Genomic DNA, 143710 nt, shown 5'->3' with positions numbered 1-143710 from the left:
AATACAACTAAACATTTCTGGACCTACGTTTTTGTCCACATAATTTCAAGAGCTTCCTTCTCCTGTCTTATTCCATAGGTTATAACCCTTTTACTAAACATCTGTTACTCCATTGCTGTGTTGTTATTTTGTTTTTTGTTTGTTTGTTTTGTTTTGTTTTTTATATATAAGATTCTTCCTCTTTAGGTTTAGTTTCCCTTTAATTTAGGTGTTTCAGTTTGTCTTATATCATTAGAGAAGTTTATGTCTGCTTACTCCTAATTTTTCTGCTCCAAAGCAGAACATCTCACAGTGCGTAAGAAATCAACATCTATTTTCCTGAGCTGTTAAAATTCAAGTTGTCTAAAGACTCTTCCCCAAAACAAAGTAGTAAGACAGTTCTTAACTTTCAGCTGATCATTAAGAGCTCATTCAGGAGCTTCTTTTTGAGCATTGTATGTGTTACTTGTATGATGGAGCTGTCCAGTAGACATTATGCTCTGCTGGAGTCTGGCCAGACTCTCTATGTCTGGATGCTTCTTAGGGTTCCACAAAGAAATTCAGCAGGTGAACCCCCTGAACAGAGACAAGCTGTCTCATCATGTTTGGTGGGGTTTAAAATTGCTCTGAGACTTGGAACTGCATTTCCCTGTAAGCCCAATAATCATTTCTCAAATTCAGTGATAGCACACTGTCATAACTCAGAACGCAAAAAACATAGAAAATAGTACCCTCTTTTTAACATACTCTCTCTCTAGAATATGGGGGTTCAAGTAGACAAAGCAGTTTGTGGTTTGCCTCCTCTGATATTGACTACTGCAGTAGCTAAATCAGGCTCCCCTTGCTTTAAAGCCTTGTCCATTGCTGAGCTGGATGCTTCATTTCTCCTGGTTTCATTATTCAGTCTCAGCTAATTTTGCCCTGGACATTCTGGAGCTTACTCCAGAAAGTGGCTAACAGGCCTCTTGTTCTAACAAGACAGCTTATTCATTGTCCTAAGCTGTTTCTTTCACCGTCTTAGCTCATTAAATTGGAATGAGACCTGAAAGAAATTCTGGCTGCACAAGTGGAAAATGCAGCAGTAAAATGTGATTCTTGAGGAGCAGTTTTTATAAAAGTGACACAATCATTTCCCTAGTTTCAACAGTAACTCATACTTTGAATGAATTTTTCCAAAATAATTGTCCAGATTGTCATTCCTGTTATCCAATTCAGATTAGATGATCACAGCTTTTTTTTTTCTAACTTGACAGTTTGTGACTATTTAAACCTGTGAAAATATGCTCATACTTAGTATTTGTCAAGAGCTTGTTTATTGCAATATCTACTGATTAGTAATGTCACTATGTTTAGAGATGTGGCTTGATTTTGAAACTTCAAGAACAAGTCCAATTTGAAAGATGAAAGCTATGTTATATATGTCATAGTATTTCGTGACTGGTTAAAACTTGGCTGTTGGATTAAAGACAAGTCAAACAAAACCCATAGGCAACAATAACAACTTTTTCCTTTTTTTTGGATCAGCATCTGCAGTAACAGATGTTGATCATACTTCTTAATAACTTGACCATGAAATATTGTTGGATCAAGACCAGGTTCTCTCTCCCAAAACTATTTAAGGTAGATCTTGCTTGAGCAGCTCAAAGCTCACTTTAGATAACAAGTGTCACAAAGAAGTCTACTTTCCTTGGAAGAAGTGAATACAGATTGCATTTCAACACTATTTTTGAGTGTTCAGAGACATCCAGCACAAGTCAAGCTTTTACCAGACAAGTCAGGAAAAGAGAACCAAGGGGCTTTCAGTATATGAATGTGTAATGTATGTGTATGTATGAGTATCTCCTTCTGAAGTTTGTTTAGAAGTCCTTAGGCTCCTGAAGTAATACAATCAGCTCCTCTTTAAACACCATAAAACTATAAGAGGAGTAAAAAGGAGTAACCAGGAGCTAAAAGGTGTAACTAGGAGCTAAAAGGAGTAGCACTATTTAAGTTAATTCTTGATGTTGCAGTGGTGTTCAAATGAGTAAGCCATAGAAAGGTCACCTTTAACCCTAGAGAGTGATGGTATACAGAGTAATGTGAGTTCTGTTGGCAGGATGACCAGAGCAAGGACCAACAGATACGGTTAGAGAAACAGAATGAAATCCTGTACAATAAATTTGGCTAACAGCTACTGGGAACATTTTACTGCTTCAGCATGTTCTTACAAAGAGTAAGGAACTTGTGACTTCAAGTGAAACACTCTTTCACAACACAACAGCACACAAGAAACTGCAAGCACTCTACAGACTTTACTTACAAATGTTCAATGACTGGGATAATACTGTTATGAAATAGAATTTTTAAAATACTGAAAAGCCACATGTTGTAACTAATAAAGATAGAGGGAATATTTACAAATCATGACACTTTGAACAAAATCTAAAATCATCATGTTAAATCTGAATTTATTTTCTACAAAATATGTTCCATAGATACCCAGGAAAAGCCCTCCGTATTGCCCAGATTGTAATGGAGATTTAAAAAAAAAAAAAAGAAAAAAGAAAAAGGAGAGAGAAATGAGAAGAGAACAAGAGCACTAATCTGTATTTTTCTTGATACACTTACTTCTCTTTGATCCTTGGTAGGTCCATTGTTTTGCTTTGTTGAAGGTGTTCATGGAATCCCCTTGTAACACAAGAAAATTTCCCAGTCTGTTGTTACAAAAGGAAAAGGAGTATGGCTGCCCCACCCACACACACACACAAAAAGCAACAAGCATAGCCACCCTTTCTATGAACTTCACCCAGAACGTCCTGACAGTATTTTAATTTTCTATTTGCAATATACATAGAGGCAACTTTGTCTTTTGCATTAAAACTTAGTTGACTGTTTACACTTAGTGTCCCAACAAGAAGGGACATTAGTTTCTTTCCAAATGTTGGACACACCCTCACATCTAGCTAAAAATGTTGATGATTTGTTGAACTGCAAACTTCATCATTATCATAATTGTGCTAATGTTCGTGATATCAATAGCCCTAATCTCTTCTATCACTTTGGTATACCCCAAATCATAAATCTGTCTCTAGTTAATTTTGTTGTTACCCTTTCAAGCAGATTGAAGACTGACTAATGCTTTTTTTTTTCTTTTTTACAGGAATATATTCTTAAGTGGATGTCTTTTTCCTGCAAGAGCCAACACTAAAAACTGATTGATTCATAAATTTCCCACAACCATCTCATTTAAAATACACTGACAAAAGGACAGCTGCAAAAGTGACTGCACTAAGCTGCTTCTTCCCCAGCAACACAATAGAGAAACAAGATATTTCTTATTCAGATTTGATTGTTCACAGCTGGTGCTTTCATCAGCCAACCATAAATATTGGTTATTGGATCCAAGCCACAAAACTCATGTTCAAATTTTAATGCCCTAACATTTGGTGGGATTCAGGTGCAGATTTTTCACTTAAAATATATTTTTAAAGGACAACTTGTAAATTGTGTTTCCAGTTAAATTCCAGCATCTCCCAGATTTGTAAAAAATTGATTATGGTGACACAATTTCAGTACATCTGCAGTGTGCCCATACATACAGGCTAACAATGCAAGAAAGGTTAACTGCAGGTGCTTAAAGCACTTGCTTTTTAAGTATAGATCTGGAGGTTCTAGGTAAAATATTTCCCCAGTTGCCTGCTTTGTCTCTGAAAGAAACATCTCTCTAAATCTAACCTCCAGCCTGAACCTTTGGGTGTACAGTACAACATACAGAAGCAGCCAAAGGGATTTTAAGGAGAATAGAATATTTCACTCAGGAACCTATAAAAATCTGGTTCCTTTTTTAAGTCATGCTTCATTGAGGTTAATTATCTCTATTTCCATTTTTTTTGTGTATGTGAAAGGGCACTGACGTAAAAAACAATATAGGTCAGAACTCATTTAATCAGCATTTTGGCAAAGGAAAAGGCCATTCTATATTGCAGCATAGCACTGGCTGTTTGCCTTATGTTATCAATCTTTTCAAACATGGGAATTCAAGCTAAAGCAATAAAATATGAACTTCCAATCTTTTTATTTTTTTCCAGAAGAATACTGAAAAGGCCACATTAGTCAGAAGAAACATCGTATAAACTGAACAGTAAGGTGAATATGAACTTCTATGTGTGTACCCAAACAGGTATTTTTAAATATCCTTCTTCCTTTTTTAATTTAAGGTGATAAAAGATTTCAAATTAAAGTGCTTGGTCTCATATCAGTTTGGGTAAATTTGGTTATGTACAAACTCTGTTCAACCAAGCTGTACCACTGAACCAAGCTGTACCACTGAGCGCCTCAAATCAAAAAGTAATGTTTATACGGACCAGTGTCATGGTTTGGGCTAGGACAGAGTGAATGTTCTTCATAGAGGCTTGTATAATGCTGAGTTTGGATTTTCGATTAAAATAGTGGTAATAACACACCGATGTTTTAGCTGTTGCAGAGCAGTGCTTACACAGAGCCAAGGACTTTTCAGCTTCTCACACTGCCCTGGCAGCGAGGAGGCTGGGGGTGCACGAGGAGCTGGGAGGACACACAGCCAGGGCAGCTGACCCCAATTGGAAAAAGAGATATTCTGTACCATGTGGCGACATGCTTAGCACTAAAAACTGGGGTAAAGAAGGGGGGGGGGGGGGGGGGGTGTGTGGGGAGAGAATATTTGGAGTGATGGCATTTGTCTTCCCCAGAAACCATTACGTGTGATGAGCCCTACTTTCCTGGAAGTGGCTGAACACCTGCCTGCTGATGGGAAGTAGTGAACTAATTCTTTGTTTTGCTTTGCTTGTGTTTAACAGCTTTTGCTTTACCTAGTAAACTGTCCTTGTCTCGACCCATGAGTTCTTGTACTATTAACTCTCCAGTTCCCGCCCCTATCTCACCTGGGGAGAGTGAGCTGTGTGGAGCCTGAGCTGCCTGCCAGATTAAACCACAACAACCAAAGAATCATAGAATCACTTAGGATGGAAAGGACCTCCAAGATCATCAAGTCCAACCATTAACCAAGCGCTGCCAAGTCTACCACTAAACCATGTCCCTAAGCACCACATTTACACATCTTTTGAATACCTCCAGGGATGGGGACCCAAGTACTTACCTGGGCAGCCTGTTCCAATGCCTCACGGTGAAGAAATTCACCTCTTCAGTGAATAATTTTTTCCTAATATCCTAATATATGATTTTTTTTCCTGACACTGAGGCCATTTCTTGTGATATCCCTTGTTGCCTGGGAGAATAGACCCCACTCCACTACAACCTCCTTTGGAGTAGTTTTAGAGCACGATAAGGTCTCCCCTGAGCCTCCTTTTGTCCAGGCTAAATAACCCCAGTTCCATCAGCTGTTCCTTATAAGACTTGTTCTCTAAGCCCTTCACCATCTTTGTTGCCCTTCTCTGGACATGCTCCAGCACCTCAACGTCCTTCTTGTAGTGAGAGGCCCAAAACTGAACACAGTGTTCAAGGTGTGGCCTCACCAGAGGTGAGTTCAGAGAGACAATCACTTCCCTAGTCCTGCTGACCATGCTATTTCTAATACAAACCAGGATGCTATTGGCCTATTACTGGTAGCATATCACTACCAGCATATTACTGGTTCATATTCAGCTGGCTATTGACTAATACCCCCAGGTCCTTCTCCACCAGGCAGCTTTCCAGCCACTCTTCCCCCAGCCTGTAGCATTGCACGGGGCTGTTATCCCCCAAGTGCAGGACCCAGCACTTAGCCTTGTTGAACTTCAGACCAGCAATTGTATTACTTACAGCATAGCAGTTTCATCATGAAAGATCCCAAACTGCTTTTTCAAACTCTGTGTTTAATCTTGTTTAGACACATTTTTTTCTGCTAAAACGCATCCACTGTTTTGATGGATCATACAGATTTAAGAGCATAGTGACAACACAGCCGTACATGATGGGAAGTGAAGTATTCTGGATTTACATCAAATGGCAGAAAGATATATTTACTACTTATCGAGAAAGTGAGTACCAGCTGAACAAATGCTGTCAGTCTTGCTAACAACCCAAACAAAACTGCTCTGAATGAAGACCTTGAAATATTGAGAAGAGTACATTCAATTTCCAACATTTAATCATGCTTCTAATTGCAGTTATTAATTAAGGCTGTTGTGTGTAACTCAGCATCAATCTGGATGATGTGTGAGCCTTCATGAAACACCAAAGCATATAGTGACATCTTTAAACACTAAAGGCAACCTACACTATTGTGCAAAGCAATGACGAATTTTTGTCTCTGAGAACAACCACTGTTTCTCTTGGAGATCTAACTTAGACAACAGCAAGCCGAGAGCTTTCTAGGCATGGCAGATTCGCATTATCATTTCTATATATTCTAATAAATACCTAAATATTTTCTTTAGATTTATCCACAACTACACAGACTGACTTAAAATATCTAAGGTAGTTTTGAACTAGTATTACTATTTGATATTATGGATGAGTTTAGCCATGTGATGCCAAACCGAATCTAGCTGTTATGAATAATGACATGTTAACATGCGTTGGGTTTTTAAATTATGACCACAGCTTTATCATCTTTCATGTGGGATGAATTTAACCCAAATTACTTGAACAGCCTTAGAATTAAAGATGATGTATGTACACATAAGCAAATTCTCAGAATTTAATTGATGTGATGTTATAAATACAATAGCTTTGATTTCCTGCCATGTAAGCAGTTGATAAAATTGCCTTTCATTTATTTCTGGAGTTTGAGGATGAAATTACCAAACCTTTTATTTTTCCTATTATAATTCTATCAAAAACAATGCATTTATCTTTCCTAGGTGTCATCCTACCAGGATAAACTTGCTTGAGTTATAAGCAAGAAATATTTAAGTCTGGGAGTTAGTATCATTGCAAGTAAAATCAGAATCTGGCCAACTCATGAAAAGAAAATCAAATAATCCCCTCCTTCTAACACTTTAAAATTTTCACATGAATTCCATCTCAAGCCCACAATCTTTTTAACATTTATGTTTGCTGAATCCAGTCTTTTGCTCTGGATAATGATACTGTAGATGAATCCAAGAAAAGCATTGCAATTACAGTTATTCTTGAAAAAAAAAAAAAAAAGATTAGAACCACTTAGGTATGAAATAGTCAATTTGAGAGCAGAAAGCCTGTATAATTGCAAACAGAAGTAGATGGAATAGGTGGCTGCCAAGAATATTCAAAAGCCTGAGGAGGGCAGGGGGTCTGCTGCAGGCACAACCTCTGCTATTGCCAGCCCTGGGTGCAGGGGATGTTTGGGGAGAGAAGAAGGGCAGCTCCCAGCCCTGCCCTCAGCTTGCTGCCAAAAGAATGAACAGTGTGCTGCCAAGGGCTGGGAAGAGATGCCTGTTTAGTGGAGAAGGTAACACATATTAGGGAGGGGAGGCACGCAGACTTGCCTGGAGCTCTGTGAGTCCAGCCCACCTCAATGCTCTTTGCTAGTGCCACCTACTCACCCTGAAACCTTCCCTGGCCAACCTGTCCTCCCTCCTGCAGCCACTTCTGGATTCACTCTCTGCTGTCCACGGAGGTGAAGGAGAAAGCAGACAAAACCATCACCTTGGGGCAAAACTACCATTTTGTCTGCACTGCTGAATAACCTCTGACTGGATCTGGGGAGAAAGCCCACTTGGAAATTAAACTTTGAGCTCCATTGTCTGTAACAGCCCACATTAGCCAGCTTTTCCTTTTGCTGAAATCAACTGCAAGTTTAAATGAATTCTGCTTAAATTGCAGTGACACAAGTGAACGATTAACCAAACGTCAATTTGAAGAGGTTTCACAGTGCATCATACAGTGGTAAATCTTTCTTTATTTGGGAACTTTCTTTGTTCAGTAAAGAATACCAAAGGGTATCATATGTGAGCCACCGACTTTGGGAATTTATCACAAATAGAGAAAGCACAGGAGGAAAAGGGATTTTCAGACTAAAACCATTTAAAAAAAAAAAAAAAACTAGGTATGTATACATTATCTAGCTTGAATTATTGCAGCTTTGCATTTCAACCATGGACCAGAGTAATATGGGATTAGACTTGAAAATAAACCTAAGATTCAAATTTTTCACCTGCATGAAAAAAAATAAAATAAAAAACAATGTTATTAAGAACAGAGTTATTATTTCTTCCCTTGCAATAAGTGGCACAGTGCAACATAGTTCACTAACACATAGTTCAGAGGGGCACAGCAGGTGCAACATACTGAGACTGCCTGTGCTTATTTTGAACTCAGGGCTTCACACTGGGTATGAACCTCTCATTTCTCAGCTGCTTTAATGTATCTCCAGGTTTGGAAACTTGTCTTCCAATTCTTCTCTGAAGGGAGCATCTTAGGCAGACGTAAGGTATGGATTTGCACTGCAAGACCTGATCACAGCTTTCCCATGTGTACAGTACAGAAACATGTTTTCTTCTGAGGAAGTCAGTAATTGGTAGAAAATGCACAGGACTCCAAATATATGAGTTCCACATCCTACTAATTTATCTCTGAAAACATCCAAAGCAGCTTTCTCTTGTGCCTATGACAGAAAGTCCATCTCTCTGTGAATTCTGCCTTTCTTTAGATACTTCCATCCAGAGTTACCAGGTTCTCTAAAACTGGTATTCATAGCTTTATAATGAAAGAAACTGTTTTTGGTTGTTCTGTCTTCTTATTAGTGTCAGAGATTATATAAGAGATTACATATTTGTCCCCAAAAAGACACTGATTTATAGCCTCAGCCCAAGAGGTATAAAAGCTGGAATATATTTTCTTTCTTCTCGTCAGTCCAAACTATTAGATGAGAGTTTTTAAAAGTGGCACTGGGTGTGTGGATGTGAATGATATTTAAGCATTAACAGCAATATAATAACATTATGCCATACACCTTCTATATGAGGCACTCAGCTTTGCACAGCTGAAATGCAAAGCTTAATAATGCCTTTTTTGCTCTTCTTTGGAGTTGTCCCCCTTCCTTTCCTTTCCTTTCCTTTCCTTTCCTTTCCTTTCCTTTCCTTTCCTTTCCTTTCCTTTCCTTTCCTTTCCTTTCCTTTCCTTTCCTTTCCTTTCCTTTCCTTTCCTTTCCTTTCCTTTCCTTTCCTTTCCTTTCCTTTCCTTTCCTTTCCTTTCCTTTCCTTTCCTTTCCTTTCCTTTCCTTTCCTTTCCTTTCCTTTCCTTTCCTTTCCTTTCCTTTCCTTTCCTTTCCTTTCCTCGAGTCTCCTCGAGTCTCCTCCCCTCCCCTCCCCTCCCCTCCCCTCCCCCTCCCCCTCCACTCCCTTCCCCTCCCTTCCCTTCCCTTCCCTTCCCTTCCCTTCCCTTCCCTTCCCTTCCCTTCCCTTCCCTTCCCTTCCCTTCCCTTCCCTTCCCTTCCCTTCCCTTCCCTTCCCTTCCCTTCCCTTCCCTTCCCTTCCCTTCCCTTCCCTTCCCTTCCCTTCCCTTCCCTTCCCTTCCCTTCCCTTCCTTTCTTTGTACTTATAAGAGCCCAGAATTGCATTTTTCAAACAAAGCCACTATTCTTGTAGTAATTTGCTACCTGTTTATTTGTTTAGCTTCAAGCACTGCTGCCAAGTCTCTGCTGCATGGTGACAGTGCAAATGAAGGCAGATTTGGTGGGAGGGCCAGATTTCAACACAGACTGCTGGCTGATGAGTGGGTCACAGCTGGAAGAGGATAACTGACCATCGATACTTGCAGTCCTTGAAGATGTAAGAAATGGTTCTAACAACCATTTACAAAGGGTAGGAACTGAACATAAATGAGCCCACCAGACCGCCTCTGGACAGGCACCTGGGCACAGCAGCCCCCCCAGGCACAACATGATGCTGAGCGCTGGCACCAGAGCTGGGACTGGCTGGATGTCAGCCCAGGGGCCAGCAGCCCGTGCCCCAGGGAGACTCAGCTGTGATGCTCAGCACAGGTTGCTCCAGGCACTTTTAGTGCTGTGTTTAGATGGCTCTGGCCAGCCCAGGAAGGCACTCACTCATGGCAGTTCCTGGCTGCCTTTGAAGACAAATCCACAAAATAAAGTTTCTCACATTGACAAAACCAAGGGAAAAACCATGAATACCCACACGTGACAGATGATGCAAAGGGTACTACAAGGGCATTTCATTGTTGCTACAGGGGTTCCACATCACAATTAGTTCTGATACAAAACCCTTTGACATCAGATAGAGATTTCCTCTGAACTTCAATGGCTTTTAGTCCTAGCCACAGGGAGAAAAAAAGCTATGGAACTTTGTTAAACTGATTCAGCTTCTGTGTAGTAGGCTCTAAAAGTACAGCTTCATATGCCTAAGTTAATTGAAAATGCAACGTTTGGATAATGTCTTCAAGTTACCTTTTGAAATTGGCTTTGCTGTTTTTATTTAGTAGTTTTCATTGAAAAGTAAAGGAAATAACTCTCTCACTCTCTCTGTACCGATAGCACAAAAGGAATCACTTTCACAGTACTGAAGGGTACTATAGTCAATGTAAAAATTGATGTTCTGACCTTAGGAAGAGCACTGTCATTTCCAGTACCAGTAGCACATTGTCTTCCTGGGCTCTCACAGCCCTGGAAAAGCTGTCACCAGCTATTCTGAAGCCTTGACTCCAAGTTAATGGGGCTCGTAAGCTAAAAGTCTCTACATAGGAGGGAAACTTTTGCTACCTGTGAGCAGCAATACTCATAGCAGGAAAAAAAAATATCCTCCATTTTCCTTAGGAGAGGTTTGAGAGGAATTAAGATGTGACAAATATTTGACAGTGTAGTGAATTCCTATATCAAATTGCCTCTTTTTCACTTATCACATCCCCACTGGACTTTAATAAAGCCAGCTCAAGTCTTTCCATCCACACCACTGCACTTATGAGCTGGGTTGGTGTTAATAGGACAGAAGTCCTCTATCTGCGGAGGATTTAGACATCCACGTATCATAGTCCCTTTGATTGAATTTCAGTTCAGGAAAAAAAAAAGATTTTTATGGATATTGTATATATGATTTTCATAAGCACATAAAGCATGCATATAAAACTGCTGCACCAAGTCACCAGAGGACACTCTAGCTCAGTGTCCCACCTCCAGCACTGGCCAGTGGCAAATGCATAATGAAGAGCATAAAAAAGGTGAGCAAGCATGTTGTGAATATTTTCACGGGGTACTTTCTCAGCCTCTAGGAATTTGTAGCACAGGCACGTACTAAGCTGGAGATACTACTCCTTATAACCCACAATGGATTTACCTTTCTTGATTTGTTCATTTTTGGTGTTTTGTTTTTTTTTTTTAAACCTGGTAAAAGTTCAGCATTCACAACATCCAGTGGCAAGAAATTCCACAGGTTAACTATTCATTTTATGAAAAATACCTTCCTTTTTGCTGCCAACCTATAATAAAATCTATCTGCTAGCTATTGCATTTAAAAATAGGAAAAAATATTTTCTGTCCACTTTGTCTCTGCCATTCATAATTTTACAAGCCTCTTTTCACTAGAAAGGTAGTGCAGGTTCCCCAGAAAGGCTGCAAAATCTCCATCCTTGGAAGTTTGCAAGACTTGGCTAGGCATAGGCACGGTTGACCTGGCCTAGTGTCAGTGATGGTCCTGTGTTGAGCAACGCATTGGACATGATGACTGCCAGAGGCTGCTGTGAGTGTGACCAAATGACGTTCTAATTTTTGCACCAAGTATGACAGCATGCTGAACTGTTTATTGAGTTAATGGTGTAGCATAGCTATCTGAATATCTTAATGAGTATTCAGCTTACTTAGATGACTGTAGTGGTACATCCTGGCTTTAAAAAAACAAATCCCTGAGCTTTAGAGGATGGTAGGAGCAGCCATGAAAAAAAAAAAAGTTTGAACTGATAAAAACTTTAAGTTGTAAAACTTAATATTTTACATCTCTTAAAAGTATTCATGTAAGAGCATTTGTGGCTTTGCACCTTCAAAAAGAAGAGAGAGCTCTTAATAAAAAGTGTGTCTTTAGCATCTAACCACTGGGATTGATCAGCTTAACTCATACAGTTGTTTTAGGCATTCAGCCACACAGACCAAGGCATCCTGATGGTCTTCACTGACTGTTTCAGTGTGTTACAAGCATGAGAAACACTGAAGACTTGGAAAACTTTAGGGAAAGATGAAATAGGGGAGAAAGCAGTCTCAAAACTTTTAAATATTAGAATATTTTTCTGTCAGTTGTTTTCCAAGTTTATACTACATTTACTGAGGGTCATGTATTTATACTTTTAAAATAGCAGTTTCTCTCAAGACTAAAGAGACATTAATACATCAGGCTTATTTACAGTGATCAGACTTCACAATTAATTTTCTTCGGTCTCATTCACAATATAAATTTTAATTTTCTGTTTCCTCCTTGCTGCATTTATTATATTGCCTAGTGCAATAAAGAAGTGACATCAAATGCATTTCTATTGTAAATTTAAGAGTGAGTGCAAAAAAAAAAAAAAATCTTGTCCTAGTTTACACTAGTGAAAAATAAATTATCTAAATATTGATATGAAGAAAGACAAATTTTATAGAAAATACTGCAAAACATATGTTTGAAGATAACGAAATGTAAGGTAGGAAGGAACATTTAATGTGTGCAGCTTTACAAATTTGCAGCAGAAAATGTTTTCTAAATATAAAGCTGTTTATGTTAAGAAAAAAATAAAGATTGCACTGACAAGGGCAGATAAACATTTTTCAAGGAAAATACATATCTATTTGCTTTTAATGGCACTTCACTACTCGAAATATAATTCAGTCAATGCAGCAAAGTTTTGTTTTCTTACTAACTCATCTTTTTCTGTTGGTTGTTGTTATTGTTGTTTGTTTCAACACTTTTCTGAAGTTCTTACAAATATTGCTCTTTAAGTTGTTCTTCAGGAAGAGCAAAAAATTTGATCATATTAGTGTTTTGATTGAGTACAGTATAATTCATTACCTGATTTAACTATAAAAACCTTTAAAATTAGGTTCATAGTGTGAAAACATGTAGTGGCAAAATCAGAATTCATTTATTAAATACACTGCAACATTAGCTTAAAATTAGCTGTTTACCAGCCAGACTGTTTGCATACCAGATAAATGTGAGAAATGCAAAAGGCTACAGACATTAGCAAGACAAAAGAATTTTAAAATGAAAATGAAAGCATAGGATGCTATTCTACTGTGACCTTGGACTCATGGGCTTCTTTCAAATAAAAGCAAATACTTCAGCAAGTACACAATAAGTGGTGCTGGCAAGAAGAAAAATTTTACTTATGTTTTCATGTTTTTGCAAAATGGAAGAAAGCCATTGCAAAATGATGCGTCTAAATGATAAATTCTACCATTTTTTCAGGCCGTAGGGGCTGAAATGGACCTCAACATATTTTCCAGTAGTTTAAGTTTTGCTCTAATTGTGTTATCTCACATAGCAGTGAGATGATGTGGAAGCTTTGCACACCTCGGCAGCCAATTATTGGATTACTTAAAGAGGGAGGGGGATGAGTTTTGCACAGGCTTCAGGACCTTCCATCTCCTGCAGCCCCTGCTCCCTCAACAGTCCACGAGCTACCAGGCAGGGCTGCCTCTGGGCAGAAAGGTGAATATTTAACTCATCTCACTTCCAGTTCTTGGAAGGAGTCCTTTCACCACCATTTAAAAAAGCACTTTCTGTTAGGAGGCTTCAGATGCCAGTGACAGAAATCAAGTCTGGCTCCTTTCACAGGAAAGCATCATGTTATCACATATTTTTCCTCTCTCAAGGCCAGGCTGGATGGGGTTTTGGGCAACCTGACCTAGCGGGGAGTGTCCCTGCCCATGGCAGGGGGTTGGAACTAGACGGGGTTTAAGGTCCCTTCCAATGAAAATCATTCTATGATTCCACGATTCTGTGATTCTTTGATTCTATGATTCTGTGATCCTATGATTGAAGGATGATGCTGATTATTCAGAGATAGGGACAAATGCTAGGAAAGCCTTGGAAAATGGGCTGTGTTTCTGGACCAGATATCATGGAATCACAGAATCACAGAATTGAAGGGGTTGGAAGGGACCTCGAAAGATCATTGGGTCCAACCCCCCTGCTAAAGCAGGTTCCTTAGAGCAGGCTGCCCAGGTAGGTATCCAGATGGGCCTTGAATATCTCCAGAGAAGGAGACTCCACAGCCTCCCTGGGCAGCCTGTTCCAGTGCTCCGTCACCCTCACCGTGAAGAAGTTCTTTCGCATGTTGGTGCGGAACTTCCTGTGCTCTATCTTGTGGCCATTGCCCCTTGTCCTGTCCCCACAAACCACTGAAAAGAGGTTGGCCAAATCCCTCTGTCTCCCACACCTCAGGTATTTATAAACATGGATGAGATCCCCTCTCAGTCTGCTTTTCTCCAGGCTGAACAGACCCAGGTCTCTCAGCCTTTCTTCACAGGGAAGATGCTCCAGGGCCCGTATCATCTTTGTGGCCCTCCGCTGGACTCGTTCCAGGAGATCCCTGTCTTTTTTGTACTGGGGAGCCCAGAACTGGACACAGTACTCCAGGTGAGGCCTGACCAGGGCAGAGTAGAGGGGGAGGATCACCTCCCTTGACCTGCTGGCCACGCTGCTTTTAATGCAGGCCAGGATCCCATTGGCCCTCTTGGCCACCAGGGCACAACTGCTAGCTCATGGTCAACCTGTCATCCACCAGGACCCCCAGGTCCTTCTCCTCAGAGCTCCTCTCCAGCAGGTCGTCCCCCAATATTGCTGAATATTGGGTCATCCAATATGGGTCGTCCCTCATATTGCTGAACAGAAAAGTATGTGCAGAAAAGTATGTGCAGGATAGAGGCTAAGGCACAACAGAGCCAGCACTGGAAACAGGAACAGAGCTCCAGCAGTGGCCTTGGGACAAACCTAAAAGTGTGCACGGAGCCTTCACAAGCCACACTAAGGCTTTCCACTCCATTCTCTCCTCCAAAATACCCTGGATGTAGAGACAGAGGGTGGACGATGAAAAGCTCTGAAATCCACTTTTCTCCACAGAGGATTCCCATCTGTCAGCAGAAGTGCCAGCTCCCTTAGCAGGTTTCCAACTGGCTTGCAGCAATCAAGTGGGGCAAAGCAGCTGCAGTGGGGGCTTATGGTCTATACTGAAGGGACAGACAATTCTGGAAGAAAGGAAAGTGCAGTTAAAGCTGCTGCTCTGTCTTCAACTCAGGATGCTGAAACAGTAATAGAGGCCATGTAAATTTCATAAAAAGAGCTCATTCCTTGTTTTACTTTCAGGCATGTTGGTCGGTGTGTTTGTACCACAGACTTTCAATTTAAGGTCAGATTGCTCTTCCGAGAATCCTACATTTCCATGCAGTCCCCTTGTTTTAGTAACACTTGCAGGATGTTTGAAAACTGTTATTTATCCAGAAGAGCAGATTACAGCTGTTACTGAGCACACACTGCTGTGCAAGGGCAGTGGAGGAGTACTAAGTACCACAGCAGACAGCGTGGGTCTTCAGTGCACAAAGGGACTGAAAAGAAGAGATGTTAAATGCATGTACAGTAAGAGAAAAAAGCTAAAAAGTCTTTTTAAAAGTATGCTGAGGAAAATTTTCAAGAGCAATTCTGGTGTCAAAAGAGAGTACTGCAATAGATTAATTTTAAACAATGGCATTCGGATTACTCATGCATGTAGGGACAAATGCTCCTTTTTAATATAAGAAAACACTGTAAGAAATGCATTTTAATGGATTTAATGAGAATATTTTAGAAACTTAAGAAAAACACCCTCAAAGGATCTTCAAGGAGCTAAAATGTAGGCAGGGTGTTCATAAATGTATTAACATTTATGTGGAATGAAAGTTCAAACAAGACCTTTCCATCTTATGTATGATTCAAACCAATAAAGAAATAAAACCCTGCTGTGTCAATGGGAGTCTTTCTATTGGTTTCACTGGGATTTCTCTCCAGCAAGCCTCAGATATAGCCCTACTTTAATTTAAAGTTTGATTTGCAAACTTAAATCAGTACTTTTTATTCGAGGAAGGTTTTTTTTGTGTGTGTGTGTGTGTTTTTTAATGAACTGAAGCTCAGCAGATACAGATAAATGTTCCTTTCCTGACCATCTCCTAGCTTCTCACTTTTAATGCAATTCAGAACACCTCACAGCCCACTGCTCACTGATCATCATCACTCTTAGGCTGCGAGCAGTTTTATTTCTACTTGTTCCTCTGCCAGATCCCTGATCTCTATTTTGTACTGTTAGGTTGTACTAAATTCACCTTACCCAACTTGGGTACGGAGCAGAAAACTTTCTGTCTCTGAGGGAATTGACCTTTCATTTGTCAACCAAATTGACCACCTCAACTGCTGTTAGATCACAACCACAGAAATTCATCCTGGAGAAGATAAGGCTCAGGAGGAATCTCAGCAATGTCTATAAATACCTGAAGATGTCCAATGAAGACAGAGCCAGGCTCTTTGCAGTGGTGTCCAGTGCCAGGACAAGAGGCAAGCAGCACAAACTGGCACACACGAGGTTCCCTCTGAACACCAGGAGGCAATTCTGTACTGTGCAGGTGACCGAGCACTGGCACAGGTTGCCTGGAGATGTTGTGGAGTCTCCCTCCTCGGAGATCTTCAAATGCTGTCTGGACATGGTCCTGGGCAGCCTGCTCCAGGTGTCCCTGCTGGAGCAGGGGGTTGGACCAGATGGCCTCCAGAGGGCCCTTTCAACCTCAACCATTCTGTGGTTCTGTGATTCTGTAAATGTATGTTTTCCTAGATCAGTATCTTGAGAGCTTGTAAAGCACAGCTAAAAGCTGCAAGACTGACATACAAATCAGTGAACTTTCCAACCAGTCGCATATGGGATCAGAGAGGGACAGAGGCTTCTCTGTCTCCAGTGCTGTCTAAAAGACAGAGTGACTCTGCTTTCCACCCTCACCTTTCTGCTGATGGGTTTCTCTGAAGGAAGAAATCCAGCATTGCATTGAAGACTGTTATGGTAACCAGAAGGCTTCCACTAGACCATATAAAATGGAACTGTGATCTGATATATACCCTTGTCTTTTAGGGTTCCTGCTGACATTTCCTACCTGAATGAAGGTGGCTAAGCTGCACCGTTGACCATGTAGAAAGCATGGTGGCTGGCTGCCGGTAGGAGGCAAGTCATTTAAATTTTTTTCAGACATCTCCACATGGTGCTGAGATCTCAACATACCTTTCCAAAAACCCATCCTCAGGTCTGCATGACTCAATCAAAATTTTTAGAAGAAATATTGTGACAAGATCAAGGATGGGATGTACTTTGCCTAGGTCCCAGTTACAGCATGATACCAGCTTTATAATTGCTCTGTCATTTCCTTAAACATAGGATTCAATTTGTCTAATATATTGAAATATCTGACTGGTATTGTTATGAAAGAAAGTTTTGAAAACAAAACCAAAAATGAGTCCTTAAAGTCAAGGCTCCATTAGAGTGACTGATGTAGAATAGTTCATTAAGAACCATGTGCTGCCAAGCATTTTAGGAAATGAGGATTTGCAAGGCTAAAAGATCAATTAAAAAGCTGAGCTTTACAGTTGTTGATTTTTTTCCCTCTTACGGAAAAGCCTTGTGTCTAGGGGTTAATGTTAGTATTGATTATATATAAAATCCCAAAGATTAATTATGGTCATAGTGATGATGTCCAAAATACTGACTCTTCCAATTGTGCAGGTTTAAAAGGGGTGCAATGCTGGAGTTTGTAAAGCTGAAGGTAGTAGTATGCAGGTAATATTTCGTATTTCCTCCAAATAAAACATAGGCACTATCCTGATAAGAGGAAGAAGACTAGAAAGAGCCCGTTACAAAATGTTTGGATGCCACTAAGATAATCAAGAAGAAGCAGACTTTTTCTCTGAAGTATATAAAGCCAAAATGTTGTAACCATGTTCAGTTACTGAAACTACAATGTACTACTCTTCAGTTGGACTGGAAAAGCAATTATGAACTATGTACAGGATCCCCCAAGTTAAACGTAATAATGACACTGCAAGAAGCTTATTCTTTTTTAAAGGATTTGATTTGGTCTTACTTTATATTTTAATTCCAAAAAAAATACAGAAAACTATCACACCACATAATAAATGGATTAAAAGCTGGGAAATCACAAAATGTACTGGTGAAGAAGAATTCATTAAAATATTTCAGCTAACCTAGAAGCTGATACAGATGTCAGACCTGATACACTTCAGGTCTGACAAAGCTGAGGAAATCATAGATAATGAAAAGACAAGCTGCTGCTATAAGATATGCTGAATAATCTAGATACAGACATTGCAAAACAAATTTCAGTATCACCAACTATAAGATCACCCACTCAGATCAAGAAATGTAAATCATGTTTCCAGGACGTGGGAGCCTCTCCTGGGAATCAGTGTTTTGGAGCAGGTGTTAGAAGCCTTGGTAAATAATTAGCTAAGAATAACTGCTTGGAGTGACACTGTGGCCAGACTTGTAATATCGTTTACACCGCCCAAGTAAAAACTCCTGTTTCACCCTACCAGAACCCTACATTTTGACACTTGTGTGACTGCTTCTTGGATATTAAGCCCAGTTAGTGTCCAGAGTTCTCAGAGGATGCTGGTTGATGCATTTAAGAGAAAATGAAGAAAGAATTGTACAATCAACCTCATTAAATAAACTGAAAAACAAACAAAACAACAAAAACAACAACAAATACCCAATTTTACTGAAGATTTTCCCCTATAAACAGAGAAAGTGCTGTAATAATTTGGTCAGTCTAATAAAATCTATACAGTGAACAGAAATTCAATAACAGCAAACAAAGATAGAGCTAAAACCAAGCCACAAAGTCAAATGAGACAAATTCAGAAGGAAAACACTTTTAGCAATGTGTTTTTAAAATGTCAGAGCGATCACCAAGTCTTGACTAATGGGAACAAAAACTAAATCAACCAGCAAGTGTAAGATAAGAGGCAGTAAACTCGCATGGCAATGAACACACAGAGGAAATGCAATTTCTGACAGCAAATTTAGAAACTTATGCTGCAGAAAAAGCTGAAGACCACAGTTCAGTATCTTGCTCATTTTCATGTTTGGATGACTTTTCAAGTATTTCATATGTACTTGTTGCAGCAGTTCTGCCAAGCTAGTCCAACCTCTATTAGCAACTCAGATAAACTGCAGATAAGACATGAGTCCTTTGCGAAGAGTGAAATACGTGTGATCAAAATCAACTGACATGTCTTGGCAGATGTCTTGTTTACCTTCAGCAGCTTTTGAAAATAAATTGAAAATGATGCCATAACCTTTTTGGCTTGGAATGATCTCAAGTCCACATAGTGAAATGATTACACAATTTTGAAAAAAAAAATAAAACTGTCAAAATGTGCTGTATCAGAGAATATTTTCAACATTGATAGGAAGAGATTTGACAGAAATTTCTGATGGAAAGTATGTCAAATGCTACAAAAAGGAATTAAGGAGAAATAGCATGGGAAATATATATATATATATATTCTCCTGTTACCTGAATATATTTTTATTTTTAACCAGGACCGAATGAACAAATTGAGCCTAGCAGAATGATGTATATGTGTGCTTTAAATCTAGTCTGAATTTCTTTCTGGTCCAGGATCTTGCTTTATCTTTACCAGCTAAATTAAAAAGCCTCCTAGAAATATCTTGTTCTGAATCAGGTCAAAAAATTTCCATTTCTATTGTGGAGAGAGAACTGGAATCAGCTCTTCAGAAGAGTCTCGGCACTGCTGCCAGTGCAACACAGAGAAGCAGGATCTCGCTGAAGCTCAGCTCAGTGGATCTTTCACTATGACTGAGCACCACTTCTCATGGCCAAAAGGAACAAAACTGATCTGATAGCATGCTGCCACCAAAAAGGGGACAGTAGTGTGGTACACGTACGACCATAAAATTTGCAGTGTACCATGTTTGCTCCTTCCCAGCTGATCACCGAAGCCTGATTTTCTTGGATCTGTGCTCTTTTTTTTTTTTTTTTTGGCCATTTTCCATTTTAGTCATGTAAAATTTTTCAGTGATGACCCCATTTTTACAGATCACTGACAGAAACACGAAATAGGGTAGAATCAAGGTCTGATCTCCATGGGGCTGCTTTGGAGATACCTTTTCATAGGTTAAAATGAGATCTCATTTGCCAGTTGTTAATGAATTTAATGCATCATGGTGATTTTGTCATCTTCCAGATTTTTCATAAGGATTTTCTTACCTTGTTTCAAGTAAAGGAATTTGAGTATTGTATATCAACATTGTCATCCTTTAATCAATCAAAATTACAGAAAAAAATAATGTGAAGCTTGTTTGGTAGAATCATTTTCCATAAACACAAATGAATTGGCATTAATTATGGTATTCTCTGTTAATTCTTTGTTAATTCAGTCTTGTATTAGATGTTCCATTATTTTTCCAAGGATCTATGTCACACTGACAGGCTTAAAATTACCTGGGTCATTTCTTTTATTCTTTTTAAATACTGGCATGTTAACTTTCTTTTGCTCCCTCAGAATTTCCCCTGTGTTGCAAGTGTTATTGAAAATCAACATTAATGGTCAGGCTCCTCAATGGTGCCTTTAAACCTGTCGGACACAAACCTGCTGATTTAAAAGTGCTTAATTTCCTGTTCCAAAGCAGAACAGAGACAGCTTCCAAGTTTCTGAAGCCCTTATAGGTCTCATGCCTTCAAGTAAAGCCAGCAAGAGTTGCTGGGAATGCATTAAAATGTGCCAGGGTCCCCATAACTTGGAACAAGTCACAGGGAGCAATGACAGGAATAATTCCCAACTGCATGCCAGGAAGAGAGGGGGACAAGGAAATCCTCATTGACTGTAAGGCCAGAAAGTTGTTTAAACACAATCATCTTTTTTTTTAGCAGATGTGGAAGCTGAGATATGGGAAACCTTTGCAATGACCACAGTGTACCTAAAGATCAAAACCAAGATCAGAGGTCTGAGCCCCTCCATGCCTGACAGCTACAGCCAACTCCTCACAGAACCTCTCCTGCACAAACCAGAGCTCCAACTAAAAATCACCACATCAAATTAAAAGTTCAAACAAAAATGTACTACTTTTTCCTATTAGATGATTATCTTTTTATTGGAAACACAGCTGACAATACCTATAAAAAGAGGAGTAAAAATTGTTGATGTTTTTTCCTTTCATTTCTTCTCTACAGCTGTTGATTTTCCCTCAGAGTGCTTTTTTAAAAAATTTATTATTTTAAGCAGTCAGGGGATGTATATTTAGCATGGTGCAAAACTACAGGTAATTTTTAAAATAAGACTGATTATTGTCTTTCGTTTATCTTTTTATGGCAATAATTGCAGGATTAAAAGTAATGTAGACACTCATACAAATGCGCTAGGAACCTAGAAAAACAGCTAGGGTCATTACATGCCAAACTGGGCCAGTGCAGTATTAAAAATAAAATATCCACATATTAAGTTTATTTGCTGTAAAGTTGAACTTCTGAAACATGCAAGTATGCATGAGCTTAAAAGAATTATGAAGTCAAAGGTAAAAAAAATAAATTAAAAATTTAAATAAACGCCTGGTATAGTGCAGTACTAAAACAGTCACACTTCTATATCGTATTTTCTGAGATATGTTCAAGCAGGAAAGCAGCTGAGACCAACTAGTGTCACTGAAAACAGCCTATAATGTTAAAATATGGAATTGCTCTTGGCCGGAGGAGCTAATATGAGTTATAAATTTGAATTCTGTCCCTTTATGCTTAGTGCTTGGAAATGTGGAATGATCCAGCAACACTAAGAAATCCATACAAATTGAATACTGTATTTGCTTCATTGTGATTTAGCATTCCAAACCACTCAGGCAAAAGAAAGGCTGCGTTAGGAGCACATCAAGTGATCCATATTCTGAAGATATGAAATACCGTATTAGAGGTTGCTTTCATAAAGTTAATTCAGCTTGGCTCCATCCTTTTCCAAACAGTGGAACATTTAATGAGAGGGTTATTTGTCAGAAGACCTCCATCTCACTCAGATAAGGGAATGAGTGGTTTGTGTTGAAGAAGACCTGAGGAACCCAATCTCTCATTTGCTGTAGGAATGTAACTAGTATTGTGAATGGGGTAGCACTTGTAGACGGGTTGCTGGATTGAGGTGTTTTAATATTGCTCAGAAGAATTTGATCTTCTCTCTCAGCATAAAATTCCCAAATCGCATTGAAATTATTGAACTGAAAATTGAGAAAAAAAATAAAAAAAAAAAGAAAAGTTACCAATTCTGTGTTTCTTATTTTCTACACCCCATCATAAATCCTTGCAGCCTGATTTGGTGAAATTTCAAAACTTATAGTTGTATTTTAACATTTCACAGATTTGTCCTTTCCTTTTTTACTATTCTTGGGACTTAATTCAAGGATACTATATGCACTTTGAACGTATTAATCACTATGAAAAATCAAGTCCTCAATCTAGGCCATGTGGTCCTCAATGGAATATTATTGTACTATCCACGTTTTTTCTTTATGACTTCCAATTTTATTTACATATTAAAACATGGGTTTAAATAGGTAACTTGATCAAGGTCAGTTGAAAATCAGTGGCATTGCAAGGCACCAAATCTTCCTCTACAAATCCCTGGTTGATGCTTTAGTCACAGTAAATTCTTTCCTTTTGTTCATACTTACTAAAATTCAGTTCTTAAAATACTCTGTAAAAATATATCTATTCTTGTGTTGTTGGTGGTGTGTGTGTGTGTGTGTGTGTTTAATTAAAATAGCAAGCTAAATGCTTTTCTGATGGCTCTATTATGTGAAATTAAACTGATTCCTCTCTTGTTTTCGGCAGAATCCAGCCTCCAGCTCAGCTGTATTCACTTCACTTCTCACTTGCATAAGCTTCTCTTCCTACAGCATTTTAAAGGGCCTATTTTTTACCCCAGACGGCCATTCTGGGTACATCACCCACTGTAAGAAGAACCACATGCTTCTTGTACTTGTCTTCATTTCGGGGCCTCTTCCTATGTAACGTCAAATCCTCCTAAGCTTTCAAATGGATCCCAGCATTACTGATGGGTACCCCATACTCTGAGTAGCTCTGTCTAAAGTTCTAATCTATCATTCTGACCTCTACATTTTTGATGTATCATAGAATTAAATCTTCTAGCAAGGATTTTTCTGTTCTACTATAAAATTTCTATTCTATTCAACTATAAAACTTTTGTTCTCACTAATACAAAATCCAGAGAACCAGAATATACCTGTGTAAGAGAGATGTTGGTCTGGAGCCATCTACTGGTTGTACTGGTGAGGATTACATAGACAGATGTGAAAACCCGCTTTAAACATGTAATCCTATCATAATTATAAAAACAACAACATGTATTAATAGATTAACCACTTAAGTACGTGATGTTTCCTGTCTACTGGTTATGGTTTTTTTAAGCCTAAATACTCAGTGGACTTAAAGTGGCCCAATTCTCAACATTAAAAAATAAAAATAAAAAAATTTAAAAAGTCAGTACTTTATCTTCTTTTCATAGAAAAGAAAAATGGAGGGGAGGAGGACAAAAAACTCTCATCTCTCAGTAACACAGCAAAGGAAGTAAAGGGAAAAAAAAGGTATTAATGCTTAATTAAACAATCTAGTAAAGCAATTTAGATATCTTGAATTTTATTGGTGTGACAAACAATATAAATGATTCTTGTTTAATTCCTTATTTGATGCTTACTATGATTTCACCCTGCATTTGTATGTATTGGTCTAAAATAGCCAAGGCACACCATATAGAGTTTTCTTGGGATTAAAAAGAAGTCTCAGTCAATTTTACAATGTTCTTCAAAGCTTTTTTATTAAAAATAAATTCAGACAAAAAAAAAGTTAGCAGATGAACAGAAGTATAAAGCCTTTAAAAACAGAAGTTCTAATACACAAACTATTAAGTAGAAATAATCCAGACAACTTACTTTGGAGACCAAAAATGTATTATATACTGATGCTGACAACTATGCATTTATTTATTTGTGATAATATTGTTAAGAATTGGTGCTGTAACTTAGTTTTATTTCTGTTATTTAAACTACATATGCAACTTTAATGGTTGCCTTCAGGAGCAAGAGGGAGCATTTTACAGTTTTACTATTTTTTTTAAAGAGATTCTTTGCACCTATTAAATATGTATATCTACATATATGCATGTATATACACACACAATTATATATACACACATAAAGTCATGAAGCTAGATGTTTATATTCACATGCATATACATATATATACATGTATATACATACATTTGTATGTATGTATGTACAATATATGTATATGCAAGTATATGTATATACACACATGCAAGCACATGCATGCCTATGTATCATGCCTAACATCTAATTTGTGACCTACAATCTCAGATAAAGAAAATCCTCTACTGGCTGTCAGTTGCACTGGGATTAAACATTTGCCATTATTCATGTTTGCTCTCTGCAGATCCATCAGCAGGAGAAACTTCCAACAGTAGCTGTAAGTGGCAAGTAATTTTATCCAGAAATGCAAAATGCATTTTAAAATGTACAAAGGGAAGATAAACAATAAAACTCCCCAGCATAAACAAGAAAGCATAAACATATTGCAGGTTTGGAGACCAAATTATAGGAGCTAAAACTAAGAAGAATGACATTGCCACCATCATAAATGGAACTGGTAGAAACACCTGCAAGAGAAAGAAAAAAAAATGTTTTAGGAAATAAACTGAACAACTGCGATTTCATGCATCATTCCTAGGAGGAATAAGGCATTCCTTGCAACACTATAAAACCACTTCTCATGCTGTTGAAATCTCACCCAGGATGAGACATATCTGACATATCTGACCTCAAATTGTCTACAACACTTGTTCAGAGTCCCTCTCTTGTCATGGAGAAGAGATAGGCAGCACCTGAAAGACATTCACCTATTTCTGATATTACGGGCACCTACAATAAATTCAGGGTTGGGTGCTTAGAAGTAGCCTTGATGATTAGCATACGCCCCCAACTCAGCTTTCTGACAGCTAGACTGAGATGAAATCAAACCTAGCCGTAATGACTGTGGTTGTGTCAGGAAAGATGAGGGTAGACCAAGGTCTTATCAACCATGAACTGCCAGCCTGGATTCCACATGGCTCCTGTCACTGCTACATGCTCACACAGTATCCTGTTCCTTGTTCCCCATTATGCATATATCCATTCCTTGTTTTCAGGTGTATCTCTGGGACAATGACCATCTGTTTTTTCCTCTTCCCTCTTCAATGTGAAGCAGACTTGCTCTGGATCATGAATAAGGCTCTAAACATCAAGATTACAATTTGTATTTTTGTAGTGACTATCAGCTTTTGTTTTGCACTTGTTCATAACTTTTGCAGGCTACCCATGACTTTAAAAAGCTGTAAGAATATTTTATAACTTATTTCCAATTACTTTGTATGGTCGATGTAGATTAGGTTCCCGGTATCGAAGTACAATCAGGCTTGCACAAGTCAATCCAATCATAAGCCAGGCAGAAAATCCAAAGTAATTTGTTAACATAAGAAGGTCAGAGGGGATTATAAAAATGGATGCAATGGTGGTTGAAAAAATCATGGCTGGAGCTGGTGTACAAGTGTGGACACTGAGCATGGAGATTAAAACAGGTAAATGTCCTGCCTGACTTCCAGCGTAGCTTAATCGACCTAATGTGAACATGCTGCTGTTGAGGGCACCAAATATTGAGACAGCAACAGAGAGAGGAATGATCCAGGCAACAGAGGGAATCACTCGATCAGCCCAAGTTACTGCCACAGCAACTGCAAGAAAACAAAGCATCAGTAGTGGTGTAGGTCCCATGCTCTGAATAACCGACAGACTCAACAGAAAGGAAACTTAAAATGCATGAAATATCTATTATTTATCACAAATGCCTGGCATTAGTTGCAACAATCGGATGGGACTAATCTAATTCTATGGGTATTTTACTCAGGAGCTAAAAATTGGGATGAGGTGGGTGAGAGCAAGGAGGACTGCTGCCCACCACCGAAGGCTGGGTGAAGCTGTGGCGGCCCACTCCCAAAGGACTGACTCCCAGTGGCAGCAAGCGGTACAGCTGCATCTCACCATCACGAATCACAAATGTGCATGCATGGGCAGGGTCGTCTGGAGAAAGAAAATGAAGGTATTAGTCCCCTGCACGACCACAGTGGTGACATGACCTATTGTAACGAGGACACTGCCAACACAAATGTGTGTACAGGCCTCTAACAAAATGCCATGAGGAATATAGGTCTTGCAGTGATCCGCACAGCATAAAAAGTCATCAGAGCAGGGGAAAACAAAATAAAACAAAAAAAAATGTAGTGAATGAATAAGAACTGCAGCAATACATAGCAAAGCTTGAAATGAGAGATATAATTTTAAGGTTATCTCCTCAGCTGACGTAAATTAGCACAGCTCCCCTGTGGTACATCAGGAACTGCTCGTGCCAGCAGGGCAGCTGCTGCTCGGTGAGGTTCTGGTGTTTGCTGCTGCTTTCATTCCAGAATGGATTTGCAAATGTACGCGTCTCTCCCAGCAGATAGACTGATCGTGGGCTGAGTGACAACATGGGGTTGCTGAGTGACAGCTACACTGCTTCCATTTATGTTATTGAGCTGCTTTCACACACACACAAAAAAAAAAAAATTAAAAAAATGAAAAGAACATCAAAACAACTTACGTTCTTTGTCACTCCTGGAGGTAAGGTCTGACAGCTGTCTAATTAGGGTGAGATTTAAAAGGTGCTGTTTGGACAATCAAGGAGAAATACAATTCCTCTCAGCCCTTTTTATGCATAGTTTACTGGTACAGCATCTGAGAGAAGCTTTACAGAAGGTGGACTTTTGTAGGGTCTTCTAAGGAATTAGAATACTTACCATTAATAACACTTCTTCAACCCCAAATGGCTATAGCCAGTTCTATATTATTTATCACAACAGGTTACTTTGACAGGTGACTTGTCTAGCTCCTAAATAGTAAGGACTTCAGCCATAGACACCATGAGGTAGGGAAGGAAGGAGGAGAGAGGATTAAAACTACGGGAAAACAAAGTCCCTACCTATATTAAACAGACACCCAATCTTCACTTGATTTTCCAGGTTTCAATGCACTTCTGACTTCCTTTTAGCCAGTGCAGGTATAAGCAAATATTTTCAGCACCTAATATCATCTGTTTGAATTCAGTCCAACTTGTGCCTTACAGTAAAATTAAACAAGAATTCTCTATTAAAACTTAGACTGAAACCCACACTTCCCTTCCTGACTGTGAAGTTAGGTGAAGACAAGTAACCCAGTACATTGATATCAAATGGGTCTGGTAATGGACGACACCTTTTTAACAAAAATATCAAACTCATACCTGAGGAGACAATTTCCTTCGGTGTGAGGACAGTCAGATATGAGATGTTCACCAGTAAATAAAACACAATTACTGCAGGAACAGCAGTCATCACAGTTAAGGGAATATTTCTGCTAGGGTTTTTCATCTCTTCTAAAAAATACAAATAAAAAAAAAGAAAAAAAATAATAATAAAGCAAGCAATTTCTAGGTTGGAGCTCCAACCCTAATCTAAATTTAATCTAAATTTTAGGGTTAAAAAACCCTAAACTACACTGCTTGTGAGCTCCTGCAGTGCTTTTGAAATAGTTTATCATCAAAGAAGCCTAAATAAAATATTTTTAACCTTTTAATTTTTTTTTAAGCTATCAAGTATCTTGGAAAAAAAGGGTGTGATAGAGTCTTGACAGAATGATAAAAAATGACAAATGGACTGATAAATTTTGTCTGATTTGGTTAAACAAATATATAACTGTACTTCAGAATATCAATTTGTTACGAAAATTTCAAGTAGCCATATTTTTAAATCAGAAGATTGAATGTGATATGGTAAAATCAGTTATTTATTCTTTCATCATTTCATGAGTCCTGATGCAAAATTTTTTGAGTGTATTTTCCTATTCCTACCCAAAACATTTCTTTGCTCTTACATCGGGATATACAGAAAATATAACAGCAAAGACTGAAGATATTGACAGAAGAGCAGTAATGCAGTGGCTTTAAAACAGGGCCATTTCCAGCTGGATTCTGCTGTAATTACCATTTCCATGGCCACTCCGGTGCAGAAAAATAGTTTAGTGCTAAGCCTGGTATCTTAGCTTAAAACTACTCTTATCTACTTAAGAAAAAACTCCAAATTTGGTATCTGAACAACTGAGGTGCTGGCATACATTCCTAACTGTGATAATCCCAGAAAAAACGGCGTTGATTTCCAGAACCCTAATAACTCATCCTCACCTTGGTCAAAGAGGCTTGGGGGAAAAAAAGGGTTATTTCTTCTCTTTCACTCCTTCACCCTTTCCCTTCCTCTCCTGTTCCTACTTCCCTCAGCATTACAAAAGACTTCCTGAGCTTTATGAACAGGTAACTCACCAAGCGAAAAGTCAAATTAGAGTACGACTTACATGAACTCTGCATAGGAGGAAGAATATTTTTACTCCCCCAAATACTATCTCAGCCTCCTGCCCAGATCATCAGCTTTGACCCTGCCTCATTCCAGGATGCAGTGCACAGACCAGAGGGACTGATTGAGAACAACAGGGAAATGCAGATACAGTCTACTGGAGATTAATTTGGGATTTATTTAAAATGGAGGAAATGCACTTGATAATTCTGAGCACAGACGGGGACAATCACCCAAATTGCCATTTTGAATTTATCTTTCCACTTGTTTTGTTGTTAGTTACAGTTCTGCCATCCAGCTGGCACCTGATTCTTTAGCAGAAGCTCACAGGAATGAAAGTTATTGCTGAAGAACAGGAAATTCAGTTTAGGAGAGGACAAATGCATAGTTGCATCTGTCTAAACAGCTGTGCTGCCTAGTGTATTGTATTTATTATTAGTGTATTGTATTTATTACTACTGGTAACTGCTCAGAAAATAGGACTTATATGAAAGATTTTGGTTTTTATTGGGCTTACAAGGCTAAATGCTTGCCTTTAAGAAAATGTTAAGATTTCAAAATTCTATTTTCTGACTTTTATTACCTTTTTTATTACAGCATATTCTCGATGCAGGAATTGCTGGATTGTAATAATAACTGTCATTTTTTTAAACATTAACCCAATTTTCACACTGTTCTCACCATTGAACTTTGTGTTATGTTTCACACATTGGGTCTATTTAATGTTTTACATGTGGTAGAGGTCAATGGATGAATAAGGTTAAAGATATAACCACTCCATCCATTTGCTTACAACTTAATTCTGTAAATCTGATGATACTATAACACACTATTCATCTAACTCATTGTGAATTGCATAACTAATATCTTGAGCATTATCCAGCTTTCATGAAAAACTGCTCTGTTTATTACTGTTACATATCATCAGATATTGAAGAGAATAAGTAAATGAATATTCCAAAAGATTTTAAACATTTAAAATTGAATCTAAGTTATATGAAAGGAGTTATACTGTTTTCCATACATTCTTCTTCACCTTCTGTGCAAAACTGTATTTCCCCAAGGAATTATCATGGATGGGCTATCCTATATATCCCTTAAAATTGCTATAATTTAATACAATTTAATATGAATTTGTCCATGTACAAATCAACTGGACAATCTGAGAGAAGGTATAGATGTCTAAATACATGTTAGCTGATCATCAGTCACCTTTTTGTATTTGGTCCTTAGTGCACAAATAGATTGGCACTATGTGAGAATCATTTTCTAAAAATGCACTGACACCAAGAAATTCAAAATTTATTTTTTTAAAGCATGAAAAACTCTTTTGACACATGAGATTTTAAATAAACCTCCTAAATTTCTCTTGTAGGCATTTTTAAATGCCAATTTGATTCTGGAGACTGTACAAGAGGAAAGGAACTTCCATACACAAGAACAATGCCTTTTACCAGCCCCACCAAACGCAGGACTGGTGGATAGTTTGCACCATGAAATGTGTATCTTTACAGACCCTCTTGCCTTGAAGGAGATACAAGTTTTTCTAATACTAGCTGAGGAATGTTAAAAATTGCTACTGAAGAATAAATTCTAAAGAAAAAGAGTTATATACCTGCCATGTAGTTGAGGGACCACCAACCACCGTATGCATACAGTCCTTGGAAAAAGGCTTCGGCGATCTGTGACACATTGGGCATCTCTGAGTTGAACATGTCCTCAAATCTGGCCAGGGTCTCCTTTCTCCCGCCGACGAGGAGAACTATGCCGCTGACAGCAATTACGGACAACGCCATCATCTTCAACAGGGTGAAAACCGTCTGCACCCAGGCAGCCATTTTGACGCTGCGGCCATTCAGGATCCCCAGGGACCAGAGGACGGCCAAGGCCAAGCATTTCTTCAGCACTTCTGGTGCAGGGCAAATGCCGTAGAAGGGCTGGGTGGCATATTCAGCAAACAGCAAGGCTCGAGCAGCGTTTGATGCTGGCTTGGTGAACACTGACGTCCAGATGAACATGAAGGCAGGCAGGGATCCAAGGCCTCTTTTAATGTGGCTGTATTCCCCTCCGGAAAACGGCAGAGCAGTGCCCAGCTCTGCGTAGCAGAGAGAGCCCATCAGAGAAACCAGTCCAGAAGCAGTCCAGATCACTAGTGCAACGCCGACATTAAGCAGGGAATGCTTTAACACCCCTGTAGGAGACACAAAGATCCCTGCCCCTACTATTGATCCTATAATAAAACTTACCCCGTCAAAATAACCTATATTTCTTTTGAGTTGCATCTTGGTGTTTCCTTTTCTTTTCACCTTTTTGGCATCATCACTCTTTCCTTTTCCCATTTTTTTTTCTTATTTTTCACAGCAGATTCTATGACCTGGCAGGCTAGATTATATGTATTTTCCTTTCACTTTGCTGTTAACTCATTGTCATGGCCCTACTTGACAGTGAAATGTTATGGGAAGCCTGGCTTAATCATTCAGAAAGGAGAGCATACTTTGGGTTTGGATGTCTTGTGTATGAAGATGATTAACCAGATGCTTAAAGGAATGCTGGCAAATCATGGACATGTTGGTTTAATATGTACTTCAGAAATTATTAAGGTCCGGGGATAGTTTTTAGGAAATTGGCATAACAAATAATACATAGGAGATGCTTTTCATTTCTCTGCTGATTATCATCAAAGGATTTCCATATTATTTACATGTCTTCAGAGACAACTGTGTGAGGTGGGGAAATGTCACCTCTGCATTAGACCTAGGGAAAGGGGAATGGCATGGTAGCACAAAGAAAAAAATCAGCCCTCTTTATGCTATGGACAGTGATGCAGATATGAGTTGAACAGGCAGGTGTATTTTCCTACAGTCGGTATATAAAATGAACAGTGATCAGTAGTGAATACCAGGATGTTTTGCCAAACCCCTATCAGTCACTGTGTATACCGAAGCTTGTTTATACTTCACTTATTAAACACTGCTCTAGAAAGAGCATTATCAGTTTACTCCTAGTTTTTCTAGAGTATTCATTATTATAGTACTATGCAAGTACTTCATAAGCAGTTACTGATCTTCAAGCACTACTACAAGGGTGGGGGGGCCGTGTTTTCATTTCCATAGTATATATGGGGGCTGTGGAACAAAAAGATGAAGGTTGAAAATTCCCACTAGTTTGGTGTGTGCCTTTTAAGGTGTAGCCACTGATTTTTTAAAGCATTTCTGCTTAGAAATGCATTTTTCTACGCATTTCTTCGGCATATTTTATGTTCATACTATGGAGAAGGAGCTTCTCTTTGATCAGATGTGGGTGGACCATTGTCATAGATATTTCTCCAAGAAAAACATATTTATTCTTTTCAGAAGATGTAGAGAAAAATAGGAAGAAAGAAGGAAACTGAGAAATAAGTTCAGCGCATACCTTTAGGGCTGTTAAGGAACAGTACCAAAACTACAAGCTGCAAAGGTCTTACTTTTTGCCAGTCAAGTTGCAGAATTAGTTTTGTCCAAATCATCAAAGCTCAGTAACACGGTGAACAAAACATGGCTTTGACATGGCCCATCTTGAAAGAGACAATGGTTCAGATTGGTCCTGAACAGCTGGACCTTCAGTCACATATAAAAAAAATGTTTCTGAAAGATTAGGTTTATTTAATATTTCATCATGTATAAGATCTTTAGCTAAAACAGACATGGAAATATGATGAATATGACACAAGATCTAGAGGATATTTATGCCCTTCTGGAGTGGCAGCTAGAGGCTATGCTGGGCATCTGAAGTGGCATTAGCCACCTGCTTTAGGCAACTAAAAGCCACCTTGGTGAGCAACACTGAAAAGCTTGGTTAAAGTGCGTGTCCATCATCACAAAGAAACATAGCATAGTCAGTGACAGAATCCACACGTCAGAATAGCACTTAAACAAGACAATTCTTCCATCTTCTGCAAATCACTGCACCACCCATTATATTTTCACCTTTGAAAAAAGTCATCATACAGACTACAAAAATTCTAGTTAGAAAAATTTGCATATATTTTAAATTGTATTTATTCAATTTATAAATTGCAACATATATTTAAACTCATATATGCATTTACCATGTGCTATGAATAATTTGTAGTAATTCAAAGCATTTATTCATCACTATTCAGGAACTGGAAATTAAGTGTGAAAAATGTTTTAGAAGGCTAAAATATATAAATTCCTATAACTGTTTTATTTCAGTGCCTTTTCTGATCTTCCTTCTCTGTGAATGCATACACATTTTTTGATTCCCAGTAATCTTCAAAGTCTTTATTTTGTGGATGATGCCACATACAGCTGGATTTAGATTACTATTCTAAAAACAAATATATAAATACATTAAATAGCAGCTTAAAGCACAGATGCAACTGTTACACTGTTTGTGCTAAAGTATGTTAATTTCTGGTATAATAGAGGCATTTCCAAAATCTCCCCAAGAAGCAGATTAATAAGGATTTTTTCACTTCTTACAAAGCTGACTGATTTCAGAAAACCCCACTGAGATTATTACTTCCTTGTGTGTGCTTTCTGTCTCAGATAAATGTTTCTAGACTTTCAGTGGAATGCTTTCAGATTTATGCAAAGTACGTTTTTCATTTTGGTGTTTTGTTGCCAGAATAGGAGAAGGTAAGTAAGAGCAGAGATAATAAGAACATTCCTGAAAATCCAACAAAATCTGAAGTTCTGGAAACAGTATATTCATGTGAGCATTACCAGGGAAGAATTCACTGAAACACAGCTGGTTATACAACAACAGATAGTCTTCAGCTTTTTTCCTTTTTTTTTTCCTTTTTTTTTTTTTTCTCCACTATAAAAGGGCAGAGTCTTGTGAAGCACATCATAAATATTCACTTTCAAGGTTTTCTGTAACATGTCCAACATCTCCCTCTGGCTGAGAGGATAAATTGCCACTATCTATATGATTATTTCAAGGTCTCTTATGTCAGCGTCTGCTGCTTCACACACATCTATGTATTAGATACCTGGTCACACTCACTTCAGAGACATACAGAGACTCAACTGCTGAATATAAGGCAAATATAAATTATTAAAATAACCTAGACTTGTTTGTAAGACAAGACTGAGATTCCCCTGACACTTGGAGCAGGCTGAAAGGTTATATCATCATCAAAATAAAATGCCTTAGTACTGCAATTTTTATACTCAACAGGGAACAACCACATTTCTTGTGAGTGCCAACTACTGACTTCTCTTTGACAGTAAAATGAGGTCAAGAGAGTGCTATAAAACACTTAAGATTGATCCTGAAACTTCAACTGTTCATTTCTACTTCTGGTACTGAGGATTTTCCCTTTTCATTTTCTGACTTTCCAAATCCCTTTAGCCTTCAATGTCAAGGTTTTCACTGTCATGAATGTCAGTGCTTATCATGACCGATCTCTTTTAATCACTGTAGGTTCTGCAGATTTAAGAAAGAAACCAATACCCAAAAGTTACGGAAGAACATTTTGGCTGCCTGGACAGATATGCATTATCTCCTAATTGTAATTAACTGAATTTCAATGTACTTGAATAAGGAGTCCTAAATGTTCTTGCAATAATTTTCCATGTGTACTCACTAAGTCTTTCCTATGATCCACTCACCGATTAGATGGACAAGAAAGAAGCCTATCTGTCTAAACAACACACGATATTAAAATATTTATTTACTTCCCTTTCAATTAATTTCTCAGCACTTCCAGCACTGTATTGACTTAGTTCTGCATCATCCAAAATCCTATAAGGGGAGAAGATAGAGGAAAAATTAGAAGCTAATTTGTCTTGCAAACTTTCAATAAATATTCTTCTGTGTTTTCCCTGAAGAAGCTTGCTGCTGCTGACATTGACACAGCAAGGATAAAGAAGCAAAAGAACAAAGCAAAACCTGAAGTGAGTTTCTAGCAAAAATAAATCAATAAATAAACATAGTTCATTTTTCTTGGCATATGTCAGCAAGGGACATGTCATATTTAATATGAGTGACAAATATTATTTATATCCTTCCTTCTTTTCTACTCTTCCTTAGCTCACCTTTTGTGGGAAACATGTCATTTTAAAGTAGTTTTCTTTGTCTTGCCTTCTCGAAGGAGTTCAACAGCTATCCAAGCAAGTCATATTAGATAAAAGCCGGTTTACCACTGCTGAACAGGACCCCATGATGTATTCACAAACTGTGAGTTTGAGTACTGTGTGCAGTTTTGGGCGCCACAATATAAGAAAGATATAAAACTGTTAGAGAGTGTCCAAAGGAAGGCAATGAAGATGGTGAGGGGTCTAGAAGGCAAGACGTATCAGGAGCATCTGAGGCCCCTTGGTTTGCTCAGCCCAGAGCTGAGCAGGCCGAGGGGAGGCCTCATGGCGGCCTGCAGCTCCCTCACGAGGGGAGCGGAGGGGCAGGCGCTGAGCTCTGCTCTCTGGGGACAGCGACAGGACCCGAGGGAACGGCATGGAGCTGGGACAGGGGAGGGTCAGGCTGGGGGTTAGGGAAAGGGTCTGCACCCAGAGGGTGGTCGGGCACTAGGACAGGCTCCCCAAGGCAGTGGTCACAGCATTGACCCTGCCAGAGTTCAAGAAGCATTTGGACAATGCACTCAAATGCATGATCTGTTTTTATTTATTTCTTTATCTTGGGTAGCCCTTTGGGGACCCAGGAGTTGGACTTGATGATCCTTGCAGATCCCTTCCAGCCCAGATATTTTATGATTCTATGATTTTATGACTGTTTTCTTTAGAAAATGGGATTGCACCTTCAGGCACATAACAATCTACTGCCTTAGCAAGATTATTTTTTCCTGCTATCTATCAAAATTTTTATATATTTGCCTTTTACTGAAAGACTTATGAAACTATTTTTTCTACTGACATAGATATTATTCTACTTTTGCTACTAATTAAGAAAGAAACCCCACATAACAGTTAGTTAATGACAAATCAAAAAACATAGGAAAAGCCACAGTTTTGTCGCACGATACCATGTTTGTGCTTTCATCTAATACAAATGTTCACACTAACCATGAAGTGTATTTCTGTAAAGGATTTCCACAGTTTGTCAAAATATCAATATATCAATATCAATATGTAGGTGTTCACCTACTATAAACACTCTCTACTGGGTTCTAAAGTGTGAAGAAAAGTACAGTGTGTTTTTTTGCAGCAAAAGGTATTTGTAATTACTGGTTGGTGAGTATGGCCAAGAATAGCTCTTAACTATTCATATGCAGCCATTCAAAAATCAAGTGTCTAAACTTTCTTAGGCTTCTCTTATAATATATAGTGAGAGATGAGAAAAGACTCATCCCAGGAACAAACAGCTGCATTAACTGCCCACTGGAGGTGATTTTCCTTCTGCTTTTTGACAGTTAGATAAATCTGTCCCCCTGTATGGGGGGACAGGTTTGCATTTTTCTACATCAAATGCTCTGTGTTGCACTGTAAGTTTGTAAAGTGATGCTACAGTGACATTTAGAATAAAAACATCCATGAAGAAATGTCAGTGTAGTATTGTAAAGGCCTGCCCAGGCCTGCTTGAGTGAGTGGTGAGCTTTGAGCCACCACTGGAGTAAACTCTTAATACTGTATCAGTCCTATAAATAAATAAATAAAATAAAATATAATTGAAGTGCCAAAACACCTCCCTGAAGAGAATTCAGTGCTCTCCAACTTATAAGCTCAGTCCAGCACACAGCTACACAAATACATAACGTGATGGGTGAACAATTGGCTGGTGGGTCTGGCTCAAAGGGTCACAATAAATGGGATTACATCAGGATGAAGGCCAGTCACAAGTGGGGTTCCACAAGGCTCCATTTTAGGGCCATTCTTCCTGTATGTTTTCATACAGGGGAACTATAGGCCTGTCAGTTTGACCTCAGTGCCAGGAAAGCTCATGGAGCAGATTATCTTGAGGGTCATCACGCGGCACTTGCAGGGCAAGCAGGCGATCAGGCCCAGTCAGCATGGGTTTATGAAGGGCAGGTCCTGCTTGACGAACCTGATCTCCTTCTATGACCAAGTGACGCGCTTGGTGGATGAGGGAAAGGCTGTGGATGTGGTTTACCTTGACCTCAGTAAGGCTTTTGACACCGTTCCCCACAACATTCTCCTCAAGAAACTGGCTGCTCGGGGCTTGGACTGGCGTACGCTTTGCTGGGTTAGAAACTGGCTGGATGGCCGGGCCCAGAGAGTTGTGGTGAATGGAGTCAAATCTGGTTGGAGGCCGGTTACTAGTGGAGTCCCCCAGGGCTCGGTACTGGGGCCGGCCCTCTTTAATATCTTTATCGATGATCTGGATGAGGGAGTCCAGTGCACCCTCAGTAAGTTCGCAGATGACACCAAGCTAAGTGCGTGTGTCGATCTGCTCGAGGGCAGGAAGGCTCTGCAGGAGGATCTGGATAGGCTGGAGCGATGGGCTGAGGCCAACTGCATGAAGTTCAACAAGGCCAAGTGCCGGGTCCTGCACCTGGGGCGCAACAACCCCAAGCAGAGATACAGGCTGGGAGATGAGTGGCTGGAAAGCTGCCTGGCCGAGAGGGACCTGGGAGTATTGGTTGATAGTCGGCTGAATATGAGCCAGCAGTGTGCCCAGGTGGCCAAGAAGGCCAACAGCATCCTGGCCTGCATAAGAAGCAGTGTGGCCAGCAGGTCTAGGGAAGTGATTGTGCCCCTGTACTCGGCTCTGGTGAGGCCGCACCTTGAGTACTGTGTTCAGTTTTGGGCCCCTCGCTACAGGAAGGACATGGACGTGCTCGAGCGAGTCCAGAGAAGGGCGACCAAGCTGGTGAGGGGTCTGGAGAACAAGTCTTACAAGGAGCGGCTGAGGGAGCTGGGCTTGTTCAGCCTGGAGAAGAGGAGGCTCAGGGGCGACCTTATCGCTCTCTACAGTTACCTTAAAGGAGGCTGTAGAGAGGTGGGGGTTGGTCTGTTCTCCTACGTGCCTGGTGACAGGACGAGAGGGAATGGGCGAAAGTTGCGACAGGGGAGTTTTAGGTTGGATGTTAGGAAGTACTTCTTTACCGAAAGGGTTATTAAGCATTGGAACGGGCTGCCCAGGGAGGTGGTGGAGTCACCATCCCTGGAGGTCTTTAAAAGACGTTTAGATGTAGAGCTTAGCGATATGGTTTAGTGGAGTACTTAGTGTTAGGTCGAAGGTTGGACTCGATGATCTTGAGGTCTCTTCCAACCTAGAAATCTGTGATACTGTGATACTGTGATACATGGCCTGGTTTCAGGATGCAAATTCATACTAAGTAAATTTGCAGATGATACTAAATTTCGAGGAGCTGTTGAATCCTTTGAGGGCAGAAAGGACTTGTAGAAAGATCTTGACAAATTATAGTGCTGGCCAATCACCAACTATATGAAATTTAACAAGAGCAAGTGCTAGATTCTGCACCAGGGTGGGGTAATCCTGGATACGTGTACAGACTGGGGGATGAGGAGCTGGAGAGCAGACCCATGTAAAGGGTTTTGGGGGTTCTGTTTGATTGGAAGTTGAGTAAGAGTTGGCAAGCTGAGTAAGAGACAAGTGTGCCCTAGCAGCCAGAAGGGCCAACCCTACCCTGGGGTGCCTCAGGCCCAGCACGGCCAGCTGGTCAAGGGAAGGGATTGTCCCACTCTGCTCTGCACTGGTGAGGCCTCACCTCGAGCATTGTATGCAGTTTGCCACAATGTTGTGGCTTAAACCTATTGTGTCCAAAGGAGGGCAGCTAAGATAGTAAGAGGTTTAGAGGGGAAGATACATGAGGAGCGGCTGAAGTCATTTGGTTTGTGCAGCTTAGAGAAGGCTGAGGGATAACCTCATCATTGTCACTGAGCACTGGAACAGGCTCCCTAGGGCAGTGGTCACAGCAACCAGCTTGCCAGAGTTCAAGAAATGTTTGGACAATGCTCTGACACATGGTCTGATTTTTTGGGTGGCCCTGTGTGGACCCAGGAGATGGAATTGATGACCCCTGTGGGTCCCTTCCACCTCTGGATATTCCATGATTCCATGAGTCTATGATACTCCTGGCTGGGTGCTCCTGGGCTGCAGGAAGGTCTTTTCTTTCATTACATACCACCAACCTCAACCCCAGCTGTGTTGGGTGTAAATGGCAGGGTTTTGGTAACAGGAGGCTGCGGGGGTGGATTCTGTGGGTGCCATAGCTGCCTCCAACAGCCCACTGTAAGGCACAGGTGAGCCTGACAGTGAAGCTGGTGGCACCTCTGGAAAAATACACCTAAGAAAGGGCAGAAAACGCTGCACAGGCAGAATAAGAGGGAACAAAAAGTGTAAGAAACAGCAGTGTGAGCACCAAGGTCATTGAAGAAGGAGAGGAGGAGGTGCTCTAGTGACAGAGCAGAGATTCCCCTGCATCCTGTGTAGAGGTCCATGGTGGAGGAGGGAAAAGCATGAGGGAGCAGCAGCGAGATGCTGTTACAGACTGACCGCAGCCACCCCTTCCCCATTTGCTCACAGGGACTGGGGAGGGCTGGGAGGGCAGCTGGCTATGAGAAAAAGGGCTGGGGGGAATGAGGTGGCAGATGAATTTCTCTTTTTTTGTTTGTCCTGGTTTCAGCTAGGACAGAGTTAATTTTCCTCCTAGTAGCTGGTAGGGTGCTGTGTTTGGGATTTAGGATGAGGATAATGCTGATAACACACTGATGTTTCAACTGTTGCAGAGCAGTGCTTATACTAAGCCAAGGACTTTTCAGCTTCTCATGCTGCCCTGCCAGCGAGCAGGCTGGGGGTGCAGCAGGAGCTGGGAGGGGACAGACCCAGGACAGCTGACCCAAACTGGCCAAAGGGGGATTCCATACCATATGGCATCCTATGGAACAATTAATATGGGGTGGCTAGCCGGGACGGGGGGGCAGTCTGCTCAGGGATAGGGTGGGCATTGGTCAGCGGGTGGTGAGCAATTGCATTGTGCATCACTTGTTTTGTACACGTTATATTATTATTATTATTGTTATATTATTATTATTGCTGTTGTTGTTGTTATTATTATTATTATCCTTTCTGTCCTGATAAACTGTCTTTATCTCAACCCACATGCTTTCACTTTTTCTCTGATTCTCTCCCCCCATCTCAAAGAGGGCGGGGAGAGGGTGAGCGAACGGCTGTGCTGTGCTTACCTGCCAGCCGGGTTAAACCACAACATTATTTTTCCCTGACGGTTGGGACTTGATGACCCTGAAGGTCTCCCCCAGCCTAGACGTCTCTAGGCTTCTACGGTTCTAAGGGCACCCGCCTCCATGGCGATCCCACAACGGCCAAGCCACGGCGTCACCTGCCGCAGTGCGCATGCTCCGAGCTGACCCCCCCCCCCCCCCCGACCCTTTCTTCGTATGCGCCGTGCCCATGGCGACGGGCGGGGTGCTGCTTTGCGGCAGAACTGTCGTAACGGCGCCGTGAGGAGCGGAGGGAAGTTCGAAGCTCGGCGGCGGGATGGCGGCGGAGCGGGGCGGCCCCGGGCAGCCCGGCCTCGCGGATGGCGGCGGTCAGAGGTGAGGGGGGCGCCCTGACGGGGGGCTGCGGGCCCTGAGGGGCGAGGGGAGGCCGCGGGTGCGCCCGGCTGACGGCGGGTGCCTTTCCCCGCAGCCTCCTGGACGTCGCCCGAGGCTCGGAGCCGCAGACGCTGGACGCCAGCCGCCGCGGCATTGCCAGGATCGAGGGGCTCGGCCGCCTGCGGGGCCTGCAGCACCTGGACCTGTCCGCTAACCGCATCCGCCGCATCGAGGGGCTGAGCGCCCTGGGGAGCCTGCGCACCCTGAATTTGTCTGGCAACCTGATAACGAAAGTGGAGGGTCGGCAGTGTTTGTTTCAGTCCGTTTAGTAGCTTAGGAAGTTTTTCTAAGAGCTGTGGTAAAGCTTCCTTTTGGGAAGTATGCCTATACTGAGGCCCTATGGAGTTAATATAAACTGCTAGCTATATTGTGTAAACTGTAAAATATGTGTGTACTGTCTGTAAACATCAGAGAAAGATGCCTTTGCATAAAAGGAAAAACTGATTCTTTTTCATTTATATTATGGTTATAGTTCATCATAATTTGTAGCTATGATTTTTTAAAGATTTACTCTGCAAGACTTTGCAAGGTCTCTGCAAGCCAAGGGGCGGCTGAGGGAGCTGGGATTGTTCAGCGTGGAGAAGAGGAGGCTCAGGGGCAACCTTATCGCACTTTATAGATACCTTAAAGGAGGCTGTAGCAAGGTGGGGGTTGGTCTGTTCTTCCACGTGCCTGGTGACGGATGAGGGGGAATGGGCTAAAGTTGCGCCAGGGGAGGTTTAGGTTGGATATTAGGAAGAACTTCTTTACTGAAAGGGTTGTTAGGCATTGGAATGGGCTGCCCAGGGAGGTGGTGGAGTCACCATCCCTGGACGTCTTTAAAAGACGTTTAGATGTAGAGCTTAGTGATATGGTTTAGTGGAGGACTTGTTAGTGTTAGGTCAGAGGTTGGACTAGGTGATCCTGGAGGTCTCTTCCAACCTAGATGATTCTGTGATTCTTGATTTGACAAAGCAGAGCATTTTACTGAAAATCTGACTGTCTCTTTTTCCCTCACTTTGCTTAGGACTGGAAAAGCTTTTTAGTTTAACTGCACTGAATTTGTCATATAATCGTATACATGATCTGTCTGGTAAGTAACTTGGGCATGTGCAGAGCAATAAAAAGCATTTACATCACTTCAATTAAAAAAGACCAGGTGTGTTTGCAGAGGTTTCTAGTAGTTCAGCCAGTTGACTGAGTAATGCTGCTGAAGGTGGCAGCTGCTGCTACTCTCAGCTTTAAATTTTCTTCTGTCATGGGTTGTTCATGAACTGGAATCCATTCTAATGGCAAGGCTGAACTTCATGTCTGTAAACTTGACCATAGCAGTTTATAGGTGTTCCTATTTAGCTGCATGGGAACAGGGGTAAAAAAAAAAAAAAAAGTCTCCCTGCAACATCTGGTGTTGCTGAACAGTGGGTTTACAAACTGTAGCTACTCAGAGCACCAGATCTGGTTTGGTAAAATTCCTATCAAGAACTGTGAAGCATGAAGATTTTTATTTTTAACAATGTGTAATGCTTTACAAAAAGAACCAGGCTATATTTTTCTCACTTGTATGACCTATAATAGTCTGGACTAAGTAAATCTGGAAGCCCAGTAACTGTAGCTACAAATTTGATGAACAAATATTTTGATTTCATGTTCTCTACTTGAATTAAAAGTATTGTTAGTGAAATGAGTGAAGAAAGCAGAGCTTTTTCCTTTCACAGAGAACAGAATTCTACTTTTTTACTGTGCAAGAGAAATAAAATTTAAAGAGATATTATTAACAATCATATGTAGGGCTATTCTAGTATGATGTGCACAGAATTTTGGCAAATCTGTGTCACTGTTTAGAACTCCCTGCTCTGTTCACACCAATGTACAGTAAACATTTCAAACTTACTTCCAAAGTGAAAAATGCAATACTCCTGGAAGATGCTTCCAAAAGATTCCCATCTTTTTATAAGACAAAAATGCATCTTTGGGTATGATGTGGAAATTCTAAATCTTTTTTGTTGAAATGGTCAGTCATTGTTTCTAACTAAGATATTAAGCTGTAGAACGAAGGGAGTTTATAGTAGAAATTGGAAAGAATGTTTGTAACAACTTTTGTTAACGAACTGAGTTATAAAAGGGAACTTCAAGCAAAATGTTTATTTTATCAAGATTTATTTTATCAAACGTTGGTACATCATTTCCAAATGTGATGTATTGTTTACTGAATATTTTTCAACGAGATGCCATTTGATCTAACCCCTATAATCTAGAACCATAGCAGGAATCCTTATTTTGTGTTTTTTTCTTAAATTTACAGGATTCCAGTGCCTTCATGGAACCAATTACAAGCTTAGCTGTATTGACCTTCACAGCAACTGCATAAATGATACTAATCATCTACTTCACTGCTTAAAGGGGCTGTGCTGTTTGACCAATCTGACACTGGAAAAAAATGGAAAGACCAATCCAGTTTGTGAGACAGCAGGTATGGATCTCACGTCAGGTAGATGATTTGTAGTAGATAATTACTAACTCGATCGGTCAGTAATTTCCTGTAAACTGTTGGCCAGGTTCTGAAGCTTGCGAATAGCGTATATTCTCAAAGTTGTAAATCTTGTGTGCATTGATAAGGTTCAACTCTTTACGTGGTTAAGGCACATAAAGTGCCTTAAGGTTAACTCTTACTTTAGGTTAAGGTGGACAAAGAGCAAACTGCAGCAAGAGAAAGATCAGCTATAAGCACTATTAACCTTTCCTCCTTTTCCCACAGCATCAGTAAGCAGTGACAGACAGATCGTAAGACACTGTATGTAAGATGCTAATATAAGTAGCATTTTCATTCACTGAAAAAGGACTAAGTTAGGGGTAGTCCTTTCAGAACTTGATTTTTGTTATATTTGTGTATCGTTGTATTTGTACCAGCTGTTCTAGTGCAGTAGGTGTATATAAAAAGTTGTCTTTGCAACTTCTCATAGTGGTGGAGAAATCTCAGTGTAGACCAGGGCTATGCAGGCACCTTCTCAGTTCTTTTGTTTTGTAATGTTTTCTGTTGAAAGCCTTTATGGGTAGGGATTGGTGAGACACTTGTAGATAACTCACTACTTTTGCAATGATGACAAGGTACCTAAAATACGCTACACATCGTTTTTTTCCTTTTTTTTTTTTTTTTGAGTAATTTAAATTCAGTCTTTTCCTTAAGGTTACAGAGAAACTCTTCTTCAGACTTTGCCCCAGCTGATGGTTCTAGATGGAAGAAGTGTTTATGGTGAACCAGTAGACCTAGCAGAAGGAAATTGTTCAAATTTGCAATGTTTAGAAGGCATTTTGGACTGTTTGGTTTCACCTGGGTCCCCCTCATCCAAAGATCAGGTGCCATAGTTTGTGTGTATTGAATTTAAAATTGATAGTTTTTTTTTATTGCATGTAATTCATTAATGTTACAGGGGTTGTCTTTCCTTTTGACAGGACAAGGTTGCGTTACCAGTGGTGACACCACATATTGACCAGGCGTTAGCATATTTTCGTCAGCGTACAAAAATACCAGCACAAAGTTCTGTCAGCTCCTCTACAGAGCTTGTTTCATCTTCAGAACCAGAGAAGGCCATACTTGATAAAATACAGAGTGAGATGAGGATTAAAAAAATCGAAGATCAAATTTCAGAAATACTGCAGAAGGTGATTTTTTTCTAAGATTGCACAGAAAGTTTTCATAAAATGAGATGTACATTATGATACTGCAAAGGTTCACCATTACTGACATATGATTTATACTGGTTCTGTGTGTGCTGACTTCATACTAACGTGTATCTAGTAATTTTGAAAATCTGAGAGTAAGTTTAAAAAAAAACGCAACGCTTTAAAGCTGGAGATTGAACTTTGAATCAAGGAAACTTTCGTATTGACTAAAAACTAGTATATGTGATTGGAAGAACTATCTGATCATAATATATTACATAGAAAATTGTTTTCTGTATTTTGTTTTTTTTTTTTTCACTCCGAAGCCATCATTGTATGTAATTGAACCAGAGTGAAATATGAAATGCAGCAAAACAGCAGCATTGTAGAGTTTGTGAAAGTTTATTTTGCTAAGTAATAGGTCAAGTTGGTCTGATATGTTTGTCAGGTTTATTTTCCTGTATTTTGATAACAGTTTATGCTGTGCCTTGCAAACATGTAATTACTTTTTTTGTACCGTGTGTTTTACATTTTGCACCAAGCTTCTATGCCTAATGATTTTTAATGAAACTTCAGGTACTTCAAAAAGATACACTTACATATTCTCAAGCATGCAGTTCTATTGGGTTTGTTATGTTTAAATCATTGAATTGTTTTAGCAAGGAGGGAAGGGGTAGTTTGGAAGCAATTATCTTAATGGAAATGATTTTGAAAGCGTTAGCTAACATATAGAGAAGTATTAGAATTTAGTTAATTAGACTGTGTAAAATGTACAAATAAAACTTTGATCTGTTCTTAGGTATCCGATGCCTCAGGAAGGGAAGCCCCTCCAAATGTTCTTAAAGCTAAAAGAGACACAGATCCAACTTCTGAGAGTGATCATGAGAGTGGGAAAGAGAGCAATAAAAAGGTTGTGAAAAGAAGCAAGATCCCTACTTACCGTAGAACTACCTTATCTACTCGATGTCATGCAAATCATCCTAAAAGGAAGGTAACTAACAGGTATGTCCATGTTTGCCATATAAAGGAAAAATTATTTAAGCTGAACGTTGTCAGGGAGAACGTAGTTTGTCCTGAAACATTTTATGAAAGTGGTAGTTTGAATAAACTAGTTTCCTGTTAATAATGCCCTAACAATCATTAGCTACTGAGGCTTTACAACAAATCTACTGATTAGGAAAACAATTGTGTCAAATTTCTGAAGTTTATTCTTGAGAGGTGCAGGAAGAAAATGAAATACTTGTTAGCTGGCTCAGCTGATAAATGTCCAAGCCCCCCCCTTTTTTTTTCTTTGTCTGACTGTTTTATATAAACTGCATCCTTATTTTTCAGTATTAGTCCTTTATGTGCCTTATATTTTGAAATGGTTACACATCTGTACATATATAGAAATTATGGCTACGTGTTATTTAATTTTTTGAAATTGTCTGCACTCAGTCATTTCACTGTATGAGCATTTCATATGAGTCTTTAGGTGAAAAGGAAATTGAACTGAGAATTCAAAAACACTTTCTGAATTCTAACAGCTTGCTTTTTCATCTATATTTTATTTTATCCTTTTAAATTATGGAGACAGAATTTCATTATGAAAATGCATCTCTGCTTGAGTCAAATTTAAAAAAAAAAACATGATGTCAGAACAGTCATCAAAAATATAACTGTCCCATTTTTGTGCAGACACTGAGGATATTATAGTAATTTGTTTGATTATATAGTGTATATTGGAAGTGAGGAACAGAAGATGATGTAAGTTGGACTACATTAGTCAGCTGCTCTGCTTCTCCAAAAACTGTTTCCTATCTATCTGATCATATTTCCAATAGCATCTACCAATACTACATATTTTTACAACTGAAGATCTGCGTTTAGCTGCTTGCTTCATGACATGCTTATGAATTATTTTGTAGGTGGCTCTGAACTCTGTAGTTAAGCTTCTGTACCCCTGCACTTTTTATGATGGTGTTTGAAGAGATGTTTAAACTCTTCATATTCTTAAGTATATCTTGATCTGCTGCCATTTTAGGGAAGAGAGGAATTCCTCAAAGTGTCCTCATTCCCATCAGACAGACTCTAATCTCAATTCATCATCGGATGCTCCAGATTTGGAAGTAGTGGGAAGAAGAGCTGAAATACTAACTGGAAGACAGAGCAATTTAGAAAAAGTGGATGAAATGAATTCAAACGCCACAGAGGAATCCACATACCGAGTATGTTTTGCATCATTTCAAGTATGAGTGTGTCTCCTCTGGGAGTCAAATGTATGTCTCATGGTGGAACTCTAAAATTGGAGGTGACAAAAGTAATTGCATGTAGATAGTCTTAAAAAATAGCGAAGTTCTTTATAGTGTCAACTGGAAGATAATTTGTTTGATTTTACTTTTTTTGGGGGGTTGGCCAGATCACTTGCACTCTTCTCTGGATTCAAGCAAGACCAAGTAACCTTGTTTTACAATTGTGAATATTGTTCATCATTTTTGGCTATATTTGAGTATTTCCAAATAAGTTGATGCTTACCACATTCTTGCTAAGGCGCTGATTCAGGAACTGGATCAGGAGAAAGAGAGGAGGTGGAAAGCAGAACAAGCAGAGAAGAAATTAACAGAGCATGTCAAAGAACTACAGAAATATGCAAAAGAAGAAAAGAATATTCAGAGTATGGCTGTATATACTACAGAGAGGTAGGGAAGTGGAGTGCTGTAGTATATGCATTTTCTTCTTTAGTTCCGTTTATAGGCTCAAGAAATGAGAACAGGTTTAAAAAACTATACTTGAAAAACGATGCATCGTGAAGTTCTGTTTGAACATCTGTCTGTATTACCTAATGAAATTCCTTTCTGCAGCTCTGCTTTAAATCCAGTATGTGGCAAGACCTGATGGGTTATCAGTGCTTGCTCAAGAAGACGTAGGGAAACAAGGAATTTCTGTCAGTGCTTAGTATCCAAGTCTTCCTCTTCGTGTCTCAGAATTGTAACAGTATGCTGCTTAACTCCAGTTCTAGCCCTCTACTTTCCAACTAATCTGTTGTTAATTGCACTTTCTCTTTCAGCTGAAGGTCTAGTAACTGTATTTTGTCTTATGTCCTACTTGAAGCTCGCATTTCCCAAGCTCTTTTTCCACCTATACACACAGCTGGCTTTTTTCCCATGCGTGCACAAAGAAGTTTTTGGTAGGCCAGGGTTGGCTAGTAGACAGTATGTTGTGCAGGTCAGGTCTAGCGTGTCTTCATATAGACTGCTATCCTAATCCTTACATTTCTGAACAACTTCTTTCTATTTTTCAGAATTTCTCTCTTCTAACGTAGTTGTCAACAAACAACACTTTGTTCAGAGATGTCTCTTCTGATTGTCTTTCTCAACTGCACTGTATGGATCAGGCACGTTTTCTTACAGTGCTTCCTGAGCTACCATCCATGATTGACTGTGATTATTATGGAGGTGGTGAGGCACTGGCACAGGATGCCCCATCCCTGGAGATGTTCAAGGCCAGGCTGGATGGGGCTTTGAGCAGCACCTGATCTGGTGGGAGGTGTCCCTGCCCATGGCAGGGGGGCTGGAAGTAGGTGATCCTCAAGGTCCCTTCCAACCCAAACCATTCTATGAGTCACTCTATTTCTTGTTTCTTGAGGTTCCCTTCCCACCTTTCTTTGTTGTCATTTTGAATATGAGTATTACGTTATTCCTTCTGAGATTTAAATGTCCTTATCTATTCTAATATTTTTTGATAGAAGAGCTAAGTTTTTGGAAGAAAAGTATCAAATTAGAAATTGATAGTGTAGGTACAACTTAGATATTAAGCAAAATGATATTTGGAATGTAATTTCCTTAACAACCTATTAATGAGGTGGTCTTCAGCTTAGTTTTATTTGAAATGAAGCTCAGTGTAGTAATGCAAAGAAGTGCAAGCTGCAGTGCTACAACACTTAATAAATTTTGTCATAATTGACTAAACTAAAAAGTGTTTGTCATACAACTTGATTGCGTTCCTTCTCAGGTTGAAGGAAATGATATTGAAAGAGAGAGAAGCTAAAACAAGACTACAAGCAGATGTCCAGCAGCTGAAAAGTGAAACTGAAAGACTTACTAATGAGTTAAATCAGGCAAAAAATAAAGAAGCAGAACGTCAGAAGGCTATGCAAGCTTTAGAAGAAACACTATCCAAGATGGAGACGCAGAGGCTGCAGCAACGAGCAATAGAGGTAAATATTTTTCATGAGTAAATAATGCTCAAACTGGATAGCTACTATACTGCTAGATATTAATAAACACGACTTCAGACTGAAGTCTTAGTTTTCCACAGTAAAAGCTTTTTTTTTTTTTACATAGTGGTAGTTAATAACAAGCATCCATTTTAATTGTCATTGAATGTCTTTAGCAATAGAAATGTCATGTGGCGTGTTCTTAGGATAAAAGAGAACAAGTCTTATGTACTTAAGACTAAGAATTGATATTTTCTGAAGATATAAAGAAGTGAAAACACATTTTTAAAATGTGGCTGAAATCAATAAAGGTCTTATAGTACTAGTGAGAGAGAAACCTGATGGTTCTGTTTGTTTTGCTGATTAAATGCTTTTAATCTCAACCAGAACAGTGATAATTGCTGAGAATTGATTTTAAAACTTCTGTGGTTTTTTGTTGGCTTGGGGTATTTATTTGGTTGTAGTTTTGTTTTTTATTCTTACATGCCACTGTTTCTGACTGAATAACTCTTTGGTGAATTTTCAGTGGCTAAATGCAGCTCCCCCAATATCTATATTTTTATCGTTTGAATATATTCATATATTAGCTCATTTGTGTTTCTGAATGTGTCCGCTTACAGAAACTGAATCTTAATAAGTCCATCCTCAAAAGTCTCTGAACTGCCAGTATGGTGCTCAAAGTTCTGTCACTCAGATACCGAAAAAGAAAGCAGAGAACTGGGGAGTATGCAGAGGGCCAGATTCTCATTTTCAACATGCAGATTTAATATACTTTCTCTTTATTTCATCAGCTCTAGCATTAATGAATTCTAGAATACTTTATAGAGCTTTCTTATAGTACAGATTAGCAATTAACTTCCTAGCAATGAGAAGTTTACTGCCATCAGTGGTAAATCATCATTGCTGTATGCAGTCACTGTATAAGGTTTTCAGTCAGCATGACTAGATTATTTCTTTAAAGGACTCAAGATTCCATGCATCTAAATTTTTACCCTATTTTCTGTCACTGTTTAAATTTACAAGTGTTCTCATTTGATTTTTTTTTTAATTTTTCAATTTAGGAGGGAATTACCTCCTTTCGTCCACAAAACAAGAGGGATACAATGGGCTGCATCTAAATGCTCTGATGAAGAAGCTTCCCCTTTAGAACATGGCAACTTGTTTTCTTACACATGCCTCACAATAGTACAGTGGTATTCATACAGCTGAAGTTAGCGTACGAACTTTAGATACTTCTAGTATTCTCAAACTGAAAGTTATGCAGAAGCCCTTATGTATTATTATAGCTACTGGAAGCAATGTTTCATCTAACACAATAGGATATGCTATGTAGGTTTTCTTTATTTTATTTTTTAATTTTGATTGTTAAATATGGAGTTGAAAGGAGAATTGTGAAGGAATTCAGAAAGAAAACAATTTTGTTTTGCCTCTTGTTTTGTGGAGGTTGAATTTTCTGTTTGTTTCTGGTGGGAGCTGGAAATTAAACCAGGTTGCCCTGCTGCATTTAGTTCTGCCATTAGATACCTAATGCATAAAGTAATCTTGTAGTCTATTAACCTTTCACAGCTTCATTACTCTTGAAAGCAAACAGATTAGAATTGTGCTAGTACAGAATTTGGAGAGAGATGCCGAGTCCATTGCTTTGCTTAGGAGGACAGATTGACAAGGTAGTTAAGTTATTAACACCACTTGAGCACACAACTAATGAGATGAATTCTTCAAGTAATCCTGAGGAGTAAGAATACCAGCGTTAACATCACCTCCAGTGTTTCTGTTACATATTCTAACTTCTGAAGCATCTTGATTCTGAATTACCATTTCATGAGTAATTAAAACTTTTTTATAACTATTTTCTTTTATTGTTTCTGCTTGCCAGGACAGAAAAGTTTTTTGTTGTTGTTGTTTTGTTTTGTTTTTTTAACGTAAAAGGCTTCAGATTATAAAACAGAATTCTTCATGAATGCTTCATGGAAAAAGTGGAGTATTCCATCCACTGTTTATTCTGCGTCTCCATTTTCTGTAAAATCACTAGAAAGCAGCGCTGTTCAGCAACTTTAAACTGTAAGATGCAGATTTTTGGATTTGGAGTGTTTAAAGAAAAGTAGTGATACGAAATACGACTATAAGTGTTTTGCTTGAAACCAATACAAGTATTACAATGAGATCTTTTTTGTTTCTTAGTAAGATAAGCTAACGCTTAGATTTTAAACATTTAATCTTCAATTTCTGCACGTGTAACAGTATATAAAGTAAAAAATATCTTTTTCCTGGGGAGGTGACATAATAAAATACCATAATCTTGTGAAAATACTGTCAGTTTTGGAGCATGATGTAAACATAATGGCCTGAGTAAACGTGCATGAAGCTTTTATTAAAGCACCTGCTCATTTGTATTCTAGTACAAGATCTGAAGAATAAATGATAGCTTTAAGAATCTTGTTCCTCTTGTTTTTATGAATTCTATACAGATAAAACATGTGCAAGAAGCTGAGCTTAAAGCATCAGCAAATGAAAGAGAAGTACAGTTACTTCGAATATCTCTTCGACAGCAGAGGGAGAAGGTAAAACAACTACACGAACTTCTTATATTAAAAGAACAAGAACAAAGGTATGGGATCTTCTATTTCATTTTCCCAACAAGTTAATAGAGATGTTAGTGTTGCAAATGTTTTGTTTGAATGTGTTCTCCCAAATGTGTGGGTGGCTTTTTGTTTTTAATGGGAGATATGTGCTTTGTTTAAAACAGGAAAAAAAAAGTAGATGTCTTCCCACACATTTTCATGCCTATCTAAGGATGTCTTCAAAGCTTTTTAGACTCCTTACTTGCAAGTTCATGTAGGCAAATGTTCTTCCAGTCTTTCTGTTCATATATTCTTAGTTTATTATATGGCTGAACCCTCTTGTATCTTAAATACGTGGTCTTTAATCTAGGAAACAATCAGGTAAAAATTAAAATCACATTTGAATTGTTGTCTGAAGGTCTGCATATACTTAAGTAATACAAAGCATTCCCCAAATTGTCAGCTTCTATAGCATCTTGTGTTAGTGTGGGTGGGTGGGTTGGCGGCTTTATTGGCTGTTTTCCCCTTTCCCTTCAAAGTTTGCTTTTTTGAAGAGTGCTTGAGCTGAAGTTCTATATTGTTGAGCTAGTACAATCAAATATATGTACAAACTAAAGCAAGTAGTGGTGTTTTCTATACTAGTATTTGAGGAAGGTTATTGATTTAAAAAAAAAAAGCTGGTAACACATGCTAGACTTCAAGTATACATGTATTCAAATGTCAAGGTAATGGAAGATGGAAAGATCTGATAGCTACGTTTTTGAGAACTTTTGATTGTTCCCTTATAAATCTCCGAAAGATTTAATGTGAAGGACAGCAGGCTTTGTTTTTGCATTAAAGCAACTGAACAGACTAGTCTTAAAGTGCAGGGTAATTCTTCATCATTCTCCTATGGGGATGTTTCCATTCAGGAAGGAGGCATATAGTGAAGCTCTTTATGTTGCTGTTGTTTAGATTGGTGTTGCTTTTCACGTTTGGGATCTGAGTGAGGAGTAACAGTTGTTTGGTAAGGAAGGGGATAAGAATAACTGCAGAAGAGGGTATTTGGTATACAGTGGTTTTCCTGACTTCCCATCTTTTCCTGATCTTTGTGATTCCTTGTTAACTGCAAAGCAAACAAACACTAGCTAACAGCAAAAGAATAATTGGATAATTCCTACAGAAGATTGAATTAAAAAGTAAAATTGTTCCTTTCTCTGGGTATTTTAATAGTAGTTAATGCGCTTTTTCCCATCCCAAGGCCACTGTCATGGAAGACTGAAATCTGTTAGTGGAACTAAGGAATGTATCCCCTTTATTATCTAATTTATCGTTTTGTTAGTAAAGTTTTTCTTACTAAAAATAGTAAGGAAACCAACTGAAGTAGTGTTGTGAGATACTGTAGTTCTTTTCTCTATAGTTCTTGCATGTGTTTGGTAACTCCAGGAAAGAACTCGAAACTCGAGTTGCTTTACATGGACCCGAATTTCAAGATGCTTTGTCAAAAGAAGTGGCTAAAGAGGAGCAGAGGCATGAACAGCGTGTTAAAGAATTTCAGGAGAAAATTAATACGTTAAACCAGAAGTATACAGAGTTAGAAGATGAATTTCGTTTAGCTTTAACTATCGAGGCAAAAAGGTTTAAAGAGGTAAGATCACGAGAACATTTGATCTCAAACTAGACAGAGCTGTAGTGCTCTTAAATGTGTCATATTCTTTTGATTCTTAAGGTGTTTGTTCCAAGGATTCCTGTAAAAATACTAGTAAACCTTGAAATACCAGTAATGAAAACCTAGATGCTAAATGCTAAGTCAGCATACCCACAGCAAAAAATGCATTTTTTGTTTGTAAATAAAAGTTAATGAAAAGAAATTAGAAAAACTTCTGTCTTTAAAAAAAAAAGTTATTTTCTATTAGAGTATATTATTGTAAAAAGTCCTGTAGCCTTTTGATAAGGTTATAGCTACATGTATATTAGTGTATTTAATAATTGAGCTCCCTATTGTTAAGCGTTTCAAAATTGAAAACTGATGTTTAAAATTCAAAATAAAAATTTGTTTACTGAATTCATTAGATAACTTATTTCTATGGCTAGTGTTGATGTTATTTTAAATGGTAAGCGAAATAAATACAGCTTCGAATATCTTGTCTTAAATTGGCTTCTCTTCATTTTAAATCATTTCAAATCTTTCCCTTAAAACTGAGTTCTGAGGTTTTTCCTTGTAAGTTCTTCTTTCCAGATCTTAATGTTGTTTTACCTCATATGATTAAGAGAGTGTTTTTGTCTATTGAGCTCTGTTTTTTTTCTGGTCTGCTTCTCACACTTCCATGAAGACTCTTTCATTTTTTTTCTTCTGTTTCGTACAAACTTGTAGCTGAGCATAACTAGCTTTGTGAGTTGAAACATCACAAACTAACTGGTAGAAAAACAGCTTCAGATATTGATTAATTTCACATTATTGTTTCTAAACTTATTTTCTTCCTTTATTTGAAAATAAGATGTCATTTGTATGTACGTATGTATGCACACTCTTTCTCAAATGTTAGTATTAAGAGTTCTTATCAAATTTTAGGTTAAAGAGAATTTTGAAAATGCTGCTGCTGATCTAGTTGAACATCAACAAGCCCTCTTTCATCTTCAACAAAAGGAAAAAGAGATGACAAGTCTGATCCAAGACTTGACAAGCATAGTGAAAGAACAGAAAGCGAAGATTGCAGAATTAGTGAAATCAAATCAGGAAGCCACAGCAAATGTAAAGGTACAAACGCTATGCTACCCATATAGCAAAATCCAGAGTCATTCATGTATTCAGAGAAAGTGCAGTTCTTGCCCTCTGATGAGCACTAGCGGTGTATATGTAATCAATTAGTGACTCTAAACTGAGATTTAAAAACCTGAATTTACAAAAGGTCAGGGGTATTAATGTGAGATAATGGAATGTGGTTCTGCAGCTAAAATACTAGCTGGACACTGTATGTGAAGTAAAAATGAAACTGCGTAAATATTCCAGTGTAGTTATCAGCACAGTACCTCTGAGAGTTAAACAAAATCATCAATATTAGTTGTTACCTTCTAATTGTCTAATTTTAATGTTACATACCATGGACACAGTTGCTTTATTTTATATTGCTAATCTGTCCTAGTATAGTACAGTACTGTTATCCACAAATAGTTCTTAAGCATCTTAGGAACATAACTAACTGTTCAACAACTTTTAAGTGTAATCCAGTCCATGTATGTATCCAGCCTGTCCTACATACAGCCCCTGCGCAGCTGCTTTTAATCTCCTTGCTACACATTACTATTGTGTTGTCCAAACAAAACATGATTCTGCCAATGAGTGACGTTTGTTGCTGAAAAACAAAATACAGTGATAGTAATATTAAACGGAAGTAATATGTAAACCAAATTGAAGTATATTGAAGATAAATCCTTACTGTGGGAAGTTCAAAACACCACAGCTTCATTTGTCTTTTGGATTGATTTTTAATGTCTTAAGAGCACCAATGGAAGCAAAAGTTGTTTCTGACTTGCATGTTTACAATGTGTAAATGGGTTTTTATAATGGCATTAATAATTTAAGATGACTATTTAAGAAAACAGCTTTATAAACAGTTTTCTGGGATTTAAGTTTTTCTATTTGAAGCAAATGTTTGTGTCTCGTTAATGGGAAGAGGGTTTTTTTAAATCAGGCAGAAGGTTACATGCAAGCAGAATATTGCTCAGTTAACTTAATTTGCTGTATAACCGTATTACTTTCCTAGGTGGCTAGCACTGATTGAAATTTTGAATACTTAAGATCTTATTTTCTTTTCCCATTCCATGAATGAATATTCATACAGTGCCGAACTGAAGAACTTGAAACTGTGATTGAACAGGACAAAGCAAAGGCTGTTCAGGTGGAACTTCTGAAGAAGGAAAATGGAAAGCTTATTTCTCAGCTGACTGCCCAGGAATCTGTTATTGATGGATTAAAAATGGAAAGGAAAATATGGGGGCAGGAGTTGGCACAACAGGGTAGAACTTTTTATTATTCTTTCTATTGCAATAAAAATGCTGGTGTTCAGTATCATACTTTTCAAGTAAACATCCTAATATACTTGTAATCATGAGAGGGTGTCTGGATGTCTTGTTTATCTTATCAAGTTGTAAAGATGACGTGGAAAAATAGATCTTCTGTAGTACACAGGCTGTTTATAAGAACTTTAACTGCAGTTGTGGGAGGGTTAGTTGTGAATACACGTAGTTATTCTACATCCCCTAAATGTCAAAATCAAGATGCCATAATGTTATACAAAGCACTTTTAGATATGAAGCTATGAAAGGATGTGTTGGTAGTGTTATTTAACACTGCATGTCTATCAGAAGTCCAGTGTGAAAATTTCAGTAGACTACTTGTAAAAGTAAATAATGGTGCATTAGATACAGGGTGAAAAAAGGCTTTGCCTTGTTTTCCCCGATTCATGTGACTCTTAGCACCATCTTGTGGGTTCTTTGAGATTGGTTGAGTATGTAAGAACTACTGTTCCTGTTTTGTTAGACAGGTTTTCAAAGGGTAAAATACCAACCTTTGGTTCTGCATTTCCTTTTAAGTATTGTCTGCTTGCAGATTGAAGTGATTGTGTTTAAGATTGTAGTGTCAGTGGAAGTGAATTTAAAAAAAAAAAACAACAACAAAAAAAAAACACATCTTGAAGTTACCTGTTAACAGAGTGTTGTAGTATGAATATTCTGTTTTATCTAGGAGCTCATCTTTCTCAAGATCGGGGAAAGCTGGAGGCAAAAATTGAGGTTTTAACAAGCGAGATTGAGACATTAAAAAAGCAAAAGGAACAGGACAGTGATACTATAAGAATTAAAAACAAAATAGTGGACGACCAGACAGAAACAATTAGGCGATTAAAAGAAGTAAGTCAGATGTGTGACAATTTATGTGCTTATTAAAAATTAAGATTTGCAGTGCAAGTTATGGTAAAGACTGATGAAAGCTGGCTCTGCACTCCTAGTTTTATTAACTCAGCATGATTAGGCTGTCAGTGGCAGTTGATTTCATTGGGAGCAGAAGAGGGCCTTGTACTAACTTAACATGTGGAAATGTTCTTTGAATCATAGTTATGTACAGCTTGTCTTCTCTTTGCCTCGCTTCATTGTTCTTGATAATGATTTTGAGAGAGGAAAAGACTAGGATAACAGTTTTTCCTGTGTTACTAGAAAAAAACGGAGTTTGTGTTGGGTTTATTTAGCAACGTAAATATTCCTTCTGCTTTTGTAAGTCAGTATTTTAACAGAGCAACTATGTTTTGCTCAGTTTATTCCATTCATCTCATTCAGAGACTTAAAACTTTAGCATATTAATTGCATCATTCTGCTTTGTTCTGTTTAGCATAGACTAAACACCCTTTTTTTTAAAGGGTAACAGTTGAAATGGAGGGCATTTTTGTGTTCTGAAATGTTTCTCTCTTAAAGGGTTTACAAGAAAAAGACCAACAAATGAAAAAGCAGCATGAAGAAAGTAAGAAAGCTCAGAAGCATTTACAAGGGCAGTTGGATGAAAAAGCTGCTGAATTTGAAGAGCTAATGGAAAAATTAGAAAGGCAAAATGAAAGAAAAGAGCAATTAAAGCAACGGCTAGAAGAAAAAGAAGTAGAACTTGATGACATTAAGAAGGCACACAGGTGAAGCATATAATTGGCTATAATTCTTTGGGATTGTAATTGTATACAACAGCTCCATGAAGGTTTTTTTTTTGTTCATAGAGTACTTCCTTGCTATTAAAACCCATAGAAATGGGGGGGGGGGGGTGAAAAACATTCTCTGTCCTCCTAAAAAGTGGCATCTGCATTCATTGTAAATGTATATAATTTATTTTCAGTGCCCTGAAAAAGAAGTGGCAAGGTAAAGGGGAGCTGTTGAGCCAGCTGGAGGTGCAAGTTAAACACATGAAGGAGAGCTTTGATACCAAAGAGAAGAAGCTGATCGAAGAGAGAAATAAAAGTCTTCAAACTCAGAGGTGAAAACCTTAACACTAATAGCATATTTTGTGACTGCTCTGTTACTATAGAGTTGCACTCTTAATAAGTATACAAAAATGTTTATTACACAGTGACAGAACGCATAATGCTTTTTTAAGTACTTGGTGAGCCAGTTTCCAGCGAACGGTGTGCGTAGAAATAATTCTTGCTATACAGGTGACTTTACTACATGGAACTTAATATTCAGTTACAGCATTTGTTCTGTATACTTTTTAGCTATATTCCCATTTGTTTTGAAAATGATTAGAGCCTATATTTATGCCTCCCTAGTATGCTTACGTGATAGTGACCTGTATACAGTCGTCATGTGTGCTGTCTGGAGTCATGCAGTGAAGATGATCATGCACTTGAGGCACAGGCTCACAGTGTGTAACAGTCTGGAAACAAATACCCACACCCCAGAAAATGACCTAGGACGTAGATGATGCTCAGTTGCTTTATATATTTCTGGCATTATGGAGAAATATGGTAGACCACTGTCTGTGATGAGCTTAGATTGGTAATAGGAGAACTTTATTCTTTAGCCCCTTTCTCTTGTTTTTCCTTCTTTCTCTCAACTATTCTTAAGAGGAGGCTAGGTAGCTAGCAAGACTGCTGATTTATGTAGCAGTAATAACCACATTTTACTAAAGGAATGAGCTAGTATGAGTAAGGTTTTTTGCTTTTTAAATTAAACACTTTTATTAATCACCCTTTCGTTAATTAAGAAAGGTCATCTGATTAATAATTCAAAGAAAATACCTTGATAGTCAAGTCTGATTTAAAACAAAAACAAAAAAAACAGCAACTACACCTAAAATGTAGAAGTAGAAAATGTAGAAGATTTGGAATGGTTGTGAAATCAGTTGTGAAAATGAAATTTTATCCAAAATAATTATTTTGTTTCAAAAATTTGGTGTAAAATAATTCTGTAGTGGAATAAGTTGCTTTGCTCTGTTACTGCATATTTTAAAATTATCGCCTAACAGCAGAATTTGCTTGGAATCAAGGAAACGTGAAGGAGTGTCAGTAAAGTAGACACTGTTTTTGTTTGTGTGAAACTCAGGCATGCAGGCAGTCTCCAGGATCTCATAGTCTAGTCATTCCTTTCTCAGGAAGCAAAAGTACGATAAGTTGGTGTTTGAAAACATATGGAGCTCTTAGCCATGTTGACAGTAGCAAGTCTGAATTTTTGTATTGTTGCTAGTGACTAAATGTGTCGGCTAATGGTGATTAAATGCTTCTGCTAAGCAGAATGCCAGAAGCCCTAAATATGGTGCATGAAACTAGAGCGTGCACTGGAGAAAACAGGATATCTTCTGAAGCTAGATATTGAAATAATTGTCTTTGTATCTATGTTGTTAAATCCTTAATGAAACGTAGAATTAGACAAAGCAAAATACTTAATATTTTTGGTTGTTTGCAAGAGTGTAACTTTTTTTTTTTATTTTTAGGATTGCTATGGAAAAGCTTCATGAAATGGATGATGCTTTTAGAAAACAACTTGAGTCAGTGTTGGCAGCTCATGAGGCAGAACTAGTACAGCTGGCAAATGAAAAGCAAAAACAAATTGAAGCAGCAAACGAAAAAGTAATTTTGATACTAGATTAATATGTTTATTCTATTTGTATTTTATCCTTCTTTGCACAGTAAGAAAAATCTGGAACTGTACTGTCACGAGGTTCTGTGTTCAAGCAAAGTTGCACACTGCGTAGCTGTTACTAATCAATACCCTACCATTATTTTTGCCTGTATAGATAAGGAATGTTTATTATACCAGATACTCCATTTAACTCACCCATGCCTGTGTTAACAGGTGTTGTTCTTGCTATATATTGCATTCTTTCTGGATGTGATGGACTGGTACTTTTTCTACACAAGTAGATATTTTAGTTTTGATACATTACTAGCAATCTCCTAGTAAATTAATATGTTTTTAAACAAAATTCTGCTACTGCAAATTCTGCTTACTGGCAAAATTGCTATACTCATTTAAATGTCTGATGCCATATGCCATCAACTTTGTTTTTCTGATTCAGAAATTTTGTTCTGTCATGTCTTTATTGGTGGTGTTTCATCTAGCTCCTTAAGAAAATACTTGTTATTAATGATTACTACTACAGTTAAATATATATATATATTTTTTTTCCGTAATATAAAGTTTAAAACAAGTTCTGTACTAACATAAGCATGGAATTCCTCCATTTCTTATCAGTGTTAAAAATTGGCAAGATTATATGTTCATTGGTGTATTAAGGAAAAGCAAGAATTATATTTGATTTGTATATGCTTTCAGGTTTACTGTGTTGAAGAAGAAATGCGTCAGCTTCTACAGGAAATGGCAAACAATAAAAAAGCCATGGAAAATAAAATCAGACGAATTACATCTGCTCTAAGCGACATTCAACAGGATCTTTGAAGCTTTATGCCTTACATTTGAGAGTTGTCCTTCATTAATATATACACTAAAAAGTGTATTAATTTAAACAAATGCACTGCAGTGCACTTTTTTCCTTGTTTACTTTGAAGTGCTTCCAGAGAATGTCTTTGTGAAGAATTGTGATAGCTTGGGAATCAGACAAATATTTGTACAGTGTTTTCATAATAAATATTTTTTCTAACCTTTGTTTATTTTTGACTGTTCTGTGAAATTGGATCAAAATAGATCTATGATTGACATCATCATATGAAGCGAGGCATTAATGTTCTTAATAAGAGAAAAGAAAGTAAAAACAAAAGAGATTACTAGATGCAAGAATACAAAAATGTGTGAAGACAAGCTTGAAGGTTTCCTTCATGTGGATAGAGATTCTTGTTATAAGAGATCCAGTAATTGACCTGAAGATGTTTAATCTGTCCTCATTGCAGCAAGTGGCTTCTAACCAGGCTTTATGGAAACTAGTCATAAGCCTTATGCTAATATGATTGTTCTAACTTTCAACATCTTCATCTATTTCATTTACGTATTCTCAGAAGCCCCTAAATGTTAATTTTACTGCACCATCACCCGAAGTACTTAGTGCTGTGGTAGTAATTATAATGTCATATTTGTTGATACACCAGGTGGAGCTATTTCTTCCCACCTTGCAACTCAGTTAAAGCAGTCAGGTAGCACAAGTGACAACAAACACTACTAACCTGACTTCAGTATCAGCTTGTTCTGAACCCCCAAATGAGCGCTGTAATGTTGTATAGGTAATTTTGTTTAAAGAAAAAAAAAGTGCTAATAAAAGGCCACAGACCTTTGGTTAATTGTGCGAGGCCTGTTGGGCTTCTTATCAACTTGTTATGAGAACTTGCTGTGTGAAGCAGAGGCTGGAACACCTGCCTCTTGTTATGAGGCACAGCTTAAGCGTGGGATGGTAGCAGAGGCCTTGAAAATATGGACACAAGCTGAAGCAGAGGCTGCAGCACCACCAGCAACTCGCAGCTGGTGATATCTTTGAAAAAGCAAAACCTTGGGAGATGGGAAAAGACTGCTTTTGCTTTAAGAAAGGAATCTGCAGTGGAAAAAAAAAAGGTGGAGGTCAAGAGCTGGGAATTGTTTAGACATTGTGTACTGCCTTATAAAAAGGGAAGATCCCAGACTTGTGGGAGGGGGGCAGAAAAAAGACAACTCGCTTTGGTTCTGGTTCCCTGTGTTCCAGGGTTCCTGCATCTGGCCGCTGAGACCAGCAAGGAGCAGAGACATCAGCACTTACAATGGGGCATCCGCTCTCTGGTAATGTACTTTCCCAGCTAATGTATAAGTGTAGTGATAAAGTTGTTAAGGGCTGACTGCTTTGAATCTGTGTAATAACTGATTATATGCAAAAATGAATACATAGGGGTAACAGTAAGGAGTAAGAGCTAACAGTTGTGTGTCAGTCTAGTAAATTTTGCTGTAAAGTTTAAAATTAGCTTGATTTATTTGTCGCGTACTATCACAACAACCTCTTGGTTCCGTGATACAAATAAGTCAATGCTACCTAAATGCAGGAGAAAACGTCTTCTCGTTCTTACCTCCTGCTCTGCATACTGGCTTCTTCAAAAGCCTTATTATCTGAGGAAATATTAATCTGGAAAACTTTCTATAATAGCTACATGGATGTCACATAGAAAGGTAGCAGTACTTCTGGAGCATTTCGGAGTTCTTTTCTGTTATGATTTCTAAGAGTGTCTTTGGACACTTTTCTTACTATTTTACCAGGTTACGCTTCTAGTGAAATAACTGAATATGGGGGATGTACCAGCAAGGTAAAAGAACTTCCTTGTACCCTATTTTGATTTATTAATGTCAGCTTCAGATTTTTCCTCCAAAATTTTAATTCTGAAGCTATTTCCTGATTTTGTCATGTGGATGAGTTACTGTTTTTCACCGTAATTCCTATTGTTCTTTGTTCTTGGCTCAGAAATCTCATACCATAGCACCTGGGTACGTACATGCCATAGTAACGTTTGTATTGTTTGGTTTTCATGGGTCTAATTCTCCCTTTGGCATTGTTTCCCTCTCTTTTTTTTTTTTTCTTTTCCAATACCATTTCCTTCTTGAAGTGCTTCTCTAAAATCCACATAGTGTAGCAATTAAAAAGCTTCTCTGTTTAACATAATGTACAGAAAAATGCCTATCTGAGTGGAGTTTCCTGCTACACACAGTCAGACGCCACTGTGAGGGATGAGGTAATAAGTATCCCCTGCCACCCATGCCTTTGGCTGGAGCATCACTGTGCCCTGTGCCTTGTCTCACCTGAGTGCTCCAACAGCTAGGGCTGACCTGGGGTCCGAGAGCCAGGAAGGGCTGCTGCTTTTGGGGGGTTTACAGGTGCTGTGCTGGTTGCGAAGGGCTTCAAGCAAAGTTTTTCAGCTGCTAGAATCACAGAACAGCTCAGGTTAAAAGGGACCTTAAAGATTGCCCAGTTCCAACCCCCCTGCCATGGGCATGGACGCCACCTACTAGTCCAGGTTGCCCAGGACCTCATCCAACCTGGTTTTTAACACCTCCAGGGATGGGGCATCTACAACTTGTCCGGACAACCTGTGCCAGTGCCTCACCACCCTCGCAGTGAAGATTTTCCCCTAACCTCTAATCTAAATCTCCTGTCTTTTAGTTTAAAACCCCTCCCCCTTGTCCTGTCGTTATGTGACTGAGCAGAGTCGCTCTCCAACTTTTTATAAGCCCCCTTTAAGTACTGAAGGGCCCGAAGGAGGTTTCCCTGGAGCCTTCTCTTCTCCAGGCGGGCCGCCCCCGCCTCCCTCAGCCTTTCCCCGTGGAAGAAGCGCTCCAGCCCCTCGACCACCTTTCGGCAGCAGCCCGGGCTGGGGCACTCCGCGTTCATTAAGGACGCAGCTCCGGCGCCCGTAACTACCCCAAGCGGCCCCGCCTCGCCGCGGACGAGCAGCACTGAAGCTGTTGCACCGGGTACCGCCGGGACCCCGCAGCGGGCCCCCACACACACACGCACACCCCGCGGGCCCCGTCCCGCTGCCGGGCCGCCCCGCGGGCCCCACCACGCCGGTGTCCAGGCAACGGCGGCACCGTCACTTCCTGCGGCGCCGCCCCTCCCGCCGCAGCCCCCGGGCCGGCTCCGTTCCGGGCTCGGGCCGTTGCGGCGGCGGCCACACGTGGCGCGGCCCCGCGGGCGGGCGGGCGGCATGGCCGCGGCGGCCGAGGCGGGCGGCGGCGGCAGCAGCAGCAGCAGCCGTCACGAGAAGAGCCTGGGGTTGCTGACCACCAAGTTCGTGTCGCTGCTGCAGGAGGCCAAGGACGGCGTGCTGGACCTCAAAGCGGTGCGCGGCGGGGCGGCGGGCGGGCAGCGCCGTGCTCCCGGGGCGGCCGGCGGCGGGGCTCCGGGACGTGGCCGCCCCGCGGTGCTGGCCCTCGGCGCTCGGAGGTGCCGTGTGCTCGGCTGACACACCCGCGGGGCGGGGGCCCCTCGCCGCTTCTCGGGTCCCGAGGGGGGCGCCGGGCTGCTGAGGCCAGTGGGAAAGTTTCGGGGCAGGCTCTGTTGCCCTCCGTAGCACTGGCACCGCCGTGCAGGATGGTGGGGGAGACTCGGGTCTTCCTCAAATAGGTGTCAGGGGAAGCAGCAGCAGGCATCCCCCGGGCTCAGCTGGTTAAGGTACAGGTTGAAGTAAGGCGGTGTTTGGCTGGCTGACTCTTCCCTGAGGATCTTAGCAACGTGCTGTAAGGGGCTGGCTCGGTGCTCAAAGCCCTTTCTGGACAGCTAAACTTATTTGTTTCTTAGGTTTAGTGGGCTGTTGGAGGCAGTCCGTGTGCTTGGAGCCTTTTTGCACATCCACGTTCAGAGAGCGAGCGCTTGAAACCTTCCTGCACCCGGTAAAGCTGTCTAGGTGGAGCTAGGAAGATGCTGATAGGTGCCATAGCCCAGCTTTAGCTACGCTGGGGACTTGGGTGGTTCGTACAGGTTGATTAACTTATTCATATTTAATTTGTCTCTGTCTTCACTAAAATGTAACTAAGCACTCCACGAACTGGGGATTGTTGCATGGCTTACTCCATCTGTCATGTGCTGAAAGATCTGTCAGGTCAGTTTGAGAAGCAAAAAAAAAAAACCACCACATTTAGAAGACCCTGGCCCAAAAAGTTTGGCTTAAAGAGCTGATGAGGGGGGATTTGAACAATAAAGCTGAGCTGTATGACTGGATGGGACTCATGTTTCTGGCTCCCTTTTGTGAGGAAAGGGAATTTTCTCATTGGAAGAAAATGGTAGTGCTGGTGGTAAAAGCACTAGTAACTCTAGTAACGCTGGAAAAGTAAATGGGTATTGCAAAAATCTTAAAAAGCTCTGCTCAGAACCTTTACTGGAGACTGGTTTCTGCATTACACAATATGTTGGATTTTTTTTTTTAAGTAAATACTAACTGAAGTGAATAAATCGTTAGAGCTTTCATAAACAGTCAAAACATACATTTCTGTAACTTGCTATTTCTCATAAATAAGTCACGTATCTAGGAACAAAATGAACAGCAGCACACATATATCATATCATGCTGGTGTGCTTAGGAAACTGAAGAACAGGATGCTCTTGAAATGAAACAGAGTTCCGAGAAATGATTCATGCAGTGAAGGTTTTCAGATGTCTCTTATCCTATTTACAGGTATTGACCATCTGATGTCTTGCAGATGATTAGTATTTCTGTAGCAAAATCATAAGTGCACTGCGAAGAAAATACAATCTGAAGTTACTGAGTGTACTTTCAGCTTTGTGATTTAGCAATTGAGAATGAAAGGCGGTGTTACAGGACGTTTCCTGGTGATCTTTGGATACGTCTGTGGTTAAGCAGTCTGTAAAATGATACCGGGGGGCACGTGTGCTGACCCATTATGAAACGGTAGCGGCACGTTGTCCTGTGCGTGCTCACTGTTGCTTGCTTTGGGTGCAAGGAGCCCTGCGACTTCTGCCTGCTGAACTTTGGAAATGCTTCAGGGCTGGACGACTCTTCACTGCTAACACCCTGCTTTCACTCCCCTGATTTGTTAGGATTTTCCTTACTGGGAATTTAATTTCTACAGTTCTCATTCTTTAAATTAAACAGTAGTTCCTGAATAGTTGCATAGCAGTCACTGAATAACCCCGTATAAGCAAATGCAGTTAAGGAAGTAAGTTTCAAACACTACTTTCTTTCCCTTCCACCTCATCTCTTAAAGTCCCTGTGTTCAGCAACCCACCAATTGCAGGGAAGGGAGAAATATTGAAGATGAAGATGAGTAAGAGCTAAGTCACCTGAAATGCATCCCAGAGCACAGTATATTCCTTCTTTTCAGCAGCACACTAGTGCTTCTGCCTCAATTTCTTAAATAGGCTTGGCTTATAGCAAAATGCCACCCCTACTCTACTCAGGGTTAAATATTGTTTCTGAACAACAGTGCAAAGCATCAGGTACTCTAAAATATACTTGCTTGTTACTGACGTTTATTGTGTTCCACTAAAAGAGACAGAAAACATTGCAAATGTGGGAATAGTAGGGGATTTCGGATTTGCAGCTACTGCTCAGATGTTCTGATGAGGCGCTCATGTGTCTGGAAATTCCAAATTAATAAAGAAAGTCCAGAAAAAAAACACAAGCAAATGACAACAAAAACTACCAAGGACAAAATTTCCAACTGAAAACATATATGTTGTCTAAGTGCTTAATAGTGCTTAATATCTGATGTGTCTACCTGATAACGGAGAAGAAAAACTGAAAACAACTCAAATTTAATTGTCAGGTGCCTAGGAAATGCAGATTTAAGAAGCCAGTTTCATATGTCACTCAGATGATGTAGTCAGGGAAGCGTATGGTAACAAAACTGGAAAAGACACTCCAATTACCCAGTCTGCTTTCCTGCTGTCACTGCTACCCTCAGATTTTAACTTTACCGCATTTGATGTCTGATAGAGCATTGGATATTTACTCTGTAGGAACCAGAACAGCACTGAACTTCCGTATTGGTGAATTCCCTAGGTTTTCTACAATTTCTAATCTCTATTCCCTTTCATAAAGACTTTAGGCCATTAGCATTTTAGCCACTGTAACATGTTAAACTCCATTTTTGTGCTAGCCACAGGCCTCTTACGTATCTCGGCAGCAGTTGCTTCCTTAGAGACCACAAGCTACACAGAGCTGTTTGTTAACCTCAACATCAACTCTGCCCAGTTAGCCTGGGCATGCACCTGCCTTTAGCAATGCATCGATCAGGAGCAAGTAACAACTGCTTTAAACTTGCCCTATTCCACAGGAGAAAAAGAAAAAGAAAGAAAGAAAAAAAAGCCTGTTTGTTCAATTTTACAGTCCCTTAATCTTTATTCATGCAGTGCTCTTCAGAACTTTTACGCAGAGGTTGCCAAACTCCCACCAAGCTGTCGACAGTCGTCTTTGGGAGAAGGCTGTTGTCATCTGCTGCGGGCACGGTCTGTAAGATTCAGCACTTCTTTCTTTTGACACAAGGAGAGTGAGCAGGCATTGCTGGCTGACCCTTCTGCGCTGTTAAGCTTCTCAGTAATGACTCTGCCCCAGTGCTTTGGCAAATGTCTCTAACACAGCAAATGTGCTGTGCTCACTGGTAATTCCTGGTGCCTTTTGTCAGCTCTTAGGGAGCAAAGAAGTTGGCGCAGGAGAATGCACCTCAACTCTCTATTATCCTCCTCCTGTTTGTTTGGCTTATTTCTGGGCAGGGCTTTGTGTGTGCACACATGCAACTCAAACTGTGCTGAACGGCACATTATCTGTATTGCAAAAGTTGCATGATCTGAGTACGCTCAGAATCTTAAGCACTGTGACAAGTGCTTTTCTTCCAGATCACAGAATGGTTTGGGTTGGAAGGGACCTTAAAGATCATATAGTTCCACCCCCCTGCCATGAACCATTCTGTGAGACAGCCATACAGCACTGGTCTTGGATACATACCTATTCAAAGAAGGAATGACTAGAGTGCAGCACCTTTACGTTAAAAAGATTTGATGAAGCGATTCCAAATTCAAATTATCCAGAGAAAGGTATGTGGAAGCTCCATCCAACCGTTTCAGCAGAGGGGTAGATGTCCCTCTGTTGTGCTGATTGCATCTGTCTCAACCATTTGACATAAGCTGAAAAATGATAAGTTTTAAAAGTCAGTTTAATCAGGATGTTGAATAGCTGCTGATTAAGTGTACGCTGTGCATTCTTTGCACAGAACAATGTAGAGATCTCGTAGAAATGTAAAAAATTGTGAATCTGAAGACTGTGAAATATAGAGGGAGTTGATGAAATGTTGCACAAGCAGCATCAATTTTGTCACTTAACTAGGTTTTGAAGGGTTTACTTGCCATCTTTGTAAACAGTATGTATGTGTGCAGCTAAAATTGCAGGCACGTACCTGCTGATACAAGTGGCTTGAAGAGCTTGCATCCTTGGAGAACCAAAGCATGCATTTTATATGCATTTACATGTATTTTGTTTTATTAGATTTTTAACTGACTGTTGGAGAAGACCATACAAAAGATAAATGTTGATAACAGTGTCAGTAGAAACACTGTTTAGTAGGTGTGTCACTGTTGAGAAGGAACAGTATTTATACTTCATGGCTACAAGAACATTTTTTTTTTTAAATCTTCATTCTTCTTCCTTTTTATCCTTTAATTTCCCTTCCCTAGCAAAACATTCACCAATATAAATTGGACTACTAAGTCCTAGTAATTAACTTTCTAATAGGAAAATGTCATTTCTTTGGAAGATTAGTGAGTTTGTTTATGGTTCCAAAAATACTGTTAAAGGAGTAATACGGACTTTGCTATAAAATGGATATGATTTTCCTCCCTCTTTTTTGTTGTCTCAGGTTGTACTCTTCATACAGGCTCCTTTGCTAAGAGTATTAATTTATTAGCTAGTTGGACGAACTGAAATAAATTTCTATGTACCTATAGAAGAAATTAGTTGGCTTTAACCCATTAGTTCAAATTTGGAATCCAAAAGTCTTTGCCAGCTATCCTTCTCTTTTTATTTCTTTTAATCCATTTAATACAATTATATTCTATATATCTGAGCATCCAGAGTAGTTGCAGTCAGACTCCTCCTTGCTTTTCTATCCTTTTGTCTAATACTCACTGAACCTGAGGCACTTTACAGCATCAAAAAGAGGAGGATATGGGAGGCGTGACTAGCTCAGGTTTGCTTACTTTACCTTAAGCCTTTGCATCAGGTACAAAAAAGTCCTCATGGGCAGAATTACAAATGATTAAGTGGCCTTTCCTCTGACTTGTACTGTGCTTTGCTTTCGGTGACATGCTGTGACAGCAAGTAGAAACACTACGTAGCTAGCCTTAGCTGAAAAGAGAATTTTTTTTCGGGGGTGAGCATCGGCCTGAACCCCTGTGTGGGGGTTCTGGCGGCCGTGAGGCGGCTCTTGGTGCGCGCTACCACAGGCAGAGCGGGCGGCTCCACAGGCTGGATTCACGCAGTGAACTGTTACAGAATCATAGAATCTGTTAGGATGGAAAAAAAACGTAAGATCATCAAGTCCAGCCATCGGCTTAACATGACAAGCCCAACACTGAAACATGGCCTCAAGCACGATGTCCACACGTCTCTTAAGTACCTCCAGGGGTGGGGATGCCACCACCTCCTAGAGTACCCTTTCTGTGAATAAATTCTCCCTGATACCCAATGTAAACCTCCCCTGGCACAACTTGAGGCCATTTCTTCCCATCCTATCACTCGTTCCCTGACACGGTGGCTTACAGGACAGTGCTGGCTTACAGTCATGCAGCTCTCCTTCAGCCAGTTTGGGAAATTACCCCCAAATCTTTCCGTATCCCAACGCAGATTGATCCAGAGAGTGTCAGCAGAGGGGATGATGAACTTAACGTGCAGTTGGCCTCAGAGGCTTGTTCCATTGCAGGGTGTTGCCATCTGCCCTCCCTACTGTTTCTTACCTTGTAGAAGGGGCACTGCAAGCTCCTGTGTGCGGGTGGTAGCGTGTGGTGCAGGTGCTGAGAGGGCAGTCTTGGCAATTCGCGTGAGCTCTCCTGCCTGGCAAGGGTGGGCCTTGGCCAATTTGACCCCTCTCGACAGGTCTTCAAGCCACAGGAGGCCACTCTTGCCCGCCATTTGAAGCAGATGCTACGAGCACCCAGCTCTTGAAGGGCTGAACCGTCTCCCTTCAGAATTACGTAATTACTATTTGGCATGTTTTTGGGGAATGGCTTACAGTGTGTGTTGTTTGCCCTCAGCGTGCAGGTTGCTGATACTCATTGCTCTTCTCTTCACAGGCTGCTGATACCCTTGCCGTAAGGCAGAAGAGAAGGATTTATGATATCACTAACGTTTTGGAGGGGATTGATCTCATTGAGAAGAAGTCAAAAAACAGCATTCAGTGGAAGTAAGCTTCAATTCTGCATTTCCTCATATGCTCAAGATCAACAAAAATTGCCTCCTTCCACTTCTTCTGACCAGTTAAGATAGAATAAAATTACCATTAGGCTCATCAACGAGCAATGCAACATTTTGGAATGACAGTAAAGTTTTAAATGAACTTTATTTATTTGTCTTATCTTTAATTTGCATCTTTGATACATAGAATCAGGTTTAAAACATATACCAGAGATGCTTTCATGAAACTTGGAGTGCTACTTTATAACTAGCATTCACACTAGCTGAATCTGGGAAGGGTATTGGGTGACAGTATTTCCACCTACCTGCCCACCTGCATTGCATGCCTATTTTCTCTTCGGTTCCTGAAGATGAAAGTATAACTGAAGAGTTAAGAGGGAGGTGAAGGAGATCTGCAAACCATCTCTAATGGAGAAAAACGTACATTCCAAAAGAAAATCAAGTTGGGTAGAGGGAAATTCTAAACCTGATCTGAAGTTAACAATGTTCATTTTCTGTTAAAACACTGCCAGGCAAGTAGATGTTCATTTCCTTTATGTTGAATATTAGTATATTTTCAAATTATTGGAAGCATACTTAGGAAATGATCTTTTAGATTTTCATTTCTTGTTTCACGAACCTTTATACCTTTTTAAGAGGAGTAGGTGCTGGTTGCAATACAAAAGAAGTAATAGACAGGCTGAGGTATCTTGAATCTGAAATTGAAGATCTAGAGCTGAAAGAGAAAGAATTGGATCAGCAGAAACTGTGGCTACAGCAAAGCATCAAGAACGTTATGGATGATTCTACAAACCACCAATATCCTTTTCAACAAATTGTGTGCATCTTGGAACTAGTATTAAAACAGCAGCTAAAACATAGGTAAAGGGTAAAGCACACTGTTATCCATTTCTTCCAGAAACAAAGAAAGCCTAATCTTTTTTTTTTTCTGGTTTTGGTTCAAAAAGAAGAGTTTAAATCATGTTTACATGACTTTTTAAGCTCTCTGACTGTATGAAGGGTAACCTGAAAATAATATAGCACGTGTATATATGGCAGCAATTTTTAAGTCCACAGTATAATTCTGGTTTAAAATGAATTGTATTGCCTTCAGGCACTTGGATTTATATTTCTTAGCGGTACTTTATGTGAATCTTTTTTTTTTTTTCCTGTTACTTCCTTCTCTCAAAAAGATTAAGCTATCACCCAAAGATAAATTGAATTAACAAAGTCCTGAAGCTTGTTTGGTTTGGAATTGGAAAAGTATCCTGAGTGTAAATACTCAATAAGCAGAGAGGTCTGCCTACATTGCTTGTAATTATGTGTTTATCTGTCTTGTAACATATTGACCCAAGTATTGAGATTTGGAACAGGAAAATGCCCTTCTTATTGATTGTACCAGTGCTAAGTACTCAGCGTTACTTGCAATTGCTCTATAGAAACTGCACCTATAAAATGGATTTTGTAAGAAAGGAGATTTAAGTAAGATATGAGGAGAAACTTATTCCTGGGAGAGTTAACACTGGAATTGATCCCCCAGGGAGGTGATGGAATATCATCTATCACTGGAAGTTTTCCAGAACAGGAGAGGCAAACATCTGTCTGGAATTTCTTAATAGTTGATCCTACCTTGGGGCAGGGTGAACTCTCAAGTCCCTTCCAGCATATTTTTATGTGATTTTGGGACATCCTGGTACATTGTTGAATTCTGTAGTGTCGAGTTGATGAGGTAAATGCTGTTCTTAAAAACAAGATTTTACATGTTCTCTGTTTAAAAAGAATCTCTTGATTCAAGCTACTCAGATTCTCTTCTTTTGGTATTTTTTTTATGTATATAGATTTTTATTTTTTACAGTACAGAACGGTGTTATTTTTTAAATAGCTATTCTGAACATCATAAATCATGCCTTGATTACACCTCAGAGTAACAGCAGTAAGTTTATAGTTTAGGCTCAGTTTGGACAAACTTCTTTTAAAGGGTAACAAATCATGCATTTCATGCATTAGAAAAATGTTCCTTGACATAAATTACATTTTCATATGTCACCCATGAAGATATCTGTAACTGCTTCAATGGTGAGTTGTTTCTAAAAGGCTGTATTTCTTAAAGTGAGGGATTTTCTGATCTTCCTCTTGAAAGCTAACTTGCTAACCTGCTTTTTCCCTGCGAGTATTTTGAATTTAGAGTAAGTATTCGGTAGTGAATAGAAGTTCAGCTGTTTTCAGAGTACTCTTTTTGGTTGTCTTCTTCTGTATTCATACTTTGTAATAGCTTGCCTCTGGCTCTAACGGAACCAGGGAGAGGGCATGTTGGTCCAATTCACCAGATTTCATAAAAGTTTCTGGGGGCAGCTTCGGTCAGAGGGAATTCTTCATATTATACAAATGGAGCCAGCTGAAGTTCAAAGATGGGACATGGCTAAATCAAAAAGATTCTTTCTGTATGCGAAGTTTGAACAAATTGCCAAGATTTGCTGGCAGAAATTTTTGCCCTGGACATCCTTTACTGATCCTGAGTTACTCAAGGGAAGATTGTGGCTCAGCCTCCAGCTGTGCTTAAGATCATCTTTTTGACATAAGGAAGGTTGGGTTTGTTTTTGAATAAAAAAATGCAAGTTTAGACTACTGTGGAGTTTAACAAAAAGAAGCTGTTGTGGAAAAGAGTTAGTTACTTGCAAAATATGGAGGAGGCATTTAGTATACCAGTTATATTGTACTTTATGTAAATATATCTCAGGTAGCAAAGGAGCACTATTCCAAGTTACGGATGAAGAGGAATTGATGTGCAGATAAGGCATGTTGTGCAAGTACTGTGGATGTAATTGTGATCTCCTAACTTTAACCAATAAGTTTTAGTGCATGTGGTACGCCACAGGTGAGTTTTATAGTCAACTGTTAAATCTAAGTTGTATATGCTGCAGAAGTTCTGAGCTTAGACACTTGGAAATGTTGGCACTGAAGACAATCATTAAATCATTTTCTTGCTTTCCTGTGTAACTTGTCTTCAAAGCCATAAAGTATGCTGTATCAGAGAGTTGGTTTAGCTGAAAAAGAAGCTAGTTAAATATTGGATCTTGAAACTTACAGGGACTATGCAAGTCCCATCACAAGTTTATTTATGCTGGAATTATGCAGTCTTTTAAGAGGCCTTAGAGAATTTTCCTATCTCATTCGAGTAGATACCATGCAAGATGTACGAAAAATATGCACAGTTAACGCTTTCTTAAAAATTGCTATTTAACCAGGAGACACACTTCTAGCAATTCAAGCACCTTGTGGTACACAGTTAGAAGTACCTATACCCGAAATGGTATGTACTGATTTCTTGTTTACCTAAGTATTCTAGAAGGACAGTGGAGAAGAAGAGCTACACTAGAGCTGAGCATTTATCTCTGTCTGTGCGAGAGAAAAAAAAATATAAGTTGGTCTTAGTTGAGAATGGAAGGGCTGGGTGGGACGAAGTGTATTTTTGTACAGTAAAACTAGGTGTACAAAAGACTAATGGTAACTCGTCTCCTACTGAAAACAAGATACAGTAGTGGGTTTCTTTGCCCTCTCTTCTCTCTTATTCTTAAAAGTTGCAGCTTTCCAAATTATGTATAATTGTTATGAATTCCCTTCAGAACTAATTAGCAGTGACTTTTATGTGTCAGATTTCACATTTATTGTATTGCTAAATCCTATCTGTTATAGAAAAGCCTTTTAGGTTTAGTTGTAGTTCTAGTTTAGATGCAGCTTGTGTTCAGTCACATGGTACTAGACTGGATAGAGAAACACAGACTGCAGAGTTTTTTGGTTTTTGTTTTAAATCCTGAGGACTTTAATAGGCAGGATTAGAGTAGGAGGCCAAATTACTTACTGCTATCCATCTTTTAATCATTTTTATTGTAGGGCTTAGTTTTAAATAGGGTTGGTATCTTACATAGTTGGGAGAGAGCATTGTATGAAGCATGATAGCCCACTATACTTGTAGAAGGGTGAAGTTCACAAGGTAAGTTTTAGAAGCTATTTTTAGTAGGGCTAAACACAGTCTGGTATCATAATAACATCCAAAGCTAGGACCAGCTGGTCCAGTGGTACTGGATCTTTGTCCATCTATGCTGAAAACTGTTCAGGCAATGGTGTGGTTCTCTGTGTGACCAAAGCAGTTGTGATGCATCTTTTTTGGCTTTTTGTTGAGGACAAGAACAGCTGATTTTAGTCTTCCCTTAACAACTTGAAATTGGATTGTTTTGCTTTGGGTCCTCTCTCCCTAGGCACCTTTCCCGCTTTTCTCATCCTCATTTTTTCTAGAACATACTTGCTGAAAACCTGCTTGCTGGATTAGCCATTGTGAGCCAGTGGTCTCACAGAGACTGTACTACAGGAATAGTCCTAGTGTTTGAATGACTTACCAAAAGGAGGCCTAGCAAATCAGCTAAGAATTGTTTCTGCTGACTTATGATCCTGTGTTCACTCGGTCTGAGTGAGATATTTAACTGTTGTGGGATGGTTGGTCCTAGCTAAGATCATTCTGGAGCTCCTTTTAAGAGGAAGAAATTTAAATGCACAGAGATCATTATTTATCTGTTTTGTTACTGATAAACTGCAGTCTTGCTATAAGTTTCGAGTAACTTGAATTCATAACCTAAACACTTTGAAAGATGGTATATCTATGTCTTCTGTAACTGTGCTGTGGCCAAGTAAATGCATAACAGGTTTGTAACCTGTTTCCTGTTAGATCATTTATATTTGTTTTATTTTTTTTTGTTTTTCCTGTCTCCATATGATCTGATAAGTTTATGCCAATTATTGGTTCTTCCTAGTGTTTTAACTAGAAGAGCACAATCTTCTGGGAGGTAAAAGGTGCATCAATTTGAGAATTCTATTCAAACATCTTCATTAGTTACTATGAGAAATAAGTCTGTGCAGTTACTGTTGTATTTTTGTACAGTTTGAAGTTCTAAAGGAATTTTAACTTCCTTAATACACCACCTCTACAGGGACAGAATGGACAGAAGAAATACCAGATCAATCTTAAGAGTAATTCAGGACCTATTCATGTACTGCTTATAAATAAAGAATCAAGCTCCTCCAAGCCCATGGTGTTTCCAGTTCCTCCACCCGATGACCTTGCACAGACCCCATCTCAGCCTGCAGCTCCAGTGACTCCCCTTAAACCTACTACAGCTACTCAAAATCCACCAGAACAACACGGTCTTAACCAGGGACAGCAGTTGCCACAAACATCAGTTGTGGACACACCATCAGGTGGGTCCAGAGTTTTTTCCTCTTCAGATGGGTGAGGGAGGACTGGGGGTAGGAAAGAAACTGTTAAAAAAGGTGATAGATAAAGGAAAGTCAGATCAACAGTTTGCAGGTGCAGGTGTCTATTATGAAACCAGCCTGAGGGCTTACTAACAGCTTTCAAGAGGTTGACAGAAAAGCCTCTTCCTCTTCTGTACTCTATCCAGTGAAACAGATTCTCCCCTTGTAGCTTACCATCTTACACCAAACAGGTTTTGAATGTGATGCTGTTTGTTAATCTGAGATGCTTCTCCAGAATGCAGTGTGGAATGAAATTGCCAACCTCTGACGGAGTATATGATTTGAACATGTACCCTTTAATAAGACATAATAAAGGCACCAGTTCAAGCTTTTGTGCCACAAGGTCACTTACCTACTTCCACATAGCCACAGTGAGAGATTCCCTGAATATCAGGTATTCTTTCGTATCAATAGCAGGGTAATATGGAAATATTTAAGAAAATGGTGTCGGTATTACAGACTATGTTTCTGAGGGGTCCTGATTAAATTGTGCTTTTGAGTTTGAATGGTGAGGAGGCTCCTCTCACCTCATCCCAGACCTTGGCAGTGTTCTCCTCAAGAGATAAAGCCAGGTGCAGGCGCTTCGTGTTCCTTTTTACCACAACAGACTATATAACATGCCTTCCTGTCTTTGTAGAAAGCAGTTTGCAGCAAAACAGTACAACTCCAGCAACTCCTTATTCCAGCCTTCCAGATGCAGTGTTGTACCCCAGCCTTTCAGGAGATGTCGCCCAAGCTACAGCTAGCTCAAATGACTATCAGGGTTTGCTCCCTTTGGACGTTAACTGTATTCTCAAGCCAAACTCATTTGACATAGCAAAGATGGATGAGCCCACAGGTAGGAAGAAAGAGTTGCTATTTAAATGTTTTTATTGTTTCCTGAGCCTTTTTTTTTTTTTGACCAAATTACCAGTGAGTTACACAGAGGGAAAGATTAGCATTTTTCCCACAGAGATGACAGGCCTTGTTTTTGTCTTTTAATGAAGCCATTGAGCCAGTTCTGAGTAGCAAGCTCATTTTCTGCTGCTGCCAAAAAAGCTACGTGGCTTTAAGGCTATAAGGGATCAACTGTACAGCATGAGGAGAGCAGGAGATATTTATTAGGAAAAACTGGGGGATACAAAGATATTTTACATATACGTGGCATACTATCTCCACAGCTCCTAGTGTGCACGAGCCATACTGTACTTTGCAATTCAGTGTTGTAATGCGGAGAATCTGTTGACTTCCATAAATGCATGCTCCTGTTTTCACAGGAAATATCAGTGGGGATATTATTGATGAACTCATGTCTTCTGATGGTAAGTATTTAGTATCTTTACTTGCGGCTATTAAAAAAGTAGTAGCATGTCTTTTGTATGAACAGCACTCTTGGTAGGTGTCTGTTAAGTCTCATGCCAAGAGTCAGTATGAAACTACTTCTTTCCCCTGTACTGCCTCCTCTATCCTTGCCATTCTTGTCTTTGCACCCCTATGCATTCCCTGCAGCAGTTTGATTTAACAATCAAAATCTGAAAGTCTTAATCCAGCAAGTACTTACATGCATGAGTAACCCAGCAGTACTTAATTTTGGAACAAAGAAAGAACAGGTTGATGACTAGAGTGCTGCCTTAAAAATAAAGCTTAATACTAATCTTCCTGAGGCTTCTTCCAGGAGCTTTGATCAGGTATTTCACAAGATACTCATATGCCTGCATGCATGCCAGGTCTGGTACACTGGCTGAACAAATCTAACCCTTTTCTGGTCTTCCATCTTCACGGCCGTATGAATGCAGAACTGAGCCACAGCTAGTAATTTCATTTGTTCCATGCCTCCCTCCGTGCTATATCTCGCAGACTGCAGGCTGCCAGACAGAGGTGAACTCAGGTGGCTTTGTTCCGCTCCCCCAGTAACTACGCTGCTCTGTGAGCAGCCTGTGTTAATATCTGCCCTTCAAACAGACGAACTTGGGGCTTATCCAGAAAGAACCATGCAATTACAAGCTTCATAAGGGAAGAATGGATTACGTGAATGTACCGATAAAATACACAGCTAAAATGGAAATAGTCTCCTCTTTTAGAGCAGGTACCATGTTCCCAGCTCATTTGCATTAGATTAGTGTTCCTGCAGTACAGAATGAGGGCCAAGGCTTCTCTTCTTGCATTCCCCAAAAATGGCCTCAACCCCATGCATGAAATGCAGTGCACGGAGAAATGGACAGCCTCCATTTTTTATGTGTAAAATAGGGAAAATAGTAATTTATCTAAAATAAATATTTGAAGATTGATACATACAGTACTATAACAGTTAGAAATGTAAATATAAGTGATGGAAAGTTGATAGCATTTCAAAATCTGCTCAGGAGCTCCTTTGCTGCAAAAGCAGAGATTAGGTCTGTATTCCACATCATTCCACCCCAGCAAATTTATGTAAAGTACTAAGGAAAAAGATGTGGACGTGTCATGTTGCCTTAGTTTGAAGGCAATACAGGTGTTCACAGTATGTATCCTAGCATGCTTGTCAGATTATCAAGACAGTATTTTACTTATTAAGACTAACCCAGCACTGGTGATGACAGACATACTGAATTATGAGGTAGGGCTGATATTCCAAGTGTTTTAATTTAAACTAAACTATTCCTGCTTTACAGTTTTTCCTCTCTTACGACTCTCTCCTACTCCCGGAGATGACTACAACTTTAACCTGGATGATAATGAAGGAGTCTGTGATCTCTTTGATGTGCAGATACTAAATTATTAGATATTGTGTCAACCAGACTACTTATCTACCTCTAACTATAACATTCTAGACTTCTTCATAACCTAAGTATTTGAATAATGAATGTATAACTTCTTAGTTCACTGACTCTGGGAGTATATTTCCTTTTGCTTCCCTTAACTACTTCACAAAACAAATTCAACCACCAGAAAAAAGGGCTTTTGTCAGAATTGTGACACATTTTTTCACCCGAGTATCTTTTGTGTAATCCAATGATTTGGAGTTTTCTTTTGTAAGGAAAGTGAAAATGCTTTATAGCCTTTTGATCATTTTTTAAAAAATGATTAGGCTTTGCTCACAGTTATCAGCATTTTCTTTGAAGCTTTACTGCCAAGAAGCTTTCTATATCTTTTTGACCTTTCAAACAATTTTGAAGCTTTCACTGCCAAGCTGAAAAGTGAAGGACATCAACTTGAGTTATGCTTAATTGTTTCAGTGAACCAATTTTGTGAAGTGCCTTCTGTTTTAGCACTTTAAGTTTCTCACACTGACTTCTGACATTCCACTTTCCTAGATGATAGGAAAGGTCTGTTTGTAGTTTGTATTAAAGTGTGCCAATACTTGTATATTAACAAGATTTTTTTAATAAAATTGTACAAACAAAGCCTGTGTGATCTTCAATTCTTGGAACCCCTTCGTTACTGATTACAGCTGTGATAATAGGCTTGTGGCAGCATCCACATTTGCTGGTTCAGCTTCTGGATGTGTAGAAACCTGAAAAAAAAAAGTTTCAGTGTAAAGTAGAAAATGATTTATTTTTACTGTTTGGAAAAAAAATACAAAAACAGTATTACCTAGATGATGAGCTTGTCTTTATTATACTTAATTATTTATTTTTGGCTAATTTTGCAGTCATATAATTCAATAATTTGGGGGAACTATGGGGTTCACTACACTTGATAGATAAGAAGCCACTACTTCATGCCGCAAGGGGAAGACCGGGCATCGTGCCAGTAATGTACGTGGCCAAATGGAAGTAGGCACAGCTTTTAATTCAGGGAATACTTTCAATAGCATAATTTTGAAACTGTGGAGAAAACACTATTGCTTACAGCCCAAGTGATCAAATACAATGCTATGTCATGTACAGCCCTGCTAGTACAGGAGTAGTGCTACAGTCCAAGTTCGCAGCTGTATGCAATAGCAAGCTAATAGGACTCGGGCCACTGGCACCAATGTCCTTGTTTGGCCTCATACTGTGCTTGGCAGCACCTTCACCTGAGCTTCCTTCTTCCTTCAGCTTCCCTTGAGGTTTTTGGCACTCGTTCTGTCACTCCCAGCCATACAGAAACTTGATGACCTCAGGCACAGTAAATGCTGCTAATCACCCGTCCAGTTCCCTCTTATTTCCCCAACAGCCAGGACAGATTCACCTGCGTACTTCATACTGGCCCACGGCCTTTTCTGTCCCCCAAACCATGCCTGCAGCACCAGCAAGTATCAGCATAAGAAGATTTTGTAAAGAGGAGCTTAAATTCAGCATAAGGAGCAGCCTGTCAGTATTTAGTTGTTTAATTATTTCTTGTCAATGCTCAAAGCTGCATGCAGCCTTGTTGACTAGACTAAGAGTAAAATATTGTTTTGATCTGCAAGTGCTGCAGGCAGGAGTTGTAGTACAGAAACTGGTGTTTCAGATATTGCTACTTCTCATAAGTAAATACAAAGAGACAGGTCTTGAGGGTTTGGAGCTGGAAACAACTTTTAAATGATGTTCTACCTGTTTTTTAATAGATTAAAAAAATATACATGTTGTGGAAGCACACTGCAGCTTAGCTGCCCACCTTCTTCTCTAGTGACTAGTAGTTACATAGGACTTGAATATGCTAACCAGATATCAGCATTTAAAAAAAAAAAAGTGAAATTAATAAAGCTGGATTTATAGCCATAAAGCAACAGCAAGAATTGCCTACAGTTTTAGTGCCAGAATATGATGCTTTGAACGCATACTGCCCTTAATTCTCCCTCCTCAGATTTTTTACAAACAGAAATTACCTGGTTATTCTTCTGAGGTTCCACTACAGGGCCTTTTGATAACTGCTGTACTTCCTTCTGAATTTCAGTAAATGCTTTATTTATTTTGCTTACTTTGTCAGCATTTTCAATGTTTATCTGTAGGGAGAAAAAAAAATATACACGCATTGGTATGTTAAACTGAAATTCCACTGGCATGTGAAATTCCACCATTTTTGCACAACTGTTAAGCAGCCAGTATTATATCTGGAGAGAAGTGTCAATCTGCTGTAGGGTAGGGAGACCCTGCAGAGGAACCTGGACAAGATGGGTCGATGGGCAGAGACCCATGGGAGGTTCAACATGGCTAAGTGCTGGGTCCTGCACTTTGGCCACAACCACCCCATGCAGCGCTACAGGCTTGGGGCAGAGTGGCTCAAAAGCTGTGCAGAGGAAAAGGGTCTGGAGATGCTGATTGATGCTCACCTGAACATGAGCCAGCAGTGTGCCCAGGTGGCCAAGAAGGCCAACGGCATCCTGGCTTGTATCAGGAACAGTGTAGCCAGCAGGACCAGGGAGGTGATCGTCCCCCTGTACTCTGCTCTGGTGAGGCCGCACCTCAAGCGCTGTATTCAGTTTTGGGCCCCTCACTGCAAAAACAACACTGAGGCCCTGGAGCGTGTCCAGAGAAGGACTACGAAGCTGGTGAAGGGCCTGGAACACAAGTGAGGAGTGGCTGAGGGAACTGGGGTTGTTTAGTCTGGAGGAGGCTCAGGGGAGACCTTACTGCTCTCTACAGTTACCTGAAAGGAAGGTGTGGGGATTTGGGGGTCGGCCTCTTCTCACAGGTAACTAGTGATAGGACTAGAGGGAGTTGCCTCAAGTTGCACCAGGGGAGGTTCAGGTTAGAAATTAGGAGACATTTATTCTCAGAAAGAGCAGTCAGGCATTGGGACGGGTTGCCCAGGGAGGTGCTGGAGCCACTGTCCTTGGGGGCGTTCAAGGAAAGGTTGGACGTGGTGCTTAGGGACATGGTTTAGTGGGTGATTCTGGTGGTAGGGTGGTTGGACCAGATGATCTTGGAGGTCTCTTCCAACCTTGATTCTATGATTCTAAGCATATCTTCCAAAACTGCATTTTAGTAGAAACATTTCTATACTTGAATTTGTCATCACCTAATTATATCATCAAATCGTGTACTACTAACGTTCTAATAAATCCAAAATTATTAAAGCAGTTGCACTTGCAAAAGAGTTGTACGGGCAAAAAAAGTTGATTATTCCAAGCCTTTCTTCATAAGTTATTTCAGCAAAGATGCTTGCTTTTGAACGGCAAGAGCTAAGATGCACTGGTGCAATGCTAAGGTGCATCGTGCAGTGCTCCAGGGACAGTGATCTGTGGTAGAGGGGCAGGGCGGATGCTGGGGGAACGAACTCTTTCACCACTGCAGCAAAGATTCAGCTGATCTCAGCCCCGGCACCCGTTACTTCTGAAGCACCAAGCTTTGAACAGCATCTTAGCATTATAATGGCATATTACATTGCAGATGTTCCAGAAGCACGCTCACACATCTTAAGGCAATCCCAGATTTCAGGCTGCCTAGTGCTGTCCCAAAGGCTACCACAGCAATTAACCTCTCAGCAACGTGCATAGGCAGAAGCAAACACACACTCCTTTTGCTTTCAAAGCTGCCGTCATTTCAGAGTACACACTAACAAATAACCCCATTTATTCCTAGGTGAGTGACCAGGAGAATCAGTAGTAAGAAAGCAGGGGCACGAGGCTAATAAAACAAGTCTATTTAGATTAGCAATTTAATTCAAATCAATCTATAGAAGTGCCTTAAGAAATACAGACAACTCCTAGCTCCAAGTAGAGTGGATGGGGCTGTGGGCGACCCAATTTTCAGAAGGTTTAGGTTTCCCGTAACAGCCTGTTAGCATTTCCCAGTCAGTTTTAATGCCCGGTATCCTAGGTACCCGGGCAAGGACTCTTCTCTAGAAAGAGGCCCTGTAGGTAGGACGCATGTCTATATCTAAAGTTGCCTGGATAGTTACAAGGGGCTTTAATCTATTAAAGAATAAGCCTATTTTAACTTTTACTGAGCGTCTTACTATTCTGCTTAATGGTAACTAAATCCCCCACAGCTTAATGAATTAAAGAATGCTGCTTCAAACATGCAGAATAAAATTTTACTCCCAACAAGCTAATGACTTTTCATGAAGGTGTTTTTAAACCTGTTCCTCCCTTCGCTATGCAGAACCCTCCAGACTAAGCGGGGACTCGAAGGCAGCAACGTGAAACGGTTCTGGGGCTCCCCGCTTCCAAAAGTCTGCTACGTTCCCACCCGTCTGCCGGACCAACCTGTCAGGTGGCTTCGGTGGCTGAGATTTTTCGTCTGGAAAAAGTCTCAAAGGCCCTTCTGTTCTTTGGAGCTGCTGTTTAAGCCCGTCTGGCAGCGGGCCGCAGCTGAACGCGACGGGAACGAGGAGCCGCCGGCCGGCGGGGGGGGAGCTCGCCGCGGGGCTCTGCGAACACCGAAATGGCGGAACGGCCCCGGGACGGGGGAGGTGGGAAGGGACCTGTGGAGACCACCGGGTCCACGCCCCGCCGAGCAGGGGCACCCAGAGCACGGCGCGCGGGACGGCACCCGGCGGGGCTGGGTATCTGCAGAGGGGGAGGCTCCTCAGCACCGAGGCGCCCCGCGCGTGCAGCCGGAACCTCCCGGGCTCAGTTCGCGAAGCCCGCCCGGCCTCCCCCCCGGCCTCCCCGCCCGCCGCTCACCTTCCTGAGCCCGGAGGTGACGCGCCGCGCCCGGCCCTTCCCCCGGGCCTTGCCGGCGCCGCCGCGGGCGATGCAGAAGACGCTCGGCGCCTTCGCCGCCTTCCGCGCCCGGCTCTTCCCCATCGCCCCCGCCGCCAGGAGGCCGGGCGGCGCGCTGCTGGCGTCACGGCGCGCGCCGGGGAAGCCCTGACGTCACGGCGCGGGGATTCCCCGCCCCGCCCTCTGGATGGGAAGGGCGCGGGGAGGCTGGGCAGCGGGGCGCGGCGGGATGCAGGGCAGTGGGATAAAGGGGGATAAGGGGAAGGGAAGGGGAGGGAAGGGAAGGGAAGGGAAGGGAAGGGAAGGGAAGGGAAGGGAAGGAAAGGAAAGGAAAGGAAAGGAAAGGAAAGGAAAGGAAAGGAAAGGAAAGGAAAGGAAAGGAAAGGAAAGGAAAGGAAAGGAAAGGAAAGGAAAGGAAAGGAAAGGAAAGGAAAGGAAAGGAAAGGAAAGAATTAAATAAAATAATAAAATAAATGAAGTAAAATAAAATGAAATAAAATAAAATAGAGTGAAATAATTTTTTAAATAGGTAAGGCATAAGGTAAGAAAGGAGAGAGCCTCATCGTGTCTTCTGGAGAGAGGACGGGGCGATGGATTTTGGCAGAGCAGTGTTCAGTTCGTTTGAAGTGTTAGGCTGTCAGCTGAGAGTGTGAAACGTTTATAGAGCTTCAGGAGTCTTTCGTACAACCATGATCTATCTAGACCATAACTGCAGATAACCACTGATAGGACAGGAGGGAATGGCCTCAAGTTGTGCCAGGGGAGGTTCAGGCTGGAAATGAGGAGACATTTCTTCTCAGAAAGAGCAGTCAGGCACTGGAACGGGTTGCCCAGGGAGGTGGTGGAGTCACCGTCCCTGGGGGTGTTTAAGGAAAGGCTGGACGTGGTGCTTGGGGACATGGTTTAGTGGGTGACATTGGTGGTAGGGGGATGGTTGGACCAGATGATCTTGGAGGTCTTTTCCAACCTTAATGATTCTATGAAAATGAAATAAATTTATAAAAAAAAAAAAAGTCATTTTGCGTGGTTTGCACGAAAGCCTCGCATCCCCGGGCACCTGCAGCACTGGGGCCGGGGCAGCGCGGGGAAGCCCCGGCAGGAGGCGGGCACCCGCCGGGCCCCTCGGGCGGCTCCGACGGGGGCCCCAGCCGCGGGCCGGGAGCGGGGGGGGGCCGGGGCTGGGCCGCTTATCGGCGGCGGGGCATCGGGGCGTCGCCGCCCGGCGCCTTCAAAGCGGGCGGCGGTGCCGGCGAGGGCGCTGTTGCCGTCCCGTCCCGTCCCGTCCCGTCCCGACCCGAGCCGTGCCGAGCCGCCCCGAGGCCGGAGCCATGCTGCACTGGGGCTACGACGAGCACAACGGTAGGGGGGCGGCTGCGCGGAGCCCCCCGTCGGGGGCAGGGGGGCTCCCGTCGGGGCGACCGCGGCCGTCGCGGGGGGTGGGCTCCGCTCCCGGAGCCGTCTCGGGCAGCTCCGTGTGGGCGCTGCCGGGAGCTGGAGGTGCCGCCGGGGCTCCGCTCCGACGGGGCGGGCGGGATTCGGGGTGGGAGCGATGCGAGCAGCATCCCCTGCGAGCGAGGGGGCGGCGCGGGGCTGGAAGGCCGGGGCTGGCCCGGTCCTCCCGGGGTTGCCGGTGCCTCGTCCGCTGGGGCAGCCGCGGGCACGTAGTTTTGTTAGCGGGTCTTTTTGGGACACACGCCGGGCCGGGGTCAGCCCACCGGTGATGTCCGGCTCCTGTCCCGCGGTGGGAAGCGTCGGGGTCGGTCGTGTGAGTGCGTAACCGCGCAGCAAAGAGGAGATAGATCCCTTTGGATCTTGGTTATTTCTCGGTTTCCTTCATCTTCTCGGCCTTTGAAGTCCCCAAATGGGCTCATCAGTAGGCTTAAAGGCTTTTCCTCTGTTTTGCATCGTAAGTCATGCAAACGCTGCTCCGGTGTGCAGACTGGCTCCCGATTCATGCAAGCAGAAGTAAAGGCACCTCTGCAAGCTGGAGTCAGTCTGGATCACACACATGGAGTAACTTGTGTTGTCTGTTTTATTACACAGAGGAATAAAACTCTGCGTGTAGTAAAAGGTGAAAAAGTATGGCTGTATTTACACATACTCGTGCCCGTAGGAGTACACTTCGTTAGTATCATCACTTGGAGTCTGGAGCGCTGCTTGCACAAGCGCTGCCCTTCCTTTCTGGGCTTTTTGCTCAATCTTTTCTTGGATGGATGTACTTTTCCTGAAAAACTGGGTGGTGGTGGTGGATCACAGCGATGTTGTGATGATCAGGCATGTTATCTACTGTTGTGCAGCGTGCTCTGCCCCTCCCCTTAAGACATAAATGGGTCTTGTTTTTTCTAGTTTGTTTCTCCATATGTTTTCCATGGGCTCTGTGGACTTCACCTGCAGGGTCCAGATAAGAAACCTGCTTTCCTTCCCTTATCCTAGCCCTCCTCCTGTGCTATCCTCAGCTTCTAGGAAGGGGAGGGCACCAGAATTTCTATCAGGGTGGCCCTGGACCCTGCTTGAGGCCCCCTCTCTCGTATACCAAACTCTGTTTACCGGCTGATAACTTACTCGGGGTGGAGTTTGACTTTCTCTCTCTCCTCCTCCCTCGAAGCCCCCAGCAGCTGCCAGGTGGGGAGCTCCCCATCAGCCCATCCCCTTCCCTTCACCTCTCACAAGAGAATAAAAGGAGAGAGGTTTGGATACCCAACGCTTGACTGCTTTTCCCTAGCATCCATTTTATTTCTTAATTCTTTCTCATTTTATGTGTTTAGTTAACTGGTTTTGCTTGTTTCTTGTTTCGCCGAATAGTGGATGCATGAAATTGCTGTTAATCTTGAAAAATGTTGCCCTGCATGGCCCCAAACAGTTTCCCTGGAACTAAGTTCAGCTTTTGCAACTAAGGAAGTAGCAATGAGTGAAATTAATTGAATTGCATGCAGTCATATATTCAGGTTGACTTTCTGAAGAGTTGGAAAGACATCTGCATCCATTCTGACATCAGCATTTGGTACTTGCAGTGATAAAAGCACTATTTTTTTAAACCGGGGAAAAACTCATTTGTCCCTTAGCAATAATAAGTGCAACGTAAATCATTTTGTGCATAAAGTAAACTGTCAAATATTACGAATACCCGTCTGCATTTATGGTATATCTGTGTAGAACAAGGGCTGACTGGTATGCACAGAATGAAATGTTCCTCACTGCTTTGAAGCATGTATCTCTGAAATGCTAAGAGGCATTATTTTATTTCTATGCAAAACTTTGCCTTTGTTTTCTTGCCTTTATTCTTGCCTCACAGTTTTGATGGTGCTTACATATAGAGGCGTAATACTGAGATCTGGAAAACTGGCTTCAGTGTGGCATCATCATGCGTGCTTTTCACAGCTGCTTGAACGTGCAGTGCAGGGGGGGAACGTTCTCAACCCTCTGCAGAAGCAGATCTCTTACACAAACGGGAACCACTTTAGTTAGAAGACAAGTCGAGAATCAATTGCCTTAAGTTTGCTTCTTAATAAATTTAATAGGTTTAATAAATAGGGTTTATTAAATTTTAATAGGTTTGATAAATAAAGTTTAACAAATTTAATAAATTATGTGGAAAGTATGTATATGTATTGTGTTTAACTGCAAACATGTCTCTTGGTCTGTTACGACTCTAACGCTGAGGTATTTTATAAATAAAAAGAGATGAATTCCTTTTCTTTTCTCCCTGAGACTAATTACATAGTTTTGATGTCTGCATTGGAAAATTCCACTTAATTTTACCCATTGTGAATTTTCAATTGTTCTCTCCAGAGCTAATATTTTTAGAAACTAATATGTAACCAAATTACTTGCAAGCCTAACTGTATAAGTTTAAGCATTTCATATATGACAAACTGGGCAACGGATCCTCTTTAGAATTGAGGATGTGCTCCTGAAAAGATCAGACCATGCCAAACCAATAAAATTTCTGCATATGATACCAAACTGTCAAAAAAAAATTAATAATTCACTTTTTTGTCTGTATATACTATATTTATGCAAGTATAGAGGCTCACTGCAACCAAACCGTATCCTGCAATGCCTCCGCTAGGCTTGTTTCAAGTTAGTCCAGCCTTTTGATGAAACTCATCACCTTTAACTTCAGCTGGATAAAAGCACTGCAGTTAGGTGCTACAGTAAGCTGCATTTCCTGACAAATTCATAACTGCCTTCATTATGAGATCTGGTTCATAAATTGATGTGTGCAATGCTGGTGAGTGCCATAAGTCAAATATAAAGTGACAGAGCTGTGCATCACATTAGGTAGTGGTGTCTGTAAAATAAAGTGTGCAAAATAAAAGTATGCAATCTTCAGAGCAGATGGTACAGGTTTGTGTCTTAAATCTTGGCTACAGTGGCTTTGATTGTTGAGAGTTGCTAGCTAGCCTCCTCTAGCAAAAGAGCATTTTTCCATCAACAAGAGGAAACTTCATAAGTTCCTTCAGTAAATTAAAAAATGAACATCATGTCTGTTGTCTTCCAACAGTAATGACTTATTTTCCAACAGACATACACAATGCTTGCTTTGGGATGGGGTCAGTAGTAATGAACAGAGGCGCAATTTTCATAGCATAGGAAGAGTGGGCTTATTGCAGTAGGGTTGCTGGTAGATAAGCTAGTAAGGAATACCACTTGATAAAACTAGGTGGTGCAAAATGAGCTTAAATTTCTTTTATTTTCCTGTATATTTTGCAAAGACCGATTTCTGGCAGTCTTGTGTTACTGACAGATTCTTAATCATCAAAGTAAAAACAGAATTTTGGTTATCTGAGCTAAGGACAAGCACCAAAGCAGGTACAATGTCTTTTTAGTTTGTTGTTGAATGATTAGCTAATGTCAGAATCACGCTCGGGTCCTCTTTTTGTCCCACTTATATTACTTATGAATGCAAATCACTCATACTATTTGCTGTATGCTAAGTATAGTTATTGCTGAGATGGAGCAATAGGACAAAGTAGTTAACCACATAAATATACTTTGCCTTTTCTCGGGTTAGGAATATCCTAAGCATTAAAATGAAGTAGCAATATGATTTTTCTAAGCACCTTAAATCTTAGCAGTTAGGTATAAATGATGAAGTAGTGAGTGCTTCTTCAATGAATAAAATTGTGCGTTTTGTCTCCAACTGGAAGGTACTAGAATCTAAACAGAATTAAGATTATATCACTTGCTAAACTGAATTTAATTAAAATATTGTATGGCTTTGACTATCATCTGTGAAGTGAGAAGAATTAAGTTCAAGCAACTTTGTATTTCAAACCAGGAGGATTTTTACTTTCTGCCTTAGAAGTGGTTTGCCTAATGGGTTTAGTTAATGAAGTCATTAGCAAAATTACGTTTTAACAAATTCAAGACCCAAAGCCTTTGTTCTACCTGAAGACGTAGCTGGTCTTTGTGAGCTACTCCTTTCCTCTTGCATTTTTTGGTGCTGCTCGGGGGCCAGCCCGGCCGTGCCCAGGTGGCTCTGCGGGCTGCTCCCCCTCGGCCCTCCCTGATTTACTGCAGGGCGCCAGGGCTGTTTTAGCACCTGCGAATTTCTGAGCTATGTTCACTGCAATTGAAGTCAAGGAAAGAAAGCTATCTGACTGCTTTTGATGTCAGGCTATTAATCACAGCATACTACATTCTACTCCTTTTTTGTCATTGTGTTTATTTAAGTGATGAGACATCCAGAAAGATCCAAAACAAGAGGCTGGTTTTTAAACTGAGATCAGTTACCTTCCGTATAGGGAGCAATGAAGATTTCTGGGGGTGCAGATTTTACAAGCTCAGTTTTGATGCTCATATTTAATTTTTTCTAATATCTAGTCACTCTTAGTTATTATGCTTCTTACCTTTGATAAACCCGAGGGAAAAAACAATTCCTATGCTCTTTATAATACTGAGAGGTCATTTGCTCTAGAAATTTTCTCTTCCCTTCCCCCTACCCTTTTTCTCCCTTCCACCTCCTTCCCCGCCTTCTCCAGTCCCCCTCCCTCCACACTTTTTCCCTCTTTTACCCCCGTTCTCCCTCCTTTAACCCTCCTTCTCCCCCCCCTTTCCCCTTTTTCCATCTTTTTTCCCCACTTTTTCATATTCCCTTCCCATCACCTCTTGCCTAGACTACAACTTGTTTGCTGCCTTTACGTGGTAGGACATATTCCCCCAGCAACACATTGTTCCCATTTTTTTCTTACAACCTCTTTCCATATTGTTTATTATTCAGCTATGGTTCAGCTATGGCACATGTGTTCTTATTGAGTTGTGTGTGTGAGGTTCACTTCACACTTCTTATCTATGAAGCTTTTCTTACTACTTTAGAATGACATTTGCCATTTTTTCTCACAACTCTATTGCTGATTTACAAAGACAATGCTTGCACGTGTGCACACATGTACATACGGAGACATTTTAGTGAGAGGATGGCCGCCTCTCTGCTGGTGTGACAGCTGGTTTGCAGGGCTGATGCACTGGGAGGAGGTGATCGGTGGGCAGCGATGGTTTGGTTACAGGCACTGCCTTCAGACCCCAGGATTGCCTGCACATCACCTTTTTGTCTTTTTTTTTGACGTCTCCCCATCTCGTTCAGCATAGTTGGCAGGAGGATGTGTTCTCAAATCTTTTGCTGCCAGTGACTGTGATGTAAAAACCCTTTTGGGTTGGGTGGACATTGGGTGGGTAAGAGGGAATCCCTAAAGACATAATGAGACATGGTATCAGGCAAAAATGTCGTGTCGAAAATTTAGTGAGGCACAGTGCCTGTTGCATACAGGATACTTGATTTGAAAGAACACTTGCTGGATATGGCTTGTGCATAGCTGAGCCTTAGTTGTGTGTAATCAAAAATCTGCCTACTGCACATGGCCTGGTTTCAAGACCAAATACATTTAGATACATTAGGCAAGGTAGGTGAAGGGGTCCCACCAGCTGCCGTTGCAAGGTGGTACAACAAATGTAGCTGGATATTTTGAGCTAGGGTTTTCTGATGCACACATTTTGAATTTATAGGAAGGTAAGCAAGAAAAATTCAAGCAGTCTGTTTTCTCATGAAGCTTCTCTTCCCATGCCTCGCAGGGCCTGCCCACTGGAAGGAGGTTTTTCCTGTCGCTAATGGAGATCGTCAGTCACCCATCGACATCAAAACTGAGGAAACCAAGTATGATCCCTCTCTCCGTCCTTTAAATCCCAATTACGACCCGGCGTCTGCTAAAATCATCCTCAACAACGGGCACTCCACCAGTGTTGAGTTTGATGACACCGTAAACAAATCAGGTTTGTTCCTTTCCTATTGCACCGTGTTTCCTTCCACCGTTTCCTGAATGTAGTACAGCCTGGGCCTGTCTCTCTGCCGGCTGTGACCTCCTCATAACCAGTAAGCTCCACTCCTCCAGATGCGAAATTCCCTTTTCCCCAGATTTTCAGCGTGTTGCAATGTGGGGACATAATTCCAGATGAGTCCGAGGTTGCGTTTCTCAGGAAGCGCTAGGATTCCCTCTTCACACGGATGGTTTGATCCACCCCAACCAGCTAGATAGCGTCAGCACCCCTGTTTGAACGGTGTTGTGTACCATTTTTCAAATGCTGCTCTCTCACTGCAGATGAATCCTTTGTGTCTCATTACAGGTTCATTCCAACCGAATCGCTCAAGTCTCTTACCTGACTTTAGTTGCAGGTTTGGTTATATATTTTTTTCCTTTTATAATCCATGCCTGGACTTCTTATGTCAGGAAAGAGCCAATACAGAACAAATGAAATACATCCCAAGTGATCCCTTTTCTTCTCTAAGAAGTGTCATTGTCCCAGTCTTTTGTAGGAGTGTGTATCTTCCCTTTTTGCAAGCCATAATTCTTATTTAGAAGTTCTCTGGTTTAGTGTAGTCTTTGTAATGTTAGTGCCTTCATCTTTAAAAACGTCTCTTGGATGGTAGGAGAGCTAGCACCCCTCCACTGAAACTGCAGGAGTGCAGTTTCTTGAAGCAATAAAATCCTTTTGTGGCTACATGAGGCTTAGCTGAGGATCCAAGCCAATGTGGTGCATTCACAAGAATCAGAGCCAGAGGGGGACTAATTCATGATCATCCTGTCCATTAGTCCTGAGGACCTATTGGCTTGTAGTGGCTACAGACATAGATGGAGACAACATCATACTTTGCTCTCCTGGACAGTCTTAGTTTAACTCTTGAATTTCCCGTTGATATGTGCAACACGATGTTGCCTGAAAACCACCAGCTGACCGTCAGTGATCTGGTCTGACCTCGTGTGTCTCAGAGGCCAAGCGACTTCCCAGAATTAATCTCTGCTTCAAGTCTAGTAGGTGTGGGTGAACTAAAGCACATCTCTTAGAAAAACATACAATCTTGATTTCAAAATTTCCAGCGATGACGAATCTACCACCACCTTTGGTAAGTTTTTCTAATTGTTAATTACCCTCACAATTAAAAAAAAACAAAATCACACTTTATTTCTGGTGTGAGTTGGATCAACTCAGCCTTTAAATTCATTTTCTTAAACAAGCAAACAAACAAACAGAATATGAGTACAGCAAGAACCTCTTCCACTTTCTAACTCCATCCATGAAGTGATAGGTCCTGATCGTATTTCTGTAGGCTAAGATTAGTACCAAAGCAGTGGTAATATGATCCTCTTCCTACTACTTTCCTCAGGCCATATATCCAAGGATAAAGCCCAAGTTACAACAAAGCACTGGCAGCTGTTGATTAGATAATTAACAAATGTAATCCCCAGTCATTTTCAGGAAACTCCGTGTCTTCTATGTATGAACGACGTTCTTCAGTCGTACGTGCATGGCTTTACATTTTGTCCATTTTCATTCATTACTTACACACACACACAAAAAAAAAAAAACCTTCTGTATCTGTAAACTGAATTATTCATTATTTTCCCTAATATTTGTCACTGACAAACTTTATCAGTAATGTTTTTGTTTTCTTTCAGGTCATTGATCAAAAAATACTGAATTTTCTAGGGCCAAAATTTGGCCTCTGGGGCACCCTTGTGAAGTAAGCACTCCTGCCATATGGTGGTTTTATGAAAAGAAAAAGAAAAAAAAACAAATTAAGTGGTACTATATACATTGGAATCTTTTAATACATTAGTAACTGAATTTAGTGTGAACTATTTCTTTACTTCAACCAGCACTGAAGCTGGGTTGTCAGGCCTGTAACTGCTTGTGTAATTTTTTTTATCCTCTTTGGTACCACTTCAGCTCCATTCCCTGAAATTGGTTTATTAATGTTTCAAATACCTCTTCTTCCCGCTCTTTTCAAACTTTGAGATACTAATGTTTTCTTCAAATAGTTTCTGATTAACTTCTTCCTTAATTGCTGTTTGAATGGAAGATTTTTTACTACCACTGTATGATGACCGACTGTATGACACAAATACATCATCAGGCCATTTTCCACATTTTTCAGCAGAAATTTTTCACTGAGTGCTGCTGATGTATTTCTGCATAATTGTTTCTCCTCAGCCAGTTTGAACCCTGATCTCTACACATTTTTAGGATCATTTGCCTACAAGTCCTCCGTCCCTGAAAGAAATCATTTATTTTAGGAGTGCCACTTCCCCATCCCCTTTGTTCACTAGGTTTATAAACTCTGTAAAAGTGTGGTTTTGAGATAAAGTTTTAAGAAGGTCAAATATTTTTGCCTCCAGTTCCTTTCCATTACCCAGGCTACTTGTGTCAGCAGATAGGCAAGTTAAGGAATTCTTTTTACTGTTTCTTGGTGTCATTTTGCTCCTATCAAAACTTAAGTTTTGAATTAAATCTAGAAGAGCTAAAAAATTACTTTTCTTTCCCAGTGTTCTTAATTTAAAAACCATCTGGTTGAACCCCCCATCTTTTCTCCTTAAAATCTCTATAATGAACCAGTAAAACAGCTCAGACTAATCTCCAGACCCTCCAAGGAGGTGTGGATGGAGCAGGGAGAGTGGGGTGATCTGTTTTGCAGTAAGTAAGGAATCTTTCCGAATGACATTCATGTTCAAGTCTCTGTGCAGACTTGACAGGGATGGTTTGAGTCCGTCCAACTGATTAGAAAAAGATAAGCACTTAAAAAATCAAAAGCTCACCCATATGGGTGCTTAGTTGAAATAAATGGCTAATTAAGTGTCCATAATATTGCACTTGTACAATGGATATATATATTTTTGCTTAGTATACAATCCTGTTTCTCAGACTTCAGTCTACATAACTGGATCTGGTTGCAAAAGAAGGAAAGAGCCTTGAAAATTTTTATAATCCAGCTACTGTCCTTCAAATTTCAAGGAGGAGAAAAAATTTTGTTCGCATTTTATTTTTCTGATCCTCCCCTTTATTCACAGAATCTCTATTTAAGCTTCATTTCTCAGTTATTCTTTTAGATACATTCAAGATAGAACGCTACTTGCAAAAAAGAAATAGAATCATAGAATCACAGGATGGTTTGTGTTGGAAGGGGCCTTAAATATCATCTGGTTCCAATCCCCCTGCTATGGGCAGGGACACGTCTTACTAGACCAGGTTGCTCAAAGCCCCATCCGGCCTGGCCTTGAACACTTCCAGGGATGGGGCATCCACAGCTTCTCTGGGCAACCTGTGCCAGTGCCTCACCACCCTCACAGCAAAGAATTTCTTCCCAATATCTAATCTTAATCTACCCTTTTATAGTTTAAAACCATTCCTCCTTGCAATATTTTCCCATCTTTTGAGCAATATCCAGCCCATAGCAAGACACACCTGGTGGTAACCTGGTGGTAACTTTTTAATGGTCAGTAACCCACTAATCTACACATTAGTGCAATTTTGAAAGTCATATCCTGGACAAATGAGGATTTCTATATAATACTTCAAAGAAAGGAGAGCCCATTTGAGCTTTTGAGAAGAAACAGGGCAATATCTGAAGACCGAAGCCTGGTGTGAGTTTAGGATGTGGGCAGCAGCTTCTGTTCCTGCAGTGAAACCTCTTCCTTGTGTTTGGGTTTGTAGTGCTGACCGGGGGGCCACTCAGCGGGACCTACAGGCTGCGCCAGATTCACTTCCACTGGGGGTCCAACGACGAAGCCGGCTCTGAGCACGCGGTGGACGGGATGAAATATGCAGCAGAGGTAAGGCTCTGCATGTCGTCTGTTCCTCTAAGCTTGTGACTAGCTTTCCGTTGTGAGAATAATTTTGCCCCTCCTCTCCCTGCTTTTCATTCTCCCCCCATTTTATCAAAAGACAAGCAGTCTTCCTGAAGTGTTTCGCATTTGGTCCGTTCTGTCTCCTTCGGTGCCTTGGAGTAGTCCAAATGTCCAAAAATATTCAGTCTGGCAGTTTCTGATTCCTCTTTGCAAACAGAAGTAACATGAAGTATTTTGATGAGACTGAGATCTTTAACAGCACGTAGTTCAGACAGTGAAGAGTTTTCTGGGGTTAAAAAGAAGTAAAAAGTATAAGCATAAAAGCTAATGGAAAAATAAAAGACTTGTAATACTAAAGAAGAAAAAAAAGTTGAAATGTATACACGGTGGTGTGATCAGATTTTGCTGGAAATGCTATAAGAGACAGTGGTCAGAAAAAAAAATCAGTTTTCTGACATTAATGGGGAAAAGTGACATTTGCAGTGTTTAAAGGCTTATGTTTTCCACAGGAACCAGGTGAGATGGAATATAAAGAATTAATAGAGGTGCTTTAAAACCATTAAGTGCCAAAACCAAATTTCTAGCTGAGAAAATATATATATGTATACCATCTAAGAAACCAAATGGAAGGAGAAAATATCTGTGAATTTCTAGCCAGTCTAAAAAGCTTTCCGTTGCCTGTTGGTTGGGTAACCCTCCACAAGAAGCTCTCTAGAAGTCATTTTGGCTTTGGGATAAGAAACACAGAATTCAGACCAAGGCTTCTGACCACTGTTCACACAAAAGAAAATACCTGAGAGAGAGAAACGAAGATGGTTTCAGTTTTCACCTTCATGAGGAAGAAGTAAGATTTCAAGAAAAAACATCAACTATATTGAAGAAAGTAGCTTACAGGTAAAGAAGACTGCAAGGTTCAGCCCCCTAAACCCAGCGGGAAGCAGAAGGCATCCATGACCTCATTCTTTGTGGCAACGTATGGTCTGATCAAGGTCTCCTCTCAAGCTGCAGTGACAGAGCGGTGGTAAGATGGTATATATTCCTTAAAAGAGAAGTCACAAGCCATTGAGAACGGAGCTGTACCCAAAAGTGTTTCACAGCTCTTGTTTCTTTTGAATTTGGGGGGGGTTGGTTTGGGGTTTTTGGCAAAGTGATGAGGGAGTGGGAGGGGGCCTCATTTAGTTGTGGGAATTTTGCTTTTTGTTCTTTGTTGTTTTTTTGCTTTTTTAAAATCCACAATAAAGTCAATTACGACTGAGAGTATCTGTTTTCTTTCTGTGTATGTAAAAATGTTTTCGTTTAAAAGTTGTTCAATGTAGCTTCTTTGAACCTATAATGATGAGTGGTGCAGGCGCTGAGCTCCAGGATAGTAGTGCGACCAAAAATGGTTTAGTGGATTCTGTTCTCCTCCTGGTTTAATTAACAACAGCTGTAAGCAACTTTCCTTCATGGATTCTGAAGCTGTGAGCCAGCATGTGTTTCATTGTGTGCATACGTGTATTGTTATTGATTTCAGTGGGATTCCTTACTTGCTGAAAGTAATGTCTTGGCCACTGAGAGCCCAAGTACTCAGCAAACACCCCGTTATTGTGTTGTAACACCAAGTAACAGCTCCGTGCTACAGATATGGAAAACTGAAGCTCACAGAGGCTAGGCAAAGACTGAGATGTGCAGTCAAAATCTTCACTTTCCTAGGCCTGTGTATCAACCATGTAGTTACGTTGCATCCCATACAAATACTTTATTTAAGTGCCAGCTTTCCTAAACTGCTCTTACTTGGGGGTTTTAAAGTAAAGTGTTGTATTTCAAATCCAAGCCTTTTTTTCAGGGGTTCATCCCAGTTTAGGTCATCAGTGGAGTTGCTTTTTAGCGCTCCTAAGGAGTAAAGTTCAAAGTCTGAAAAGATGGTCATCAATTTTGGCAAAAACAATCCCATGCCCTGCTTCTGAGCCTCTATTTCCTTATCTTAAAGCTATGGGTAATAAGATTTACTAATCCACTGAGGGTTTGCGAGAGGAATTAACATTTGTGAAGTACTTAGTCTTAAGCTCTGTGTGAGTGTTTGTGCTCTCTCCAGTTCAGCAGTCGGACCATTGCTCAAGGCTGGGACGTCCTGGTGCTTCCTGAGCTCCCAGCGCAGAGCGTGGGCAGGATTTAGGAAACCTGGCTTAGCAGGAGGGACCAAAGTGGTATGGGGGTAGACCTCATGGTCTTTTCCTTTCTCCACATGGCTACAAGACAGGTAGCAAGTCATCTACACCCCATCTTGCAGTAAGGTGTCTTCAGCTTCTTAAGAAACTACCATAGGACAGTTCTGGAAAAATACCTGTTGGGAATGCAAATGCTCACCTGAGAATATCAAGCCACTTTTAAGTTCCTAGCTACTAGTTATCATATAAAATGACATTTGGAAAGTGCCAAAGATGAAATTTTGATAGTCAGCTTAAACTTAACACAGGAAGAGATGTCAGTGCAAGCTTAATGCATGTTCCTCTGCCCATTTTCTAGCTATTTATGTGGCTGATTTTCTGAAAACTTAATTAAGGAAAAAGAGGAGCAAAATACTAATGACATGTTCATGTTTTTCAATCACATCTTAAAATCAGCTGAACTAGAAATAGGTTTAAAACCTTAGCTTTAGTTACATAACCATGGGATGTCTTGCCTTAGCCTCTCGATTCACAACCTGGGGACCCGACAGCAGTTTGCCGGACACAGTGGTGTGCTGATCGTTGCTAAATTTTGAATAATTCCCGCCACTGGCAATGCTTGTTGCCATTTGTGTGAACTATATGATTACCAATTTCAATAAATACTTGCAATTAGAAAACTGAATGGCTCTGAATACAAATAAGCAAAGTAGAGTGTCAACACCATGAGAAGTTCTAGTATTAATTTATGACTCTTTCAGTTCAGCGAGAGTTGATGCTGTCTGTGCCTCTTGCTTTTCAGCTTCATGTGGTTCACTGGAACGCAGAAAAATATTCCAGTTTTGTTGAGGCAGCTCGTCAGTCAGATGGATTGGCAGTCATGGCTGTATTTCTGAAGGTAAGAAAAAAATGCTTCAACCCCCAAATTAATCTGAAGTATGAACCCAAAGGCATATGATAGTCTAATTATTGTTAAAGAGATGTTTGTTTTGTATGGGCATTAAATCATAGTGTTTCCTTCATAATACACAAAGTATTATTTACTTTCCAATATAGAAAGCTGTACTTCCTTTAAGATTAGAAACAGATTAATAAATGTTCAAGACAGTGAGACTCTTCAGTTGGCCTAGTCTGCCCTCCTGTACAATGTAAGATGTGGAATATAATTTAGCTGCCTCTATTATAGATCCCAGTAACTTGTGTTTGACTAACATGTTTCTTTAAGAGGGTGGTCTAATTTGGTTCAAATGCTTCTTTAAATATTTGTTTCTGCACTGATAGTTTCTTCTGAAAAATAATTGAACAAATGAACAAAAATAAAATAAATAAAATGGAGAATTTCCTTCTGATTGTTATATACATCTTTGCCTCCCGCATATATTCTAAGATGAAATTCAACCCTTGCAACAGCTTCATTGGCTTCTGCATGAAGAAACAGATGGAAAAAGCACACCATCCAATTCCAACTATTGATATAAGCCTGAAACCTTAAGGTTTCTCCATATAGAACATTAAAAAAATGCTTTAATGTCCCTGCAATGTAAATTTCGTGGGTCTTTTGTCGCTTAAATAGTTACTATGATTGGCCAGAGATAAATACTGTGAGCAAGGGAGTGGATCTTTTCTGAATCCAGTCTCTAAGAGTCAGCTAGTCAAAGCCTAATTCTTGCAAAGTCCATCAGATCTCGCAGTCACTTAAGTAAAGCTACATAAAACTGTTTCAGTACATTTGCTTTCTGATCATTTATTTTTGCAAATTTTCTCCATAGCTCAAGTATTACTTTTTCAATCTCCCTTGTTTAATAGATTGGAGAATGCAACCCTCAGCTGAAGAAGATTACTGACCGCCTGGACACCATCAGAATCAAGGTGAACAAGTGCTTCTAAAGCACTCCTGATATTGATGGTTGCTTTAGTTTTGTTTTTGTTAACCTGGCTGCTAATCCCTTCACCTTCAAGTTGCTACTCCTTACTTTCATAGCTATTCATATCTAACTCTGACTTGGGACAGTTTAGGAAATTTCTTGCTAGGTAGACTTGAAAACCAGTAGACAGAATATTTTTACACAGTCAGAGATCGGAGGGAAAGACATGGAATGTAGTCTTTGACTAGCCCATTGCTATGAGAATATTAACAGGAAAGGAATATGCGTCATGGGAAGCTGTGAAAAAGGAGGAAGGAAAAGTTTCCTCCCCTATTTTGCTGAGGTACAGGGTGAGAAATAAGCTATTGTTTTTGTCAAAGAAATCAGCCAGGCTTGCAGCATCTCATTTCATGCAGGCATCTCTGGCCTGGTAGCCCAAACAGGGAGAAGTAGTAGTAAGCCTGGGAAGAGCGAGTGGGGGGTAACAGAGTAAGTTGTGGGGTTACTCTGCCAGCCCCATAAAGAACACGTTGGATGTCTAACATTTTCTCACCTCTTCCTCAAAACTCCATCCTGCAGTCATTTGCAGCTATGGGGTTCTATGCTAACGTGACTCCTTTGATGGTGTCCTTCTAGCATCAAGGACACAGGTAGCAAAGCTGTCACAGAAGTAGCACCTCATCTGAAAGGCATTCCCTCACATGCTGTAATCATTCAGGGTGCAGCCAGCCCACCCCATAATGGTGAAGCTCTGCCCCTTTGGCATGATTTAACTTGGGCTCTTGCTTTTAAATATTACTTGTTCCTTTTTCTTTTTTCTTTTTTAATTGTTAATGAATGTAAGGCACTAATGATCTTGTAAAAGAAGTAATTTGCTAAATATATTTAATCTAGAACCACAATGAGCTTCTTTTTAATTTCCAGGGTAAAAGGGCACTATTCACAAACTTCGATCCTAGCTGTCTGCTTCCCAAATCCCTGGACTACTGGACTTACTTTGGCTCTCTCACTGTTCCACCTCTTCTTGAAAGTGTCATCTGGATTGTTCTGAGAGAGCCCATAAGTGTTTGTTCCGAACAGGTGCATTTTGATTTTTAACTGCTGTAGAAATTTACTTTTGTAAGACCTCAAATTGTAAATGCCACCAAAAGAACATATTTTATGCAGACCTTGACATTGAATACCTTGTAAAATTTTCAAAGGACAAAATGTGTCTATCAAATTTATCGTGACTTCTTGTTGCCTTTCTTTGTGTAACAGCTATTGATTATCCATTTTTTTAAAAAGAACCAACATATTCTAAAAACTAGAGTCTACTTAGATGACTTAGTACTAACTTCACATTATATTTATATATATTAATGTTGCAACAGTGACACCCAGTGGGCTGATCATCTTTGCTGTAAAGTGTTTCTCCCAGTGGAGAGGTGTATCAGAGTATAGCAGCTTTAATCTTGGAAGCTGATAATAAGTACATCACCTGTGATATGTTATCCATATGCTGGTCTCACTGTAAATCTCAGGACTTTTGCACCACAGCATTTGTCAAGTTCATGGTCAATATTACAAATACTTCAGTAAAATTCAAAACATTAGGCCATATAGTCAGCAAAACTGGTGATTTCTATCTTTGCACAAGATCTTGAAATAGTTCACTGAAAGAGATGCTTGTTAGACATGCAATCAGACCTCAAATTCTGTTTTTAACTGATTTTAAAATATGTATTCAGTCAGTGCTTCCATTTTTCTCATCTGTATCTCTTCCCTACTCCCTCCAGTGTGGTCTTGTAGAAGTTGCTGCAACGCATATGTATCTAGGTTTGAAAATTTGCATTAAGATATGAATTTCCCAAATACAATCCACTGTTCAGGTCAAAAGGTTCTTACTTGGGGTAATCTAAAATTAATATAGTCTAAAATATTGAGCATTATATACCTATACCCATGTGTAACTGCTTCAGAGGACACAGTATTGGAAAGGATGCAAAATACAGTCATTCTTTACTATTTCAAAAATAGTAGCTATATCTTATGCATTAAAGTATAAATGTGCTATATTCATATAAATATAAGCTTGCATAGAGTTAAAAGTATTTGTTTTTAGTAATGTTTGCCATTGTGATTCATACCATGGCTCATACTGTTTGTCCATTTATTTTATTTCTCAAATGTGTATTTCTTTGGAACTTTATAGTTTACTTCCCACTTTTTGGTGCACTTTACAGATTGAAAGATGTGAAAAATAAATTTTAAATTTTTAGAAACTTACAAGGAACCTGAGTGACATAGAATTATGAATATTAGCTGTAGAGTGGGGTGGAGGAAGATAAGATTAACCATTTTTGCCCTTAATGCAGTTAAGATGCAGTGTGCCATACAACTCAGTGCACTATTAAAATGAAATTATGTTTGTGCTATCCTGCCCTTGGTAATGAAGAAAGAAAGTAAGTTGGTATATAGAAAAAGGAAATATTGGAAATATTAGAAATTAGACAAAATACTAGCTTCAGATCCTAATTCAGACTTCAATTTCCCAGTGTTTAGACATGGAATTCTGACCTGGGTTTCTGCTGAGATCAGATTAAGCAGAGAAGCTTATGCCTAGATGGAAATAACTGCCTGTTCTGTCTCCGCTATAGGAAACAAATAATCCTTACATTTTACCCTTCATTCTGACATGTATCTTGGGTGATTTTTCTCGTGAGTCATTGTTTTACATTTATGAGGACAGAAATGGTGGAATTGCCATTCTACACATGCCATAGAAAAACACACTTCCATTCTGCCCAGTGTAAAAAATGTGAGAAGTATCTTTAGTTTTTACTGCATGTTTTTTCATCAGTGTGAGCACCAGGGTTTCCTGCTGAACCTTCTCTCTTAATTGCAGCTGGCCAAATTCCGCAGCCTGCTGAGCACTGCTGAAGATGAGGTCGCTTGCTGCTTGCTGAGAAACTATCGGCCTCCCCAGCCTCTAAAGGGAAGAGAAGTCAGAAGGAATTGAAGGAGTAAAGCAAGAATAGGCCACCTCTGACACCAAAGGCTGAATTAATTTTAATAGTTATATACTTTGTGATTTTTTTTTATTGTGAGTTGTTATAACAAATAGGTATTGTTTAATTGTTGGTTACTATGCAGTCATTTCTCACAGACAAGCATGTCCTGAGTCTTTGTAGTTTCATCAGTGATGTCAGCAGGTCTGAGTGTGTTTGTGTGCATGGGTATGGGAGCATGGAGGTGCCGGTGTTACATGCGCAGAGGGTTATCATAAGGGTTAGATGTGGTGAAGGAGTTGTGCAGAATTTGGCACCAAATTAGGATGGCATATCACTAAGAGGATCCCTCGTATTAAAGCATGTTCTGGGATTATTCTTGTGGTATCTAACATAACATTTAGCTTCTCTGTAAGACTTTGTACTGTAGTTCTCATGGGAAAAACATTTCAAGGCTGACGTAATTTCATTGCTGACTTCTGTGATATCATACTAACCTTCCTACAAAAAGCAGCAGTGACTAACAGCATTTAGGTAAAACATATCTATATGATTCTTTTATTCTGACTGCTTCAGAGCAGTTACAATGTACTGATCAAACATCTTTTTTAAAAAAAAGTTAGGAATTTGTGTATTGTGGGATCATGTCAGGTGGATTAGGTATTAGTGAATTCTGCCACATGTAGTGGTGAAAGTGTCCTTAACCTTGAAAAATGCAAGGTGGAAGGTCACAGAAGGATCTGTCAGTTCATGCCTAAATCCAGTCTGTTGCATCTATGATGAACTATAAGGGACTGTAGCAATATATCTATGTAGCATCAAACTCCTACTACTTCAACGAGTACTCAGGAGACCGGGACAGCTCTCGCTTTAGACTGGTTCAAACAAGACACCCCGAGTTGTGCTTGGAGCACAGCATTGCTTGGGTACATAACATCTCCTAGGTACCTGCTGAAGTTCTGCTGACATAGCAGAACTTGAGTGGTTGCATTTCTATTCCAAGACCAAAGATAGCATTTAGAGCAAGCCAAAGAAATCAGAATCAAGTCAATATCTAATAAAAGATGAGTCCATAATAGCAACTTGAAATGTCTGTCATTATGGATTGACTTGAGCCTGTGTTTCTCTCAGGAGCTTTTGTTATTTGAATGTAATTATTCGTTTCAAGCCAAACTTATTTTTATTATTTTTAATGAACTTGCTGTAGGATGTAGCTTAGTATAGGTAGATTACCTTAAGACTGTGATGATTAATGAAAAACAGTGGTACCTGAGAGAGGTGGAAGGTGGTTTCATGGACAGGGACTGCCAATGGTCTCTGTAGTACCTCTGACCTCATCTTCCATGACTGCTCTCCATGAATTTGTTTTTTCATAGGTTTTATATGCTGTGCCTCTTGCCTCAACAGGTGTTTTTATCTTAGATGGACATATATGAGGGAAATCACTAACAGAATTGACTTTATATACGTTCTTTTAACTGAATAAAGTAGATAGTCATAGATATTTTAGCTTAGTTGAAGATGGGTAGATTTTTTTTTTTGTCCTCTCCTCCCCAGACTACAGGTACTATTGCTGCAAGGCCTCTCAGTGCCTTCTGAGTGTTTTCTGAAGGAATGAACACAAATAGACTATGGGAAAAATAAAAGGCATTTGGCAGCAACAGGTACAATTATTAAACAAAAGGGAAAAACCTGCCAGCACTTTTTGTTTCCTGGCATGGGGAGAAGAATGCAGCTGAAAGGACCCAGGCTGCTTCTTTCTGAATAAGGACGTCTGCAAGGTGTGAATGGAGAGAGCGCGAGTGTGTTGTGTGTTTTCACACCCTTTTTTAGATTTAGTGTTGGATCTGATATATTTTGCCAATCATGTAAGTAGCTGCAGAAAATGAATAAAATGTTTATAAATTGCACGAAGGTTATAAAATTTATTTGCCTGAGAAGAGAAAGTAATAAGGCTACTGCTTCATATCAGAAACAAAACTTTTACGTGTTTTTTTATGTATTGAAAAAACAGTGGAGTTGATCCAGTGGTTTGATATTTATGAGGATTTTATCAAAATAAAAAAAAAAAGGATTTTATGAATGTGTCTTGTATTTTCTATCAAAGACATTAAAGTTTTACAGAGCAGCCTGCAGTTTTTTAACTGCAGATCTAGTTTTGGAAAATACCTGGAAGATGTCATCCCTCCTTTGAAATCTATCTTTGAGCAGTCTAGTGTTAGGTATCTTTTTATGTTCCAAGTAAAGTGTCTTTGGCAGTGGTAAGACATTCAATCAATTGTACTTAGAGTTTCTAACTATTTATATAGAGTTATGCAAATAAGTTTTAGAAGAAGACATTATTCATGGTAATTCTAATGTGGGGATGCTGTGTTTGCATTAGTCTGACCTAGCACAGTTCTACGTCTGGGCTGAAAGCTGGTGACATTTGAAAAGACAAGAAATTCTCAATTGACTGAAATCCATTGGGAACAGCTTCCCAGAATTATCCTTCTGCTGTGACTTCCAGGTCAGAGCACAGACCCAGTCTCAGCACTGAGCACGCTAAGCATACTGGGTTGCATCCCCAGTCACTAACTCAACACTCAACCTGCACTGAGTCTCTACCAGACCACTAGCTGTGTGCTCCCAGGGAGTCAAGTCTCAAGTGTGGGTTCTATGCTATTGTAACATGATTTTAGAGCAGACAATGCTAAAATATGTCATGGCCCCTGACCCCCCGCTTCCTCCCCCGACTGCAGGTCTCTTTGATCAGCTAGTTACCCTCTGACACACTTGGATCCTTTATACAAGGAAGAATGCAATGCTCAATGACCAAAAAAACATATAGGGCATTTGCTGAAAAGAGTGTCTGTCAAGAGTTGTATACAGCTGGATGACTGGCCACCCATAAACTTATTCTCAGAATTACATAAATTGTAGTAGATCCTTGGGGTCAACTCTGCTGTTTTTGGCACAGGAGGGAAGCAGTGCACTCTGCTGTTTATAGCCTTTGCAAGCCATGCTCATGATGTCTTTCATGTTACAAAGGCAGAGTTTAACAACAGCTGATATTTTTCTTTATAGTGAAGTAAAAACCTGGGAAGTATGCTGTCTTTCCTTCTGAAGAACAGGGGCCTGAAGATGAAGCAGACAACTGTTTGCTACCATACACCTACTTGCTCTGCCACTGCAGAGATTTCTCTCTCCATTGTGTTAACAAACAGATCTTTGCTGGCCTTCCACATACGAACTGGGACCTAAAAAAATTCAAAGAATCAATTCCAGAGGAAAAAAAAAAGTTTTCCAGATATTTGATTTTAAAATAACTTTACCGAAAGAAGTAGAACATGGGATATAAATTGTTGTGGTTTAACCTCGCTGGCAGCTAAACACCAAACAGCCGTTCGCTCACCCTCCCCCCTCCCTCTCTGGGATGGGGGAGAGAAACGGGAAAATGAAGCCTGTGAGTTGAGATAAAGACAGTTTATTAAGACAGGAATATAATAATAACAATAATAATAATAGTGATAATGATAATAGTATTAATAATAATAATGTGTAAGAAACAAGTGATGCACAATGCAATTGCTCACCACCCGCTGACCGATGCCCAGCCTATCCCCGAGCAGCCGGCCCCCCCACCCCGGCCAGCCACCCCTATCTATTGTTTAGCATGACGTCAGATGGTATGGAATACCCCTTTGGCCAGTTTGGGTCAGCTGTCCTGGGTCTGTCCCCTCCCAGCTCCTGCTGCACCCCCAGCCTGCTCGCTGGCAGGACAGAGCGAGAAGCTGAAAAGTCCTTGGCTTGGTGTAAGCACTGCTCTGCAACAATTAAAACATCAGCATGTTATCAGCGCTCTTCTCATCCTAATCCAAAACATAGCACCCTACCAGCTACTATGAGGAAAAATTAACTCTGTCCTAACTGGAACCAGGACATGAATAAAGTAATGTAATAGAGATACGTAATACATTTTTAATAAACTTAGTAGAAAGGAAATCCAAGATCCATATTCTTGTAAACTTTAGGCAGGTATGAAGCAGACCATTAGAGATAAATCTTGCCTATCCTTCAGATGTTAAAAGTTGCAAATATTTGAGGAACCTATAGCACCTGCAAGTTGCAGCATCTGTATAATTGCCAGAAGAATGCTGCTCTAGAGCAGTTTGTTTCTTTTGTGATGTATTAAATAGTATAAAAAAGCATTGTGGCAATCATCCCACAGAAATCTGGTAGAATTTTATTTCATCCAACTCTCTCTGCATTAAGATCATCTGCTTGTTTTTCATACTAAGTATTTTCACTGTTTGTACAGATCTAGCCTAATAGAATTTTGGTCCATGACTCAATTTCTTAGATACTGTCAAGTCTATACTTTTTATTCATGAGGTTCTTCCTTTATGAAAAGATGGCCTTTTCTGGATGTCTGCAATTTTGGTGAGACAGGCGATAACACTGCAGCGTATAAATAAAACATGTTTCTAAATTAGTGTTGTGTTTCCAATTTCCATCAACCTCACCATCATTCATGCAGAGTAAAATGTTTCATTGTGGTGAACCATTTCCATGTGCAATCTTTGTTGACTTCATTTGTGCAGCAGAAATTGGAGACAGCAGACTTCTCCGAAAGGAGTGTACCTGACTCTCCTAGGAAAAAGAAGATTCTCTGCTTCCACGTAACAGAACTGACATGCTGCAGAGACAATTCCTGTGTCAATTCTGTTTTATCAAATTTCACACACATACTTGGGTGGATACATTTGAATAATTCGGAAATGATCCTGACATTTTTGTTTTTCAAATGTAAATCATACAGGTCACATGGAACAAAAAGATGACGTACTTTTTGTGAAGATCTGATTTAGATTTTTTACTGTGTCTATGATTTGAAAATATTTTGAATAAAGCACTATGCCAACATGTTGCTTTTGATTTTTCTCTTGTTTACGGTTGCACAAACAGACTGAAATGTATTCTCAATGAAATTCAAAACAACAAAAAAAATACAACACTTTGGCCTTTTTGAGGAAAACAAGGCACTACAACATCCTTGCTGGTCAAAACATTTTTTTCAGAGAGTCTGGTTTTTGACTTCTGTTTTCCTTTTGTCCTATTTAAACTCCAGCTTCTTATGTATTTTGTGATTTCATGAGTAAAATGTTTACCTGGAAATCACTAATGATCTAAGTATACAAACTTACATTTCAAAATTGTTTTAAAATTCCCATCGTAATACCAAAAATCAGGGACCCAGGTATGAATAATCAAAAGAATGCTGTGTCCGCAGGTCTGCAGAATCCAAGAAATTGCTGAAGATGTTTTAAATAGTATTTTTGTTATCTGTTTCATTGCAAATATAACTAAGGACAAATTATTACAGGTATTGTGACATCAAACTAACTGTACGAGAGTTGTAGTACCACATTATTCAACAACAGATTCAATTTTGAAGTCTGCTAAAGATGTCTTCAGAGACTAGCCAAGGAACTTCTAGCCTGATGCCCCCAAAAAAGATTTCAGCATTTCAAAATAGAATCATAGAATCATAGAATATCCCGAGTTGGAAGGGACCCATAAGGATCATCAAGTCCAACTCCTGGAACCGCACAGGTCTGCCCAAAAGTTTAGACCATGTGACTAAGCGCACAGTCCAATCGCTTCTTAAATTCAGACAGGCTTGGTGCAGTGACTACTTCACTGGGGAGCCTGTTCCAGTGTGCAACCACCCTTTCGGTGAAGAACCTCTTCCTGATACCCAGTCTAAACCTTCCCTGCTTCAGCTTGACACCATTCCCGTGGGTCCTGTCACTGGTGATAACGGAGAATAGGTCACCTATTTAGGTCAATAGTTTAGCTCATCTTAAAACTAATCCACAGAAACTTCACCACAGAAGCAAAGCCCAGAACAAAGCCTTTCCTGAATATCTGTTGCAGCAAACCTGTCTGAATTAGTTTTGAACTGTTTGAAACATAGCAATGGCTGTATATGGGAAAATCAAAGTAAAACACTGTTGATTAACAATATCTAAGTTGCTGTAACATGGTGCATGGTGTTGTCAGCATGTATCCTGAGCAAATCCTTGAAATGGTCTTGTCTGTATGCACAGCCTGATGGTGTTAATGTACTTACAGTTCCTATATATAATTCCCAAAACATTTAGGAACAATACTGAACTAACTATATATGTTCTCTGTATATATATATATTTTATATACTACATATGTTACGTATGTGTATAGACACAGAAACCCTATAGGAAGAGCTGGAGAATGACTCTAGAACAGAGCAGCTTCTGTTGAGTATTATGGAGTTGTGCTGAAACTGGATTGCATCAGCCTCTTGAAATCTGCAGGCAAGGTCTTGTGCCCACAGAGGCTTTGGTGTTGCTTGTGGAGAGCATCGGGACAGCTACGGTCAACAGGCAAGTATGTAAGAACGATAAATGCACGATGTTGATGCTATGCTACCTCCACAGAAGCTTTGTCTCCTGAACACTGAGGATGGTGAGCACTGTCATGTACTGGCAAACAGTGCCAATGTTAAAAAAATACTCTGTTTTGACATGTGCTCTGGAGATGAGACGGATGATTGATTGAGGAAAGGGGTATTGGGATTGAAAAGACCATTACAGACTAAACTATGTTCAATAGTGTAAAATGTTGAGCTGAATGCGAACAACTGAGTGGGGAGCCGTGAAGACGAAAAACGCCGAAGACAGGAGGAGCATGACCATCAAAAATGTTCTCCAGGAAAAGAGCTGCTTTGCAGATTGCTCTTGCCGATAGGTGTCACTGCGAATAAAGCGTTGGCCTGGCTGCCAGGTGCCCATGAGCAAGGCCAGCAGCGCCCTGTGGCCTCCAGGCATGGCCTGCAGGTGGGAGAGGAGTAGCAGTACCTTGTGGAGTTTAGGGCTTATTTCTGTTCCCAAAAGGGAAAAAGAAAGTTTATACAAAAACTAAAGGATGACTTTCAGACAAAACCAAAAGCATCATGTAGATTTAAAGGATCATATTTGGGTGAAACTGTACTTAAATGCTCGCTTGTTCTCCATAAGCAGTTACCACTGCATAGTGCCACATGTGCCTCACACCATACTCCAGAAGCAGCCACTATATGCTCAAGTTTTTGTGTATTTCCTTCTAGCTGGGTTTTCTTTCCCCAGGTATCAAAGGAAGTGTATTTATGTAATTTGTGTGGCCAGGTCAGCACTACCAAGACAGCTCTGTAGGTCTACCATGGCCTGGTTTGGCTGGGCCTTGCCAACCAAAGCAGCTGGGTAGAGCGTGGGCAGCAGACACTGTGGCCGTGGCTCTAGGGGCAAGCTCCGTGCAACATTTACATGCAGTAAATACAAATGAGCGCAGATGATCATCCCTGAGCAGATTTTTTTTTTTTCCAATTGGAACAATGACAGTTCATTTAGAAAATCTGGCCAGATATTTAAAAACAGTTTATGGTTCAGTTTCCTGATTCAGGTGAACTGTGGTGCTCCCTTCAGCAGTGGCACAGCTCCCACGTCATTCTCCATGTGAAATTCCAGAAAGCGCTTGCCAACCAGTCTGCCATTTCCGGGACATCTAAGTACCGCTTTTAGAGCCCTGGGCATGCTTCTTAGTTCCTATAAGCAAACCTCAAATGAGCATTAGCTGGAAATGGATTGTGGTTACAGAAAGATGGAAGCTGTAAGCATGGACAGGACAATAAACAATTGTTCCTTTCTGGTGTGTTATTATTATTATCATTATTATTTATTGGATAGCTGCCATTTTTATCACTGATCTGTGTTTCACTTTCTGTGGCAGTGTGTGGAGGGTATATACAACCTATACAGCCCCCATCTCTGGGTTACTGCAATCAGGAAGTAACCTAGTAATCTAGCCCTGCAACACGGCCACCTAATAGCAGAGTGGGAACACCCAGGATATCTGAGCTGAACAGCACTCAAGAATACCCACTGCCTGTGTGTGATATTGCTTAAATAACGTAGAGGCCTCAAGATTGTGCTTCATTTTTCCCTAGTGACTAGTGAGGGTGTGTTGCGTCATGACAATGTGTTTGGGGATGTTTGTTTTTTGTTTATGACAAAGTAACTCCCTGTATGTTGTGGAGTTGCTTGCACTAAGCTCCTGCTAAAACTGGTTGAAAATTAAGAAAGATCAAAGATTAAACACAAGAATTTTCTCTTGCATTTTGTATGTGGTAATTCATGCAAGAAGAAAATGTGACAGTCTGAACTTCTTTGTATCGAAATAAAGAAAGATCCACATATTTTTCTGAAAAGTGTTTCTGCTGCTTATTTGTGTTTTACATGGTGTTACTTGGACAGATGCACTAGGCTTCTGTTCTCTTATGGCATAAGTCTATCTCCATCCTCTTTGGAGTCAGTAGTCATCCCAGTCTGGGCACTGGGTCAACTATTTAACATGCAGATCTTTGAGTGCTGAGATGTGCTTCACTCCTAGTATTTAGCACTCTTTCTTTGGTAGGCACTGTACAAACATTACCTAATGCTTCTTATTGGCAGTGAGTGTAACCTTTCTTGTTTGGCAGGGGGAAAGCTATTCAGCCGAAGTTTAAAACCACTAACCAAATAAATGGCTAGATAGCTAAAAAGAAATTATTTTTTACATATTATTGTTGCCATCACTTTTATTTTATTTTCTGGGTTTACAGAGAGGAACAATATCACACCCACAATGTAAATACTATCCAGTTACAGAAGTGAAATGTTCAAGTTGAAAGCAGTGTAGCAGGTGCCTCCTGATGGACTCCTTCAAAGCCTCCAGAGAAAAATTCAAGCATGTCTGCTGTGCTTTGCAGCAGAACTTAATAGCTATGCCTATCACGTAAATAAAACAAACCAGGGCCCACTTTCTGGTCCTGGAACAAAGGCATGTGCAGCTGAACTTTCCTGGGTACCTTTCTCTGTATGGTCTATTGGGAACCTTGGCTTCACCACATCTGGGCTCTCTCACAGAGCGCTCTAGCTGACATTTGCCAAAACCATGCTGAGGAGCTTCGTAGCAATAGTTAACCATGGCCAAATCCTGTCCCTCTCTAGTTGCTCATATGGAGGGGCATGGCTAACATTTCTGGTGTTTGTTAGGAGCACAGCCCTACAACCCGGGACTTCACCAGTGGCCTCTTTCCTTTCTGAGTCCTGGTGGAGCACCTGTGTGACACCTTGTCCCCACTCAGTCTGGACACTCAACTCTCCGTCAGCTGGCTGCTGCATGGGCACCACTGCACACAGCATTCCAGCACGATGGTGATATTTAGACATCTTGTAAACGAGAGAGACAGGCAGGCATATCCTTTTTGGAATTCTTACTGGATTTAGCCACCAGCAGTCAGCCCAGGTTTCATTTTAGGTGCCAAAATGCATCTTCAAAATCCTGTTGTAAGTCTTTCTTGTGCTTCTCCTTATTTGTGAAATTTCTGTTAATGCTTGTTCTACTTATAAGTCTGTTGCCTTTCAGCAGAAATTTAAATTTTTTGTGAATTGTGTCACAAAAGCCAGCACATAAGTAAATGTTGATTTAACTATAGAAACAGCCACCATCTTCATTAGGTATGCGGTCAGACTAAAACCAGACGGTCCTGCAGTCAAAGCCAGGAGCGTGCAGGTGAGATTAAGGAAGATGAGAGCAATTACAAATTGGGTACCCTCTTCTTTCTGTATGAGGAAAGAGGGAGCCTTCCTGTTCGCAGAAAGCCTGGAAACCCGGATGTATAGGACATGACTTCAGGTCAGGGGCAGGTCATGTATCTGTCTCCTGGAGAGTGGTGGAAGGTGTTTTTAGAAAGCTGTGTTTTAATGGTAGATCTGATCTAGGAGGCTGAGCCACCTCCAGTGTGGGAGCTCTAGGCAGAAACTCTGTTCTGTTCCTAACTTCACACCATTTTTCTTTGTGGCTTTGCAGTAGTCACATCAAGTCAGTATTTTCAAACTGGTACTTAACTCCTTGTTTAGACATTTAAAAAGAAGGTTTTAATTTCCATGAAGTACTGACTACCTAAGAAATCTCCTACTTAACGGTAGCTCCAGACCTGTAGCAAAATGGATCACTTTTTTTGTTATGCTTACTGATTTCAAAGCATAACCTTTGGGAACAATGGTTTGGTAGTTGCTGAATCTTATCATTTGTCTAACCATGCCAATTGGATGCCGCTATGCTTGGAGATCTACAGAACATGAATATAGATACTGTGTATGTCACAGCCTTGACCACAATTAGGTTTTAATATATACTTTTTTATACTTACAGTGTTGTTATATTGAAGCATTTATTTGAATTCAGTCTATGTTCTTTTCACAACTTGATGTAGTATTATAGAAATGAGATTTCAGACTGGCCTATAGCTTGATCTCCTGTACATAAGTGTCTGGTCTTCAACTGCTTGAGCCAAACATCTGTTCTCCACCTCCCTCTCATCAATCAAATATGCTTGAATGAGTTAAAATGTCACTTGAAGAAAGAAATACACATACAACAAATATTTGGAAGGAAGGCTAAGGGATCAGAGGATAGGTCAGCAATGTTCATACCAGGGAAAACTAGGAGGCCAGAAGCAGGGTACAATGAGTGAAATAGGAAACAATTCTGTAGGTCTTGGCAAAGCTTTCCTTTGCAATAATTATCTAAAGCTGTCTGGAGGCTTTCCCTGGAGCCTTTCTTTCCCTTCACCAAATGATGAAATAATCCAAGTTACAAACTTTGCTGTGGGATGTGTAATGGAAATGCAAAATGCAACATTGTTTGCTGGCAGCCTTGTAAAGTCTTGCCTAATCCTACAGGGCTTGTTTAAGGGCTGAAAGCACTCTGAATAGTAGAAGGAGAGTGACTGCTTCCGGCATTTTTCTTGCATTTTTGTGTTTTTACAGATAGAAGACATGATGGCTCCATTGGACCTTGCCTCAAAAGGATGTTACCATGACAGAAATGGCCTGTATGGTACCATGAAAATAACTGCAAAACGATTTTTTGATGGGATATTAGACCACACATCACAACAGTGCAAATCCATAGAAGACCACATCTTTGGTGAAGGATGGAGGGAAAGTTCCTGGTCTGGCCTGCCCCAGAGGACTGCAGGGAAGCCAAATTCTTTGCACAGATGCAGCTGTGGATATCTCTTCCTTGGTCTTCCTCATGAGAAACCTCTCCATAAGACAGTAGCAGTCCTATTGCATCAGTTACTCACGGCTCTTGATGCCACTGCTGCCAGATCTGTCCTAACACATTTTCCAAGGGTAAATCTAAATATTTCCTGACAGCACATTGTTGGTGTGCCAAGGGTTAGCATCTCCTTATCATGAGGAAGCAGGTTGCTTGTAAGAGGCGGTCCAGGTGACCAGATTGCCCCAACCCTCCAGCTGAAGGAGCAAGTTTACGACAGGGCAGGAGAGGATATATTCAGAGGTTCCATTCAGTAAAACATTGGCAGTGGGTGACTTGCTCTTTCATATCAATCCATGTTATTACATTTGTCTGGTAACTGAATGTCCCAGAGAGAGATGGGGTTTTATTGCATTAGATTTTGTCCTGCCAGACACTATTTTTCCAGTCTTTCAGCCTCATTCACTGCTTTATTCTATACAGCTGTAATCAACAGGAGGTTTGCTACAGATTTCAGTGAGAATAAGAGCAGGTCGAGTCACAGCTTTGACAGCCCTCATTAGCTTGTGTTGAACCATCTTATCTAGGTACTTGAGAGCAAAGCATGCATTTGGAAAAAGACTGTAGGAAACACTGAAATAAACTATATCGATTAGGCAAAGCTGTAGAAATGTAGAGCTTTACCTCCTCTGGGTCAGCTGCCTGTGTGCTGAGGGGGAACCAGCTTACCACAAACACTGCCCAGCATTACGTGCCAAAAATGAAGGTGCGCTGTCTCAAAAAAGCACATCCTCATGCTACCAGGATTTTTGTGCAGAGCTAGTGGTTTTGTGACCAAAAGGTTAAAAATGCTGTTTAGGAAACTGCCTTGCCTAACACTGGTGACATTGTGCTTGTCTACACAGGGGTGAGCCCAGTGGCCAGCAGCCTTGTCCGGGACTAAATTCAGCCACGTGTCCGCAGCCAGGGCCTGGTTAGGGCCATGCAGAGGTGAGCCACCAGCCTGTCCCTCAGGCCATGCTCTGTGGCCCCGTTTTGGAGGAATCACACTGCTCCCCCTGCTGTATTCAGTTACGGATGTGTCACTCCAGCAGCTGTCACCCCCCGGGTGACACACTCTGAGAGCCGCTGGGCCTGCGACATGTTTGATCGCCCCTCTGCCATTCCTTGGGGTTTCTCCTGCTTGGGTGGCATTGGCTTGAATTCACGGGTCTCCCGAGGAGGGGTGAACATTGTTCAAAGATTCCAGGCCCTCGATTTCCCAGATTTATCCAAACGCCAGCGGTAGTGCTTCACAGACAAAATAGGAAGTGAATGTAACAGGCGTACAGCAGGGATCAGGTGGAGATAGTTTTGCAGTGAGGGAAGTGACCATTTTGGGTTGCAGGCACTGAAAGCACTGTGGCTGTTGCTGGTTTTGCAGCAGCATGGGTGCCTCCAGACCCCTTGGGATGTGGGAGCCCCACAGCAACACCACTGCCTGCATGCCCTGTGGGAATACCTTGGTGACAAAGGGGTCCCCTGAGGCAGCAGGTGCCTTGTTGTCACGGAATCTCCTTCTTTAGCACCCTTCCTGAGGAACCTCACACCTTTGGCAGGCTTAGCACTGTAACCAATAGCCCTTAAAGAAATTAGTCACAGTATACTGTACGGGCATGAACATATCACCCCATAGGTGCATTTTTCCTACAGATACACTGTTTTACCTGACTTAGCTCTTGCTACACTACGGTGAACTTTTTGGTACAATTTAGTTTGCTGATTTTAAAGTGTTTATGGTGCTATCTCTCACCTCAGAGGACTGGAAAAGACTTAATGCCTACAGACTAAGCAGTCAAAATAAATGCTTTTCATTTGAGCTCTGTGCCAATACAAAAAAAAAAAAAAGAATAAAGCATGCAATTAAGCTATAATGAATCAACTTAGCATAAGTAGCAGTGCACTATGACTCCTTGTTGGATTTTTTTCAGCTAATGTTTCTTTCCACTGCCCAGAGTTGTTGTTAGCTGCCTCCACACTCTGTGTTTCATGTCCTGTGCTGTTGGGCTTGCTTAGCACTACAGTCCCTGCATTGTTGTATGTTGTACAGAGCGGATTAGAGCTGTGGAAGATTCCCTGTAAGATAAGGTCTTCCCTTTTCCAAGAGATCTATAGACCCTGTGGTAAAAATCCCTACACTGTGCCATGAACCATTACTTAGGCCTCCTTAGACTATCACATCTACAAAGTTTTGTCTGTATTTTATCAGTTCCCTCAACATGAAGGAAAAGTTGAACTAGGAAGGACTTTCTAAAGAAAAAAATGAATATGGAACAGTAATCATTCCAATTTTGTCATATAAACCCAAAAAAGGAGTCCTAGTTAACATGCCTGACAGAGTTCAAGATGAAAGGTGTTGCTGGAGCCTGACCTGAAGCCTGTTCTGCTGATCAGATGTGAAATGCTAAATGGAACTACTGTTTCACTGCTGTAGAGCTATGAGGGAACTTCATTTTAGCAGAGTTACTCTATTTTGTAACTCTTTGCACAATGAGGAGAAGCTTAGCAAGATTCTCCAGAAGAGTTGAGTAAGCGGTAGCTTGCATTTGCCTGCGTTTGGGACTGTGAGTGATTTACTGTAGGGTTTGGCTATTGATGCACTGCACAGATATCAATATTTTTATGTGTGGATAAAATACTGAGCAGCAAATGAGAAAATGATTAATTCTGGTAAAAAAGAGAAAACGTTATTCTTAAAAGAAGATTTTAAATATTTATGGTTTTCTGTGTAGTTTTTTCAAATCTTTGCCACTGAGAAATCATCCATTCAAACTATCTCACTAAGTAATTTTCCTTTCCCTCTTTTATATTGACAGCAGGTACCAGTAGTTGTCAACACAGTGATAGTTTTATGTCTTAAAATATAATCCTGTTTGAATTTTGTTCTCTTTCTTTGCTCTAAAGATAAGAAAGCTCTGCTTCACTGGTAGTCAAAGTCTAGAGATACTATGAAATGAGTTTGTCTTTCCTTGATCAAATTAAGGACATTTCCTTTGCCTTACAGTTTCATAGACTATGAATTACTTATTCATTTTCTTGGTTGTCATAAGCAGATCCATTTGATTTTCACAGTTGTTCATGCTTAATATTTTCACTTGTATTTTATTAAAGTAAATTTCAGGAGGTCTTGCACAAAAAGAAACAGGGTGTAGTCATTTATGTTGGAGATGAACTTAAGATGAACCAGTAGATCCAGCTGCCCACTTTCTGTCACCCTTCTGAACATGTGCAAATGTCTCCAACTGATTGAACCCATGGGTCTCAGGCCCATGCTGAACTCGAGAAATTATAAGATGTAGCTTCAGGATATCTGTGAGAGAACCTTTAGAAAGACTCTGAACAAAACACCTCGTTTTAGCTCTAACAGATTTGTTTCCATTTCTTAAATGTGTGCCCGTTGTGATCTCTTTGTTTAAAACAAACAAACAAACAAAAAAAAACCTTTTAAAGTTTAAAAATAAAGTTTACTTTATTTTTTTGCCATCATAAGGAAAACACCTCCTCTGAAACCAGTCCAACAGATATAACTGTGCTTCTATTCTCACTTTTCCCAAAGGCACCTTTTTTTCTCTTTTTTTTCTTTTTTTTGAGAACTGAGAGCAATGAAAATTATTATCTTCCTGTTCACAGATAATAGTAACATAACTTAATGAAGGTACTTCATTATTTAAGTTAAATAACATTCAAGTTGCATAACGGAGCTACCTGGAAACCTAATTTCTATTCTAGTGCTTCATGTTGCTCCTTGCAGAGTCTGACCTTATCTTGTTCAGAGCTTTGCCACTGCTGGCTATTAAATAATTCAGTTGTCACTGTGGAGCCCTTTGCAAAGCTGGGTGTTGCTCTCCTTGAGAAACAGTGAACCTGATGGTGCTTTATTTTTGCATGGCCATATGTCTGTGCATAATTCTTCATTAGATGCTGCAGGTGGAATAAAACAGTAATTATTGCACAATTTCTTTGAAAACAATGATAGCACAGCACTGGTACAATACTGTTCCATTTCAAGGTACTTTCTTTATTAATTTAATTTCAATTAAGTGTGTATCAGGTAAACTGGAAAAAGAAACCAGTTTTATTAGCTAAAACAATAGCCATTAGTAATTGCCATTAACAGAAGCAATTTCATTGCAAAAAACAAGAGACATCTGATACAGTTGCATACACTCTCCTTGCGGAATGCCGAGTTCCAATTACTTTCACTCTCAACATTTACTTTGCTTCTTATCACCATGGTTTACTTAGCACATCAGAAGGAATGTGAAGATTAATTAAAAATTATAAAGTTCATTTCACGCATTAAAAATTAAAGTACATTTCATGCATTAAAACACATTAGTTTCCTCTTACAAAAAGAGTATATATAATTTCAGTAAAAAAAACTAGCCTAATGGCACAATGAATTACAACAGCTCCTGGCAGGGCAGCAATATTGCAGTTAAGAACATGAATGTTTTCATTTCTCTGGTAGATTTTTCTATGGCCCTTTTTTAGATGTGTTGCTTTTGATGAACAGGCTGTGCTCCAGGTTTTCTTTGGTCGACTGGAATTAGCCTCTCAGCACTCTGCCTTTCAACGACTGGGTTGCCAGTGATTGCTCAATATGGGAGAAGGTATTTCCCCTTCAGCAGAAGGCAGGATTGTGGGGAACTGGGCCAGCTAAATGCCTTGAGGAATGAGAGAATGTATGCAGCTTTGTGCTTTTGTACTGCACCACAGAGAGAAATTGTTATAGTTCCCAAGGACTTTTTTATTTTAAAAAATAAATAAAGCTTCATAATATTGAATTAATTCAGTGGCGAATAAGAATTATGCTGCCACGTGAGTACTGGAATGAGTGATTTGGATATTCTATTCACCCCTATGCCCAGTTACCACAGAAACCTTCAAACACTGCTGCCACTGTGCTGTCCCCTATGTAAAAAGGGTTTGATAAGATACAAATATTGCTGGTTATGAAAGTAAAAAACAACACCTTCAAACTAATTCAACTTTTCCTTGTTCAAAGCCAGGTCAGATATGGCTTTGGGCAACCTGATCTGGTGGGAGGCGTCCCTGCCTGTGACAGGGCGGTTGGCACTGGGTGATCTTTAAGGTCCCCTCCAACCCAAACCATTGTGTGATTCTACGATTCTTTAAACATTGTTTTTTATGTCTAGTTATTTGTACTCAATTTCTGTCTTGTGCCCACTGAGTAGCCCAATTAATAACACCTTCTGTGAATACTAAGGATCATAGATAAGAATCATATCAAAATATACCAAATATATTTTTACATGCTTGCTTTTTGTTTTCAAAGATTCAAAGTACTTAACTAGCCTTACCTGGAGAGGTAATTAAAACACCTTTGGAAAGATAAGTGGCAGTAATTTAACATGGTTTCATAAGACTTTAGAGCAGAATGAATCCTTTCCTCAGTAAGGCTAGTGAGGGAGTTTTAGCTTGTCTGACAGGGTTAGGAAATGGTAAGCAGCCAGTGCAGCTCCTAACCACCTTATAGCACTGTACCCTGGCCATTTGGTCTACGGCACACTACAAAATCCCCTGTTCAGACAGGTTTTGGGTTTAGATTTGATATAAATATGCATTTTGAGACTGTCTTTTGGGAAATCATGTAGCAGTGGAGATGGAAAGAACTACTGCTCTGGGAGATGCAGCACTGCAAGGAAGTTTAAATAAGCAAGCTATCTGTATCTGAGCAATGGAAGTAACTCCGCAAATCTGAAGTCATCCTATCTCAGTTCCTACAAGACTTCGCAAGATGTGAGTAGCCTAACTGGGCTAAAGGCAGAATCATAAATGTTATCAAGAACAATAATGCTGTATAAAGATTATACCGATTTTATTGTAAAAATGAGACAAACTGAGCTAATAAAATGCAGCAATACATTGTAACATGATCGTGTCCCAGAAGCTAAAAGACACAAAAGGCCTTGGTCTTTGCAGTACTGTACCTGCCCTGAGCCAATAGGAATAGGCTCTTCAAGGATAATCCAGGTTACGCTCTCATGGAGGGGAGGATGAGTCAGGGAGCAATTGTAGGTCCAGTAATCCAAAGATTTAGGCAGTGGGCTTGAAGAATCAAAATCAGAAAACTGAGCTTGCTTACCCTATGGATGATATGCTGGTTAAATGAGACCCACGAGTAAGATACGATTTACTTAAAATCTCAGGCTGCAGGGGAGTGTGTTCCTGCATCAGAGGAGATCATTTCAAAACACTAGTGTTTTCTCATAGCAGCAGAGGTGAATCACTTGCCCTAGTGACAAGTTTAACACTGAGATACATTGAGGCACCAACAACAATGAGAAGCATTACTTTAAAAAACAAATAAACAAACAACTTGCATCTACCCTCCTCTCCCAATGGTATCAGATACCGAAGAGTTTGGTCATCACTAACTAAAGGGTTTCTGTTTTCAAGATACTGAACTCTGTGCTCCTGAGCAAGCAAAACACTTCAGTATATAATTAATTTTCAGCTGCCTGTTGAGGTTAATGGGAGGATTCACACATGTTGATGTTTGCGTGTCCAGGGTCAAAGTCTGCATTTTTAAAATCCTATGGGAGGTGCTGTACTGTGTTTTTAATGTGCCTCACTAAAACTCAGATATTCAGATCCTATCTCAGCTTATTTTCTACCTCTATGAGAGGCTTAACAGTTATTATTTTGTAAATCCTGAGCCCTGAATTTACAAGATTAAAGAAAAGTACAGTTCTGGTGTTATTTCTTCTCCCTTTTCTCTCTCCCTCAACTGAGCAAAACTTACAGTTGCAAGGCTGTGCTGGTGATGGACGCCATGGGTAAATTTAAATAGATAGAGAGATGGATGGAAGCACAGGATTAGTTAGGAAACAGGAAATTCATACTCTTACAAAAAGAACCTATAGCTGTCTACAGGATGGAGCCCGAAGGATACAAAATATCTTATGATATCCCATAAACTCAAGCTCAGGAACATGTTTTCAGCCCCCTATCTTAACAGCCTCCTTCAGCTGAACTCCTGCGTTATTCTGAAGTCTTCAAAATGGCAGATGGCATAAATGTTAATGTAACTATTCTGTATAATTATCATGATCAGGCTGTGATGATGTTTACCTTAGTCTTCACTGAATCCAAGACCTTCAAGACACCCTTCACGTTTTCATTGCATGAACCAAGCTGTAGATAGAAAATACTTTTAAAATCCTAATTTCCTGACAGTAGCTTTATTCAAAGAGAACCAAGAATAATCTTTACAAATACTGATAAATTTAGCTTTGCACCGCCACCCCCCCCCCCCCCCCCCCCCCCCGTGAGATAAAATTTAGAATTTTGAGGATATAGGTTTTGCTTCTGTTTGGCAGGGTAATACAAACAGTTGTGGGAATACCAATCTGTAGTTCAGAAGTGTATGATTGCTTTGTTCTACAGGGGTTGTGTTTATCCTTGAAATTAACTGTGGAAGCATTCAGAAAGAGGACTTTGCTGGTATCTCTTTTATAATGTGAACTACAAGTAATTATATTTTGGTGCTAAACAATAATATGTTATTTTATGATATTTCCTTAACAGGATTTCCTTAGTAACAAGGAATCTTTTTGCTGCCTCATTTGGTTTTGAAAGGCCTAATATGTCATGTACGTGGCTCCAAGAGCTCTTGGAATTATGACTTAAAATTTTTTTCAGGTTGTAGTAGCACACATGACTCAAACATTCTTTCTGTGAAAGTTCACATAATAAATGGAGTGGAAAGCAAACACAAAAGGTGTGCATTTCCTGTTACAAAGGTAGGTGAAAAAACACAAACTCATAAGCAAGCATACCTGCAAAGCACAGCTCTTCTTGAAGACTCCGTGAATGAAATGGGGATTTGGGCGGAAAGTGTAGAATCATGGGCAATGATGGCAATATGGGCTGAGTCAGGATAAGAAGCAGTCACCTCCACTGATTTAATACAAAGACATGTTTTTTTCTAGTCCTCATCACTGAGTGCAGTTTTGATAAGTAAAGGAAAAGAAAGAGAGACACGTGTTTTCAGTATGTCATTAACTGACCTTCAGGAAAACAGCGACAATTGCCATGCCATCCACCTCATCGAAAGCCTTAGCCACATTTGAGTACTTGAGTGAAAATGAAGAGGCTAAAAAGCAATTAACAGGATCGTTTTTACTGGTTCTATCACAAAGAAATGCTGCAATTTGTGTATAATACTTAGAAATGCCACTCTGCACTCTCAGGGATCTCTCTGACCATGAAACTGAGAACGTGCTTGCAAACACCTGTTGATTTATGGTGTTCTGCTGAATTGCTCCGACATTGTCAGTGCCCATATTCAGGCTTTATGTTCGAGTAGGCAGATCTGCACGTATTCCTGAAAGCAATTTAAGGGTAAGTACATAAAGATGTGGAAATCACAACCTACAGGGATATATTTTTTTTCTAACTCTACTGCTAACAGTCTCTCGTGCATGCCTCCACTTCCATGTCTTTAAAAATGTAATAGATTAAACAGCATTTTGAGGAGTACAACCACTTTATTACACGTGGTGCAGTATTTATTCACAGCAGTCCCTTTTACTGTGAAAGACTGATGGTATGGCCATGAACATCATGGCTGTGGATGGTTTATATTCAGCATAAATCTTTCAACAACGTTTCAGTTTTGGCAGTATTTTCTTTAATAAGGTTTTAAGGAACTTTAGTTCAGCCTAGTATGTTGCTTACTATATCTGGTGCTGGTTTTTGTGTGAAAAATAAATTTCCAAAACTTACAGAACATGGAAATCATAATAATTTCTTTAATTATTCACCTTGCTTATTAATATGCTTAGCAATTTCTTAGCAACTATATAATCTCTGGCAATAGTCCAGTCCAGGATAATTTGTATAATGTTTCAGCAACACAGTCAGAAAAAGTATCAAAACTTCTTTTATTACAAGGAGGAGATTATAAAATTTAGAGTCAGAACATGGAAATTTTCGTATAATGCAGAGAATTTTAAAATTCTTATTTAAAGAAAAAGTCCTCTGGTATATTTTAAAATTGAGTTGCTGTCTTTTCACCTTAAAGTCTTTAAAACATTGATTCAAAGCAAACTAATAAACACTTAATAGTGCTGCTTAAACACAGTTTAAGTGCACTATCTCTTTATGGCAGGAAGCAATTCTAAAGGGACACCCCTTTCTTATCTTGGCTGTATCGAACGAGATAGCTCTAGCACTCTCAACAGCGGAAAATTTCCTATTAGGAACACACTTCTGGCTGCATGTTCCTCATGCCTAAATTAAAAACGAATAATCTGCCTCATTAGATTGTCATGTTGTAATGCTCCTAAAATCTAAAAAGCTGCCAAAGATAACATTATGCGGATTGAGGGTGGATTGTTTTTTGGCATGTTGATAACTATTAGCAGAACAAAGACACTGGAAAACAAAAATCTGTTACTTCAGAAGTGCTTTCTATTTTCTGTAAAAGAGACCTTGCTTCATTATCTGAAGACAGTTAACATGCTTGACAGCTGCTGGGGCCCTTATTAGGTAATTTTTTCTCTCTCTTTCTCTTCATTACTTTTTTCTGAGTTTTACTAGCTATTCTTGAAAAGGCAAAAAGCCGAACTTAAAGTAATCAGCCTGCGAAGACCGCCAGCAACAATTATAGCAGGACATTGGCTGATCAGACTCTCTAAAAAGAAGCTGATTTAGTATAATGTTGAATGCACTTGCATGTTTGAACTTTATAGCACTTCACCAGTGTTACTTACTTTTGTACCTGCAATTTCCATCCCTCTTTCATTATTTAGATATATATTTATATGAGAAAAAAATAGCTTAATATGTGCAGACCACAAAATCCTAATTTGCCCTTGCAAAGTCAGCTTTCCACATGCAGAGACAAAATTGCTTTTGCAAAATAAAATAATTATCAACACAATCTACATATACTTTTTGTCCCTCCCTCCCCTCCCCCCTCCCAGGATGATGTATATGACTGGACTTTGAAAATGTAACTTCGACTACTTTGACTTTTTTTTCATTGACTCTACCTCGGAGGCATATTTGCCTTCATCCATTGTGTGCTCCGAGCCTTGCTTATCACTGTGGCCCTGGAAATGGAAATGAAACTGCCTCAATCTGTGGGTTCCAGCGAGAGGTTTGCCAGGCAGCATTGCATATGCGTGGAGTAAGGTAAAAACATGAATTGATAAAGTCTTTGTGACACTCAAGTCATAGATTTCAAAGTTTTTTATATCATGCAAGCCATTTTCTCCAATTTGGAAGTTAACATATTTTGATACTAGATTATTTTAATGCTCTGGAGGAAAAAACAAAAAAAAAAAAGTTTGTTCAGTTAAGCCAAAGTTACTGAATATCTTAATTCAAGATCTGTGTATAAGACTGCTTTGGTTATAGTAAATTTGCGTATCTCCCAGGTACAGTTCCAAAATTCAGATGAAATGAATGCCCAACATGGACAATCTCTTTGTATGTGGAAGTTTTCCAGGTGATCTGGAGAAGCCCCAGAGATATTTTTTTTTATTATTTTTTTTTTTACCTCCTTGGTCGTCATATCAATTGGCAGCCTCCTTTGGCAATAAGGTATAACTTCTGCCAGTGGTCATGTCCTAGCAAAATAAATAAAGACCTGAATTTTTCTACTTCAGGTTATGTACCAATACTTAATTCATGACACTTTCCCTGGAAACCACTTGAATACATAACACAGATATGTGATATCTTAATAATAATACTTAATTCTGAAATTTTTACAATGAAAAGAAATCATAGAATGATTTGGGTTGGAAGGGACCTTGAAGATCACCAAATTCCAACCCCCCCACCATGGGCAGGGACACCTCCCACCAGACCAGGTTGCTCAAAGCCCAGTGCAACCTGGCCTTGAACACTTCCAAGGAGGGGGCATCCACAGCTTCTCTGGGCAGCCTGTGCCAGTGCCTCACCACCCTCACAGTGAAGAATTTCTTCCAAATATCTAATCTAACTCTACCCTCTTTTAGTTTAAAACCATTACTACTTGTCCTATCACTACACTTGCTGATAAAGACTCCCTCTCCGAGTTTCCTGTAGCTGGAATATTCATTCCAGCAAAGCAAACATTCAATATGTTATGAATAAATCTGTCTTTCTATTAAAGATAGCTTTCGCCATTGTTGCCTTGGTAACTCCAGTTCAAATTTGCCATTTTTTTCTGCTTGCAAGGTACTGTCTTCTTTGAAAAGAAACTACTGGCGTTCTTGAATGTCTTCTTGAACAGTATAGACAGCAATACTGTCTAACCAACCTTTATTGATTTAATACGATTTCAGAATGGCATGAGAAAATGTGGTAAAAGAAAGGATTGTAATAAGGGAACAGTGCAGTCTGGCTTGCAGTCTGTTTGGTCATACTTTATATTCAGACAGATATGAATTAGATGTCAAATTAAAATATACAGCATTCTAACTTTTCAAATGTTGCCCAAGGACTTCTACACTAAATGTTCACAATCCAAAGGATAATTTTGGTATGAAAGTACAGTACATGGAAAGCAGCGGATACTCAGCCTTTTGGAAAATATGTCACTGATTTAAAATATTTATTTGTGGATTTTGGTACAAATTCTGGCATTTACGAAGAAATAAGCAATCTTAGTAGCTTTTAGTGGTGAAAAACAACAATGTCAATGTGCAACAAAATGGTCAGCATATCCTTAAATATTACATTAATATCACTGATAATGCTCTCACTAATAAAAGAGGACTTCCAAAGCCTACCGAGTCCTACCAGCTTCAGTTGTTTGGGGAATGTTCTCAAACCAATTTTGTAGTGCTGGGAATCTTCAAAGCAATCTTCTTGAGGATCAATACATGATTAAGTGCATGATTGAAGTCCAGCTTCCAAAGTTTTCTCCAGAAGTAGGTCCTGTCTTGTAGTTCAAGAGTATTTACACACAATCACCTCTTTCACCAGCAGTAAGACATGATAAAATGACTGTCTTAAAGGTAAGTTTTACTAATACTTATGGGATTTTGTCTGGCTTAAACTCTGTCTCATATATGCTTAAAAGCATGATTGTATTTTTAGGAGCATGTGCTTGACAAGTACTGCAGCATAGTTAAATAGTTGTGCTATTATCTATATTTGTAACCTTTTGAACTGAGCATATTTAATAATCATTTCTATATAAAATAAGGGTTATCATAGACTTTGTAAGCATTGCCTTGTCATCCTGAGTTGCAAAAATGGAACCTGTTGATATTTTCCTGTTTTTTTCTTACAGACTACTCTCAGTAATAGGAAACTACTGATATCTGCCTTTGCAGATGTCCACAGCTGACGTCGGGAATTTCAGATACTATTGTGCAAGTAACGTTATAACCTATAGAACTTGTGGCATTGATGCCTAGGTATATAAAAGCTTTTAGGTGCATCTCAGACATAGATGGACAGCAATTTTCTGTTAATTTTTTGTTGCTGTTCGGAAATTATGTCTTATTAGAATGGAAAATATCAGAGGTAAATTACCACCGCAAACTTAAGCTGAAAGAGAGACAGCTTCACCTGCTTAGTCCCTGTCCAATTTCCTAGCCAGATTACTAAGATTATATCAGTGTTTCACTGCATCACCACATTTCAGTTGAGGTGAAGGGTACACAATTTATGGTCCTTGGACAACCTTGCTATGTAAACTATGTGAAAAATGAAAACAGCAAAACCAGCAGATCAGTTGGAAACAGGTATCCTGGGTCTGGCCAGGATTCAATTTGGAGTTCTCCAGCAGGGAGGTTGAAGACCTCAGTAACTGGGCTTGCAACGAGCCCTCACCACCCTGGTGGGGCCAGGGGAAGTGGGAGGCCTGACACAGGCTTGGCTGCTACCATCTAGAGTGGCTGTGATAAATTACTGCCATGTTTAGTGCTGAAACAGACTCAGGCTGGTGTCAGTGACTGAGTTTTGAGGCTTTGGAAACTAAATCTGGCACCAGATACTAAAAAGATGCAGTCCACTGCTCTAGAGCTGCACGGCAGGCAGCCCAGGAGCCCCAGAAAGGCCACTTTCACCATGGGCACTTGGGACTGGCAGCCTCTCTCCTGGTGCCTGAAATGGCTTGGGTTCTGAGTCCCAAGCTAAAGGTTGTTAGTGACAAGTATGCGTCTGAGCTTCTTGCCTGTCCCCTAGGACTGCTATGAGTCCTGGAGGGACATCTAATCCTGGAGAATTGGGACATAGGTGTTCAAAGCTCAAGAGTTTTTCATTTTGAGACTCAGAACTCTTTTGAATGCATTGGACTGGGGGGAAGAGGAGCGGGGGGTGAGGGGAAGTTTAGCAGCCGTCATTAAGATCTATAAATTTTGCAGAATGGTAATCCTGGCTTTTTGACCAGATCTGACATCAATTATCACTGTTCCTTTGGATAATGCAGGATAATCTCCTTCACTCCTATGAGAACCAGAGCAGCAAATCAACTGCAGTTAGTCACACTAATGGTAGTGTGACTGAAAGAGCCAGAGAGCCCTCAATTCCTTGTCTGCTATCAGTCGACTATAGACGGTGATGGTCAATGAGAGTTAGAGATACAGACAATAGCAAAGATCTTCTTCTTTCCGTGACTAAGAGCTAGCTGTAGAACCACTGAAAAAAGCAAGTGACCAACTCATCCAGAGAGATCTGAAATCGTGTATGGATTGAGTGAAACAGATGGGGCATTCCAGCATGGTATGGGCACAATATGATATAAAGAAATTCAGAAACAAACAATATAGAAGACTGGGGAAAGATCATTTTGAATTTTCTAACAAAGAAAGAAATGAGGTTTTAGGAATAATAGGGAAGGGAACTATAAATCTTGTCTTGTTAGACGGATGCAATGGGAATATAATATGGAAAAAAACTGCCATAGTATCTTTTGCTTGATCAGATAATCAATGTCAATTTTCTGACTATGAAAAATATTCTTTCAGTGCGAGGTGAGCATGGCACAGATTCAGTAAAGTGATCTCTTGGAAGAGGAGCCAGATTTCAGAGTTATGACCTTTTTACTGTCTCATCAGCCAGGCTCTGAAGTAATTCTAGATCTCTGATAGCAGTGCAGCAGACTGTGGGTGACTGACGTGACAGCTGGTTTGCTTCTTGAAACCCAACACAACTGGCTTATGATGCCTACCCTTACACCTTTTTATACCCCACTAAGTGCAGTTCAGTTTTTAACTGACCCTATCGCTGTTGTTAAATTATTTAATTACTAGTGTTCCTTAGTTAAAGTCTAAACTGCTGGTTCTTACAATTTTAAATTAAAATCTGTCAAATCCCATATATTTTAGCTGTGAGAATATTGATAAAGCAGTTAATATTAGGAAGGCGCCCTTTTAAGAGCTCTTGAACCAGAATGCAAAGGAAAAGAAGCCAGTATCTCTTTGAATAGATTCTTACCACTTGTTTTAACTTCTGAAATCACAATGAGGCTGTACAATCAGCCTTTCTTCAGAAGACAAAGTCCCAGGAACTAAAGTGATGCAGCTTAGGAAGAGTGGCTGATATCTCAGTATTGCATGTTGCATAGCACTATGCGATTCCCTCTTCTACCTGACAAAAAAACATTTCCAGGCTTTTTACAACACCATCATGCTAGGAGGAAAGACTTCTGAATTCAAGGAGCACTGAAGTTTTTCTAAAGGTTTTAATGTTTAAGGTTGTAAAAGGTTTTTACAAATTGCAGCAGGGATTTAATTAGGATATCTATAAATGTAAGTTAAAATGTTACGATTTTAACCATTTTATCATTAGTTTTGTGGCTTTTGTGCAGTCCTCCAGAGCACTTGTGGTCCAGACAGTGTCACATTATACTAATGTATTGGAACTCTGGGAATAAAATGCTGAGAAAGCAACCACAAAAAATGTGAAAGCAGCACAGGGTGTAAGAAGGCTGAGGATCATGGATGGTAACAAGCTTCTTAAAGCACAAGACTGTATTCCATCAAGAACTGATTATTGCCTCCACATTTTAGGCTATCCACACTCCGCAGGGAAAGTGTTAGCACCTTTCCAGGAAACTGGGATTAAAGAAATGTGATATCCTTGGCAAAACCTTCACAGTATAAATAGAAGTGGATCCCTGGCTTTCCAAGTCAGTGTGGGCAAATTTTAATGTCTAAAGCTCTGAATCTGCAAACCACTATAGATGGGTTTAACATATTGCAAAGCAGGATGCCTATTGACCTTATTTATGAGTATGAAAGTAAACATGAACATAGTATACGGATTAATGGAAAATAATCTTATTTTAAAGTCACTGCCCAGAAATAGCAGAAAACATTTCTGGAAAACATTAAATTGAAAGAACATGCAAAAGAAAACATTCATTTTTGGCGTGTCAAACACTAAATATCTTAATAATGAATTCATTTGTGAAAAAAATAATACCAAATAATAAAGGTTTCAAAAATATTTCACTGGCTTTCACAGTGCTCCTTTTTAGTTAATGTATACAGAGAATCAAGATGTCGTTATTTGGAATGCTGCAGTCAATATTAAATAGGACATATTGGATGATCTTCCCTTATAGCTATTGTAGATGTACTTGTCGTAGGAAAATTACCACAATATGAAATCCTTGGAGTTAACTGGGAGAAGGAGGATGTTTCCGAGCCATCAGGCATTGCCATCCTTGTGCAAAGGACTGGATATTCTCAACTTTCACTGGCACTCCAGGCTTAAATTTAATGATGCTTCTGGCTGCTGAATGTGTATCAGAATAGGATTTCAGGCACAGGCTTCAAGAGACAGGGATCGCCTTAAAAATAAAATAAGATATAATAAATATTGGCCTCTAGCATGAAGGAGGGAGATAATAGGACCCTAAGGGTTGTGAAAGACCTCATCTCATATTACCTCCTGTGTGGGGCTTTGCTGGTGGGAAAGATACAGCTCTGTTTGCCAGGGTGGGCAGGATCAAACCTGGCACGTCTCTGTGAAGGGAAAAGTGTCACCTTAACTGGGGAGTTTTGTCTGGTACGGGCCACAGCTTGAGGCTCTTAGTAGTGAGCATTTAATTTCAAGTGATGAAAGATAATACATCTCTTTATTTTTATTTGCAGACAGGCCTATAAAAGATAAAACCGTCTGTCCAATTACTCTCTGTCCCAGTTATGAGAACAGCCAAGTTCTGAAGCAGGCAAGAAAGGTTGGATTCAAATAATAAAGTATCCTTCTTTTCTTGTTGCCAGGAGTTCTCTGAGCCCAGGTAGTCCATAATTTCAAGTGAATACCAACAAAGCATTATAAATGTCACATTATGTACCTCAGGGGGGTATATTGAATTTGACCTAATGTATTTAAATATTAAGTTGTGTAGAAAAAACAACAACAACAAAAAACACAACAAAAGTCAACTTTATATGGTGGCGATAGCACGACAATATACATATACACGGTAATATACCATATACATGATAATATACATGTAATATACATATTTTATCATTTGTGGTTCTACTGACATATAAAACAATCTTTATGAGAAATGATGGAGTATTTATATTTTTCCCTTTTAATTCTTTCCCTTAATATGGAAAAAAAAAGCATATATAGCTACAACGGAATAAGTCTGGCTTATAGATATAACAAATGAAAGAGAAAAATGGTCTGCTGTGATAGTATATCTGATATGCTCTACATGAGGGGTTTTCAACCCTTTGATTTTCAAATGCTTAAACGTTTACCAGCAAAAAAATACAGAAAAGTTGAGCCTACTGAGATCAGGCTTGCTCTTCTCTGTTGTGTGTCACCTTGAAAAAAAATCCACAGACCCCGGGATTTGGAGCCAGAATTTGAAAATCACATTTTTGTGTCAGTAAACCATTGAAAATTGTTATCTGTATGATCAATTTTCAGGATTTGGACTCTTCAGTTGGAGTTGCTGATCAGTTTGAATACAGCTTTGCCTAGTGTTACTGCTACGGCTGTGCACAAATTTGAGCTGTATGAAGGGAGTAGATGTTTGGCCAAAGTGACCAGAATTTTTTATTTCAAATGTATTCATTTTTTGGGTTCTGTATACAACATGGTATGTAAATAATTACTGAAGTGATTTGTGATAATACCTATATTCTGGGAATTACATTAAGCATAACTAAATCTCATGATTTTGAACATAATTTACTATTGGATAAATAATGAAATATAAATGCCTTCTTTCAGAGGTCTCATTGGCTGTGGACTCTGCAACGTTTTAATCAAAGCATTGCTCCCAAAGGTCAGCAAACGCCTGAACCAGAACGAGGTATGGTCACACAGCCGCCTGCTCCGAGGGTTTTCAGCAGGGAGCTGTGCCCTCTGCTGCTTGCTAGGGCACAATGAAAAAGCAGCACTAAGAAATTTGGCTTGTATGCTTTTGACCTGAAACTTGAGTGAAATAAGGCAATTCAATGACATATTTTAAAATAGCTATTTTTATAGGGCAAGATTTTTGTCTGAAAACAATTTCTGATACTAAGATTTTTATAAAAATGTTACAGAAAGTGTTAATTTGTGTTTTACTGTAAGTTGCATTTGCAAGTTTAGAATACTTTTTTATTTCTGCTCTCTTGAGAGTCCAGGCCATACTCCATGCAGAGAAACACTGAAGTAGCAGAAATTTTGAGGAGTATTTTTACTTTTGTCAGTGACAATGCATAAAATTCATGCTTTCTTCATACAGAGGGGGCAAGAAGATCTAACTCTAACAAAACAATAGTAGAAAAACAAAAGGTATATACTCACTGAAAGGTTCTTCTTTTTATAATTGTTGAACCTCTTTTCATTAAATACTGCTTAAAACTTGAATCAAGGCTATATTTAGATATATTTCTGGCTGGCTATTTTGACTTTAATTTGGCATACCTTTTAATTTTACTGTTCACATTGACAATAGTCATGAAAAATAATCTCTGTGAGCCTTCTAGGGATGCAGTGATTCCATCAGCATTTTTCAAATTTTCATAAAGAGTTTTTAATAACAAGTAGATAGAAAAAAAAATAATAATTTCAGTGTCAGCTGTTTTGTGCAAATATTTCTCTTTTGTTCTACTGAAATATTGAAAAGGAAACACCTGCATGTAAATACATGCAAATTTTGTTAAAAATGTAAGATTCAGATATGTACCTATGCAAATAAGTATATTTAAATAGATGTAGTTTGACTTATTTCCATTCTAAGGACGTTGTTTGCAATGTTCTCTCTTTATAAACTCCACAATAAGCTCCATGAATAAAGTGCAATTTTTAGGTGTATCCAAATGTATCCAGCTCTTTGATGGCATGTAGGCAGCGTGGCTGATGCAAAATCTGATTTTTTCAATATCTTTCTTCTTTCATCAGGACATTTTCAAAACCTACTGCAATGTAACAACTGTAATCTAAAAATCACATCTGTTAAAAAATAGAAATAGCTTCAGGAACGCCACAGCATTCATGAGTACACCATAACCATTATGCCACCTATAGACACACCATTTGTGTCTTTGCACTAAAAGAAGTTGCACAATTGTGCATTTGCCTTAGTCCTGGGTAAAGTTCTTACTGAACTGAAATTAACAGCGTCCCAAGTGGGGCATCCCAGTGTGTAAACCAGAAGTACAGGAATGTGATGAATGGTCAAGATTTAATGCAAATTATGCAGAGATTGAGCAATAAAAAGCACTTAGTTCATAACCACGTTCACTACCAGAAGTTCCATTGGGATGCAGCTGAGCCCCATGATGCTAAATGGGGTAAGAGGACATGGGTTTTTGTTGTTGGTGGTGTTGTTTTGTTTTGTTTTCTAACTGATAAATCATTATATCTTTTCTATTCTTAAATGAACAGCAATTTTTTTCAAATTTCTGATAACAGGACGATGTGCTTGAAAACGTTAAAAATAGGATCTCCTTGCCCTGTTTCCCTTAGTATCTCTTGTAGTTGAGATTACCCATGTGTTCCATGCTCCCTACCACCATGAAATCACGCTCCGTACTACCTAGTAATCCTACTGCTCTCCCAGAAGAAAAGGAGAAAAACAAACAACCCAACCACTACACCACTCCAGTGTACTGGCAAAGGATCAGAGAGAACTGCATGAGTCCCAGGTCAGCAGAGCAGACTGTGGGTCTCCTCACAGCTTAAAAACAGAAAAGTTTTCCACTCCTTTTCTGTGCAGAGACGGCCTTGAAAACCTGAAAAGATGTAAATAGACTGAGGTGGAGGAAAGGAGTCAGTGAGTTGATCTCAGCTTGACAACAGGCAGAAAGCAGAGGTGTTACTGAAGGGAAAGAGGTCAATGCTAGCTCAGTCTCACATTCATGCTTTTACCTCTTTGGAGAAGTTAAAAAGAAATCCTGCCAAAATCTCCCTGTCCCTTACCACTTCCCTGGCTGTTTCCCATCGCTCTGCATGCTGACAGAGCAGGGACGTGGGAGATCACAAAGGAGACTCTGCAGCTCTGAAGAACGTCTGCTCCTGGAAGGATAGCTGGTTGAAAATTTGAATGTTTTCTTTTGAAAGAATTTAAATTCTCTGTGTTTCTTTACACTTATTCCCACTTTCACACTTCCCAGTATCAGTGTCTTAAAAAATGGTTGGTCTTATTCAAAATGACTTCACCCTCCTGGTTTTTTTTTTTCAGTAAAGGATTAAAACCCCTGAGATGATCTCAATAAGCGGCACTCTCTGGCAGCTTCCTGAGGTGACAAGAAAACAGTTCTAAATAAAGATGTCTTGGGTTCTGCGTTTTAGAAACTGAAGAAGAAACTGCGAAGAGCCTGGGGGTGAGGCTATCAGACACCAACAGGAAATGGAGGACCTGAAAAATCACAGAATCATGGAATTGTTTGGGTTGGGAGGGACGCAAAAAAGAAGTCTTGGAGGTGCAGAATAAAATGTGGGCAGAATGGAACTGGAAGATGGAAAATAAATACAGGTGTAGGAGAACCTGATGAGGAAGCAGTTCTGGCCTGTGGCTCCCTCACTTGCACGCCTTCATTATCTCTAATTCAGATACATAGAACAAGGCTATCTTAGTACTGCTCAATAGTAGCAATGTAATAATTCTGTCCTTTATAATAACCATTCTGTACTTCAGTGAAGATACTCATGTTATGTGAAGGTAGGTCCTTCTTTTTCTCATCTTTGTATTGCTCTCGGCCAAATACAGCAAACACAAAATGTCTGTTCACTATTTTTCTTACAGATGCAGTTCTCTGGATGCTTCCTAAATCGTCCATGTGATACTGTGGTCAGTTGCCTTTGAAATAAAACAGCTGTCCTTGTAGAATTGTTAACCTCATCTAATGTGAGACTTTGGACTTCAGATATATTATTCTCCCTTACTGTTTCACTATTATCTTCTTGAACATCATCATATGGTGCACCTGGATATTTCTTTTACATTAACCCTATACATTTCTCTTTGTATGGCTAACCATGCTGGAAGTATGTTCATTCCATCCAGAGACTACTGAGACCACTACTTTTACTTCTTTCCAAAATTTGTATCAATGAAATCAGAATGATTTTAGCAGCCATTTTAAGAATAAATTTTGCACACAGGTAATAAACTAAGTGAAACTAATACATATCATTTTAAGACATGTTCTGAAACAGACATGAGATATTTTAGGATTGCTGTTTGTGCAGAAGGTTGGACTAGATGGCTCACTGAGTTCCCTTCCAATCTGAATGTTTTCGTGGTTCTGTGGTTCAAGTTTTGTCTAAAAAAGTTACAATTTTTTTCCTTGTCACTATGAAAAGTATTGGAATGCTAGATAAGTATATTGAGTTTCAGCAAAACTTGATTATTTTTTATTTTCTATGATCAGATATAGGACTCAAAAAATGTGTTGTATAAAGAATACATCCAGAGTTAAAGATAAGAAGAGTGAGTCAGAGATGTGGGCATAGCCTGGGGAATTTTGAAAATTGTTGTGCAATGATTTTTAGAATTCATAACATTTGGATTAAAACATACAAAGAAAAAACATGAAAATAAATGGCTGAATTTTTCTCTGAATTTTAAGCTCCAGTGAAATCACTCATATTAACAAAGTAAAAGAGCAAATAGTCCAGAATCTTCTACTTCACTAAGATAAATTAAAAAGATTGAGAGTTCAGAGATGCATATTTATGGGAAAAACAGAGTATCCAGCAAGTGACAGTGTGGGATGCTTCAGGAGGGGGATGACCACAGCTATTACAAGCAGAAGACTAGTTCTAAATGAAGGAGACTATAAAAGCTATAATTAGCTAATGCCCCCTAAAAGCCTAACTAAACTGATGTGTGTTTTTTTTTCCATTCCAAAGTGCAATACCATAGTGAGATCAAGTGTCATGTAGTAAGTGCAGACAGAGAAGCAGATCTTATAAACACAGTATCATCTGCCATTATTTCAGGACAGTCTTGCAAGCTCTCTGAAACAGATACTTTTTCTTTAATGTTGACATGATTTCTGCAGAACTGCTTATTTACTATATTGGAATATAATAAGCACATCCCAATTAAGTGTCACCAATTTATGTCAATTTTCTTTACCTGTCTACAGATGACACTTCTTTAATCTCTAGTCTGTGCTGTAAATTATTAAGAAAGCAGACAGATTGCTGGAGAGAACAGAATCCCTTGTCTCATGAAAACAAATTTACTCTTCTCAGAAGCAGTCTCATTTCTACTTTATTTAATATTCATGGTATTAACATAATAACCTGATGAAGGACGACTGTGCCTGCTCTGCATGGATCGCATTTGGTCCCCAGGGGGTTTTCAAAGTACAGAAACATGCAACACTTCAACCCCGGTAGAGAATAAGGACATGAGAGGTCTTTCCTCTCATAAAGGACTGGCAAATAGTGCTTGGCCTTTGCTGCAAACTTGTGGATAACAGAGGGAAGCATCACAGAAGAAGTAGGACAACCAGCAATGCAAAGGCTTTTCAGGAGTGTGGTAAATGCTGCCTTACAAAGGAGAGGCACTCTGAACCATCAGAGAGACAGGAGAACACAAATAAAATGGTGTGCTGATGCATTTTCTAAATACATCACAGGCTTGATTACCCCAAGTGCACCCCAGCACACCCCAAAAATCTGGTAAGCTACTTCTGTAACAAGTTCAAGCTATATTAATTTTTGAAACAAATTCATAGTTTCTTCCAAACTAAATATATATATATGTGGGGATTTTAAAAGAGTGCTTTTATTTAAAATAAAACTCCAATACCTGTGACAAATAAAAATAAAAAATACCTACCTGTGTATATCTATATAGGCATCTTTACAGTGAGAGCACCAGAACTGGTTATAAAGTTAAAACGCTGCATGTGCTTAAATTCTCTGCTAGGCTGAGCCTGTGCTAGGTGGCTTACCAGCAACTGTCCTAGTCTCTAATTTTGGGGGCAGAAAAATGGCTGAGAATATCTTGCAAGCTTCTCATCCTTCATAGCACAAACCCATCACTGTGACAATGTATCAGCAGCCCATCTAATTCCTATTTTCTTCCTCATTCTAATAAATAAAGCTTTAGTAGAATAGAAATAAAAGACTCAATGATTATCTAAATCATTGTCCAGCAAATCTTAGTCTTGAGCCTACACCTATATCAAATCTGAATAACAGACTACGCAGGAATTGCAAGCTGTTCTGTTTTCATTCAGTCCCTTATTTTCTCAAAACACTCACTGATTGCAACAGCTTTTAACACTCCTTTTAGTCTCCTTATAGGAGAAGCACAATAGGAAGAGATTTGCAGATGGCATAGCAGGATGTGCCGAAATCCCCATTACACAGCCCCAGAGTGGGGAGCCAGCACCCCACGTGCCTGGCAGGGCCACAGATTTCCCTCTTGCTGGGCACCTGCACAGCACAAGGAGACAGAGCTGATAGTTGGTGGTGTTTGTGTCCAAATCTTTGTAAAATGCTTCCTGATTCTGGTACATGATCCAACCCCACCACAGGAGGCTTTTCCAGCATGTCAGTGCTACTTGCCCGCAGGGAGCAGGGACTGGGTAGACTTGGCAGTGCTAGGTTAAAGGTTGGACTTGATGATCTTAGAGGTCTTTTCCAAACCAATAATGATAAATGATTCTATGAGTCACCAGTGCTAAAACAGTCATTGCCAAAGGAGAGACATCAGTTTGTGCCCAATACATCTTCTGTCTGAGAAGCAACACAGTCAGAATACCAAAATCGTTCATGTTTAGCAGCACTCCTGCAATTTAGTGTTGCATATAAGCATGAGACCGACGATTAAAATATGAACTTATGATGGTGAAACACTTCTGTATGTGACCTTGGGCTTTCTGAACCACAGCCTGAGGTGAGTATGTTCACAGGAGGAGGACTGTGAACACCAGTAAACTCCTAAATTGACTATGCAATTAGAAAACCTCCCAATAGCAGTGTAAGGAGACAAAGACAATTAATGCTTCAATAGGCAATTGTATTCATTCCATGTATGCAGGATCCTAAAAACAACCAACCAACTCCCTAAGACAAAACACATCTCTCATGGGTCAGGTTTTAGTTTAATAAAGCTACACGGTGTGCTCTGGTTATCTCTGTGCAGTGCATATGCAGTAAATGCAGAATGGGTCAAAACTACCACACACACCGCAATACCCACGTGCACAGTCTCACCTTGGTGTATGTCAAATACAGTAGACATATCAAATGCATGCAGAATGACAGTGTGGGTATCAAATCACCCTGCACATCCAGAATGCCCACTTCCTGGTATTTCAGGTTGCTTTGCAGCCAGTGTTATTATAAGTTAATCAGCAGGCTAAAGGAAAAGGAAAGACAAATATGATAACATAAGTAATAGGTGACTATCAAAGTTGATAAATTCAGCCAGGTTCAATGAGAGTTGTCATGTGTGAAATAGGAAATATTATGGTATTACATTATATTGATGCTAGAAAGAGATTTATTATTATAAGACATTATTATATAATACCTATTTAAAAAAAAAAAAGTTTTGGGATAAGAACACTACTAGTCCACATGAGGTGACTTAAACCCTCATTAATTTCAGAGATTGTGTTGGGTAAGGGTCACTTGACTTCACAGACTATGCAGCCAGATATTTAAGTGGATTTCTTTATATTTTCTTGTGTGTTATACCGAAGGATGTAGTTAAACTTAGACCTTTATTAAACTCAGAGAAGCAGAAATAAAAACTCATGATGATGGCAATATTTAAAATGTTTTCCTAATTGATCACAAGATAATCTGGAGCACCACAGCAAATAGCTGAGTAAAACTAAACTATTAAGCTAAAATACTGCATTGCATGCTGCAGCATTTCAGGTGTTTGTGAGAGGAGTATTTCCTCGTGAGAGCTAGCAGGAGCTTTGTTCTCATCAAAGATGAGAATGTCTTTGCTCTGAGTGGTCCACTGGCACTCTCTGCGAACAGCTCAGGAGAGCTACAGGTGTCATCTTCCAAAGGAAGAGGCTTCAGCTCAGGACCTCCGTTTACTTGGCAGATTGTCTAGAGAGAGCAGCATCTGATGTTATTCCATCTGCAGAATGTGAACAGACCCACTGAACACTACTACAGAAACTCTACAGGATGTTTTAGGTAAAAAAAAATGAGAGCCTAAGTATGGATATGGTGCCTTTAACTGCAGATATTTGAGTTTACAGACCTTCATTCATTTGCTGTACCTAGAACAATAAGCCTATATGGAATCCTTTGGAATTTCCTGGGTTTTGCAGTAATATAATTAGGACCAGAGATGCACATTTATTTACTTTTTCATGCAGTTAGTTTATGCAGTTTCTTACTGTGGGGTTGATCTGAACCTGGTGATAGGGATTGTTGAAAGGAATGAGAGAAATATTAGAAAATAAATCACTTTGGTTTGGCACATCCATTTTCTTTGTCAAGTAACACTATATTTTCAAATTGAATTCATTAAAAAAAAAAAAAGAAAATCATCAGCAATAAAAGTGGATTTGAAAAATGTATTAATCCCAAATACCTTTTTTTTTTTTACCTTGTTGTTTTGTTTTTGTTTTTTTTAGCAACTGACATCTGACATTATTAATTCAGATAATTTGACTAATGGTACTGTTTCAGGTACCAGTAATATTTATTCCAGATTTTATATTTTTCATTACTTGGGATTTAGTATTAAGAAGCTTTTTGTACACATTTGCAAACATATTTTGGTTACACAAGCATGCCTGTTCTCTGTGTATGAAAAGTTATTACCAGAAAATGAAGACATGTCCACATGCAAAGATAGATTATCTTGAATGCCATCATGCAGCACTTACAGGACAACCAGATGATCAGGCCCAGTCAGCATGGGTTTATCAAATGCAGGTCCTGCTTGACAAAACTTATCTCCTACAACAAGGTGACACGCTCTGTGGATGAGGGAAAGGCTGTGGTTGTGGTCTACCTAGACTTCTGTAAGGCTTTTGACACCATTTCCCACTGAATTTTTCTGAAGAAGCTAACTGCTCAAGGCCTGGATGGGTGTACGCTTTGTTGGGTTAAAAACTGGCTGGGTGACTGGTCCCAAAGTGTCGTGGTGCATGGAGTTAAATCCGGCTGGAGGCCAGTCACTAGTGCTGGCCCCCGGGGCTTAGTACTTGGGCCACTTCTCTTCAATGTCATTATCAATAATCTGGACAAGAGGACTGAGTGAACCCTCAGTAAGTTTACAGACAACACCAAATTTGGCACAAGTGTTGATCTGTGTGAGGGTAGGAAGGGTCTGCAGGGGGATCTGGATAGTTCTGGAAGTTCAACAAGGCCAAGTGCCGGGTCCTGCACCTGGGGGACAACAACCCCATGCAACAATACAGGCTGGGGGAAGAGTGGCTGGAAAGTTCCCCGTCAGATATGGACCAGGGGGTATTAGTCAACAGCCAGCTGAATATGAGCCACTAGTATGCTCAGGTGGCCAGGGAGGCCAACAGCATCTTGGACTGTATCGGAAATAGTGTGGTCAGCAGGACTAAGGAAGTGATTGTCCCTCTGAACTCAGCTCTGATGAGGCCACACCTTGAATACTGTGTTCTCTTTTGGGCCCCTCACTACAAGAAGGACATCAAGGTGCTGGAGCGTGTCCAAAGAAGGTGGTGAAGGGTTTAGAGAACAAATGAGGAGTGGCTGAGGGAGCTGGGGCTGTTTGGCCTGGAGAAGAGAAGGCTCATGGGAGACCTTGTTGTGCTCTACAATTACCTTAAAGGAGACTGTAGAGAAGTGGGGATTGGTTCCTTCTCCCAAGTAGCAAGTGATAAGACAAGTGGAAATGGCCTGAAGTTGTGGCAGTGGAGGTTTAGGTTGGATATTCTGAAAGATTTCTTCACAGAAGGGTTGTGAAGTATTGGAACAGGCTGCCCAGGGAATTGATTGAGTCACCGTACCTGGAGGTCTTCAAAAAACTTGTAGATGTAAAGCTTAGTGATATGGTTTAATGGTGGACTTGGCAGTGCTAGGTTAAAGGTTGGACTAAATGATCCTAGAGGTCTTTTCCAACCGAAATGATTCTATGGTTCTATGATTAATTAAATTATACTAACTTGAGAAAGGGCTTAATCCTGGCACTTATTCTCCTAGTCACAATAGAACATCATAACCTACAGCATCTCTGAATTTATAGCTAAACAAATGCTGCTGGTCCTGGAATACACTGACACAAACTGTTGGCTTGTTGCCCAATTGTGTGTATAAGGCCTATAATTGAAACACTGGGTTCATTGCCTCTGTCAAGAACGATATAGTGATGCAATGTTAGAAAAATATTTTCCATGTCTAAGGCCTTAAAATACTTTGCTATAATTTCTGGAGAGAACCTTTGTAAAAAGCACGTGGTTGAAGCTGGGAAAATGCCCAGCCAGAGACACACAGAAGAAGAATGAATAATGAAACTAGCTGTACAAACACTAATGTTTACAAAAGCAAACTGAGACATACTAAAATAAATTTCAGGTTGCTGCCACTATACGGTCTGCTGTTCTTTCCACCCAGCATGCTACTTGCAGACCTTAGCTCTACAGGAAAACAGAAAAAATAGACTGGTGATGTTGCGTGTTGTGCACGCTCAGTATTGATCACATTGCCCCCCGTCAGTAGAGGTGTTCCAATGACAAGCATGTGGCTAACATTTAGCATGTAGCATTTGTGGCACCATTTTGATGAATAAAAATGTTTGCAGAAATCACATTACTTGTTTTTAAAACAGTCTTGTGAGACAGGGAGTAGAGTGCAGAATTCTCTGCACAACTACACTAATGTTAACACCAGGAGGGGAGTGACACCACAGGTCCTCAGGGGACACTGGTGTCAAAGACTGGACTAGATTTAATTGCTTCTCATTTCTTGTCATATGCCTTTCACTGCAGTTGTGCTATACTGGAGGAATTTACTTTCTGAAAAGCTGGGAAATCTTTGCAATTTCTATGTGGGATGTTAGAGAAATCTACATATATTGCTTGGTTATGAAAACTGCTAGTACTGACTGGTTTGAGACTTCTTGTAGGTATTTCCTGATCTGCATTTTCAAATATTTAATCCTTATTTTTATATTTCAGGCCAGCATATTTCTTCAAACTGGCAAATAAAATCTCCTAAAGAATTACATAGGTTACCTTTTGCAGCCCCATTTTGCAGCAGTGAACTGATGCATCGTTCATATCATCAGAGAATGCACCTCCGTGTGCATTCTGAACACAAGGGAGTCATTGATTTTTGTTTTTTGCAAACCAAAAGCATTCCTGAAGTCTAGAATGATTGTTCAAGTCTGTGGAATGGAGAGTTTCTTGAAATCACTAATACAAGGGAAAAGACATCAGCCATGCATCCAGCAAATATGAAGAATCAAAGAGAATTATTTGTGTTCTCATCTGCTTTCCACAGTCAGAATCATGCTCTCCAATGATGACAGTGATTAGGATCTGCACCTGTGACAATTCAGGGAGGATACACAAATACTACTGTTGTAAGGGCCAAAGTTTGTAGTTCCAGGTCGCTTGTGTAGTCCCTATAGGACAGGGCTTGCATACTCCAAGTACTAGGTCCCAATCTGGGACAGCAGCAAGAATTTCAGTGTGCGCTATTTCTGAGCCGTTTTATAATGTGTTCATTATAAGCCATGACCATTACGGTAGTGGCAGAAGCTGCAAATACCAGAGGGCACCTCTCAGTGTCACTCTTTGGTATGATGTTGCTACTGCTTCCAAAAAAGCAAAAAGTGCAGCACAAAATAATAGCAGTCACTGTCTTCATCATAAACATGAAGCATAATTTCCTTATTTGCATCTAACTTAAAACATCAAGGCCCTTAACAGTCTTATTTGCAGTTAGGAAGATGTGGGGTGTTTGTGCCAGAAACTACTCTGTCCTTGTCTAAAAATAACAGTTCCATGACACAAAGGGTTTCCTAATAGAAAAACTTCCACTAAAAGTTAAGTTGATAATATTGATAATTTTAATGCTTTTATAGGTAGCACTGAAACACCTTTGAGGTCAAGAATTAAGAGCTTAGTTCTGCAAGGTTTTGAGTACTTTGGCTCCATATCCCAAACATACTTCTGTACTCCAGCACTGCTATGGGTATGTGAGCAGAGTCATTAAAATGAGTATACGAGATTTGAACTGCAGAGTTTGACTGGATCTAGCATCAATCAGCAAAACAAAACATGAAGCCTTGGCATTGATTCAGGAGAAAAATAATTTTCTTTTCTTTTTTTTTCAAAGCACATAATGTAAAGATGTGTTGGGCAACTAACAAATTTGTAGAGAATGCAGAGTAACACCATGAGGAAAGTTGAAGAAAAGAGAAAGGCTGAGGAAAAGAAAGACAGAATGGTAAGAATGGAGGGAAAGAAACTAAGAAAATCTTTTGTGCTGGGAAGTCCACTGCACTGGTTGAACTGGCAGATCAACAGCACTTCACAGTTTCTTATATTGCCAACTTTAAAGAGCAAAGGTGATGTAGAAAAACCACAGCCTGAGCTTAAGTGGTCATACTACAGAAAGTTGCACATTGTAGAGGAGCCCATGGAGACGCACTAGTTTAAATTCATAGAAATAGGACTTACAACACAGAGAATGGAATCTGAGGATTTTTCCCATATGGCTGCAGCATGTTACCAACTGCAAAATGATGTGCTGCTCTCTAACTGCATCCTCAGATAGATTTTTAAAGATTGCATTGTAGGATCACTGCATATCATTCTTCTAGACTGCTTCTGTGGGGTTTCTTAAAATAAACAAACAAACAAATAAAAGCCTTTTGATATATTGCTAATTTCTTAGTGTTCTTCTGAGAATGCTAACATTTCCAGATTATAGTGTTTATCAGTTACAGGAGGCTTTTGAATATCTTTTTTTTTATTCTCTGCTGCTAACACTTGCTCTTCAATATGTGCTGATGAAATTTGTGTACTTGACAAGCATGGGATTCCTTATACTGCCTCCTTTATAATTATCCACTCCTTACACTTGCTACACACACATAAATGTTTATACTTCTACACATCAAGTCATCTTTTTATGACCTACCAATGTTGTTTTCAAAGCTTCAAAGCGGGTTTGTGGTCTCAAAGTGAAATCTTGACTCCATTAAAGTGAAGAGAACCACAGGTGTTGATAGAAATGGGATGCTATGCTCTGACCTTTAGAAGTGCACAAATGGTATGGATTCATAAGGAGTAACTTTCTCAGGGCTTTGGGGGACATGCATCTCTCCAGGGATTTTTGGAAGATGATTAAGAGCTGAAATCTCTGCTGTCTGCAGAGGGCATATTTCAAAGGCTGAAAACAAATCCAATGATTTCCTTATAAAATTCTCTTTTAAGAAGATGTGTCTCACTGGAAAATATGTCTGAAGTATTTCTGATTTGCTGCATCATTAGCTATGTGACATATATCATTGAGATGTCTTTTGTAAAGCTCTTATAAACTCCACCAGCCTCATTTCGGCATTTCTGTGGTCTGGTTAGGACTGCTCTCAGGTAGATGATACTGCCAGAGTATCATACAAGATGAAGGTCATACAAAAAACTCTACCTTGATATAGAAGAGTTGCCAATCTGCTGGAATTTCTGAATAGACACGTCCACAGCTTATAAAAGCAAACAGTATAGGTCAGATTCTCATACTTGGATTATTTCAAGTCAGACTGTGCCAGTGTGTATAAAAGTAGACAGCCCAGCTCAGATTTGGATTTCAGTGTGAATGCCATACAAGCAAATTCCTATGAGAAAAACAGAAGAGTCATCTCCCTGCAGAGTTTATGCAGTTTAGTTTTTCAGATCTGGATGATATGTCTTTAAAAGGCAGCATGTTTTTGTGGTATCAGATCTATACATGTTATTTAGTAAATTTAGTAATTTATTCATTTTTGCTAGTGATATTAAGTCCATATTAATTTTAATTGACTGACACAAGGAAAACTTAAGATCCTTTTGCCAAATCTGAAGTCTGGTTTACTGTTTTCATGTTGACTGCCCCTCATGGATTAAATACCAAGGTCTGCAAACGGTAATGTAGGTTCTGAACTGTAGCAGGAGAATGATGTAATTTTGCAAGCAAATTCCTAGAGTCTGAACTGAAGACTGCTGAGCTATATGCCTCCTCAATGGAAGTACACATAAAAAATCTGCCTAATGCTTGTCTAGATGTGCTAGATTGTGTTTTTCAACAAATAAAGTAAGGTAGCTAAATAACTTGTGTATAAAAAACAACAAAATTGAACAAATATGCTTCTCTTTTTCCTTTGGCAAGTCTTCCAACATAGGTCTGGCTGTTAATGGGGGTTTCCATTCATGCCTACAATGTTTTCCATAGCATGGCATCTCAGTGAAGTGGAAGGCATATGACAATTTGGCTTTCTGGCTACCGCGTGCCACCATGGCATCCCTCAATCAAAAGCACTGAGTGACATACCTTTTTTGCACTCCCTGGCACACAATGTACAATATGTTAAAAAAACACTGCTGCCCCTTCCATATTTTGTATTATTGGATTCCTTTCTGTTGTATTGTTTTCTTCCACAAGCTATTAAATATAGTGGAAGATATTTTATATTTAGATTGGCCACAGGGACTGAGTAAATGCTTTTGCTTATTTAACCATGTGCTCATCGTGGGCACGTTCTGTGCTCCGTCCGGTAAAGCCCTTTGCATGAAATCACCCACGGGAAATAGCCCTAAGCATGGTGGAACCTGGAAAGCTTAGCTTTGAGCAGGGGAATTCTTGAATTACATCCTGCTGGCATATTTACTTCTGTGTGTCCCCTTACAGTCAGCCATTCCTAGCTGTCATGCTGGCCTTTGGAGACTGCTGGAAATTGGCATACTGAGGTGGGACAGCACTTTGGTTGTTCTAGTTATGTCAAGGTATTGGACATGCCAGCCATGGCTGGTGGGGTCCAAAGCTTGACAAAGTAAGTCCCTTTTCCATGCATCATTCTCCTGTGAATGCTTTCTATGCATTGGATAAAGTCATGGCTCTGAGCCATTTTCCAAACTCTGTTTATTTCTCCTTTCCTTACCAAAGAAAGTGTCTTTGACATCAGGTGAGGTATTTCCATAAGTGAAATGAGCTTGATTATGGCTTTGGTTGGTCTGGCAGAAGCAAACATTGCATCTGAATTGCAAGTCCCTCAGAAAGTGTCCCATTGCTATAGCATATTAATCAGTACTGGTCCTTCTCTTCCAGTCTTTCATTTAGGAGACAAAATCCTCTTTTGGATGAACAGAATCTGCTTGCTTAGGTATTGAACAGGGCTACTGTGTTTTATTTATTCAGACAAGATTTTGAAGTAAACTGTGATCCTGTGGTTGGGTATCAGCTTCAGACAAGTGTTTCTACAACTACTGTGTGGGGTAAATTCTTTCACTTCTGGTCACACGTCATCCCACTGTATTTTTCTTCAGTTACAGGAAGGTGTGATGCAGATACTTGTCTACTTTGCGTACATGATTTTATTACTGTAACAGAAAACAAAGATTGCTGGTTTATACGCACTGGGATTGGATTCTACTTTTTGATATGTATTTACAGATACAGCAGGGATAGGGAGCTGTCTGGCAGCTATCTTTCAAAGCTAAAACATCAGCAGCATTCTTTAACAAAATCACTTTCCATGCTATGTCACTTGCTTTATATTTGACTAAGTCCTCGCATCATATGTGCTGTATTCCTGGACCATTCTATAAAGATGGTTTAAGAGAAGCCAAATTTAGTATTTATTCAGCCTGCCCTTACAGTTCACCTTGAAATCTCCTATCAATGCTCAAATCACTTCTACCTTCAAGAATAAAATCAGAACACTTGGAACAAATGCACAGCTTTGCTTCTGCAAGTAAAATCAAGACTTTACTGATAATGACTTTACTAATATTTTTTAGACTGAACTACTAATGCTGATGCTGAAATCTGCCATTTGCTTCAGTTGGTTTGATTCAATTCCCTAGTCTTTTCATCTTACTTTTCCTTCTCTGATTTCTCAAATCTTCATTTTTCTGATGAAATAGATATCAACTTGCTATGTCATACAGTGCTACCACTGAGTACTAATGCATGCAGATATGTTCACGAGTAAGCATTACCTGATGAAAACATACAGTAAGAGACTATTGGATTCCCTGCTTTTTTGCAGTCTTCTTATGTACTCACAGGTAAATAACTTCAGTGAGACTTTAAAAAGTGCTTAAGAGATGTAGGACTACTTTTATGGATGGCATCCTTAAATATTTCATACCTGAATCTTTCACCTCTAAAATGGGTATAATATAATTTCTTTTCAGAAGATACTGTGGCATTAGTAGCATATTGTTGTACTGCCGGTGCAGTACACATACTGCAGCCGGGTTTACAGAAATCCTGAAGTTTTTCATGAATGATATAGGTTGATTTTGTTGTACTCTCCCCTTCACTATTTCAGATGCCTGATGGCTCTCTAGACATGTAAGAAAAAAAAATATATTAAAATTATTGCAATGCAGCTTTGAATGCACTAGGAAAAACTGTTCTTCTTAGATGTTTTAAATTGTGGGCTTTTCTTAATGATAATGGCTTTTCTGTGACAGATGCATTTACTTTCTGCAGAAAGTGATGTTATTCAAGTTAGATGATAATGAATTTCTGAGCCAATATCAGAAAAGAAAGATGAATATGAAGATAGGTCCTAAGGGATGCTAAGAGCATTTTATTGTGATTACCTTTTAATGTAGATAAAGCTACTACAAATTCTTCTTGCTCTACCTTTGATGATGAAACCTAAAGGAAAAGAATAACAGCACCATAACATCAATGAAACAGTATGATATGACTCTGTCTGGGGCTGACTCCAAGTGCCTACGTTGCTGATCCTAGCATTTGTTTGTCACTTACATGTGTAAGTCAGTGCCTTACATGTGGAGACGGTGACAAAAAGCTACTCCTGTGTGTGCAACAGGACCAGCTCACTGGAAGA

General features: G+C 39.8%; 5 protein-coding genes and 1 long non-coding RNA gene across 11 annotated transcripts; 4 read left to right on the top strand and 2 right to left on the bottom strand.

Annotated features, from left to right (window-relative positions):
* Positions 1-23738: 23738 nt before the first annotated feature.
* Positions 23739-30903, bottom strand: SLC7A13 (solute carrier family 7 member 13). Its single transcript, XM_083824142.1, has 4 exons — positions 30034-30903; positions 27317-27448; positions 25369-25733; positions 23739-24623 (listed from the first exon to the last, which is right to left on the bottom strand). The coding sequence occupies exons 1-4, from the start codon at positions 30755-30757 to the stop codon at positions 24378-24380; spliced, it is 1467 nt and encodes a 488-aa protein (XP_083680268.1). The 5' UTR covers positions 30758-30903; the 3' UTR covers positions 23739-24377.
* An 8859-nt stretch (positions 30904-39762) lies between these two features.
* On the top strand, positions 39763-58990 carry LRRCC1 (leucine rich repeat and coiled-coil centrosomal protein 1). Of its 3 annotated transcripts, XM_083824203.1 has the most exons (19): positions 39763-39919; positions 40014-40219; positions 40986-41051; positions 42261-42428; positions 43143-43312; positions 43409-43618; positions 44418-44620; positions 45642-45825; positions 46148-46296; positions 47609-47813; positions 50282-50421; positions 51800-52001; positions 52926-53111; positions 54196-54370; positions 55098-55261; positions 55820-56028; positions 56226-56363; positions 57819-57954; positions 58661-58990. In XM_083824203.1, the coding sequence occupies exons 1-19, from the start codon at positions 39861-39863 to the stop codon at positions 58781-58783; spliced, it is 3093 nt and encodes a 1030-aa protein (XP_083680329.1). In that variant the 5' UTR covers positions 39763-39860; the 3' UTR covers positions 58784-58990. The 3 variants fall into 3 exon arrangements, with proteins under 3 accessions (XP_083680329.1, XP_083680330.1, XP_083680331.1); XM_083824204.1 differs by lacking the exon at positions 40986-41051; XM_083824205.1 differs by lacking the exons at positions 40014-40219; positions 40986-41051 and having other exon boundaries at positions 39775-39919.
* Positions 58991-59763: 773 nt separating this feature from the next.
* Positions 59764-76859, top strand: E2F5 (E2F transcription factor 5). Of its 3 annotated transcripts, XM_083824207.1 has the most exons (10): positions 62110-62130; positions 67894-67991; positions 68091-68200; positions 68848-69011; positions 70225-70266; positions 71436-71500; positions 73173-73440; positions 74135-74335; positions 74754-74798; positions 76128-76859. In XM_083824207.1, the coding sequence occupies exons 4-10, from the start codon at positions 68987-68989 to the stop codon at positions 76235-76237; spliced, it is 756 nt and encodes a 251-aa protein (XP_083680333.1). In that variant the 5' UTR covers positions 62110-62130; positions 67894-67991; positions 68091-68200; positions 68848-68986; the 3' UTR covers positions 76238-76859. The 3 variants fall into 3 exon arrangements, with proteins under 3 accessions (XP_083680334.1, XP_083680332.1, XP_083680333.1); XM_083824208.1 differs by lacking the exons at positions 62110-62130; positions 67894-67991 and adding an exon at positions 59764-60085; XM_083824206.1 differs by lacking the exon at positions 67894-67991 and having other exon boundaries at positions 61903-62130.
* RBIS (ribosomal biogenesis factor) lies at positions 76821-81163 on the bottom strand. Its single transcript, XM_083824209.1, has 3 exons — positions 80990-81163; positions 78248-78364; positions 76821-76969 (listed from the first exon to the last, which is right to left on the bottom strand). Exons 1-3 carry the CDS (start codon positions 81110-81112, stop codon positions 76901-76903), a joined length of 309 nt encoding a protein of 102 aa, XP_083680335.1. The 5' UTR covers positions 81113-81163; the 3' UTR covers positions 76821-76900.
* Positions 81164-81293: 130 nt separating this feature from the next.
* Positions 81294-101226, top strand: LOC310894118 (carbonic anhydrase 13-like). Of its 2 annotated transcripts, XM_083823840.1 has the most exons (9): positions 81294-82387; positions 88100-88297; positions 88649-88697; positions 89401-89426; positions 92012-92130; positions 95095-95190; positions 96099-96161; positions 97082-97237; positions 99045-101226. In XM_083823840.1, exons 1-9 carry the CDS (start codon positions 82357-82359, stop codon positions 99156-99158), a joined length of 852 nt encoding a protein of 283 aa, XP_083679966.1. In that variant the 5' UTR covers positions 81294-82356; the 3' UTR covers positions 99159-101226. The 2 variants fall into 2 exon arrangements, with proteins under 2 accessions (XP_083679966.1, XP_083679965.1); XM_083823839.1 differs by lacking the exons at positions 88649-88697; positions 89401-89426.
* Positions 101227-118588: 17362 nt separating this feature from the next.
* On the top strand, positions 118589-131289 carry LOC310893901. Its single transcript, XR_014579399.1, has 3 exons — positions 118589-118662; positions 130018-130387; positions 130472-131289. It is a non-coding gene; the product is annotated as an uncharacterized lncRNA (long non-coding RNA).
* The last annotated feature ends 12421 nt before the right edge of the window (positions 131290-143710 follow it).

Source organism: Anser anser (genome assembly GCF_964211835.1).
Source record: "Anser anser genome assembly, chromosome: 2".
In the NCBI taxonomy this organism is placed as follows: domain Eukaryota; kingdom Metazoa; phylum Chordata; class Aves; order Anseriformes; family Anatidae; genus Anser; species Anser anser.
The sequence above is the reverse complement of the archived record's forward strand: the minus strand, read 5'-3'. Positions and strand labels throughout refer to the sequence as shown.

Coding starts and splice junctions, on each gene's coding strand:
- SLC7A13 (XM_083824142.1), bottom strand. CDS start 30,757: ATGGGAAAAGGAAAGAGTGATGATGCCAAAAAGGTGAAAAGAAAAGGA. Junction 27,449..30,033: donor GTCCCTCAACTACATGGCAG/GTATATAACTCT, acceptor TGTATTTTTTAG/AAGAGATGAAAAACCCTAGC. Junction 24,624..25,368: donor ATCTACATCGACCATACAAA/GTAATTGGAAAT, acceptor TTTCTCTTGCAG/GTGTTTCTACCAGTTCCATT.
- LRRCC1 (XM_083824203.1), top strand. CDS start 39,861: ATGGCGGCGGAGCGGGGCGGCCCCGGGCAGCCCGGCCTCGCGGATGGC. Junction 54,371..55,097: donor GCAGGAGTTGGCACAACAGG/GTAGAACTTTTT, acceptor TGTTTTATCTAG/GAGCTCATCTTTCTCAAGAT. Junction 55,262..55,819: donor CAATTAGGCGATTAAAAGAA/GTAAGTCAGATG, acceptor TCTCTCTTAAAG/GGTTTACAAGAAAAAGACCA.
- RBIS (XM_083824209.1), bottom strand. CDS start 81,112: ATGGGGAAGAGCCGGGCGCGGAAGGCGGCGAAGGCGCCGAGCGTCTTC. Junction 78,365..80,989: donor TCACCTCCGGGCTCAGGAAG/GTGAGCGGCGGG, acceptor TTCTCCCTACAG/ATAAACATTGAAAATGCTGA. Junction 76,970..78,247: donor AACCTCAGAAGAATAACCAG/GTAATTTCTGTT, acceptor TTTTTTTTTCAG/GTTTCTACACATCCAGAAGC.
- E2F5 (XM_083824206.1), top strand. CDS start 61,996: ATGGCCGCGGCGGCCGAGGCGGGCGGCGGCGGCAGCAGCAGCAGCAGC. Junction 68,201..68,847: donor AAAAACAGCATTCAGTGGAA/GTAAGCTTCAAT, acceptor TACCTTTTTAAG/AGGAGTAGGTGCTGGTTGCA. Junction 74,799..76,127: donor TGAACTCATGTCTTCTGATG/GTAAGTATTTAG, acceptor CCTGCTTTACAG/TTTTTCCTCTCTTACGACTC.
- LOC310894118 (XM_083823840.1), top strand. CDS start 82,357: ATGCTGCACTGGGGCTACGACGAGCACAACG. Junction 88,698..89,400: donor TTACCTGACTTTAGTTGCAG/GTTTGGTTATAT, acceptor CAAAATTTCCAG/CGATGACGAATCTACCACCA. Junction 92,131..95,094: donor GGATGAAATATGCAGCAGAG/GTAAGGCTCTGC, acceptor CTTGCTTTTCAG/CTTCATGTGGTTCACTGGAA.